Here is a 107,009-nt window from a genome sequence, read left to right on the forward strand (position 1 = left end):
TGGGAACCAAGTTTGGGCAGAGGAATCCCAGCTGGGGCTTTGACCTCAAAACCTAGTGTGGTCCGCCCTGGGAGCTGTTGGGCAAATGAGCAAATAGGACAGCTTCCGTCCAAAGAAAGTGAGTGCAGCCTGTATGTGTGGCGGCAAGAGGTATACGGGAAGTCGCTGGACCTTCCACTCAGTTTTGCTGTGAAGCTAAAACCTCTCTAAAAAATAAAACCTATCTTTAAAAAGAAAAAGATTTACTTTATTCCTGATGGATAGATAAGTATGTCAAGGCATTTATTAAATTTTCCAATGAATTAAAATATCAATTTTAAATTGTCATTTATTAAATTCTCACAAATACTGATATATATTTCTGGATTTTCTATTTGGTCCAACTGATACATTTATCTATTTGTCAATTCCTATGCTGAAATTATATTAATATTGTTTTATAGTATATTCTCGTATCTGGTAAGGCAAGCCACCTTCCTGTTAATTTTCATTTTCACACTTTTCTTAACTATTCCCAGGCATTTATTCTTGCATACGATCTTTAGTTTAGTCAAGTCTTAAAAACCTTGGATTAATTAGAATTTCATTGTACTTGTAATTTAATTTGGAGAAAGCTGACATTTTAATCATATTGTCTTACCACACAAGGTCATATCTTTTAGTTGTTCACATTTTGTTTTATATCCTTCATAAGATTTCATAGTTTTCTTCATACAGTTCCTGTGTCTGTCCAGTTAAATTTATTCCTAACCATTATGCTATTATGATTGGAATATTTCATTCCCATTACTCTTTCTGTTTTCTTCATTCTTTTGGTAGAATGGAGAAAGGCTATTGGTTTGTGTATTTTTGTCTAGGAGCAGAGCTCTTAAGAGCACAAACTGAGGTATGGAGAAGAAATGCAATTTTATTTCTTTATAACTTATTTTTAAAATTATTTTAAGCTTGCTTTTTGACAGGTGGAAGAAATTCAGTCCCATTTGACTTCTCCCAGATTTTCTCCAGGGTGGGTCAATGTTCCGTGGGGTTTACATAGTGCCCAGAGTTCTTACCACCTTCTGTCCCAGCTGGCTTCCCCAAAATGCCCATGGTCTCCCTGGGTCTTGTCTCTTGTCCTTACTGGTCTCTGTTACACTGTCCTTCCTTTCCCTGTCTGTCTCCCTCCCCACCACACACACTCTCTCTCTCTCACTCAGGCATGTGGAAAATGTTCCCCAATCTCCACATCACACTAGACCACCAGATGGTAGGAACCTCTCTAATGCACCCTCTCTGCCCAGATAGCAGGCAGCATTGCCAGGTTTTACATTTCTCCAGGCTTTACCCAGGAAGGGAGACATAGGTCCCCTCTGCCCTTGGGTCCCACCAACCTGCATGAAGTTCTGTCCTTCAGTGAGGGGTCTACAGCATGCATCCCCCTTTCTCAGCGATCTGCAGCAATCCCTCACTCTCTGTTCACCTTAACCTCCTTCTTCTCTGAGTCTGGGGAATCCTTTCCACTCTCATTTATTCTCTCAGGTCTAGGTTCATGCCCTGAGTTGTTTGAAAACTCAAAAGCTAGAAAGAAGGTTTGTTTTCTCTTTCTGCTTTCTCATCCCCTCTCCAAGGCAATGAATTCAGAGCAGCCTCGCTTGCATAGAAGAGCTGTCAGGGGAAAAAGGAGCTTTGGAGGCTGGAAACATTGTTCGTATTTCAACACAGGATCCCACCAGACATACAGGCATAGGAAAAAACACCACTGGAGGAAATATGGCAGAATGTTAACAAAGATACTCTGTTCCCAGAAGGTGGAACCATGAATAAATTTTGTGTCCTTATTTATATTTGTCTGAACTTTACAACGTTTCTAGAATGTGTACTACTTATATCATCACACAGACACACACACAAAATTACTTATTCCAGTTCATTTGTAGTTTGTATTCTATACAAATCAAATATATCACAGAATAAATTACTATGAATCCAAACATAATTAACAAACACCAAGTACATTTCAAAACAAATGTACAGAGTACAAAATACAAAGCATAAAGGAAGGTTCACTCACCCTCAGCAGCTCGGATTGGTTTCTAGAATGGTGAGCAATCACTTTGGCTATGAAATTAGGACTGCTAGGCTGATTCTGGAGTATTTAAGGAGCAAAGGAGTGAACGGAGTGATTTTGGAGTATTAAGGAGCAAACGACTTCATGATGTACATATTTCTAAAAGAGGCTTTTGCACCGGGAGGCAGTTGGGTTTTCTAAGGCTTATAGTTGATGAAAATGTGATTAGAGGATGACTTAGATTAGGTAAACTCTTAAAAACAAAGCCTGAAAAAAAAAACAAAAAAACAAAAACAAAGCCTGGGATAGAGATTCTTCCTCAAGTGATATGTTGGAAGAAACGAAGAGAAGGGGAGTGAGTGACGTGCAATGGATCAAGGGAAAGAGACAAGGAGGAATCTCGGCTGGGAGCTGGCTTCAGCCTGATCCCACGGGGACCACTAGAGCACTAACTGCACCACAGAGCTGCTTCCACCTTAAGGCGAAGAGGCCAATCTTTTGTACCCCCACATCAGTTAATCATGGGCAAGAGGGTACAAGGCTGCTCCAGGAAGCCAAGGGAAATTCTGTAGAGAAGTGGGAAGCTCAGCAGCCCACCCTCAGAGCAACTCGAGTATAGGGGTGCCAGACACGCAAGATTTACTTGGGACTACTTGGGCAAGCCTGGTAATTGGGAACTGCTTGCAGCATGCGTCCGGGGCAGCATGCAGGAGCAGGTGACGACATTGATGATGACAGCAGGATTTGGGGCGTGGGGGAGATGAAGGCTTTGGGCCAGCTAGCTAAGTCATCAGTGACTATGGATGCGTGACCAGGAGGGCAGAGAATGACAAAGAGAAGGAGGGAGAGAAGGTGGCAGAGCCAGGCTGCATGATCCTCAAACCAGCAAGGGTTTTTGCACAAGGAAGAGAACTGAATGAGCCCAAACTTGCAAATTAATTGGACCTCTGCAGGCCCTTCTTGAACCACGGACTGTAGCTGCCCTGGCAAGGAGACCTTTGATGTTGTGCTGTCTGATATCCAACGCATAGGACTCTGTAAACTGTACAGACAGGGGCCTTATCTCTCTTGTTCACCAGGCTGGCATAGTAAGTAAATATGTATCGAATGACTGACTGAGTCAATCAGTTAATCTGTATTTCATCATCTTTCAGTGGAGGCCACTGGCATAGCAACAAAGAGCACAAGCTTTGGGGTCAGACATCGGAATCTGAATTCCACGTCTGAGCCTCAGCTTTTACATTGTCAATGCTCTGAAGATTAAGTGCACTTGGGAGAGTACTTGGCACGTGGCAAGTGCCCCATAAACCACCTCTGTCGGTAAACTCCCTTTCCTGTGAAAGCTCGGAGCTATTCCTTGCGAGGTGACTGGGGAAGCGGGTGTGCGTGATGGAAAGGGCGGGGAAGGGAGCGGAACACAGGCTGAGGCTGCGCCCCAGCCTCTGCGCACCCTACCGGCCCTGCACGGGGCGGAGTCTTGTCCCGGCCCGCGAGGGCCGTGCAGTCCGCTGGAGGCACCCAGGGACCCGGCCAGCCGTGCGGCTGCCCTCCGCTATGACGGGGACGGCGCGGGGATCGGGCCGGTGGCCCCCGCTGGGGCTCCTGCTCCGGTTTGCGGCGCTGCTCGGAACGCTGGGACCACAGGTGAGAAGAGGGGACGGACCCGGAGTCTCCAAGGTTGGGGGCTGGGGCGCAGGGGGCTGGGGCGCGTCGCAGCAACAGGGGAGCCTCGCCCCCTTACACCGACTGGGGTCGCCCCAAATCGGTACCTGGCCAGCTTTGGGGAGTTGCCGGTTGCCCTCACGAACACCTGCTGGAGAGAAGTGCCAGCGTGGGAAGGCGCCGGCACTCGAACACCAGGCTGCAGAAGCAGCGTGGGGGCGCAGGTGAAGAGAACAGCCAAGGGCAGGGGGCCTGGCTCTACTCCCATGCCCTCAATAGCTTCTAGGATCCCGGCTTCCTAGGAGCATATGATCAACTTAAGGGTCCTCGGTGGAGAAATGCACCCACACGCCCAGTATTACAAGTTCAGGTGGTTCACAACGCTCCCACCTTCCGCGTGACAGGACCGTGGGTTCAGAGCCTTTGGGATAAATAAGTTGGAGGCGTGGGGATCTGGTCCAGGCAGGAGCGGAAGAAGCCAGTCTTAGAGAAATGCAGCGAGAAGGCATAGAGCCCAGCCTAGAATCCACTTGCCCAGCCTGGAGCCCCCAGAACAGCTATTGGGATCATAGACTGAGCTGTTTGGCCCACCCCACTCCCTGCTTCCAGGTCTGGGTGCCCGACAGGGTTACCAAATAGCATGTGAGCCCACTGTGGCCAGATCAGGTGTCTCCAAAAAAAGTTGAAAAAGTAGAAGTGAGAAAAATTAAAAATCTAGAATTTTAAGTGAAATCTTTCCAATTTTTAAGAATTGGTAGCCAATTAGAAACAAATTTTAAAACACAATGATGGTCAAACAAAACAACTGTGGGCAAGAAGCCTGCAGCTTCTTCCCTAGACCACTTTCCCTCCTGCCATGTTCAGATCACAAAACAGACCAGGAAAAGAGAGGGGCTAGGACACAGTTTTCTGACTGTCCATGAAAAACCATTGGCTCCATCCCAAACCTGAGGGTCCTGGAGCAGGATGTGGCCTTTGCAGGGGTGCGGCTGGGCCACCCGGATGTTAGGGTTCCTGCTGGGAGCTCAGCCTCACCCTGTTTGCTCAAGGAGGGGCTAGAGCAGGTGAGTTGGCCCAGCAGGGGCCAGACGTAAGAGCAGTTCCAGCCCTCCCCTCGGCCACCCCCAGCCTTGGTTCAGGGGGGTCTCCTGGAGCCTGGCACCAAAAATAGCTGGGCTGGTTTGGGGAGGTAGAGGGGTCATCCCGAGAGAGGCAGAAAGTGTGGCAGAAGAGAAAGAGACTAGGTGCTGAAATCAGAGGGATGGTGGCTCAAGCCCCATTTCTTCTTTGTTATCTCTGTGGCTTTAGGCTAATTATTTAACCTTTGGGAGCCTTACTCTTCTCACCTGTACAAAGTGAGACTAACACCAATCTCACAGGGAGGCTGTGAAGTGCTTTTGTATAAGCCTTGAGTCTTGGAGAACCAGAAGGAATTGGGGGTGCGGGTGGGAGGAGGTGGGACTTAAGGCACAGCGTAGCCAAGCCCTTCACCCCCACTCCACCCTCTCTGGGGGAGGGGAGTCACAGCTGGCCGTCTGGGGCACGGACAAGGGGTGGTCCCAAGCCTGTCGAAGGAGCTGACTTTGTTTGCCCTGCAGGTCCAGACCCTCCAGGCAGAAAGCCTCCTGCTGGTGTCCACCCTGGATGGGAGCCTCCACGCACTGAGCAAGCAGACAGGGGACCTGAAGTGGACACTAAAGGATGGTGAGCAACAGGCAGTCACTACTCCTCCCTTGGACCCCGGGTGGGCAGGGGTACATCGCCATAGCAGAGAAGACCAGAACATAGGGTCTAGAAGCCAACAAGCCAGTGTTGGCAAGGATCTTCACCATTTATCAGCTGTGTGGGCTTCGGAAAATCACTTCACCTCTCTAAGCCTCAAAGTCCTCAACTATAAAATGGAGCCAATAGTAGTGACCCTAATTCCTATGGTTCTTGAGATGATTACACGCATGTCAAATGCTTGGCTTGGTGTCTTGCACGCAGTAAGCACCCAGTGAATAGGAGGGAGCTATGCTGTCCAGTGGGGAGTCTGAGGGGGCTACTCAGGCTCGGTGTCCCTGTCCCTGCAGATCCCATGATTCAAGGGCCAATGTACGTCACAGAGTAAGTGAACCTGCGGGCTTTTAAGGGAGGGGGCATCTGGGAGAGGGAGAATGCGTAATTGTCTGGAGGAACAGCTGGGGGCTGGGAGGCATGTTGGCAGTAAGGCAACAGATTTGGTCTGAGCTCTGTGGAGCCTCCTGCGAGGGTGGGCTTGATTAGCTGGGAAGTTGGAGGGAAAGGGGGTCTTCATGAAACCAGGGAGCATGTACTCACCCTTCCCCCTGTTCCTCTGCCCTACAGGACAGCCTTTCTCTCAGATCCAGCTGATGGCAGCCTGTACATGTTGGGGACCCAGAAACAACAGGGATTAATGGTGTGTTTCCCACCACACTCAGATGGGAGAGAGCTGGGGCTTCTGTTAGCCAGAGCACTGCGAGTGAAGTGGGCTGAATCCTGCAGAGGACTAAGTCCGGGCTCTGAGCACATTATGGGAAGGCTGTCTGGAGGGACCTGTTGAAAGCAGGTGGTGGAGTATCTCCAGCTGTGTCTGCAGAGCAGGCTGTCAGGGCTCTGGGGAAATCCTGGGGGCTTCTCCAGGACTCTGAAGGCTTTAAGGGGAAACCTATGTTTATGTATCAAATAACCCACAAAATCAGTGGCTTAAAGCACTCAGTGGTTTAATGAACAATTTTGTAGGATGACACTTTAGGCTGGATCAGCTGGGTGGTCTTGATTGAGCTTCTCAGCCATCACAGTCAGATTCTGGCCAGCGGAGTGGTCAGCTACTGGTCAGCTAGATGGCTCTTCTTCTGAAGGCTGGTTGGTGGTTGGCTGGAGTTTGAGAGGGGCGAGTGGGCCATGTGCCTCTCATCCTCCACCAGGCCAGCCTGGGTTTGTTCACAGGCTATCAACAAGGGCACCAGAAGCAGCAAGAGAGGGCCAGGCTCACACCCACACACCTGTCAAGCTTCCTTGTATCGCATTCGCTAATGTCTCATCAGCCAAGGCAAGCTGTGGCGGAGCACAGGGTCAGTGGTGAAGAAACAGACTCCGTCTGACTGTGGGAAGAGCTGAAAAGTCACACGGAGAAGGGGCACACAGGGGAATTTGTGGGAAGCCGTGGGAGGCCTGCCAGAAAGGTCTTAAGGAAGTGATTTATAAACTGAATCGGGAAGAAATTTTAGTGTGTAAATCAAGCAAAGTCTCTGTAGCAAATGAATCACACTCATATAGGGTAGCTTGAGGACTTATTGAAGGGATTACTTACGGGGATGTGTACCTCTGTGGAGTGTAGGAAACCACAAGGCCCGGTGCCATGTCCTCTGCCCCTAACAGTGGGGCACCATTAGCAGCCTAAACTCAGAGGGAGTGGAAGGAATTGTTCCCGCACCCTGGAGATAGAGGGATCTGGTGGAGAGGGCCACCCAACAGGGCTGAGGCCTTGTGGGAGGGGCATGGCCAGCCCACCATGCCTATGTGGAGGAGAGGGGACACGGGAATATACACCCTGATCTCACCCCCTCCCCGTTATCCCAACCCAGCTGGAAGCTGGAGCACAAGGCACCCACCGAGGTGATCCAAACCAGTGCATCTCCTGGGCAGAGGGCTGGAGAGCTCCAGTCATGCCCAGCTCCTGCCTGGGGAGGGTCACCACCAGGTCTTTAGCGTGGCTTATGTGGTTGTCAGTCACAGCACTCCCCCTGCTCAGGGATAAAGTCCAGACATCCTGACAAAGTTCATCAGGCCCCAGGTGAGCAGGCCCGCTCCCTTCTCCTGCCCCATCTCTTCCCTGCACAGGCGCACATGCACGCACATACACGTTGGTCCCTGCAGGCTGTGTGCATGGTAGTCTTCTGCAGACCCAAGCTTCTAGAGGTTCCATCTCAGCCTGAGCTTCCCAACCACTAAAGCAGAAAAGGAGAACTTGGTGAATTGCACACTAGCCTGTAAAGTGTCCCTGTAGACGGGATGTGTGTTTCTTCTGCTCCCCTCCCATTGGCTAAAGCAAGTCTCATGGCTGCACCTACTTTAAGTGGGAAAGGTTGTAAAATTTCACCATGAGCCCAAAAGAACCAGAATATTTGTGAAAAGACCTCCCTGCCCCTGGCTGTCTCCCACCCATCCCTCAAGTCCCAATTTAAAATCCAAACCCCTTCCTGATGCAGGATCCTGCCTCCAAAGGTCCTCACTTCCAGCCACTCTTCCCCTGCTGACCCTTTCCAGGTTCACAGGCCTTGCAGCTGCTCCTCACGCAGCCTGACCGGGTGCAGCCCCTGCCTGTGGCCTCTGCACCAGCTGTCCATCTGCCCACATGACCTTGAGACCATTCCCTCTCTTGGTTTGGGTTCTTAATACCCAGGGCACTTGGTGTAGAATAACTTTTCAAATCACTCTCCATCCTAGTTCTTAGTGTTTTTTTTATAGCACTAACCACTCTATGACATTACAGTATGTGTATTTGTTTATTATTGCTTCCTCACACACACCAGAAAAGTAACTGTGTAGAAAGGAACTTTGTCGTTACTATGGGGTCCCAGTGCCTGGCTAATAATAGGTGCTCATTAAACAGTTTCTGAATGAATGAATGAATGAATGAACAAACTTCTTCCAGCACTCCTTCACCATTCCACACAGCTGTGTTAGGTACCCTTCAACTTCTTTGTGTTCCCTTAGAGTGCCATAGCCATGCCAAACCAATTATAGGTTGAAATGGCTTCTTTTGCTGGTTGGTCTGACCATGTCCCCAGGAAACTCTGGTTCTCTTTCTCTTGGTATTTAGTGTGCCTGGGGTGCTATCTGGCAAGAGCACTATATAGAGTTTAAGGATCTTTCATTTTGACATAATTTCACACATAAGAAAAAAACGCAAGAATAATACAAAGAAATTCTTTGCTCCCTTTACCTAGACTCATTGATTTTCAACATCACATTTACTTTATTCTCTTTTCATTAAAATAGATACAATATTACACATGTATTTATAAATTTTTTTCTGAACTATTTCAGACCGTATTGCACACATATGCCCCTTTGCTCCTAAAATGTCACTTGTGTGTTCCTAAGGACAAGGACTTTCCCCTACATAGTCTGAGTATAAATTAGCAAAATCAGGAAATTTGATATCAATGCAATATCCTCCTCTAATCCACAGTCGATATGAATTTTGTCAAGTGTCCCAAAGGTGCCCTTTGTTTTCCTAGTCCAGAATCCAAACCAGAGTCTCTCACTGCATTTCAGGGCTCTTAATAATTTGGAGCAGCCCCAGCCTCTCTCAGGCTGTCAAGGTCATTGAGTTTTGAAATCTCTGCCTGTGCTGTAGAGGAAGTTGTCAGGCCAGGACTGAGTGGGTCAGGTGGTATCTTGGTACTGGACACGGGATTTTCTGCCATTCCTTAAAAGGCTGTGTAACAAAGTGGTGAAATATGCTGGCTCTGGAATCTGACTGTCTAGTACAAGGCCTGGTTCTGCCACTTACCAGCTGTGTGACATCCCCCAAGTTGCTTAGCCTCTCTCAAAAATGGAAATTGTATTAACTGTACTTCATGAACAGGCTGTGTGTTTCTCTGCTCTCACTTCTTCCTGGAACTCCCCCTCTCTTCAGAGACTGCCGTTCACCATCCCTGAGCTGGTTCACGCCTCCCCATGTCGCAGCTCTGACGGTGTCTTCTACACAGGTGAGCCTCCCTCCAGCCTGTGGGCCCAGGTCCAGCTGCACAGGGGGCCTAGGGCATGAGAGCCCAGCCGGGCACAGGACAGACAGGTGCACACCCTCTCCCAAGCCATTTCTAGGCTGAAACACTTTCTGCCTCCACAGGCCAGAAGCAGGATACCTGGTTTGTAGTGGACCCTGAGTCAGGGGAGACACAGGTGACCCTGACCACAGAGGGTCCCTCCACCCCCCGCCTCTACATCGGCCGAACGCGTGAGTCAGGCCCCAGCAGCTCCCCAAGCTCTGAGCAGCCCCCCGTTTTGCTCTGCGCATGCCTGGCAGTTGCTATCCAAATTGAATCTGGGCCAATCTGTCAGGCAGCACATACTTCGCTGAGCACTGAACAAGGAGCTGGGGTTACAGCAATAACCAGCTCACAGACTCTGGCCTCTAGGCCCGGTGCTCAGGAAGGCCCTTCGTCCCCTGGGTGTGGGAGAAAGGAGAACCATGTGGGTGCTCCTGGTAACCTTGCTTCTGGGCATCCCCAGAGTACACAGTCACCATGCACGACCCCAGGGCCCCGGCCCTGCGCTGGAACACCACCTACCACCGCTACTCGGCACCCCCCATGGATGGCCCACCTGGGAAATGTGAGTGCTGCCTTTCTCTGTCACCCTCTGGGAGCAAGCTCCCCAGCTCAGGGAACCCCTAGTGGCATCCATGACCAAAACCTGCCACATTGTGACCAACCAGACCTCCTCTGGGACCCCATATTCTGGATGACACACCCTTGATGTTTGACCATAGGTGACTCCCCAACACCCAGCCTCACCCTCCTTACCCTGAGCAGTCCTTACCATCCTCCATTCTTCAATGAGCCTACCCAGGTGCTCCTGGGTGACTCCCCACATCCTGAATTACTCCAGCAACCCCTGCACCCCTAGAGCAGTCCCCACGTGTTCCAGCTAGCCCCAGTGTGATCTGACAGATGACTGTAACTGACCTCTCCTGGGACTAACCCCCTGTAGCCCTGACCACCCTCTGGATATTTTGAGTATCTTATCTAACTGCTTGAGTGGCCTTACAGGTGCCCCAAGCAGTGCCTTATACCCCAACTCCCATGCAGGTAACTCCGACACATCACAGTGCACCCCAGGGTCCCTGACTGACCCCCTTCACACTCTAAACGATTCCCAAGTTACCCACATGCCTCCAGGCCACCCTGAATGACCTCTCCTGAGTAACATCAGTCAGACCATAGGTGACTCTGCCACATCCTAACTGATCTCTCTCAAGTAACCTGGACTGATTCATACACCTCTGGATGACCCTGACTGACCCCTACATCCTACACAGCCCCCCACTTGACTCTGACTGATCCCCTGACTGATCAGAGTGATCCCGTGAACTCCAACGGACCCTCACAGGTTCTGATAACCCTCCAGGTGATTTCACCTGACCTCCACACACCTGAGAGACCCTCCTGATGGCCCACCTCCAGAGCAGCTTCCCCACCCCAAGATGCTCTGAGCTGCCTCACATCAGACCCCCTTGGCCACATCTTTCTTGCCAGACATGAGCCACCTGGCATCCTGTGGGATGGGCCTGCTGCTGACTGTGGACCCAGGAAGTGGGGCAGTGCTGTGGACGCAGGACTTGGGTGTGCCTGTGATGGGTGTCTACACCTGGCACCAGGATAGCCTACGCCAGCTACCCCATCTCACACTGGCTTGGGACACCGTGCATTTTCTCATCCTCCGCTGGGGCCACATTCAACTGCCTGCCTCAGGCTCCCAGGACACAGCCACCCACTTCTCTGCCTTGGACACCCAGCTGCTGTAGGTGCCCAGGACTGGGGGAGCTGGGAAGGAGGCCCTCGGGAGTGCTGTAGTGCAGACCCAATGGGCAAGTGTGATGTTCGGCCATGACACAGAAGCACAGCTGAACAAGGGATCAAAATACTTCAAACTGCCTACCACGATCCCCCATGTGCTCCCCAGACCTCCTGGTAGCCACTCTTCAGCAGCTGAGAGGGTAAAATCTGACCTCCAGCTCGCCACTGTGTGTATAGATAACAGCTCTTGTGCTTGATGGGTGCTGTGCCTTATTGCCTGTTGAAGGTTAATTATCACCTTTACAGCACTGACTACCTTAGAGTCCCCATTGTAAGGAGCCATGAGGCAGACTGGGGAATTATCACTCATTCAGTTTGTTCCTTACATATTAAATGAGCACTTACTATCTGTCAGTTACTTGTTAGGCTCTGGGAGTACAATAATATAGCCAATGTTCCGACCTACAGAAATCTTGGAGTCTAGAGGGGGATACAGGTGTGTAAAGGGGCAGTTATAATATGGTATGATTAAGGATGACATAAAATTAGATATGCCGTGGGAATATGTAAGAAGGGTACCTAAACTAAGACTGGGGGCAGGAGGTAGTCATGGAAAGCTTCCTGGAGGAAGGAACATCTAAACTGAGACCACAAGGATGAAACAAGAGACAGAGGACAGCCACCAGGGAACAGAAATAAATTCAGTAAGACTGGAGTATAGAACTGAGCAGGGAATAAAGCCTGAGGCTGTTAAATTAAGTAGGGATCCTATAGGATCATTTAAAGAGTTCGGACATTTTCTCCTATGTCCAAGGAGAAGTCGTTGGAGGGTTTTAAGCAAAGAAGTGATTTGATCATAATTTCATGTCAGAAAGATAACTCTGGCTGCAGTGTGAAGAATACTTAGAGTGGGCAGGAAGTGCACACTTACAAAAATACTACATTAGTTCAGGCAAGAGATGAAGACACTTTGGACCAGCTTGGAAACATTAGAGATGGAAAAAAGTGGAAAGTAAGAGGAAAAAATAAGTTGGTAAGTAGGGAGTTTGGTAATAGTGGTAAAGGAGTCAAGGGTCATGCTCAGGTTTTAGAAGCACACGGCTGCTGTCATTTTCACGGGTAGGGAACATTAGAGGAGGAGGAGGTTAGGAATGAAACAAGTTCAGATTTAGAGAACTGAGCTCTTCTAAAAAATCTGGGCTAGACATAGATTTAGAAATCATGACTATAGAGTTTGTATCTGTTAGCTGCATAACAAACCACCCCTAAAACTTAGAGTTTAAAACGACATTTATTATTATTCAAGATTTTGTGGGTCAGCTGGGTGGTTTTCTGATCTGGGTGGTCGAAGTTAATATCTGCAGTCAGCTGGTGCCTTGGCTGAGCCTGGATGGTCTAGGACAGTTTCACCTGTATGACAGTTGGTGGGCAACTTGCCCTAGGGGGTGTCAATAAGGTCTCATGCCCCAGCAGGTAGTCTCAGGGTTCCAAAGAACAGCACAAGAGGACAAGCCCCAGGGCACAGGTACCACTCCCGCCTCTGCTTGTGTCCCGTTTGGTACTGTCTCACTGTCCAAAGCAAGTCACGTGGCCAAGCCCAGAGTTAGCGTGGTAGGGGACAACACGAGGACACGTGTACAGTGGTAACTGAAACTGCGCACCACTGTCACTCAGCCTTCTCCCCTTCCTCCTCTTCCTCACAGGATGACGCTGTATGTGGGGAAGGATGAAGCTGGCTTCTATGTTTCTAAAGCACTGGTTCACACAGAGGTGGCTCTCGTGGTGAGAAGGGGACTGTAAGGGGCTGAAAGGGAGGAATGGAAAAGGAGAGGATACCCCTCACTCACGACTTTTTGTTTTCTGCCACAGCCTCGTGGACTGACCTTGGCCCCCGTGGATGGCCCCACCACAGACGAGGTGACACTCCAAGTCTCAGGAGAGCGGGAGGGCTCACCTAGCACTGCTGTCAGATACCCCTCCGGCAGCGTGGCGCTCCCTAGCCAGTGGCTGCTCATTGGTGAGATCCCCTGGTTCAGATGTGTAGATGCAAGACCAGTGAGGCCGGCTTCTGAGCTGGAAGGCTGAGGTCACCTTCAGCCTGCTGACTTTTGCCCTGCCTCTTAGGACACCATGAGCCACCCCCAGTCCTGCACACCACCATGCTGAGGGTCCAGCCCAGCCCAGGGAGCAGGGCAGCTGAGAACAGACCCTCAGAGAGCACACAGGCTCAAGCACTCTTCCTGGAGGTCAGTGCTAGAAGAGTAGAAGGCTTGGGGCACACTTGGCAGGTGGGTGGGCAGCCAATGAACCATTTCCTCAGGCTTCTAGGAATAACACTTGGGGGTGGGTCAATTGACCTCCCACAATTTTGCAGAAGAATGGCATTTTTTTTGTTATTGCCAGAAATGTATTAGAAGTGCCAAAAGGTATTGGTTATCTAAATAGTAAACATGGATCAGCTTTCTTTATTCTTCTTCAGTGTAAAAGTTTTAAAAATGTATCAAGTAATAAAATGAAAAAAAAAACGATAAAAGCACACTCTCCTGGGAGAGGGCTGGACAAGAATCACTACCTGTAGTTCAAGGTTAGAAGGAACAGCCATGAACTGGAGCAATTAATGGCTGCTCATCAGAATCACCTGGAAGCCCACTCAAGCCTCACTGAATCTGAATCTCTAGAGGTGGATTCATGTTTTGTGATTCCCCAAGAGTATCTCTGCTTTTTAGTGATACCCCAAGAGATACTGGTCATCAGTAAGGTTTAGAAGACCACTCTCCTGAGGCCCCATGTTTCAGCACCCTGCAGAATGACAGAAGTCCCACCACACAGATCACCCACTCACTGCCCCTTCAGCTAAGCCCAGCCCTGTACTGGGTGATGAAGAGGGCCTAGGGGCTCCACAATGCCAGGGGGTGCTAAGGGTGAAGGTCCCTTTGTCCTCAGCTCCTGAGGCTGAGCCGAGAGGAACCTCGGGACCTGGTGCTACATCCTGAAGAGAAGACCCCACACTTGAATCCAGGGCTGAGTCTCCAAGACCTGCTGGCCGCTAGCCTCACTGCTGTCCTCCTGGGAGGGTGGATGCTCTTCCTGATGAGGCAGGTAAGCCCACTGCCCCCAATCTCAGGTCTGTTTTAGGGTCATCCTAGGGGGATCTCTGCTCGTTCTTTTTTCTCTGAGGCCATTCAGCAACTCTGCCCCTGACCTAGCTCCAATGGTACCCTGACTTCCCCCAGCAGCTCCCCAGGTCCCTGTCTCTGGGCTCTGTGGGTGCGGCCAGTGCCAGGCCATCTCACACACAGCTGCTGGGTGAGTCAGGGCCGAGTCAGGGCTGAGCCCTCTTAGGCTCTTGTGTTTCAGCAGCAGCAGGTCCCCCTGGCACCTGCAGACCCTCGTGACGTCTCACAGGATGCTCAGTCCCAGCCCTCGGGGGCCACCCCTCAGGGCCAGAAGAGGCTTCAAGGCCCCTCAGAACAAGCCCAGCCACTTGAAGACCCTGATGGTGAGCTTAAGCAAACAGGCAAGGGCAGAGTCAGGAGTAGAGAAATGAGAGGGACAGGTTAGTCTCAAAGTCAGTTTATTAGAAGCCACTATAGTGGGGTGGTTAAGCCTAGTCATTACATAGGAGGGTATTTCTAATGGAATCTGGGTAGTCGAGCACTCTAGAAATGCTGCCACCATTTTTTATTGTTGTTGGTATTTTCAAGGACTCTGGATGCAAATGGAGATGGGTATAGATATAACTCCACTTTGTTAACTTTGACGGGTTACTTAACTCCTCTGAGCTTCAGTTTTTTCATCTGTCAAATGGTAATAAGAACATCCACCTCATTACACCACCTCGTTGAGAGGTTACCATGATCATTAGTATTAAATCATAAATAGGTGATGTTATTAATGTGTTAATTTATCATGTTTGGTAACAATGACAGTAAATTACCTAGGGACCATTTTCCATCTTTGGGCTTTTTAGTTATTAGACATTTTTCTCTTCTTTTTTCTCAATTTATTCCTATAAACGAGCCCTTTCAAACTTTCTCTGGTATCTGCAGGATGCCCCAGGGGGCCTTTCACAAGTTTTTATTGGTCTGTCCAGAACATTCCTCACAGACCTTTTTATGTTCACAAAGTCTACAGTGGAGTCACATCCTACTCCTATTTAACTGCCACAAATCCATGCACATGTGCTTGGCTGAGTGTCCTCCAGGGCTGCAGGCTGTCATATATTCAACGGCGAGTGGATGCCAGAGCTGACATTTATACAGGGCTTACTGTGCGCTGGGCATTGTTCTAGACACTTTGCCTTTATTAACCTGTGGGATATTCACAATAGTCTGAGGTGGAATCTGTTACAATGCCTGTTATGTGGGGAGGGGATGAAGGCAGAAAGGTTCATGATACCGCCAACCCCCACCCTCACCCTCACCCCAGGCTTAACAAAGCCAGCAGGACGGCAGCTCAGGAATTCAAGGGCAGGCCAGCTGTGGGACCATACCTCTGTTTGCACACTGGCAACATCTGCAAGAGAACGTGACTGACATGAAGGGTTTCCCAGTCCGTGGAGCAGCAGCAACAAAAGGCAGCATGTGGCCTCAGCTTTGCAGAGGCACTCTTCTTCCAATTACTTTAGAACACTACTCCTGCCTGTGCAGCTTCTCGGTGACAGTGATGTAGAATGCTGAGCTAAGTGATGGTGAATATGTGTGTGCAGACTGAGCCTCCCCTAAGCTCATGGGTCTGCATTCACGGCCTTCTTGGCTGTAAGCCCGGCCTCCATCTAGCATAGACAGTGCTCCTGAGTATCTACCCCAGAAAGCACACAGTGAGTGTTTACCCCACAACAAGGGCATGGAGAGCACAGCAGACAGACATGCAAGGGACAGGAAACCCCGGCAGAACCAATTGAGTGGTACGAAAGGGGCCAGAAGTGCTCAGGGACCCTCACCTGGAGCCAGCTGAGCAGAGCTTGTTCAAACAGGCTTCCCACAACTCTGTCCCTGCTTTCTGAGCTGCCTGACAGATAGGCCCACTCTTACCTGTGGGGGACGTGCTGCTAGCAAGGCCCTGAGGCCACCCACTCCTGACAGTCCTGGGTACACGGATTTAGGTTACTGCCTGCGTCTGCCGACAGAGTGAATGTTAAGCAAATAATCCACAGCAGTGCTGAAGGGCAGCTCGTACTTTTCTCAGATATCCGATACTGATTTTCGTTTGCTTTTCCTAAAGCTGACTGATGAGACTAGAGGTGGCAGCTCTTCCTAAGTAGAGTGCTCTCAGGGCCATTGCACAGCACAGCTCCAGGGGTGCCATATACGGTTAGCTATATGAACTGGGTCCCTGGAGCTGAGCTGGGCAAGCCTGCCCAGATGTGCCTGGGTCCTCGTGAGGGGTCTCCCACAAGTTACCCAAAGGGAAGAGCACTAACTGTCCAAGTGTATAGACCCCTGCCTGCCTGGGCTAACCCCACCCTTCTTAACAGGAAGCCAAGGCCTTCCGGGGACTCCTTGCCGCCCTAGAACTAACTCTAGGGCAGCTTAGCATCCGAATGCCTGCTGCCTCCCACCCCTGTCTGGGCAGTCTTTACTGTGACTGTACTCATTGTCCCACGTTTCTAGCTGCCCAAACTCACCTTCCTGTTGGAAGGCAATTCCTCAGTATAAAGGTATATTATAACCTTTATAATATAAAGGTTATAAAGGGGGAGGTAGGGAGAGTGGCAGAAGGAAAGAAAACGGCAGAGAATACCAAAAGGGGGGAAATGGGAGGGGAAGATAACACAGCCAGTCTTCCATAGAACCATTTAATCCACAGGAACACTGCAGGATTACTAACCTTAGTCCTGCTTTACAGACGAGAAAACGAGCACTCAGTGGTTAAGTAGCTTGCCCAAGTTCACACACAGAGGAAGGGGCAGCACCAGGCCTTGGACCCAGCAGTCCCACACAGGCTGGGCAGGGATGTGGGAGTTGGAGAAAGGTTGAGGGAGTGGGCAGGCGTGGACAGGGCAGTGCTGACTGTGGGCCAGAGCTATGCTCTCTGAGACTGTGTCTGCCTCCCTCCAGCTGAGCAGCTCACGGTAGTGGGGAAGATTTCCTTCAATCCCAAGGACGTGCTGGGCCACGGGGCAGGCGGGACATTTGTTTTCCGGTGAGTGGCAGCCAGAAGCTGGAGCCAAAGGCTGGAGACGTGGCCCTTTCCCCACTGTCCATTGTTGAGCTCTTTTTTCAAAGAATTCCCGAGGTGGATGCAGGTTGGCACCTCACTCCCCAGTTCCTAACCTTTTCCTCCTATGCCCCCTCTGCCCACCCAGGGGGCAGTTTGAGGGGCGGGCTGTGGCTGTCAAGCGGCTCCTCCGGGAGTGTTTCAGCCTGGTCCAGCGGGAGGTCCAGCTGCTGCAGGAGTCAGACAGGCACCCCAATGTGCTCCGCTACTTCTGCACTGAGCGGGGCCCCCAGTTCCACTACATTGCCCTGGAGCTCTGCCAGGCCTCGTTGCAGGAGGTGAGATGAGCAGGCCGGGTGGGGTGGTGCAGTCCAGGGTCCAGAGTGACGCCTGCTTCTCACTGCTCCTTAGTATGTGGAAAAGCCAGAGCTGGACCACTGTGGCCTGGAGCCTGCGCTGGTGCTGCAGCAGCTGATGTCCGGCCTGGCCCACCTGCATTCCTTACACATAGGTATCGGCCCCACCATCCACCCTCTGCCCTCAGCCCCTGCCTTTGCGTCTCAGTGCCCAGTTCTGCCCTGCTTTGCTCTCAGTGCACCGGGACCTGAAACCCAGCAATGTTCTCATCGCCGGGCCAGACAGCCAGGGTAGAGGCAGGGTGGTCCTCTCAGACTTCGGCCTCTGCAAGAAGCTGCCAGCTGGCCGCTGCAGCTTCAGCCTCCACTCAGGCATCCCCGGCACGGAAGGCTGGATGGCGCCAGAGCTCCTACAGCTCCTGCCCCCAGACAGCCCTGTGAGTGCCCCCTGGCCCAGTGCCTCTCCTGCCAAGGCTCCACATGCCCCGCCATGTGACCTTGAGTCACTCCTCCAAGCCTGTTTCTTCACCTGCAATGTGGGGAGATTCATACCTTACCACGAGCAGTGGTTCTCAACCAGGGACTGTTTTGCCACCCAGGGGACACTGAGCAATGTCTGGAAATATTTTTTGTCATTAGACTTGGCAGTGAAAGTGGGTCTTGCTTCTGGTGGGAGGGGGCCAGGGATGCTGCCAGACATTCTACAGTGTGCAGGACGGCTCCTACAACTATCTGGCCCAAAATGTCAATAATAGCAAAGTTAAGAAATCCTGAGCTAGAAAATGGTTTTCAATCTTCACTGTGCTTCAGAATCACTGGGGAATTTAAAAAGTCAGAAGCCCAGGCCCCACACCCAGGGATTCTGACCTGATTAGCCTCGGGGAGGGCTCCAGGTGATCTTAATGTGTAGCCAGGGGTGAAGAACCCCCTGGTATGAAGGGTAAGGGGGCACATCAGATGAGCTAATAGAGTTGAAGCACAGAGCAGCCTCTGACACATACATTCCTACTCCCCACCCCGAGGCACTTGAGTTTGGACCCCTGGATTAAAGATTTTAGTGTGGCCAGTGTGTGAGTAGAAGTTAAAGTCATGGCACAGATGAGAGTAACACAAAAGGACAGTTACTAAGCAAAGCCACCCCCACTCCTGATGTCGAGAGAAAGCTGGAGTGGCAACATGGGGGCCCAAGGACCAAAGGCACTGATGTTGAGCCTGGACAGTTTTTTAATTCATGACCAATATTTTATCTTTTGGGAAATTCTGAATAAAAACCTAGATTTCTGGATTCTTTTTGAAAATCAAAGTTCTGCCACCCCGGGAGTCCCCAGACAACTGTCTGGAGCTAAATACCAGCTTCCTCCTGTGGACGGGGCCCATGCTACGTCAGTTCTGCCACTCTATTGCCTCAAGCCTGGGCAGCTTCAGTTACCTGCTAGCCCGGGATGAATGAAGCTTGGAAACCTGAACTAAAAACCCAGTAGGGGAGAAAGTTTTGGATGACAAGCTGGGCCCTTTCAATGGTGGTGAGGGGTGGGGGTCTAGGGCTAAGGAGCTGCCTCTCAGAGCTTCCTTGAGTTCTAGTCTGAACCAAACCCCAGGTTACAGTATCAATGCGTGGGAGTAGTTAGCCAGGCAGACTTCCTGGAAGTGGAGAACTCCACCTTATGCTCATCTCTCATCCCCAGACCAGCGCAATAGACATCTTCTCTGTGGGCTGCCTATTCTACTATGTGCTTTCTGGTGGCAGCCACCCCTTTGGAGAGAATCTCTATCGCCAGGCAAACATTCTTACAGGGGCTCCCTGTCTGGCTCACCTGGAGGAAGACACCCATGGTGAGGGGGACCTGGGGCTGCAGAGAAGGGAGGAAGCAGGGCATGAGGTTGGGCAGGCCTGAAGCCATCCCTGCCATTTGTCCCTACAGACAGGGTCATCGCCCGGAGCCTGGTGGAGGCCATGTTGAGCCCACTACCGCAGGCGCGCCCCTCTGCTCACCAAGTGCTTGCCCACCCCTTCTTTTGGAGCAGAGCCAAGCAGCTCCAGTTCTTCCAGGTCAGAGGAAAATCTTGGGAATGCCCAGAAAGTCTCATGTTTTGGTCCTAAGCAAAAAAAAGGGGAAGCCAGAATGACTGGGGAAAGGGACTTGTCTACCTGATTCCGGAGAGCCCAGTTCCCTATCTAAACCAATACTGAGCCTAGCCTCCTAAACTCTGCCGTTTGGGCATTCCAGTCGACTCATTACCAGCCTTCCCAGTCCCATTCCTTTGTGGGAAAACACACCCCATTCCTTTCAGCCCTGGTTGTCACTCGTGCGATACCCATCCCAGATAGCCCATTCCACTTTACCTTGAGCAAGGGACTTGTGGCTCTGAGCCTGTTTGCTCATCTCTAAAACGGAAACAACAGTACTTACCTCACAGGTTGGTGAAGACCTGGTGGGCAACATGGGGACCTGGCACAGAGAGGCTGCACAGTGCAAGGGGCAACAATCCTTTTGCCAAAAGTTTTTGCTGCTTCACTCCCCTAAGCCATAGGACACTCCTGGTCTTATACGGCCTCTGAAACTGGTCATGAGACTCAGGAACTCTATGGGGACCTAGGATGTCAGCGATTGGCTGGAGAAAGAGTCTGAGCAGGCACCCCTGGTGACAGCACTGGAGGCGGGAGGCTCTGTGGTGGTCCGGTGCAACTGGCACAAGCATATCTCGGAGCCGCTGCAGACAGGTACAGCCAGACTCAGGGTGCCCGGGAGGCTGAGGAGGCACAGTGGGGACAGCTCTGCCAATGGTTTCTCTGCCCACAGATCTGAGAAGGTTCCGGTCATATAAAGGGATGTCAGTGCGAGACCTGCTCCGTGCCATGAGGAACAAGGTGTGTTCCAGGGCTTGGGTGGGACCTGGACTGTGGGGAGGCCTGGTCACTGCTGAGCCAGCTCTCTGCTCTAACCCTCTCCAGAAGCACCACTACAGGGAGCTCCCAGTGGAGGTGCAGCAGGTGCTAGGTCCTGTCCCCGACAGCTTCGTCCAGTACTTCACAGACCGCTTCCCACAGCTGCTCCTCCACACATACCATGCCATGAGGAGCTGCGCCTCTGAAAGCCTCTTCCTGCCCTACTACCCGCTGGCCTCAGGGGCCAGGGAGCAATGCCCAGGGGCTGCTGGGAGCTAAGGCCAGCCAAATGGACAAGGAGTCAGGCCCATGGCTGAGGCTGGCCTCAATGACAAAGGCTTGGCAGTCTGGAGTTCTTGAGCAAAGACATGCCCCCATGCCAGGCACCCCTCAGGGGTTACAAGAAAAAGAAGATTCACATGTGTTTAATATGTATAAAGGCAAGGAAAGGATAGTCCCAAATTCAAGAGCATATTCTGTACAATTCATGTGGTGGGGTTGGGAGGGAAGGAGCGGAGGCCACTGAACCCACACCAAACATGTACAAAAATAACTTACACAGCAACCCCTACCACAAGGCTGATGCAGCCCTCCCTGCCCCCAGGGCAGGGGGTATGCTATAAAAACAGCACTGTGGAAGCTAACGAGCATGGGTCACGGTCCTGGTTGGGGGGAAGAGGGATTACCAGTCCAGGGAGAGGGTGGCCTATGTGGAGGACTTGAGGCGGTTAGTGGCTGAGCGCGAGCTCAGCAGCTTGTCCACCATGGTGCGGGCGTAGCGGAGCCGGCTGGCCAGCTCCTTGGAGCAGCCGTACTCCTCCAGGAGGCTCAGGCGGTATGTGCGGAAGTCCCGCTTCTCATCAATGTAGGTCACAGCTGCCATCAGTGGGCACAGGATGAGTTTGGTATGGTCCTGCAGGGGGAGCGGGGAAGAGATGGACAGAGGGGCTGGAGATCCCAGCTGCTAGTGTACGTGGGGATGGGGGAGACATCCAGTGGTGAGGTCCTGGCCCACTTCACTCTCTTCCTATCGCCTGATGCCAAGGTGCTATGCCTCCCAGTCTGTGCCTGACTCCGTGGCTGGCTGATGGGCACCCTGCCCCAGTGCTGTGTCCTGGTCCCCCGTGGCCCACCTGAAAGAAGTTGATCTGTACACAGCCATTACTGAGGTGCAGGATGATGGCGCTGCGTGTGCGGAACCAGGTGCGCAGGTAGGGCAGCCGGGCTAGCTCATCGCCCTCCCGGGGTGTAATATTGGCCCCCGCCTTCAGCAAGTGCTCGCTCATGTAGTTCCGGAAATACTTAAGGAGGGTGATCTGGGCAGAAAGGGAGGGAGGCCAGGTGAGAGCCTGAGCCCAGGCTGTGTGCACCCCAGCAGCTGTGGCCTGGGTGGCCAGCCATGCTCACCTTCTTCATCAGGGCATTGGGATGGGAGCTCACGGTGAGGTAGGACTCGGTGCCGTCACGCTCTATGTACTGCAGGCTGTCACCATCATTATAAAGGATCAAGCGAGTTGAGTCGTTGAAGAGCACCCCCACACTGTTGTCACACAGCTGATACCCTAACAGTAGGTGGAGGGAGACCTCAGAAAGGGGGCTCAGAGGGCAAGGGGGCTTTGGGAGCTGGAACTGGGAGGCCTGGGATGAGATAGGAGAGTGTTGAGAGGAGAGAACCTGGGAGCCAGAAAAGGCAAGAGCCTGTAACAACTCAAGTCACTTGGCTGCACCAGAGCCATCCACCCATTCTAGAAGAAACCTACCGAGGCCGTACTTGTCCGAATAGTCCACCCACTTGCTGACCCAGAAGATGGGGATGCAGGCCGGATCCTCAGCCTCCTCTGAAATAGAAACAGATAGTTGATCAGGACGACCTTCTTTCCCTCTAGTCCATTCCAGCAGCCCACACCAGGGAGGCTTGCTGGGCACCCCACCTGGGCTGTCAAGAGGCCTAGAGTCCCAGAGAAGAGCAAAGTGGGCCTCTGCCATCAGCAAGCTCAGGTAGGCAGCAGGACAGACACCTAAGCAGAAAGTTCCAGAGCACAGCACCAAGTTCCATCCATTCATTCAGTTTGCCAAAGGCCTACAGTGTTTCAAGTAGTCTTAGGTGAAGTGAGTGATGACTAGAAACACAGTCCTCACAGCACTTGCACTCTAGTCACAGGGACAGACTAATCAAAAATAGAAATGGATAAGATATGTAAGTTACTTCTATCATGGTAAGAATCAGTGGCCAACAGATCAGATAATTTTCTAATTTTGACTGATTAAAAAATTGGAAGACAGACTATTCCAAATACATCAAAATGTTATATCTAGTGCATGCAAGAATCCCTTATTTTAAATACAATAAACAAATGTTAACTTTAGAATCTGTTCGGTTAGAAAGAGCAGGTGAGGTGGGTAAGAAGAACTAGGAGTGGGGGGCCAGAGGGCACTAAGCAGACATGTGGAGCAGGAGAGAGTGTAAGCCATGCAGACATCTGGAGAAGGTGCATTCCAGAAGACAGGAACAGGACAAGCAAAAGGCTGGAGCATGTCTAAATCTGTTATTTCAACTATCCTGAAGGCTAAACAGGAACGCTATGAACAGGAAACAGGTGTATGTAAATGTATACAGGTAGCATACAAGGTGCTGGAAGATGGGCACTGTGAAGACAGAACAAAGGAATCAGGAAATGGAAGGGGCCACACCATGGAGGGCCTTGGCCATTAGGCTAACTCATCTGGGTTTTAATCTACAGGTGTGGGAACAAACGGTGTTATGGAGACAGGGGCCTGGACAAGCCGCCAGCACTTCTGGCTGAGCCTTCCCTGGCATCTCCAGGTACCCCAGGCTGCCCCAGCCCCAGGGCCCTGCAGGGCTCACCTTGCCTCACCAGCACCCTCTCAGAGGGCTTGGAGGCATTGACACTGTGCAGCTGCTGCAGCATGTCGCCCAGGTGGCCGTCCACAGCCTCACTGGCCTCGCGGACCGCTGGTTCCTCTTTTTCCTGGGGCCGCTCAGGAATGGGGTTCTCCTTGCCTAGGAAGAAGAGACATGGTCATTAGGGGGGACAAAAGTAACAGGCTGGGAGGGGCACAAGAGCCTCTCCCACAGCCGGTACTCTCCCCAGAGAAAAACTCTCAGCTGCCATTGCTACAGGTGCACTGAGTCAGTGCTGGGTTATTTACCAGCAGCTGCCATGCTCATGTGACAGGCACATGGTACTTGCTATTGCCTCTTGGGCAAGGCCAAGCCCTTCGGGAAAAAGGCTTCCCAGCCACACATGGCCCCAGGCTTCTGGCCCACCCTGGGCTCTGCAGGACACCACCATCCCTCAGGGAGCTGGCTCCAAGGCACCAGTTCAGAGCTGCCCAGCTTTAGGCCAAGAATTAAAGGCATCTTCAACACCCAGGAAAATGGTGGGGCGGGGGGTGTCAGTAAATCTCAAGCAGCTCATTGGCAAGATGGGTTAGGCAGGCATTTAATGAAGATGTGAGAATTTTTTCCACCCTAAAATTTGCTATATGTCTTCAAAGACTCTGAAAAGATACATGTTGAAATTTTAATATTGGTTATATTTCAGTGGTAGAAGCCTGGATGACTTTTACTGTCTTTATGCTTAAACGTTTGTTCTCTACCAATTGAGCTAGGTCTCCTGTGTAATACGAAATATTTCTTAGGGGTCAGAATTTTCAATGTAAAATAATTATGCTGTGATAAAGACTTAAATGTGAAATAATAAGGTATTTGTTTGGGGATTTGCTTTAAAAACTCTAGCAAAACAGGAGGGGGAGGTGGAATAGATAAAAACAAGTATAGGCAAATGTTGCTAACTATTGAAAATGGATGATGAATATGTGGGGATTTGTCAAGCAGCTCTATTTTTGGGTAATTTTGGAAATTTCCAACATCAGAAGTTTTTATAAAATGCTTAATGTTCAAAAAAATTTTTTAATTAAAAAAAAATGCGCTTCTTAAAACTACAATATTGCATTATAGCCCAAAGAAAAAAATCCATGAATTTATACTTACATAAATAACCAAATAGATACATGGAAGAGAAGCAACAGCTCTTCCTTACGAAAGAGTTCCAATGAACAAATTTAGAAGGAGCAAAGAAATGAAAGAGAGAAATCACCATTAGAACACAAAAGAAATGACAGCTGCAGGCAAGATCCACCTGGACGCTAAAATTAGTGGGCAAAAGTTTGATAGCTCCATGTAGCCTCTGTCAAGTTATTTATTAATTATAGAGAGACCCACCAGATACCACCTTAGCCTTATGATAAAAATTAACATCACTAATAAAAATACCAAAAATTAAAACCAAAAGAAAAAGTAATCCTAACAGAATATGATTATAACTGAAACAAATGAACTTATTTATTAAATTGGTGTGTTTAAATCATTGGTATAGCCACACAGAGAGAAAAAAACATTTCAAGTGACTTTTTTTGTAGTATATATATATGACATATATTCTAAGGACAAATGGAACCTCAAGAAAATAAATATCATTTGATAACAAGAACTAGTTTATATATGTTGAAATTTATGTCTACTAATGTAAGGAAACAAGATTTTCAGTTTAAGAGAAACAAAATACAAATATAAAATCAAAAAAGTAAAAGCTCTATATTATATTTGAATCAGATGCTTATAAATTATTGTAAGAAAAGTTGTAACTTCACAGAGGAGAAAAAGACTGCTATAAGACTAGATTGTACCAATATTAAATTTCCTGAACTTGATAACCGTGTCATGTACTGTGGTTATGTAAGAGAATCTTTATTTTTAGGAATTATACACTGAAGTATAGGAATAAAGGAATAATGAAGCAAAAATGACAAAATCTTGGTAACTTGAATCTGGTGGGTGTATGGGAGTCCACTGCACTATGCTCTCTGTATATATTTGAAATTTTTCATGTTGTTTTTCAATGAACCATGCAAGAGTGATGGTGGGAATTTTTTCAAGTAAAGATTTTTCAGGCATGGTGTTCAGCCCACTCTCCTGTTTTGGGGCATGGTGGGTCTGATCCAGCTGTGGGTAAGGTCTTTCTTTCCTGACAGAGTTGAGGGAAAGGGGGGCACTTGCCACAGGGATGGGGACCATGGGTTCGAAGACTGGGCTTGCCCTACTGCACACCTGAGCTCTGGGGGCCACCCAACCACACATCTGAGGCCTAGGCTCTTGCTGGGGTCTGCTGCTACCCAGACCTTTGTTTTACCTTTATTGAGGACTGTGAGAGGCTTCCGGTTGCTGGGGTCCAGGCTGCTGGGGGTGATTGAAAACCTTGGCGGAATGGTGAGGCAGGTGATGGGAAGCCGGGCGGGGATATAGCCAGAAGTAAAAAAATCGTCATTGAGCAGCTCATGAATGGTTGGGCGAGCAGTGGGATCGGTCTGGAGCATCTTCTGGATGAGGGAGGCAGCCACGGGGTTGATGTGCTGTAGACAGAGAGCCATAAGCAGGACATGAGGGAGGCCAGGAGTGCAGCACCACCACAGAGGGACTGCAGCGCCTGGGCCACATGCAGCACTGGTCTCAAATGTGCCTTAGTGGCTCTAAGCAATGCCAAACTCCCCGCCATTGGCTTTATTGAGTCTGCAAGTGTCAACTTAAGTTGGGAAAACGATTTCTCCTTCCTGAGACTCAAGATTAATTTGAGGTCATTTTTTTCCCCCTGAAGTTGCTCTTGCGTGATTCAAGATGCTCACTACTGGACTAGCCCCTTGAGAACATATACTGGTGAAGTTACAAAGACCTGGTTTATATCCCAGTTCTTTCCCTTAATGCCAGGTGTGACAAGTAACCCAGGTTCTCAGGGACTTTGTATCTGCACCAGTAAAATGGGGACACAGAACCAAGCCTAGAGCACTACTGAGAAAATTCAGTGGGATATAACCTAGCATAGGTCAAATCACATATATTATAACTCATTTAACCCTCACAAAAGCACCTAAGGGGTGGAGCCCTATACTACCACCTCTCTACTGCAGATGAGGAAACCAAGGCACAGAGGTCAAGTGCCTTTCCTAAGAATACACACCTAACGTGCGTGGCGGAGCCAGCACCCACATGACAGTTTGGTTGGTTTGAACAACATCTGTCAGTCAGCTAACTGACCCTCTGTGCCAGACTTAGCCCATTTGTTCTTACAGAGTCAGGGCTCTTGACTTAACCCAAGTCAAGGACACCCAACTGGAAAGCGGCCATGTGTCTGGCTTCCACAGGAACAAGCAATTTCTTTCAGTACATTTAGGCTGGTGGTTGTGAAAATGCCCTCCACTTTGGATCACAGTGGTTCACAATTCTATGAGTTCTTACATTATGCAAGACATTCTAAGGGTAGTCCAGAGGCAGTGACTCCATTTCATAGATGGGAAACTACACCTCAGATGATTCAGGCCGTTCGTCTAGTGTGATCTGGCTGCTCAGCGGCAGAGCCCATTTGATTTCCAAAGGTTCAAGGTTAGCTTCTTTACTATCTTACTGTCTAACTTAACTCACTTATTGAGCTGTTATAAACACGGTCTGATGATTCTTTATTTCTCTCGCTTCTTATTCCTCCTCCTCCATTCTTCATATGTTGTATGTTTTGTTCTGTGCTCTTTTTAGGAGTGCTCCTATCTAGAGCAGTCCCTGTAAGATGCCCTGTAGAAGTGGTTTTTGGAAGGCAAATTCCCTCAATTTTTGCTTGTCTGAGAATTGTTTAAGCCGTCCTTCATATTTAAATGATAATCATGCTGGATACAGTATTCTTGGTTCGAGGCCCTTCTGTTTCATTGCATTAAGTATATCATGCCATTCTGTTCTGGCCTGTAGGGTTTCTGTTGAGAAGTCTGATGATAGCCTGATGGGTTTTTCTTTGTAGGTGACCTTTTTTTTCTCTCTGGCTGCTTTTAATACTCTGTCCTTGTCTTTGATCTTTGCCATTTTAATTATTATGTGTCTTGGTGTTGCCCTCCTTGGATCCCTTGTCATGGGAGTTCTGTGTACCTCTGTGGTCTGAGAGGCCATTTCCTCCCCTAGTTTGGGGAATTTTTCAGCAATTATTTCTTCAAAGACACTTTCTATCCCTTTTTCTCTCTCTTCTTCTTCTGGTACCCCTATAATGCGGATATTGTTCATTTCAATTGGTCACACAGTTCTCTTAATATTCTTTCGTTCCTGGAGATCCTTTTGTCTCTCTCTGCATCAGCTTCTCTGTGTTCCTGTTCTCTGTTTTCTAGTCCATTAATGGTCTCTTGCATCTCATCCATTTTGCTTTGAAGTCCTTCCAGAGATTGTTTTATTTCTGTATTCTCTCTCCTTAGTTCTTGCATATTTCTCTGCAAGTCCATCAGCATGGTTATGACTTTTGTTTTGAATTCTTTTTCAGGAAGATTGGTTAAATCTATCTCCCCAGGTTCCTTCTCAGGGGAAGATGTAGAAGATGTTGAAGATGTCTGGGTTAGTCTTGTCTGGATCAAATTTTTTTGCCTTTTCATGTTGATAGGCACAGTGGTATGCTATTGACTCATCTGTCAGCTGGGAGGGCCAAGATTCTTTCCACTTGCTACTGGCCTTTCTTTACTGGGACAACTGCGACCCCTAGTGGTTTGTGTTGGGCAATTGCATGTAGACTGGGTCTCTGTATCTTGCCCAGCCAGTATGGAGGAAGCTCCCTTGCTGTGAGCATGGCCAGCCTCAGGCTGCTGCTCTGCTATGGTGGGCCCCAGAGGGGTAATGGACGGGGGCCGTTTGGCTGTTTACCTCCGTGAGGGGTCTTAGAGCTGTTGTCCAGGGGGTTAGTGCGCCCAGAGTTCCCTGAAATTTCCAGCTGCTGGACTGTGACGCAGGATGCTTCCGTCCAGCTGTGGGGTCCCTGTCCCTTTAAGACTTTCAAAAGGCACTCGCTTTTCTTTGTCCTGGGGGTGCCCGCTGTGGGACCCACTCACAGGTCTTATTGTCCTGCTTCCCTAGTTTCCAGCACCCCACGCATGCACTGTGTGTCTGCGCTCTGGTGCGGACGGCTAGGGCTGGGTGTTTAGCAGTCCTGGGCTTCCTCTCCCTCCCCGCTCTGACTCCTCTCCTCCCTCAGGGAGCTGGGATGAGGGGCCTCGTGTCCCACTGGGCTGCAGTTTGTATCTTACCCCTTTCACCAGGCGCTGGGTTCTTGCAGGTGTGGATGTAGTCTGGCTGTTATCCTGTTGTCTTCTGGTCTTTTAGGAATAGTTGTATTTGTTGTATTTTCAAAAATATATACGTTTTTGGGAGGAGATTTCCACTGTCCTACTCACGCCGCCATCTTGGCTCCGCCTCTCCCGCAGAGCTCATTTGAATCAAGATGTCCACTTCCAAAGCTTAAGCAACACTTCTGATTTTGCCTCCTACTCCCTCTCCTCCCACCTCCAACTTATTTTTCTTTGCTTTTTACATGTCTTTTGGGTTAACTACCCAACCTTTGAGAATCTACGAACTCTCTCCCCCTAGAAAAAAATGCTCTTGTGCACATATGTCAAGTTGTGTGTGCAATCTCAGACACGGACCCTCTAAAGCTCTGCGGCTGCCTTAAGGGTAGGGTTGACCTAGCTCTGCACCCAGGATATGGCTGGGCTCAGTAAACAGCTTTGGGGGAAAATTAAATTAAATTAGAAGGGTTTTACTTACCTTGGGAATACTGTATTCATTCCTCTTGATCCGGAGGTAGGTCTCTTTTAGGCAAGAGGTCTCAAAAGGTGGTTTGCCCACTAACAAGGTATACCTGTAAGCACAAGACAGGGCTGGGCTCAAGGCTCCAGGCCAAAACCCAGATGCAGGAGGAATCATCTCAGGGCCAGCATGGAGGCCAGGTATCCTCTGCACATTCTGACTCTGGGATCCCTACAGACAGTCCTCTGGAACAGGACACTGGTGGGGATGTGCCCTCAGGAGAATACAGATGATGAGACCAGGACTCTTAAGGACAGTGACTTTTCTGCAGGAATTACAGCCCCAGAGGCTGCCAGCCAATACCAGACAGGTCAAAGGGGAGGGGACACCTGCTCCCACACTGGCAACTCCATGTTTAATAGTTCTGTACCCAAGGCTCACAGTTTTCATTTGAGAAAGCTCCCCTGCAAAGAAGTATGACAGCCATTGCTACACTCATTTCTAGCTCTCTAGTACTCAGACCAACAACAAAAAAGGTAATGCCTGAGAAGGCCTAAATTTTGCCCCCCAACCACCTACCTTTGATGGCCTTGATCCAGACAGACCACAGGCCCCTCCTCCTGCCGGCTTGAACTCCTGGCCTGGTTCCTCCCACCCAATGCTGTCTTCTAGACCAGCGACTGTAAAACTTTACTGTGCATGGGAATCCGTGGGGATCTGGCTAAAATCCAGATTCTGATACAGTCAGCAGTCTGCACCCTGAGTTCTGCACTTCCAGTAAGGTCCTATGTGATGCTGCTGCAGGTCTGTGGGCCACACTTTGAGCAACAAGGGGCTAGAGCAAGTTCATGGAGACCTCGCTATCCCCTTCCCCCAAACCCTCAGCTCAGGCTGCTGGAATCCTACAGTATACACCAGGGACAAGACATGGAAACAAGGTTTGTTTTGGGGCAATCTGTTCCCTGCAACAGCCTATCCATAGGCAGAGAGGTCTGCAGAGTAAGGTCAGCCAGGTGAGACTTCCAAAGGGGCCTCTGCTGAGGCCAAGTGAGTCCTGAGCCAGCTCCCAACTTACATGATACACCCAATGGACCACACGTCCACCTCGAAACTGTGCCCTTTCTTGCTCAGCACCTCAGGAGCTATGTAATTAGGAGTCCCGCACAGGGTCTTCTTCCGTTCCCCGTCATATTCGACTTTGGTTGCCAGTCCAAAATCCCCTGGGACAGAGAGGGGTGGGAGGGAAGGGGGGTACTCAGCTGCTAGCCGCTGTCAATGCAGACAGCTGGTTCAGGTCTGACCACCAAGAACCAGGCTCATTTGATCCCTCAAGCCTCTATTCCTTGCATGCAGCAAGGCTTGCCCAAGGATCCTCCCACCACACTGGCCTCAGGAGAGGCCTCCCAGTGACCCTCCCTGCCACTCCCCTTAGAAAGGAGGGCTCTGCTGCTAAAAGGGAATCGATGGTAATAGCAAACTCCAATGCCTTCAGAGACCAAGCAGGTAAACTTCAGGACAGCAACTTGGAAGGTCTGTGAGGAAGTAATAGGAAGGAGTTGGGACTGTGGCAAACCAGAGGGAGTCTAAAGGGAACAGCGAACAGCTGCTTCTCAGCTCTATGAAGAGCTGCCCTGAGTAAATACCCTCCCTCTACCGCTGGAACTTCCAGTTACTTAAAAGGAGCATCAAATCCAAATATTTATGTCAAGCTTCCCAATTTAAAAAAAAAGGAATGAATTTAAATTCTGTTAAAAAAAATTACTGCTTAGGTGCACTAAAACAAAAAAATCTGCAGTTAGGATAGTGGCTCTGTTTTAAATTTCTGTACTACAGAGGATCCTATCCTCTTCCTCTCTCTCTTGTCTCCTTCCTATTTCCTCTCTCAGCCCCTCCCTGGTTCCACTTCTTGTCAAGCCCGCCACAGGCCCAGTACCTCACCTATTTTCACCTCCAGATCCTCATTCAGGAAAAGGTTGCCTAGCTTGAGGTCCCGGTGAATAACCCGGTTTCGGTGCAAATACTGGCAGCCAAGGACGATCTGCCGCAGGTAGTATCGGGCCTCGGGCTCGGTCACTGCTTTCCTCCGCTTGTGCAGCTCCAGGAGAGACTGGGCAGGGGAAGGAGAAGGGGGATGGGGGCAGTACTGAAGCCCAAGGTGGTGGGGCGTGTCATTAGGTAAATGCCCTCCCCCCATTCGTCCTCCAGGACAACTACCATCTGGACTCTCTCCTGAGGCTGGCGGTAGCGCCCCTCTCCTAGATCCCCACCGCCCCAAACCTTTGACCTGGGACCCGTCTCTAGGCCCCACTCCAGCTCAGTCTTCAGTACCTCCTCCCCGGGCTTCTACGCATCAGCAGATCCCTTTCCTGACTCCTCCCCGGAAGCTCTGAAGTCTGGCTCCCACCGCCTTCTCTCCCTGAACCAACCCCACTCCGGAAGCTCCGGGTCCACAGCACCCTTTACCCGGGACTCCTCCCTTGGCAACTCTGGAAGCCCTAGCGTCCATTACCTCCTCCCCCGACCTGCGCCTTCCCCCACGCCCCAACACCAAGCGCGCAACCAACACCAAGCAGCCGCCCTTCCTAGCAGCAACAGGACTCGGGCTCCACTTAACTGAACCCCCTTTCCCTTCAGCTCCAAGTGCCAAGCACTCTCTACCCGAGACCTTTTCCACCCCAGCTCGCGGTCCCGGCACCTCCTCGCTAGCAGCTCCAAGCTCCCCTTCCCCAGCCCCGGTCCCCAGGCAGCTCAAATCCCCCAGCAGCGACACTCACTCTCCGGCGGCAGAGCTCCAACACCACGAACACGAAGTCGTTGTCCTCGAAAAAGCCGTGGAAGCCTACGACGTGCTGGTGAGCAAGGCTGCGGTGAATGGATATCTCCATGGACATCTTCTCCTTTTGGTGCGGCTTGAGCAGCAGCGACTTAGGCACGATCTTTCCGGCGAACACCTCTTTAGTGTCCGCGTCCGAAATCTCGAAGCACTTGGCAAAGCCGCCCTTCCCCAGAAAGCGGCCCCGCAGATAGCGTCGCCGGCTGCGCGGGTCTACTAGGACCTCCGGGATCTCCTTCGCCGGCGGAGCGGCCGCCGGGGCCCCGGGAGCTGCAACTCCAGGGGCCCCAGCTTTCCCTGGGTCGGCTGGTGCCCGCGCCAGTTTCCCTGCAGTTCCCGCCGCACTCATATCCCCAGAGTTGCTCAGCGGACCTAGCAGGTTCTGCACCGAGGCTTGGCACCGCTCTGCTCCTCCTCGAATTCAAACTCGGCGCCGGGAACGTTACAAAGGCCTGCGCGTCCCTGATTGGCCGCGGGGATTTAAAATCCAAACCCGCCCGCCGCGCGGCACTCTGGGAGTGCCCTGCACCGCCGCAGTCTTTAAACCAGTACCCAGCCCGAAAAAAAGCTTGATTGACAGGCACTCGCGGACAGCAGACACGTGGGATGCCTGGGAAACCATACCCGGCGTGGGGATACGGAAACCCAGCCCCAGGAGCGCGAGAGTTCCGGGTTTCTCCTTTTCTCCGCGGCTGGGAAACTTCCTGCAGCTCACTTGCACCTCCTCCAGGAAGCTTCTCTGAACCGTCTCCTCTACCCCACGCCCTGCCTTCTATAATATAAACTGAGACTAGAGACCGGATAGCGCCAAGATATAGCTTGGGAGAGCCTTGGCACCCGCCTTCCAAGCCACTCCAATAAACTAAAATCCAAGTTAAAACTGGATGCTTGCCAGGCAAATGCACTTTCACGGCAAGCCCCTTACTCCACTTCAAATAATAGCTGCTCCGGAGCCCTTCTGGAAAATAGAGCAATGCTACCTAAAGCGCGGTCCTAGGATCGCCGGCATCACCATCACCTGGGAGCTTGTTACAAAGGCAAAGGCAACATTTCAGGCTTTACCGCAGACCTCCCCAGTCAGAATGTGCCCTGCAACACGACTGCCAGGTGATTCCTCCACATACTGAAGGTTGAGGCGCCACAGTCCCAGAGCCCCCCACTATGCAAGACAGTTGTCTGCCTTGCTTGCTAATGTATTTCCAGTGCCTAAATAAAGGACCGTTGAGTATTTGGTCAGAGGGAGGTATGGCTGGTGAGCAGAACACTTGGCAAACTGGTAGGCCAAGGCAGAATCTGGTCTGCAAGAGTGTTCTGTTTGGCCCTCCTGCTTGTTAAAAGTCTGGATTCATTTACAGACTTGAAACTAAAGAGAGCTCACATCAAGATTTGCGGCTTTTCCTGAAAAAAAAAAAACAAAATAAAACACTATACGCTCTGGCAATTCTACACTATATACTTTCCCAGCTTGCCACAGCTTCCAGCTGAGCCCCTTGGCCCATTTGCCTGTCTGGCTTGTACTGGAATGGAAACCCTTCAATGGCAAAATACCCAAGTTAGAAGCCCTTTCTCTGAGCCCTTCAGTGATCTCTGATGCCTCTGATAGAGCCCAGCGAAATCCAATCACCTTGTATCTCTTTACCTGCTTCCTAATGAACTGAAAGACCGTCATGATGTCTTTCTAACCCCATGTCCCAGGCTCCCAGTGCAATGCCTGGTAAGAAGGGATAACTAAAATGTTTACTGAATAAAAAGAAGTTGGCTTTTTAAACATTAAGTTACTAATTTTTACACCCATGGTATGTAATCTTCTATTTTATATTACTGAAATTTAAAATATGTAGAAAGTATACATATAATTGGACAGCTCAGTGAACTTTCACAACCTAAACCACATGCCCATATAAACAAACTCAGGTTGAGAAAGACAGCAGTACCAACACACCCAAAGTCACGCTTGTGCCCTGTGTGGTGGGTGCCCAAGACCACCCCCCAGTTTGATGATTCACTAGGAGACTCAAAGGACTCAGCATATTGTCCTGCTCATGGCTGGCTATGATTTAGTTCAGCGAAAAACTATGAAGCAAAATCAGCAAATGGAAAAGGCACATAAGGCAGGGTCCAGAGGAACCTAGGTACAAATTTACCAGAGTTTACCTTCCAGGGGAGTTGCACAGGACACAATTCCCCCAGCAATGAGTTATGACAACATGCGTGAAATGTTATCTACCAGGGATGTCATTAAAGACTCACTGGCCAGGGTTTTTACTGGGGACTGGTCATGCAGGTACCCTCTGCCTAACACATACCACACTTCCAGATTCCCAGAAGGAAAGCACGTAGTCAGCATTAACCACATTGTTTACATAAACAGTTTAGGCACCATGAGCCACTCTTACTTAGGAAATGGTGAGAACCCTCCTAAAATCCAAGTACCAGATGCCAGCCAAGGGCCAACCTTGCAAACAGGCGTAATGAGAACAGTCTCAGGCCTGCTTTGGTAACTCTCTTCTGCACGGTCCATCCCCGTTGGCCAAGGCTTCTTTACAGCAAAATTATTATTAGTGGGACCCCATGCAAAAGGATGAGACCAACGTGCAGTATTGATCTCAGTTATGCCTGTTAGGGGTCTGCATAGGATCAGTAATACTACTACTAACAGTGAATCTTTATTGAGCACTACTTTATTGCAGGCATGAGGCTAAGAGCTTTACAGAGATGATCTCATTTAATCCTCACAAAGACCCTACACCCACTTTACAGATGAGGAAATGAGCACTTTTGAATTGTTACCTGCCCAAGGTCACATAGGCAGGAGGTGCAGAGCTGAAATGTGAATCCGTTTCTGCTGACTCCAGAGTATGTACACCTGCCTCTCAGCATGCTGCCTCCCAGGGCCTTGTTTGGCAAGACCCAAGCCCCAGATTTATTTGCTCACTTGCCCACTCACTCACTCCATACCAAAAAGCAATGACATATTGATTAGACTCAGACTAAAATACCCTGTGTTCTAACGCTAGCCCCTTCCCTTACTAGTTGTGTGGCCTTGGGCAAGTTATTTAACCTCTCTGTGCCTAAATTTCTATGTCTATACCATGGGAATAATTATAATGCCCATCTTCTAGGATTCCATCTATGGTGTGCCTATCTCCTAAGGTTCTTTTTTTTTATTTTGATATCATTAATGTACAATTACTTGAACATTATGGTTACTAGACTCCCCCTATTATCAAGTCCCCCCCACATACCCTATTACAGTCACTGTCCATCAGCATAGTAAGATGCTATAGAATCATTACTTGTCTTCTCTGTATATACTGCCATCCCCATGTCCCCAACTCCCTACATTATGTGTGCTAATCACGTCTCCTAAGGTTCTTGTGAAGAGTCTGTAAGGACAGCACTTCAAGCAATAGTGGGCATACAGTTATGTCTGATGTTGCTATTATTGAAATAAAAAGAATCTGTGTCTATTCCCAGGGAACTCTGTATCTCCAAGAGGCCTTTTCAGTTCCTGGACCTCTCATATTTCCTTATTCTTCCCCTCTCCTCTGGCCCTACTGCTTTCTCAGCCTCTTGCTGCTCCCACAGGAAATCAGGAAGAGCATCACCTAGCTGATGCCAAAGACAGAAGATGAATGCAGCTGAAAACAGACAGTTGGTAAGGCCAAAAAAAAAAACCTAATGTCTAGACCCATGGCCTGAAAGCCAGTAGACTCCATTCTTGTATCTCTTCTCTTGGCTGTTTTTCACACACATGAACCATTTGCCTAATGCCCAACGGACTTAGAGATAAAGAACAAGCCGCTGCTCTTTTCAGGGAAGCAGATGACTGGTGCTAACTCTTCTCACGTCAGGGTCTGGGTCAGAGTGCATGATGAAAGTGGGTGTGGCCAACCCACCAGTGAAAACTTCAGACAAGCAAAGGATTAACCAACTGGGCAGCTGGTGTAGTCCCCAGAGCCAAGTGATTTGGGGGCCCAGGATATTGGGGAAGCTGCATAAAATACAGACTTTGCAGCCAGATAAGACCTGGCTTCAGCTCAACCATTTATTAGCTATGTGACATTGGGCAAATTTACTTAACCTCTCTGAAGATTAGTTTTCTCCTCCGAGAAAGGGTTCCCTGGCTACCAAGATCCCTTCTTTATAGCTGAGAAACTTCGAAGGATGGATTAAATAGGAGCAATATTTGTCTGATTCAAGTCAGCTATCACCCATATGGATCAGAGACTAAGAATGTAACTGTGACCTCAGGCTGAATGAACTGCCTCATGCAGAAGGGACTAATTCAGAAGCCACCACAGATCCCCACCAAACACAAGGGCCCTGTGCAGCCATGTGGCACAGAACTGGTCAACATAGGAATCACAGGTCAGTCAACCTTGTTCCCAGCACCAAGGATCCTGCAACTCAAGACTTAACAGGGATATGGTGGGGCTTAGGGGGACAGAGGCACACATTCAGGTAATCACCCCATTAAATATGTGCTAGATACCCACAGGCTCATCCCCATAGGTTTATGCACGCCTGACTCTGTAGGAGCTCACAGCTAGTGTGGGCTCAGACAAGAACAAAGGTACCTATCTAGAATCTGCCTAGACCTTGACAAAGGCCGCTCCATACGGTGCTACAGGTCCATGAGGAAGCAGTTCCAGGAAGAGGGGCATCCCCCAAATGGCTCTTTATTCAACACTCCACTTTGGCTAAGAAACCTCCTCTCTGTATCCCCTAATCCAGGCTCTGGTACCCCTCAGGAGGTACCCCACAAGACCAAGAGTAATGGAGACTGGGCAGGGGGGTAAGGGTGGGCAGGGAGACAGAGAAAAGAGAAGACATATGGAGAGAAGGAAGAAGCCTGAATTGGACACCTGATGACTTGTCCTGCCCAGCACCCACTCATCACCTCTTCTGGTAATATCCCCCTGACCACAGCCACCAGGCACCTACTCTCAGTCCACATGGGTATGTGCGCCAGGCCTAGGCAGTCATTCCATCTGCCTGGCCACAACGATTATTTGAGGCTGGACATCTCCCTGGTCTGGACCAATGGGAACCAGGTCCGGGGGTTTTGTCAGGGAAGGGGAGCTCTTTCTACCAGTGACTGGAGCTATGGGGTCAGACCACTTGGGAAGCCTGAGAAGGAAGCCAACTGAAAGGAAAGCAGAGTGGAAAGCTGAAGAGAGACAGGTCCCTGATGAGGCTGTCTTAAGTCCTGGGATCCAGCCTGCAGCCTAGCCTCGCCCTGGCCTTACAACTACAGGAGCAAATAAACCCCCCTTCACCCTAAGCCAACTGGGAGGAGTCTCAGAGGAGGTCTCTCCCATCTGCCCCTGTTCTGGGACTATTCTGAGGACAGAGACTTTCTACTCTGGGGTAATAAAGATAATTGCCTGGTGACAAATTGTCCCTGGGGTGAGAGCCACCATGGAGACAGAGTCCAGCTGGCCTATCCTCGAACATGCAACTGTCAACACACTTTCAAACAGTGTTAGTCCATAACTGTAGACTCATTTACTGTTTGTAGTAGCTATTGTTTTTGTCTTCCCAGCCACCTTGTTATGGTAATGGACTCTGCTCTTCTTCCACCACTGGGGGTATGGAGGGAGGGTTATGACCCACACTGGGTCTATCATGGCACTGCACACCCTTGGTCACAGTGACTGATCCAAGAGGGCATGGGCACTCATGACAAACAACTAAGGACCTTTCTCTGGGATTTTCCAAATTAGAACTGGAGGGAAGAAGCCCTTCTTACAGGGTCTCCAAGCTGGGAGGAAGTAGGTCTGGAGCTGTCAGCTGCCATGCACCCCAGTGCGTGAAGAAAGCCCACTTGCCGTGGAGAAAAGAAAGCCAACACCCAGGCCCAGGAGAGCGTGCTTGCTGATTTCGCATCTGGTCTCTCCATCTCCTTTCAGCCATTAGAACCTCCTTCCCCAGAATTCTGGCTGCCAGTCAGCAACTAAATTCACAGCCTCTCTTGTAGCTAAATGTGGCCATGTGAGAAAAGAGTAGGAACTTGGGTGTCTGCTGACTTCATGGAGCCCAGCCACTTACCTGCCCTGGCCTACCTGCCTATCCCTGCACTGTTAGGTGAGAAAGAACCTTCTACCTTTCCTGAGCCGTGTATTTTGATGGCCCCTTTGTTATAGTAACCCAGTCTGTACCTTTGTAAGGTGAAGCTGCAAAAGAATAAACAAATAGCCCTGATGGGGTTTAAATCTCTGTATATGGTAGTCCCTGCAGTGACAGTTTTTATGGAGTTCTTTGTGAGTGACAGGAGATATCTTTAATGTTTACATATAGTACCTCATTTAATTCGCACCAAATCTATAGGGTGCTATTGTCATTCCCATTGCACAGCTTAGGACACGAGGACACAGAGAACTTAAGTAACTTACCCAAGGTTCATATTATACTGCCTCTCAAGCTAGTCTTTTCCATGATTTGTTGCGTAAGCCAAAAAAACCACCTTTTTTGCTTAAACTGGTGCAAGCTGGATTTCTGTCACTTGTAACAAAGCACTCTAACTGGATTTTTGTCTAATCTAGTTTGTTTATTCCTCTATAATGTGCCAACCAGATGGTATAGATTTTTTCAGTCACTAATTAATGACTGTAAACAAGACAATTCTCCCAAGAAATCTGCTCCCATTTAACTGTGCAGACCACAGTTGTAGCTACAAGACAAAAGGGTGCACTGCAAGGACGTAGTCTTCTCAGGAACCTGAGGCTTCCTGCCTGTGGCACACAGAGTTGGATGGTTCATCCAATGCCCATTCCCAACCCTCCTTTTCCTTGTCTGCCTAAAAAAGCAAAGTAGATACTTTCTCAGCTTTCTGTACAGCAGAGCCTGGCCAGCTGGCACAATCTGGGGCAATGAAAAGTATTAACAGAGGTTGGGACTCCAGCAGCACAGTGATTCCAAGTATGGGCTCTGGGGGCAGAATACTTGGATCACCATCACAGTAGCTGTATCATGTTGGGCACTTTACTGAGTCTCTGTTCCTTGGGGAGAATAACTGTACCTACCTCATGCTGGTTGTGAGGATTAAGGGTATAAATGTACAGCAATCAGAAGAGTAGCCGGTCAATGTAAACACTCTGTTAGTGATCGCTATTTTTATCACCTGTATGTGATAATATGGAACAATCCCTAAGAGATATTGTTAAATATAAGCAGCAATGAGCAGAACAGCACTCCTGTGTGCTCTGGTATTTGTATGAACACAGAGGTGGGTGATGGACACATGCAGATCTGCTTGTGTGTGTCAGACTGTATCTGGAAGGAAAGACCAAAATGTTCAGAGTGGTTGCCTCTAGGAAGTAGAACACGGAACTGGGATTCTGGATTGGAAGGATCTACTTTATTATATGGCCACTAATTGCATTGGATTTTTAGAATCATACTTGAATTACTTAGAGAGTTTTAAATTGTGTTTAGGACTAAAAAAACTGCCTTTCTCTTAATTTTGGTTGTTCACCAACAAAGTGGACAGTCAAAAAATTTATATCAATTATATCTCAGTACAGCTGGAAAATATAAATTAAAAAGAAAATGGACAGTCAGTTGCATCAAGTGGCAAGCTCCTTCCTTTTAGAGGAATTCAAACATAAAGTGGATCGTAATTTGTTAGACATGCCCTGGAAGATTTCTTTAGTGAGCAAGAGGTTAGCCTAGACAGTATTTAAGCTCTGCCAATTCTAAGATTCTCCTTTCTGGTGGCACAAAAGGAGAAAGGAGCTGACAGAGACGCCAGTATATGACCAAAAAAAATTGCAGGCATCACAGACTACTGGTGTCAGATAGGACACACAGCAGATATGCCCCAAGGCGAGTTTGCCTCACCTCACCAGGGCGGAGCTGAAGAGCATGGGCTCTGGGCACACACAAATGTGACTGTGACTCCTGGGTGAGAGACTGCTTCACTGTGTGGACTGGATCAAATTATCTAATGTCTTTGTCGTTTTTTCCTCATCTGTAAAAGGGGAGTAACATTCACCTTACAGGGTTGGTGTGAGCCATAAGCATGCTAGTGAATGTGAAGTTCCACAAATAATGGTATGAAGTGACTTGTTAGTAGGTAAAGCTTAAGCACAGCAGGGTACCAGGTACATGAATGATCCTGGAGTGAGGTGCCCTAGGAACAGACATAGCCATCACTGGAGGTGATCACCATCAAATGACTTGCTTCATGTATCCATCTTTTAATGTACAAACATAAAAAAAAGACAAACCAGAAAACAGTTTTACATTGAACTAGTAGAGATAATTACATACAGCTATTTTAGCAGCCCTCACACCTGGATAATTAAGCCAAGACTGCTCCTGCTAAACCCTAGCCTTCAAGGCTGAACTGCCCTACCCTATTCACAGAAGAATCAGAGTATTAAGCTAAGTCAAACTTTTCAGGCCTTCACTTCTAAATCTTTCTTCTAAACCAAGAGGTCAGAGCAGAACCAGGAAGGGTTGTGCTGTTACCAGAAGGAAGTGGTAAGGGCATTGGCAATGTCAATTACTCCTTGGGGATCTGTGCCCAGAATGACTTTAAGAGGCCCCCGTGTATATATGTGACTGAGGGCAAGTACAGATATTTCGGTCTGAACTGTGGGGTTTATGGCAAATTCGGAGTGGGTTAAACAATTCTAGGCCAGAGAACAAGTGTCACAAATGCTATGTCTTCAATGAAACAAGGCATATACTACTGCCCCCAAATACCATGAGGCCAGGAGTCACTGCCAGACTAGTCCATCCACGTGGGAGACTCAAACCCGGGTCTTTGCAAATATAAAATTTGGGTGCTGAGGGTCCCCCTTAGTGAAAGCCAAAGGCCCTAGAAGAGAATGCTAGTCTTTTATTACTCACCCTGGGTTAAAATGACAGTTAAAGTCACTTAAGGAAGAAGAGAAATACTAACAACCCCTCCGTCAAGTTTTAGTAGCAAAGAGATTACAGGCTTTGAAGAGTCACGAACACTTCCCCCCAACCCCAAGATTATGAGGCATTGTGGCAACTGGCCAAATGTGTTAGCAGCAGAAAAGCCGAGAGCAATCTGAGTGAGTGGTGTTCACTGTGGGTAGCTTAGGAGCTTACAGCCATGAGTGGCACACCAGCTTCCTAACTTCCACTGGGGGCAGAGGGCTCTGTAGGCCTGCCTGTCTCAGGCAGGATCCAGTTATCCACGGGACCAAGGGGTGGGAAAGCTGGAACAGATGATTTTGTGTTTCACAGATAATGGTATGAAGTGACTGTTAACAGATAAGGTTTAAGTACAGCATTTGAAGACAACTCCTCCAGACGTTCTGTTATTAAAGTCTTGAAAGCTTAGAGCCTGGAAGGATTGAGAGACTCTAAAGAATTTAACAAAAACAAAAAAGGGAGTGTGGAAGTGGTCATACACAAGAGCTCTTTGTAGATGTTGCCTGGCTCGCTTTGTCCCCAAGTTCATCTTATAGCTCAAGCGAATTCGAGACGTGAGGCAGGGATGCTAGACCTGTGTCAAGGGCAAAAACTTCTGGTAGTAACTCTTGGTGACATCAATCATCAGCTCCTGGGTACACTCTGGAAGCTCCCCTGAAAACAGTCCTGGGGAAAGAAAGACCTGGTCAACCAACTGAGGCAGGGAAGACTGGCAGCTCTGATTTCTGCCCCTTTTCTTACTTATGAGTGTCTAAATGCTAGGATTTCCATCTTCAGTAATAACAGAATATTTCTACCGACCATATCTTCTAGACAATGTGAATTTTTTTGCTTGTCGGAGACAGACAATACAATTCCTCAAATGGAGAACCATATTCCAAGAGAGAAAATGTTAGTATGTTACTGCATGATCTGAAGAGTTAAGGCATCTCAGACTACATGGTATGTTGTTCTGAACAAGGATTTGCCCATCCTCTAAGTACCTGTGTGACACCCACTGGGCAAGCCAGGGTGAGCACCCCTCCAGTAAGGAACTGTTCTACTGTTCATACGATGAAACTTAATCCAATACCCAACCATGCTACACACAGACAAATCATGGATAGGAGTACAACAGAACAGGAACGTCCTATAGAAAGATAAAAGATGGGGCAACTGTTCAAGATTTCTGGAAAAGAGGAACTCTCATACTCTGTGGGTGGAAGTGTCAGTCATACAACTGCCTTGAAGAGCAATTCAGGAAATCTAGCAAAAAACCTGACAGTCCAACTTTGAAGAATTTTTCTCCCAGATAATTTTGCCCATTTGTAGAATATATGTACAGACATGTCAATGCAGCAAAGTTTCTAGTAGTGAAAAACCAGGTACAACTTCTATGATCCATTATATTGGGACTGATGAGTTACGTTGTGGTATATTTATGCAATGAAAAATATAAAACCATTAAAAATGAATGAGGGTAATCTCTACATGCTGACAAGATAAGATGTCCAAATATACTGTTAAGATGGCAAGTTTCCAAACAATAGAGTATGAGTCTATTTATATGGGTGTAAATTTCATATATCCACATTATATACACACATATATATATATGTATATATATATATATATATATACACAAATACTACACATTCATACATACAGAAACACAAATATGTACTCATACATATATAGAGAGAAAATAACAGGTAGGAGAGAAAAAATGGCCTAAAAAAAATTTAAAATTCTCACAGGCACATTATACAAATGAGCAGCCTGTGTTTGATTTGCAGACATGTTTGGCCTGCACAGTATTTAATCTTTTAAACAAATTAGTAGCCAACAATTAAAAATTCAGAGGTATCACATAAAAATTCAGATTTTTAGCTCCTCCTGAAACATTAGAAGATCTAATATTAGACCTGTATTCTTAACAGCCATGATAGGCTATTACATCAGGGTCTCCCTAAGTCTGCAGGCACCTGAGGTTTTGTTTGCTGCCCCACGTTCTTTCTGGATGGTCTGCCTTTCATTTTGTCCCATGACTCAGCTTCATGCAGTAGAGCCCTCCAAAATGGTGCCAGTTTTCCTGCAACCCTATGCCTCTTTATTAAAGATGGAAATTGCCAACAGCTGTATCTACATGGTTTAGTGTTTGTTTGTGGAACTACAGAAAATAAACATGGGAAATATCTTGTTGCAATGCAAAAAATATAAGACTCCAAATAATGAGTCCTAAGTGCTAGTCAGTGCTCCCCTACTAAGCAGCTCTGACATCTTGGAAACCCATACCTCTAGGCCTCAGTTTCCTCACTTACAGAATGATCTCAAAGGTCCCAGGCAGCTTGAATCCTCCATGAAGACCTCTGAACACACCAAGCAGTGCTTCCCTGCCTTTGCTATCAGGGCTCTACAACAGTAAGTTGGTTCTAAGGACCTTGACTAAGTTAAACGAGACTAAGATAGTTCTCTAGCAATATATTTCTTACCTCAGATTACATGCTTATCTGACAATCAACATAAAACAATTGCTGGGCTGTTCTGATCCAGCACTTGCTAAGAACAACTAAACTTTTCACAATGGGAACCCGATAGAAGGAGAACTACTAAACAAGTCTCTTCGTCCTTCTTCGCACACGCAGAAGGTATGGAACAGCAGGATGACCAATTTCCTCCCCAAAGAATCTGAGTGATGATTTTGTACATCTTTGAAATTCAGTTAATGATATGAGTGATGGGATTTTTAAAACATCAACCACCCAGTGGTAGATAGCATGTACTGTCAAAACTCTCTCTTCATATCTTCCATCTGTGAATTTGTGATGTGTTTCTGTATATGCTACATGACTTCAACTGTGTAAAGCATTATGTAGAAGAAAAGAGACTGTCTTGGGTGTGAGGTCTTCATCATCTTTCTGCTTTTCAGTGTTTTCCAAGCTTTCTAAGATGAGTATATACTACTTTTGTTTGCTCACATGCTTTGTAATTTGCAACTCTGAGCTCCTGAAGGTCTTTACCTGATGGCATTCTGTCAGCCACTGTCAAGAGGTGACATACTTGCTCCTCTCAGGGGTCCTAGAGCTATCCTTGGTCTTAGCCCATGGGTTAGGTTAACTTTTCAGTCTGGGCATTCCTGGGCAGTGTGGGAAGTAAGGGTTCAAACCCCCGACCCATGTAAAGCCGTAATTAGAATTCTCTAGAGATATTTTCTTTTTCTACCCAGAGCCCAGGCCAATTGAGACATGCTTCTTTGTACTTTCCTGTGCTGGGTGGCAGATTTATTCTTTATCAACTTTTTACTGAGGGATTACCCTCCAAGAGGATCTCTGCCATCTATAGATACAAGGCTTTCTCTCTCACCTCTCCATGAGTATAAAGACCTAAATCACTCTGTATGAAGACAGCACCAACCTCATCATGCTTATAGTGTGGATTTAGCTCCTCTTTGCTCCTGGCCCTTGAGAATTTCCTTGTAAACCCAATTATGCACTATTTATATTTTAGATAGCATTTTTAGGTACTTTGTAGGAGAATTTTTAAACTGGCTAGAGACAGAAATTGCATGCCTTACCTTTGTGATAGAAAATAAACTTGAGTTTTAACAATCAATTCTCAAGGTTACCTGGGCAGCCTGAGAAGATGGTGAATGGTGGGACCACAGTTTCTGGGGGTAATACTGTGTTGTCAAGAATTTTGCAGCAGTCTTTCAACACACACCGGCGCCCCTGAAATTAAAATCTTGTTAATAAGAAAGAGATCAGGAAATGAGAGTAAAGGTTATCTAGCCTGCTGTGGAATGCTATTTTATATTTTCTCCATTTATGATATCATACAATAGCCAGGGACAGTGACAAGAGGTTTGGCCATAATTCTCTACCTCAGGTGGTACCTGACAAGCAGGCAGAGGCAGGGGTGTGGGTGTGAGCATGTATGTGTGAGTGTAAATTTGGGGAGGGGGTTGTATGGTAGGGATAGTTCAGGTTACCTTAAGCATTAGAGACTGAAATTCAGTCTTCCAACAGTTGTAGAATTTTCTTCTCTTTTTTTTATTTGGTAGACATCTGTTGTTTTGCTTGTCTAACATCCATTCCCCTTCTGTATTTTCAGAAGCTATGTTTTCCATGGTAACCATACCATCCCCACCTCACTCCACATGTCTCACCCCCTTTCCCATACCCCACACACCAAGCCTCGCCACAGCAACTGGTTTAGGGAATCAGCACATGAGCCAAAGCAGTGTGATGAATCTCAACATCAGAGCTTCTTCTGAGACTCCTGGGAATAGAAGTTCTTTCTAGTGGGATTTCCAGAAGATAGGAGGGAAGCCTGTACCAGCTGTCTTATTTCCATGAGGGAAGAACCTGCCTGACAGCCTCCCAGAGAAAAATAGAAATGGGAAGGAGACTAATTCTCATGACATCAAATGAAACCAGGAGCCATCTATGTATGAAATTAGGGTCTACTTCTGTACTCTGGTTCATATTAGCCAATACATTTATTTTGAAGGTGTACGCTGAATCTTAGGCTTGACTTTATCCACTGCCACCACTTTTTAATTCTGCCATCACTCACAGCATTTTGAGGGCAAGAAATAAGGTTTGGGAGACTCATGTGTTTCATGCGGTAAGGGAAAGGAGAGACTTCAGAATACAGTATAATGTCATGCCCCAAACTGCTTGCTGAGTAAATGAGTTTCTGTCTTTATTGACTGCATTTATATCAGCAGGCCTGTAAGTTCTCTTGTGTTCTGGTTAGATGATCTGATAAAACATACCTGGCTGAAGAGTTGGAACTAACAAATACCAAGATAATGCTAACCTGTTCAGATCTCAGATTTTACCAAAGAATATGAAGATACTTTGATTTGGTTGTGTTCAAAATTTCCCCATTATTAAATACCCAAATCATATGTATTTCCAGGCATGACCAGGTAGAACTGACAAAAGCATTTTTTAAAGAGCTTGTATCTCTAAGGTGTGAATTTCTTAAAGGGCTACTAAGTTGTCTCTAGCTGGGTGGATAATAGCCTTGGCAATACTTAGCAACATCTTTAGCTCAGAAGCAAGTTATGACTGTAGTTTCTCAGTCCTTGGAAAGTTCTCGAATTACCTACTATTGACAATTAAAAAAATATGGCAGCTGGCTAGCTCTCCTGGTGACTCCCAAATTAACTCAAAGACATCCTAAGGTACCTAAGCTCCTAATAATTCAGTCTAAGCCCATGGGGCACTGAGCAAAAGGAAACAGAATGTGCTGTCTAAGGCATGATACATTTACATACAGGGAACCTGCAGACAAAGGGCTCTGGAAAAGAACAATGGAAATGAATCTTTGCACTATGTACCACTGGACACCACGCAACCTGCAGGCACCAGCTGCCTTGTCCACTAGTTGGCCATTGTGCCCACTTGGAGAAATGGCACTTGGGTTTCAGAACATTCTGGGTAAATGATCAGTTAAATGGCAGCAAACTAAAAAATGCAGGTACTTCCTAGGCTTGAATGGATTGGTCACAGCTAAGGAAGTTAAAGGCTGAAACTACTTTATTCTCTCCTGGAGAACTTTCCAAGGAGGAGTCAAGAACTACACGCTGCCAGTATTACATATCTTCTCATGCAAGGTATTTAACATATCAGAGTCTTGGTTTCCTCATCTGCGACACCAATGCAGGGATGCTGTTGGGATTGAAGAGAAAAATGAAAAACTCACAGCCCAATAACAGTGCCTGTTACTATTGCCTGTGAGGCTTTTCCTGCAGTTATATGGGCAATTCTGAGTAATGCCTACACTTTTCCATATCTAAACAGAAGTCAGACTACCACATGGGGTGCTACAGGAAGAACCTGTGTGCCATGGGGACAGCTGGACTCTGAAAGAGCTCCTGCTAGATCTGAGATTCTTGAATTCTAAAAGAATCTTTCTCCTGAGATTACTTAAGAATTTGTAAAGGTTCAGCAAATAAGTACTGCTAATACTCAACAATGACCACGTCATGGATTCATGTATTGAAAAATGGTACAAAAAGCAGAGTAGTGACAACAGGATTAAAATTTCCTAAGCACTGGGAAGAGCATTCGAACGTCTTGCTCTGGGGATGAAGGGCAGGGCCAAAGTGCTGGGCTAACTACGGTGCTCTCCTCACTTTGCTGAGCAAGATATCCAAAAAATCCAGCTGTGGCTTAGAAAGCCACCTTTCGTCAAGCAGTCAGAGTGAGGGGAGAAGATGGATTTCACTATCTTCTGCCTTCAAAATCAGGCTGAACCAAAGACTTTGTCTCAAATACATACCAAGGAACTCCTCAGAGGAGAGTATCTGTCAAAACCACCACTCCCTTAACTCTGGGTATGATGGGTCAGACTGGAATTTCTGCAACAATGTGGTTTCCCACCGTACCACCACTCTGCTGTGCCCTCATGGCTTCTGGGTGCTTTCTGCAAGTTTTCCAATACTTTAGGGCCTGAGTCGTATCCAGAGCTCTGCATTAATGGGAGCAGCCATTTAATAACATGAAAAGGGTATTGGCTTTTCCTAGAATCTAGTCTGAGGTGCAAATTTAAAATGTAGGAAACATTTTCCCTAAACCCTAAGGCAGTTCAGCTCTATTCATTAACATTTTCACCCAGGATGTTCTCATAAATCCAACAGAAATCAAGCTTTTCATCTATGAAATATTGAGAAGCCCAACCTTGTAAAGCCTTAATAGGGTGAAACACAGATGCTGAGGGTCCTATGGACCAGATCCTACAGGTTCTGCTGAGCAAGGGGCCCACCTGTACTCTGCATGCCCGTCACCCTGAACTATGTGCAGTTGCTCCATTGTCATTGCCGCTTGCCCCCACCAGACTATAAGATCCTTGAGATAAGGCAACATGCAGGCCATAGAGCAGCATGCCTTTTCATACTGCCTGAGTTCAAATCCCACCTCAACCACTTAATAGCCTCATCAAATCCCCTAATATCCAAGGTCTTCAGTCTTCTCACCTACAAGTAGGGATAATAACAGTACTTATCACTCTGGGATGGTAGTGAGGATTAAATCAAGTAATCAAAGGAAAGAATGTAACATCATATGGAAGAGGTTCAATGAAGTTTAGCCATGATTACTAATGCCTAAAAAAAAATCCAAATCCAATAATAATTCTGGTAGACCAGTAGACCAGAAATTATTTCTACCCTGCTTGATTACAGAATCAGAGGCCTGCTGACGTGAGGGATGGGAGCTAGAGGGCAAGTGAGGCTACTTAACCAGCCAAACCACCATACTTACAATTACACAGTTCTTGCCGACGTGAACATAAGAGCCAATCTGAGCTGCATTGACCACACAATCTTCCTCAATGAAGACATGGTCCCCAATATGTAAAGGAAAGAACGCAACACTAGAGAAGGAAAAGAGGATGAACAAAGAAAGGTCAAGGTGATGTGCTCTTTGTCAAGGTTTACAGAACTGCAGATAGTAATCTCAACTTCATCACCTTGTCCTAATAAGACTGGTCCCAGCCAAGAAAGAATTCTCAGGCTAGAGGAATTTTGTAATGTTGAAGAAGATGAATGTGACTACTAACTCAAAATCAGAAATATTAGACCAAAGAAACATGCAAGGAAACAGCAAGGCAGAAACAGCAAGACTTTCAAAGCTGAAAGAGCTGGCACCAAAGAAAATGAATGGATGTTTTGCTCATTCATGCCTCCTTTGAAAATGCTTGCAGATCACATTTTCAGTAATCTGCTCTATGATGCTTCAGGGGACTGACATCAGGTTCATGAGATATACTTTCTGTCACCCAACATTCTGAAAGTTTATACATTCACTGACTTGAGTGAGTGCCTACTATATGCCAGAGTCTCTGCTAGGAATTGGGGATACAATAGTGAGCAAAAGGGACATAATCTTGCCCATGAGGAGCCTGTAGCCAAGAGAAGAAAAGTGAGAATAAATAAATAATTATGTAAGTAATTAGTGTTGACCCTTGAACAATATGGGGGTTGGGGCACCAACGCCCATGCAGTCAAAAATCTGCATATAACTTCTGACACCCCCAAAACTTAACTACTAATACACGACTGTTGACTGGAGAAGCCTTACTGAAAACACAGTCAACACGCATTTTGTATGTTTTATGTATTATATGCTATATTATTATAATAAAGTTAGACAAAAGAAAATGCTTTTCATTGTCCAAAAAATTTTCTAGTACATTCATTGAAGAAAACCTGTGTGTAAGTGGACCCACACAGTTCAAACCCTTTGTAACAACTGTAGTTACAACTGTGATAAGTGCTCAAGTAAAAATACCAAGTTATGAGAGCATATTATAAGGAAACTACTCATATTGGAAGTTTGGTAAAAGCTTAATTGAAAGTGCCATCTAAGCCAAGACTTGAAGAATGAGGAGTCAATAGGCTTTCTCCAGACTTCTGACGTATTTCCCTTTCTCCAAGATTCTTCAAATGTCACTGACAGTGGTTCTGTGACCACACTTACAAGTGATTTCAGTACCTTGGGGTGTAAAAGATTTGGATGTAAAATAACATAAAGAAGCTGGATGCTCCCTAGCTCTTCCAGTCCCGTGTTCTATTTTGTCAGAGATGATACCTGTCCTCCACAGACATGTAATTTATGTAAATCTTCCTTAATCCATTCACATTTTTAGTCTGGACCCCTCGTGTGACAAAGGATTCCTTGAACTTATCACAGTCTACAGTAGCACTGTCAGTTCTTTAAATTAAAAATTCCAGACTTTGTACTATTATCTGGTCCTGGTATTGGGATATGCAGGGGGAAAATCCACATTCAACTTCTATTTGTGTTGCTATTTACACTTTCATATTACTATACTTCTCATGTGGGCTATTATTTACACAGTCCTCCACTCACCCATAAACCCCTTTTCATTCTCAGTGCTTTCCCCAGACCATATCCAGCCCAATAATTCCTTTATCAGAAGGTGGAGTAATTAACCCCAGTAGAGTTACTGTCAGTGTATAAAACCACCAAAGGGGACCACAAGGTTTTCCAGTTTCCTCCCAGTAGCCTTCTGAGCTAATGAGTGAATATTTTCATGTGAATGATTTACAATGACTCCCTACTCCAATTCCTGTATCTAATGCAAAGTCTGGAGCCCAACATCATTATGGGAAGTGCAGGACTACTCTTGCATGATGTATTTCTGGGTATTATAGTCTGAGTTAGTTGCTCTCTTCTCTGTTCCACCCTAACCATGTTCATACCCATGAAAGGAGTATCATATTATATAGTAGCTGTTTATAAAAACTGTTTCTATCGCTTCTCGGCCTTTTGGCTAAGATCAAGTGTAGTATCTGTTCTTATCAGTTTAATATCTGATACGTCCTCTATCCAAGGACAATATATTAAATGGATTTTTGGAGCAGGGAGATGGAATAGGAGCTTGCTCCGTCCACTCCACGCATTGACCTGGTATTGCAGTACTTCCAGGAACGGTGCACCAAGAGAAAAAAAAAAAAAAAAAAACTGTTTCTACGACTAGCTCTTGAGAACCTTGAAGCAGGAGCACTACTTTATCTGTATGTATATGCCCATTTTATAACCTAATGATTGGCATCAAGAAAGCATTCCATTCAGTAAATGCTTCTTGAATTATGAGATGAAATGTAGGTGGGGTCATAGGTAGGAACCAGGAGGGCAAATGGGGAAAGAGGGAAAAAGAACATGACTGTATCAGGCACAGTGCTCAGCTTTCCTGCCCTGTCCATGTCTTTTCTTGGACAGTCCTTATTCCCACTGAGAGAACAGCAGGCCTGACCTGACCTGGCCCTCTGGGTTAAAACTGTTTAAAGCAGGGGTGGGCACTTAACTCGAGCTGAGCCGATCAGATTCCCTCTCACAAGATTCTGGTAGTAAGAACTAAGATCTCTGGTTGGTATATGTGGGAAGACTAAATGGAAAGGTGATATAAGAAATGGGCTGAGACTGATGAAGACCTAACTGCACCCCTCACTGTGTCCCCTCTCAGCATGAAGCAGCCAGAGTGGTCATCACCTCCCTTTCCCTAGCAGCAGCTAGGGTTTCCATCTGTAGAGGGGGGGAGTGAGACAGGGACCATGGGTGTAGTCAGACTAGGGTGAGGGCCTCTGGGAAAAGCAGAGTGGAATATATACAGTCAGAGCAATGTAACAATGGGCAAAGAAGTCCCTACTGAAACTCTGTGCTAAGCATTATGCAAAGTCAAGGTCACACTAATTCTCTAGGGTAAAGATATAGACATCTTCAGTGAGATCAGTTAAAGGTCAAAAGGCCAGGAGCAACTTGGCCTGGAATGTTTGAGTGTTCCACAAGGGTATCAGCATAACCCGTGACCTCACTGTAAACAGCCCGAGCAATCAGACTATGACCCAGTCCACCTTGAGGACAAGGGCAGGTGGTACAAGTCCACACCCCTAAGCCTTTTTTTTGATGTTCTCAAAAAATCCTCAATTGCCTATAAAACTCCTAGACAACACACCATCACGAGCTCTCTTGTCCCCTCCTGGCATGAGCCAGGAGCTCTTTCCTCTCACTTTATTTCTAAATAAAAGCCTGTACCTTGCTCTCCTGAAAAAAAAGAAAAGAAAAGAAAAAGAAAGGGGCTGAGGCAGCAAGGCTGGCTCCTTGAGAAAAAGGGGATGATTCAGCCAGTCAGAGAGAGAGGAGAGGGAAGCAGAAATGATGAGAGGACAGACCAGGAACAGTATAATCTTGGGGACACGGCATTAGGTAGAAAGAGTAGTTGTCTTTGTTCTAGGTAGCTGTCTCATTTCAGGTTTTAGTCCCTTGTAAGGCCTGGCCTCTTTTTCTACTCTTAGAGCCCATCAAATATGCCTGTGTCTGTTTAATCAGAACTCTCTTTGCTTTTGCCAGCTTAAGTGGATTCTGTTTCTGGCAGGCAACCATCTATTAGACTAATATATAACCACCACTAGAGTTGTGTTCATTACAATGAATTCTTACTCAGTGTCCCAAACAACAGCATAGACCTGCTCCTTACACCACAACTAAACACCTGGATAACACCACCAGTAGCAGCATCTTGCTTAAGACTGAAACAAGGTGATTAAATTACATACCCTTTGCTGAATTTCTTGAATGGTGGCCTTATGACACTCCGACTTTTAACCACACAGTGACGTCCAACTCTTACATTTGCCAGATCCCCTCGGATAATACAGTCATTCATCACAATGGTCTATAAAACAAAGCACATTTTAAGAAACTATGAACATAGCCTAAAACATAACAAATAAGAGTAGGTAACAAGACACTAAGTTATGCTATGATCAACTGAGTCACATATTCTGTCAAAAGGGGTAACTGGTAAGGTAAAGAGAGCTGCCCTCATAACATGGACAGCAGTTGAAGATGTTCCCAGTACATCCCGAGCTTTGCCCTTAATATCCCATAAACAGAGGACTCATTGAATGAACAAACATTTATTGGGAATGCCTGTAGCAGACTCAGTTAATGTACCTCCTTAGCTTCACCTGGTCCCACCTGCTCCTAGGCCTTGGCTGCTCCTACCTTTATCTAGTATCCTAACAATATTGACTATCTCTAACTACATGCTCCTAGAGGTGAACCTATTGAGGTTCTGGTTTCTTTCCCAATTTATGGACTCAGATAAGTGCTACATTGGAGGGTATGATCTCTGGCTTCCCCAGAGATTGCCTGGAAGAGCTGAACACAACTCAGAAGTTTGAGGTAATGAAAAGTAGCCATTCTTGAAATGTCTGATGAATAAATAAAAAAATAGGGTTAAAAAAGTGCATATGGTTAGGGTTGCTGCTGGAAAATTAAGCAAGGGACCAACCAGATCATGAGGGAGTTATGTATGCCGAGCAAGAAGCATTGACCTTTTTCTCTAGAGGATATAAGAAATCAATGAAACATTTTAAGCAGAGGATTAACACAACTGAATCTTCATTTTAGAAACATTACTCTGGCAGCACTCTGGAGTCTGAATGGAAGAGTCAAGTAAGACTGTAGAGAAAGTGACCCTTTAGATGACTACAGTGCCCCAAGGTAAAAGGAGAATGGAATTCAAGATGGCAGCATGAGAGGTGAGACAGAGAACTCCTCTGAAATCCAGATAGTGTGAAAATATACAACTAACCCTAAAAGAGCAACAGGAAAGAAGGCTGCACCAGACTGCACACAGACCTCATGAACAGAGCAGAACTCACAAAACAGGGTAATGTACGAAAGCCTTGATCCGCCAGGACCCGAGCCCTTCCCCCACCCCAGCTCCGGCGGGAGGAAAACAGCAGGGAGGGAGTGGAAGCCTGGGACTGCTGAACACCTGGCCCTGGAGATCTGCTTTGCGAGCAGAAATCTACATTGTGTGGTGCTCTGGAGGATGGGGAGCTAGGACAGGGGGACTGCTTGAGAGACTGATTCTGGCCATTTGTGGAGGAGGCGATCCACACCTGCCGCTCTGGGACAAGGGAAAGGCAGGCAGTCTGAGAGGCTTCCTAGCAGCAAGAGGACTGCTGAAGGGGCGGGGTTTGCAAAGAGCTTGCTGCACGGGGGAGGGACCTGGACAAGGTTGTCTGGGCAGGCTTTACCCAGCTGGTTGGGAACTTTGAGGAGCTTTGGGTGCTCCATCCCCGAGGCTGGCTGCCCAGCTCTGAGGCCTCCACTGTGACATGCAGCCAGCTGCACCTTCCTCCTGGCCTGTTAGCACCAGTACATAAACCAGCAGTCACTGTGCTGGCATCAGGCCAGCCAGAGGGAGGCCCCACCTACAACAGCTAGAGATGCAAAGCACAGAGGCTTACACCTGTGTGCTCAGCCCACTGGCTCTGATACAGGAGACAGGCAGGGCAGAAGGGAATCAGGAAACAGAGCTTTCCTCCCAGGGACCAGCTCACTCCCCTATGACCCCCAACCTCACTCTAGGGGCTGAGCAGTTCCACAGACGACAGCTTCTGGGCAATAGCGGTCACAACACAGTATGAAACGTCAAAAGAAAATGGTTCAGACCAAAATTTCACAAACCCCAGAAAAAGGGCCAAATGAAACAGAACTCACCAATCTTCCTGAAAGAGAGTTCAAAATAAAAGTCATAAACATGCTTATGGAGGTTCAGAAAAATACTCAAGAACTCAGGAATGAATTTAAGATGGAGCTTCGATCATCAAGAAATTCCATATCTGACATGAAACATACAATGGAGGGATTTAAAAGCAGATTAGATGTAGTAGAAGAGACGGTAAATGTAATAGAAATTAGAGAAGAGGAATACAAAGAAGCTGAGGCACAGAGAGAAAAAAGGATCTCTAAGAATAAAAGTATATTGAGAGAACTGTGAGACCAATCCAAACAGAACAATATTCGCATTATAGGGGTACCACAAGAAGAAGAGACAGAAAAAGGGATAGAAAGTGTCATTGAGGAGGTAATTGTTGAAAATTTCCCCAATCTGGGGAAGGAGATAGTCTCTCAGGCCATGGAGATCCACAGATCTCCCAACACAAGGGACCCAAGGAAGACAACACCAAGACATATAGTAATTAAAATGGCAAAGATCAAGGAAAAAGACAGACTCTTAAAAGTAGCTAGAGAGAGAAAAAAGATCACATACAAAGGAAAACCCATCAGGTTATCATCAGATTTCTCAACAGAAACCTTACAGGCCAGAAGGGAGTGACATGATGCATTTAATGTAATGAAGCAGAAGGGCCTTGAACCAAGAATACTCTACCCAGCAAGGTTATCATTTAAAGTTGAAGGAGGGAATTAAACAATTTTAAGATAAGCAAAAGCTGGAGAATTTACCTCCCACAAACCACCTCTACAGTGCATTTTGGGGGAACTCCTATAGACGGAGGTATTCCTAAGACTAAATAGATGTCAACTAAGGGATAGACAAAGAGTACAAAATATGATTCATAACATACAAAGAATGGAGGAGGAAGAAAAAGGAGGGAAAAAAAAGAATCTTTAGGTTGTGTTTGTAATAGCATGCAAAGTAAGTTAAATTAGATTGTTAGATAGTAAGGGAATTACCCTTGAACCCTTGGTAGCCACAAATCTAAAGCCTGCAATGACAATAAGTACATACCTATCGATAATCACCCTAAATGTAAATGGTCTGAATGCACCAATCAAAAGATATAGAGTCACTGAACGGATGAAGAAACAAGACCCATCTATATGCTGCCTACAAGAGACTCACTTCAAACCCAAAGACACACACAGACTGAAAGTAAAGGGATGGAACAGATATTTTATGCAATTAATAGTGAGAAAAAGCAGGAGTTGCAGTACTTATATCAGACAAAGTAGACTTCAAAACAAAGAAAGTCACAAGAGATAAAGAAGGACATTACGTAATTGTAAAAGAGTCAATCCAAAAAGAGGATCCTGCACCCAACACAGGATCACCTACATATGTGAAACAAATACTAACAGAATTAATGGGAGAAATAGAATACAATGCATTCATTTTGGGAGACTTCAACACACCACTTACTCCAAAGGACAGATGAACCAGACAGAAAATAAATAAAGAGATAGAGGCACCAAACAACGTATTAGAACAGATGGACCTAATGGACATGTACAGAACACTCCATCCAAAAGCAACAGGATACACACTCTTCTCAATGGCAAATGGAACATTTTCAAGAATAGATCATATATACTAGGCCACAAAAGGAGCTTCACTAAATTCAAAAAGATTGAAACTCACAAAGGTATGAAACTAGAAATAAATTACTCAAAGAAAATAAAAAGCCCACAAACACATGCAGGCTTAATAACATGCTCCTAAATAATCAAAGGATCAATGACCAAATAAAAACAGATATCAAGCAATACATGGAGACAAATGATAACAATAATTCAACACTGCAAAATCTGTGGGACACAGCGAAGGCCATGCTAAGAGGGAAATGTGTTAAAATACAGTCCTACCTCAGGAAAGAAGAACAATCACAAATGAACAGTCTAAACTCACAATTAATGAAACTAGAAAAGGAAGAACAAATGAGGCCCAAAGTCAGTAGAAGGAGGAACATAATAAAGATTAAAGCAGAAATAAATAAAATTGAGAAGAATAAAACATTAGAAAGAATCAATGAAAGCAAGAGCTGGTTCTTCAAGAAAAAAAAAACAGATAAACCCCTAGCAAGACTTATCAAGAAAAAAACACAGTCCACACACATAAACAGAATGAGAAATGAGAAAGGAAAGGAAAAACCACTGTGGACACCACAGAAATACAAACAATTATGAGACTATACTATGAAAACTTATATGCTACCAAACTGGATAACCTATAAGAAATGGACAACTTTCTAGAAAAGTACAACCTACCAAGGGTAACCCAGGAAGAAACAGAAAATCTGAATAGACCAATTACCAGCAAAGAAATTGAACTGTTAATCAAAAACTACCTAAGAACAAAGCCCTTGGACGAGATAGCTTCATGGCTGAATTTTATTAAACATTTAGTGAAGACATAATACCCATCTTCCTTAAAGTTTTTCAAAAAGTAGAACAGGAGGGAACACTCCCAAACTCATTCTACGAGGTCAATATCACACTGATACCAAAACCAGGCAAAGACCACCAAAAAAGAAACTTACAGAGCAATATCCCTGATGAACACAAATGCAAAAATACTCAACAAAATATTAGCAACCTGAATTCAAAAATACATCAAAAAGATCATCCATCATGATCAAGTGGGATTCATCCCAGGGATGCAAGGATGATACAACATTCGAAAGTCCATCAACATCATCCACTACATCAACAAAAAGAAAGACAAAAACCACATGATCATCTCCACAGATGCTGAAAAAGCATTTGATAAAATTCAACATCCATTCATGATAAAAATGCTGAACAAAATGGGTATAGAGGGCAAGTACCCAACATAATAAAGGCCATATATGATAAACCCACAGCCAATGTCATACTGAACAGCGAGAAGCTGAAAGCTTTTCCTCTGAGATTGGGAACATGACAGTGATGCCCACTCTCCCCACTATTATTCAACATAGTACTGGAGGTCCTGGCTACGGCAATTAGACAAAACAAAGAAATACCAGGAATCCAGATTGGTAAAGAAGAGGTCAAACTGACACTATTTGCAGATGACATGATACTGTACATAAAAAATCCTAAAGACTCCACTCCAAAACTACTAGAACTAATAATGGAATTCAGCAAAGTTGCACAATACAAAATTAATACACAGAAATCTGTGGCTTGCCTATACACTAACAATGAACCAATAGAAAGAGAAATCAGGAAAACAATTCCATTCACATGTCTGATGCAAAAAATTGCATCAAAAAGAATAAAATACCTAGGAATAAACCTAACCAAGGAAGTGAAAGACCTATACCCTGAAAACTACAAGACACTCTTAATAGAAATAAAACAGGATACTACTAAATGGAAACTGATCCCATTCTCCTGGCTACGAAGAATTAATATTGTCAAAATGGCCATCCTGTCCAAAGCAATCTACATATTCATTGCAATCCATATCAAATTACCAACAGCATTCTTCAACGAACTGGAACAAATAGTTCAAAAATTCATATGGAACCACCTAAGACCCCGAATAGCCAAAGCAATACTTAGAAGGAAAAATAAAGTGGGGGGGATCTCGCTCCCCAACTTCAAACTCTACTACAAAGCCACAGTAACCAAGACAATTAGGTACTGGCACAAGAAGAGACCCACAGACCAGTGGAACAGAACAGTGACTCCAAACATTAACCCAAACATATATGGTCAATTAATATACAATAAAGGAGCCATGGACATACAATGGCGAACTGACAGCCTCTTCAACAGATGGTGTTGGCAAAACTAGACAGCTACGTGTAAGAGAATGAAACTGGATTATTGTCCCACCCCATACACAAATGTAAATTCAAAATGGATCAAAGACCTGAATGTAAGTCATAAAACCATAAAACTAATAGAAAAAAACACGGGAAAAAAATCTCTTGGACACAAACATGAGCTACTTCTTCATGAATATATCTCCCTGGGCAAGGAAAACAAAAGCAAAAATGAACAACTGGGACTATATCAAGCTGAAAAGCTTCTGTACAGCAAAGGACACCATCAATAGAACAAAAAGGTACCCTACAGTATGGGAGAATATATTCACGAATGACAGATCCGATAAAGGGTTGACATCCAAAATATATAAAGAGCTCATGCACCTCAACAAACAAAAAGCAAATAATCCAATTAAAAAATCAGCAGATGATCTGAACAGACAGCTCCCCAAAGAAGAAATTCAGATGGCCAACAGAGACATGAAATGATGCTCTACATTGCTACTCATCAAAGAAATGCAAATTAAAACCACAATGAGATTATCACCTCACACCAGTAAGGATACCCACCATCCAAAAGACAAACAACAACAACTGTTGACGAGGTTGTGGAGAAAGGGGAACCCTCCTACACTGCTGGTGGGAATGTAAATTAGTTCAACCATTGTGGAAAGCAATATGGAGGTTCCACAAAAAGCTCAAAATAGGGGAGCCAGGATGGCGGCATGAGTAGAGCAGTGGAAATCTCCTCCCAAAACCACATAGATCTATGAAAATATAACAAAGAAAACTCTTCCTAAAATAGAGACCAGAGGACACAGGACAACATCCAGACCACATCCACACCTGCAAGAACCCAGCGCCTCGCGAAGGGGGTAAGATACAAGCCCCGGCCCGGCGGGACCCGAGCACCCCTACCCCCGGCTCCCAGCGGGTGGAAAGAAACTGGAGCGGCTTTTTTTTTTTTTTTTTGGCAAGAACTTTTTGGAAGCCTTAAAGGGACAGGGACCCCAATACCAGTGAAACAGGACAGCGAGACCAGTGAGTGGGTGCCTGAGACCGGTGCCTGAGGACAAAGAAAATCGCGTGTTTTTCCCAGTACTGGAGAGGCAGGGCGGCAGGACAGGTGAGTGGATGCCTGAGACTGGCGCCTGGGGACAGGGAAAATCACGTTCTTCCCTATTTTTTTTGCGAGTGCTTTTTGGAAGCCTTGGAGGGATGGGGACCCCAATACCAGGGAGGCAGGGCAGCAAGACCGGTGGGCGGGTGACTGGCGGACAAAGAAAATCGCGCGTTTCTGCCTTTTTTTTTCTTTGTGGCGAGTGCTTTTTGGAGGCCTTGGAGGGACAGGGACGCCAGTGCTAGGGAGGCAGGGCGGCAGGACCAGTGGGCGGGTGCCTGGGACCGGCACCTGACGACAAACAATATCGTATGTTTTCCCTTTTTTTTTTCTTTTGGCGGGTGCTTTTTGGAAGCCTTCAAGGGACAGGGACCCCAGTGCTAGGGAGGCAGGGCAGCAGGACCGGTGAGCAGGTGCCTGGGACTGGCGCCTGAGGACAAAGAAAATTGCACGTTTTTTCCTTTTTTTTTTTTTTTTTCCCCTCTTTCCTTGTTGCTGTTGTTGTTTTGGGTTGGAGAGTGCTTTTTGGAAGTCTTAAAGGGGCAGGACAGGACACTTAGACCAGAGGCAGGGAATCTGGGGATCTTTGGGCACTCTAACCCCCTGGGCAACAGGGAGCACAGAGGCCCCTTACAGAGATAAATAGGCTCCCGGCCGCTGCCCCTCCAATGGGGCTCCACTATTTTGGAGGAGCAGCCCCAGCCAGGCCATGCCCACAGCACCAGCGGAGATAAAGTCCATAGCAAACGGGCAGGTAGCAGAAGCCCTGTCTGCGCACAGCTGCCAAGCATAGGCCACTAGAGGTCACTATTCTCCCAGAAGAGGAAGGCCACAAACCAACAAGAAGGAAAGCTCTTCCAGCGGTCACTCATACCAGCTCTGCAAACTATCTCTATCACCATGAAAAGGCAAAACTACAGGCAGACAAAGACCACAGAGACGAAGGAGACAGACCTAACCAGTCCTCCTGAAAAAGAATTCAAAATAAAAATCATGAACATGCTGACAGAGATGCAGAGAAAAATGCAAGAGCAATGGGATGAGATACAGAGAAAAATGCAAGAGCAATGGGATGAAGTCTGGAGGGAGATCACAGATGTCAGGAAGGAGATCACAGAAGTGAAACAATCCCTGGAAGGATTTATAAGCAGAATGGATAAGATGCAAGAGGCCATTGAAGGAATAGAAGCCAGAGAACAGGAACGTATAGAAGCTGAAATAGAGAGAGATAAAAGGATCTCCAGGAATGAAACAACACTAAGAGAACTATGTGACCAATCCAAAAGGAATAATATTCATATTATAGGGGTACCAGAAGAAGAAAAAAGAGGAAAAGGAATAGAAAGTCTCTTTGAAGAAATAATTGCTGAAAACTTCCCCAACTGGGGGAGGAAATAATCGAACAGACCACAGAAATACACAAAACCCCCGAACAGAAAGGATCCAAGGAAGACAACACCAAGACACATAATAATTAAAATGGCAAGGATCAAGGACAAGGAAAGAGTTTTAAAGGCAGCTAGAGAGAAAAAGGTCACCTATAAAGGAAAACCCATCAGGCTAACATCAGACTTCTCGACAGAAACCCTACAGGCCAGAAGAGAATGGCATGATATATTTAATACAATGAAACAGAAGGGCCTTGAACCAAGGATACATGTATCCAGCATGACTATCATTTAAATATGATGGCGGGATTAAACAATTTCCAGACAAGCAAAAGCTGAGGGAATTTGCTTCCCACAAACCACCTCTACAGAGCATCCTACAGGGACTGCTCTAGATGGGAGCACTCCTAAAAAGAGCACAGAACAAAACACACAACATATGAAGAATGGAGGAGGAGGAATAAGAAGGGAGAGAAGAAAAGAATCTCCAGACAGTGTATATGACAGCTCAATAAGTGAGCTAAGTTAGGAAGTAAGATACTAAAGAAGCTAACCTTGAACCTTTAGTAACCATGAATCTAAAGCCTACAATGGCAATAAGTACATATCTCTCAATACTCACCCTAAATGTAAATGGACTTAATGCACCAATCAAACGACACAGAGTAATAGAATGGATAAAAAAGCAAGACCCATCTATATGCTGCTTACAAGAAACTCACCTCAAACCCAAAGACAAGCACAGACTAAAAGTCAAGGGATGGAAAAACATATCTCAGGCAAACAACAGTGAGAAGAAGGCAGGGGTTGCAGTACTAATATCAGACAAAATAGACTTCAAAACAAAGAAAGTAACAAGAGATAAAGAAGGACACTACATAATGATAAAGGGCTCAGTCCAACAAGAGGATATAACCATTCTAAATATATATGCACCCAACACAGGAACACCAGCATTTGTGAAACAAATACTAACAGAACTAAAGAGGGAAATAGACTGCAATGCATTCATCTTAGGAGACTTCAACACACCACTCATCCCCAAGGATAGATCCACCAGGAAGAAAATAAGTAAGGACACACAGGCATTGAACAACACACTACAACAGATGGACCTAACAGACATCTATAGAACTCTCAAAAGCAACAGGATATACATTCTTCTCAAGTGCACATGGAATATTCTGCAGAATAGACCACATACTAGCTCACAAAAAGAGCCTCAGTAAATTCCAAAATATTGAAATTCTATACCACAAAGGTATAAAAGTAGAAATAAATTCTACAAAGAAAACAAAAAGGCTCACAAACACAAGGAGGCTTAACAACCTGCTTCTAAATAATCAATGGATGAATGAACAAATCAATAGAGATAAAGGAATATATAGAAACAAATGACAACAACAACACAAAGCTCCAACTTCTGTGGGACGCAGTGAAAGCAGTCTTAAGAGGAAAGTATATAACAAACCAGGCACACTTGAAGAAGGAAGAACAATCCCAAATGAATAGTCTAACATCACAATTATCAAAACTGGAAAAAGAACAAATGAGGCCTAAAGTCAGCAGGAGGGACATAATAAAGATCAGAGAAGAAATAAACAAAATTAAGAAGAATAAAACAATAGCAAAAATCAACGAAACCAAGAGCTGGTTCTTTGAGAAAATAAACAAAATAGATAAGCCTCTAGCCAAACTTATTAAGAGAAAAAGAGAAACAACACAAATCAACATAACCAGAAATGAGAATGGAAAAATCATGACAGACCCCACAGAAATACAAAGAATTATTAAAGACTACTATGAAAACCTATATGCCAACAAGCTGGAAAACCTAGAAGAAATGGACAACTTCCTAGAAAAATACAACCTCCCAAGACTGACCAAGGAAGAAACACAAAACTTAAGCAAACCAATTACGAGCAAAGAAACTGAAATGGTAATCAAAAAACTACCCAAGAACAAAACCCCGGGGCCGGACGGATTTACCTCGTAATTTTATCAGACACACAGAGAAGACATAATACCCATTCTCCTTAAAGTGTTCCAAAAAATAGAAGAAGAGGGAATACTCCCAAACTCATTCTATGAAGCCAACATCACCCTAATACCAAAACCAGGCAAAGACCCTACCAAAAAAGAAAATTACAGACCAATATCCCTGATGAATGTAGATGCAAAAATACTCAATAAAATATTAGGAAACAGAATTCAACAGTATATCAAAAGGATCATACACCATGACCAAGTGGGATTCATCCCAGGGATGCAAGGATGGTACAACATTCGAAAATCCATCAACATCATCCACCACATCAACAAAAAGAAAGACAAAAACCACATGATCATCTCCATAGATGCTGAAAAAGCATTTGACAAAATTCAACATCCATTCATGATAAAAGCTCTCAGCAAAATGGGAATAGAGGGCAAGTACCTCAACATAATAAAGGCCATATATGATAAACCCACAGCCAGCATTATACTGAACAGCAAGAACCTGAAAGCATTTCCTCTGAGATCGGGAACCAGACAGGGATGCCCACTCTCCCAACTGTTATTCAACATAGTACTGGAGGTCCTAGCCACGGCAATCAGACAAAACAAAGAAATACAAGGAATCCAGATTGGTAAAGAAGAAGTTAAACTGTCACTATTTGCAGATGATATGATACTGTACATAAAATCCCTAAAGACTCCACTCCAAAACTACTAGAACTGATATTGGAATACAGCAAAGTTGCAGGATACAAAATTAACACACAGAAATCTGTAGCTTTCCTATACACTAACAATGAACCAATAGAAAGAGAAATCAGGAAAACACTTCCATTCACCATTGCATCAAAAAAAATAAAATACCTAGGAATAAACCTAACCAAAGAGGTGAAAGACTTATACTCTGAAAACTACAAGTCACTCTTAAGAGAAATTAAAGGGGACACTAATAAATGGAAACCCATCCCATGCTTATGGCTAGGAAGAATTAATATCGTCAAAATGGCCATCCTGCCCAAAGCAATATACAGATTTGATGCAATCCCTATCAAATTATCAACAACATTCTTCAATGACCTGGAACAAATAATTCAAAAATTCATATGGAAACACCAAAGACCCCGAATAGAGAAAGCAATCCTGAAAAAGAAGAATAAAGTAGGGGGGATCTCACTCCCCAATTTCAAGCCCTACTACAAAGCCATAGTAATCAAGACAATTTGGTACTGGCACAAGAACAGAGCCACAGACCAGTGGAACAGATTAGAGACTCCAGAAATTAACCCAAACATATATGGTCAATTAATATTTGATAAAGGAGCCATGGACATACAATGGCAAAATGACAGTCTCTTCAACAGATGGTGTTGGCAAAACTGGACAGCTACATGTAGGAGAATGAAACTGTACCATTGTCTAACCCCATATACAAAGGTAAACTCAAAATGGATCAAAGACCTGAATGTAAGTCATGAAACCATTAAACTCTTGGAAAAAAACATAGGCAAAAACCTCTTAGACATAAACATGAGTGACCTCTTCTTGAACATATCTCCCCGGGCAAGGAAAACAACAGCAAAAATGAGCAAGTGTGACTACATTAAGCTGAAAAGCTTCTGTACAGCAAAAGACACCATCAATAGAACAAAAAGGAACCCTACAGTATGGGAGAATATATTTGAAAATGACAGATCCGATAAAGGCTTGATGTCCAGAATATATAAAGAGCTCACACACCTCAACAAACAAAAAACAAATAACCCAATTAAAAAATGGGCAGAGGAACTGAACAGACAGTTCTCTAAAAAAGAAATACACATGGCCAACAGACACATGAAAAGATGCTCCACATTGCTAATTATCAGAGAAATGCAAATTAAAACTACAATGAGGTATCACCTCACACCAGTAAGGATAGCTGCCATCCAAAAGACAAACAACAACAAATGTTGGCGAGGCTGTGGAGAAAGGGGAACCCTCCTACACTGCTGGTGGGAATGTAAATTAGTTCAACCATTGTGGAAAGCAGTATGGAGGTTCATCAAAATGCTCAAAACAGACCTACCATTTGACCCAGGAATTCCACTCCTAGGAATTTACCCTAAGAATGCAGCAATCAAGTTTGAGAAAGACAGATGCACCCCTATGTTTATCGCAGCACTATTTACAATAGCCAAGAATTGGAAGCAACCTAAATGTCCATCGGTAGATGAATGGATAAAGAAGATGTGGTACATATACACAATGGAATACTACTCAGCCATAAGAAGCAGAAAAATCCTACCATTTGCAGCAACATGGATGGAGCTGGAGAGTATTATGCTCGGTGAAATAAGCCAAGCGGTGAAAGAGAAATACCAAATGATTTCACTCATCTGAGGAGTATAAGAACAAAGGAAAAACTGAAGGAACAAAACAGCAGCGGAATCACAGAACCCAAAAATGGACTAACAGGTACCAAAGGGAAAGGAACTGGGGAGGATGGGTGGGCAGGGAGGGATAAGGGGGGGGAAGAAGAAGGGGTGTATTAAAATTAGCATGCATGGTGGGGGAGGGAGAAAAGGGAGGGAGGGCTATACAACACAGAGGGGACAAGTAGTGATTCTACAACATTTTGCTATGCTGATGGACAGTAACCGTAATGTGGTTTTTAGGGGGGACCTGATATAGGGGAGAGCATAGTAAACATAGTATTCTTCATGTAAGTGTAGATTAAAAATTAAAAAAAAAAAAAAAAAAGAAAGAAAGAAAGAAAGAAAAGGGGGATTACTCCTTAACAGGATAAAACTATTGGTAAATCAAAGATCAACGCATGCTTTAAATATCCTTAATGTTGATCACTTAAAGGGTGTCAGATGATCAGCTATGGAGGTACTCTTTTCTGATAATATTCCTTTCTCTTAATGAAAAAAAAAAAAAGCAGTTATTGTGTGCTGACCTCCAATGAGTTCTACACAGTGGTATAGAGGAAATGTCAAAGTGTGGGCAAAGGGTCTGTTTGTTTCTATGCAGAAGATCAAGGCCTAGCTTGGCTACCCAGAAAATGAACTAAGATACGATATGAGGAGGAGCTTCCAGCATCAGCACTCTCTGGGGGACTCGTGCCAGGGGATGATCATCAAAAAGCCTCTACAGGGATCCGGGCGATGCTGCGGTTGTGGCTGCGTCCACCCCACCATTTCCTGGACTTGCCATAGGAATGAGGAGGGAGATGTCTAGACTGGCATGTGCATACAGTGAGACAACAAATTTGACCAGATCTGTACTGTTGGAACTCAACCAGGAGTTGAGAGGGGTGCAAGTTGTAGCACTCCAAAATCTTATGACTACAGACTATCTACGGTTAAAAGAACATATGGGATGTGAACAGATCCCAGAAATGGGTTGCTTTAATTTGTCTGATTTCTCTCAGACTGTTCAAGTACAGTTGGACAATATCCATCATATCATAGACAAATTTTCACAAATGCCTAGGGTGCCTAAATGGTTTTCTTGGCTTCACTGGAGATGGCTGGTAATTATAGATTTGCTTTGTTTATGTCACCATATTCCTATTATGTTAATATGTGTACGCAAGTTAGTTAGTAGTTTAAAACCTATACATGCTTAAGGTACTCTACAAGAAGATATGTCAAAGAAATAATCAATCCTCCCATATTTTCTTCCATATGCTACCTCTATAGCTTTTCTTCTTCCTTCCTAATTACAACCCTTAAATAGAATTCGTGCCTCATATCGAATTTACCGAGTATCATAATTCCTCCAGGTGGTAAAGATACCTCGAGACAAGTGCTGGGCATAGAAGCCACAGGGCATAAATCTGCAAAGAAGTAAAAAGCTAACCTTTTCAAACAATATGGCTTCTCTCTCACTTACCAACTTTACATTTCCCTATATGGCCCCAGAAGATGACTGGTTAGCCAGAGACAGGTAAGATTCCTCAAGGGAGGAACAACCTAAGACAGGCACAGTCGCAGGGGGGCCATCAGGTGAGAAATTGGGGAACAACAGTGGTGAAGCTTAGAACCTCACCCCCCCCCCCCGTTTTGAGAGAAAGCTTCTGCATCCGTGGATGTTTTACTGCCCTTGTCTAGCTCGGATTAGCACATAGGCTACAGGCACACACCTGATCATCTACAATTGCTCTCTTACAACACTAAACTATGTTTTCTAACTTTATCTTGCATCTACCTACCATTTCAGCATTTTATTAAAAATAATAATAATAATAATAATAAAGGGAGAAATGTGGGATCCACATATAAATCAAGTATAAAAATCAAACGAATATTCATATTTGACCTGATTGTTTATAGTTCATAATGCATGATCAAAACCGAAAGTTTCTGTGATGAATGCCCTTGTACTGTTCACCATGTAAGAACTTATTCACTATGTAAGAATTCGTTCACCATGTAAGAACTTGTTCGTTATGCTTCAGAAGATTGGAGACTGACGAGAATTAGGGTTAAGATGGATTAATGATTGTGCATTGAGCATTGACCCCCCTATACAGAATTTTATTGTTGTTAACAACCATTTGATCAATAAATATGAGAGATGCCCTCTCAAAAAAAAAATATGAAAAACTCAACAGGATAAAAGCAAACAAGTCAAGAAAATTGGAGCAAAGGGACAATAAAATAAACCCAGGGAAAAAAAAATCTCAAAATAGAAATAACATTTGACCCAGGAATTCCAGTTCTAGGAATTTACCCTAAGAATACAGCAGCCTAGTTTGAAAAAGATAGACACACCCCTATGTTTATCGCAACACTATTTACAATAGCCAAGAAATGGAAGCAACCTAAGTGTCCATCAGCAGATGAATGGATGAGAAGATGTGGTATATATACACAATGGATATTATTCAACCATAAGAAGAAAACAAATCCTACCATTTGCAACAACATGGATGGAGCTACAGGGTATTATGCTCAGTGAAATAAGCCAGGTGGAGAAAAACAAGTACCAAATGATTTCACTCTTATGTGGAGTATAAGAACAAAGAAAAAACTGACGGAACAAAACAGCAGCAGACTCACAGAACCCAAGAATGGACTAACAGTTACCAAAGGGAAAGTGACTGGAGAGGATAGGTGGGAAGGGAGGGATAAGAGGGGAGAAAAGAAAGGTGGCATTGCGATTAGCATGTATAATGTCGGGGGAGGCATGGGGAGGGCTGTGCAACACAGAGAAGACAAGTAGTGACTCTACAGCATCTTACTACACTGATGGACAGTGACTGTAATGGGGTTTGTGGAGGGGACTTGGTGAAGGTGGGAGCCTAGTAAACATAATGTTCCTCATGTAAGTGAAGATTATTGATACCAAAAAAAAAATTCAACATCCATTCATGATAAAAAGTCTCAACAATATGGGTATAGAGGGCAAGTACCTCAACATAATAAAGGCCATATATGATAAACCCACAACTAACATCATACTGAACAGGGAGAGGCTGAAAGCTTTCCCTCTGAGATCTGGAACAAGACAGGGATGCCCACTCTCCCCACTTTTATTCAACATAGTTCTACAGGTCCTAGCCACAGCAATCAGACAACACAAAGAAATAAAAGTCAAACTGTCACTGTTTGCAGATGACATAATATTGTACATAAAAAAACCCTAAAGAATGCACTCCAAAACTACTAGATCTAATATCTGAATTGATTAAAGTTGTGGGAAACAACATTAATACACAGAAATCTGTTGCATTTCTATACACAAATGGTGAACTAGCAGAAATTGAAATAAGGAAAAAAATTCCATTCACAATTGCATCCAGAAGAATAAAATACCTAAGAATAAACCTAAGCAAGGAAGTGAAAGACCTATACCCTGAACACTACAAGACACTCTTAAGAGAAATTAAAGAGGACACTAACAAACCAAAACTCATCCCATGCTCTTGACTACAAAGAATTAATATTGTCAAAATGGCCATCGTGCCTAAAGCAATCTACAGATTTAATGCAATCCCTATCAAAATACCAACAGCATTCTTCAATGAACTATAGCAAATAGTTTTAAAATTCATATGGAAACACAAAAGACCCCAAATAGCCAAAGCAATCCTCAGAAGGAAGAATAAAGTAGGGGGAATTATGCTCCCTGACTTCAAGCTTTACTACAAACCCACAGTAATCAAGACAATTTGGTGCTGGCACAATAACAGACCCACAGACCAATGGAACAAACTATAGAGCCCAGATATAAACCCAAGCATATATGGTCAATTAATATACGATAAAGGAGCCATGGATATACAGTGGGGAAATGACAGCCTCTTCAACAGCTGGTGTTAGGAAAACAGGACAGCTACGTGTAAGGGAATGAAACTGGATTATTGTCTAACCCCATACACAAAAGTAAACTCAAAATGGATCAAAGACCTGAAACCATAAAACTCTTAAAAAAAAAACATAGGCAGAAATCTCTTGGACATAAACATGAGCAACCTCTTCATAAACATATCTCCCTGGGCTAGGGAAACAAAAGCAAAAATAAACAAGTGGGACTATATCAAACTAAAAAGCTTTTGTACAGCAAAGGACACTATCAACAGAACAAAAATACTTCCTACAGTATGGGAGAATATATTCATAGGTGACATATCTGATAAGGGGTTGACATCCAAATCATATAAAGAGCTCATGCACCTCAACAAACAAAAAGCAAATAAGCCCATTACAAAATGGGCAGAGGAGCTGAACAGACAGTTCTCCAAAGAAGAAATTCAGATGGCAAACAGGCACATGAAAAGATGCTCCACATCACTTGTCATCAGAGAAATGCAAATTAAAACCACAATGAGATATCAGCTCCCACCAGTTAGGATCGCCGCCATCCAAAAGACAAACAACAACAAATATTGGCAAGGTTGTGGAAAAAGGGGAACCCTCCTGCACTGCTGGTGGGAATATAAATTAGTTCAACCATTGTGGAAAGCAATATGAAGGTTCCTCAAAAACCTCAAAACAGAAATACCATTTGACCCAGGAATTTCACTCCTAGGAATTTACCCTAAGAATACAGCAGCCCAGTTTAAAAGAGACATATGCACTCCTACGTTTATCACAGCACTATTTACAGTAGCCAAGAAATGGAAGCAACCTAAGTGTCCATCAGTAGATGAATGAATAAAGAAGATGTGGTACATATACACAATGGAATATTATTCAGCCATAAGAAGAAAACAAATCCTACCATTTGCAACAACATGATGGGGCTAGAGGGTATTATGCTCAGTGAAATAAGCCAGGCGGAGAAAGACAAGTATCAAATGATTTCACTCATCTGTGGTGTATAAGAACAAAGAAAAAAACTGAAGGAACAAAACAGCAGAACCCAAGAATGGACTAACAATTACCAAAGGGAAAGGGACTGGGGAAGATGGTTGGGAAGGGAGAGGTAAGGGGGAAAAACGGGTATTACAATTAGCATACATAATGCAGCGCGGCAGGGGCAGAATACGGGGAAGGCAGTATAGCACAGAGAAGGCAAGTAGTGATTCTATAGCATCTTACTAAGCTGATGGACAGTGACTGTAATGGGGTAAATGGTGGGAACTTGATAATAGGGGGAGTCTAGTAACCATAATATTGCTCTTGTAATTGTACATTAATAGCAAAATAAAATAAATAAATAAAAAGGAAAAAAAAAGATAATGGCCTTCTCTAAGGTAAAAGCTGTGCACAAAGAAAAGAGAAATAAATAGGAGGCAAAGGAATATGATGGAGCCTTTAGCTCTACCAATTTAGAGGACAGATAGGGGGCAGAAATAACATTTAAAAAACCCCTGTTAATAGACTCAGCCAAACTCAGAAATCTGAAAATTCTATAAGTCAGTGGACAAGTTTCCTCAGCATGTAAATGGCATGGGGAAAAAAATGGGGCGAAGAATGAGAACTGTTACAGATTAAAAGAGATTTAAGAGTTATATGAACCAAACGTGATGCACACTTGACCTTGTTTGGATCCTAATTTAAACAAACAAACTGTAAAAAGACATCTTACGATATGTGTTCATGGACTAGGATTAAATGATATTCTGGAATCACTGGCTCTTTACAAAAGACATGATGATACTCCTTTTTTAAGTCTTTAAATATTAGTGATGAAGTGTTTACGGGTGAAACCATATGATGCTTGCAATTTGCTTTAAACCATTCCAGCTTCCCTCTCCTACCCTGGTTACAGCATGGAGATGGGTTTGGAGGTAGGTACAGAGATCAAACAGGAATTTCAGAATATTGCTAATTGTTCGAAGCTGGTGAACGAGTATTTGGAGACTCATTCTAAGTTCCACTTTTGTACATGTCTTAAAAGTTCCATAATACTGTTCATTTACAAAAAGCAATGAACTACAAATTTACTACTATATGCAACAAAGAGAAATCACAAAAACATGATGCTGAGTGAAAGGTTTATAAAAAAGTGTGCATAATTCTAATTATATGAAACTCTAGAGAGTACAAACTTAATCTGTATTAGTTTTACATCAGTGGTTACCTGGGCAAAGAGTGGAGGTGCACTGCAAAGAGGCACAAGGCAGTTCGGGTGATAGAAATATTTTAAATCTTGATTGTGGAAGTGGTTGCATAGAGGTACATACACATCAGTCAAAACTTGTCAAAATCGACACTTAGAATGGGTACGTTTAACCGTATGTAAACTATACTTCGATAAGGATGGTTTTTTAAGAAATGTACCAGTATAAAATGTTTGCCATGTGAAAAAAAGGAAGAAAATCTGTATGACTTGCTCATTGTTGAGATCTTGGGGGTAAGAAAAAAGAAAGTCTAGGATGGAATGAGCAATTCTGGGGATTAGATGATAAATTTAATTTTGAAATGCTGAGTTGGAGGTATCTGTGGGATGACAAATAGGCAGCTATAAATAAAGGTCTGGGGCCCAGGACAAGAGGTCCGACTACAGGTACAGATAGAGAACACGTCAAATAAAGGTGAATTTAGGTAAATCTTTAGCCTGAACACCTGACTCTGAGAGGATACTAGAAAGGAAATGGGCTCATACCTGGAAGAGTTTACCAATCTCACCTGCATATGTTAGATCTATAAGGCCTCCACCAATAAAAAGAAACTTTTGCATCTGCTGCTGATTATAAAATATTACAGTTCCTCTTGGTTTTCAAAAGCAATCTTTTTCAAGCTTAAAGAGATGTCTATTTCTAGTATGTACTTCCTTCATCTGAGGCCCTTACTTGACTTCAGTCATTGTTTTGAATTCGTTTACATCTACAATTAGAGAAAATGACTTTCTTTTCTTTCAGAAGAAAAAAGAATACTGAGAGTTCTGAGTATTTAGTAATTGTTGTTTTTGTTTTATTGTGTTTTAAATAAAGATAACAATCTTAATCTGGAAATACAGGAAATCCATATAAGTGCCTCAACCTGCCAAAATTACATTCCCACTGAAGCAAACACACAAAAAACCGTGAGAAGTAAACAGCATTACAAGTGGTCAAAGAAATTTAGCAAGAGGGATGCAAGTCCTGGTTTCCCATCTCATAAAGAGCAAAGCTGAGGCAGAGAAGTCAGATTCAAAATAGAGGCAACAGTGTTAAAATGAAAGGGGGCACCTGTAAGGACCCTGCAGGGAAGAAAATCCTACCGAAAACAGCTCACTGAACTCAACAACAGATAAGGCAAAGGTGGCAAGAAGGACTGCACCTGGAAACATGTTTTGTTTGACCCCTGCAGCTTTTTTTGTCATTTAAATTAGATATTATTCTTTCAATGGTGGGACAGTTTGCATTTACAAAAACCCAGATTCCTAGTTTCTTTTGAGAAAACCAGAAGCTCTGGCAATACAGGCCTCATTCCCACAGGGCAGCAATCTGCTAGAGCTCAGTGAGGTCACAGACTCACCACTGCAGCAGGCCCTGCTACCCGGTCTGTACTCCTCCCACCCCTGCCTACCCCTGCAGATACTGTGACATCTAGCCCAAGGGCTCAGGAAGACAGAAATCCAAGTCCTGAAAGGGACAGGGGAATAGAAACATACATGGATTGTTCACAATAACAAAAAAATGGAAACAAAGTACCTATCCACAGGAGGAGAAGGGACAAATGAATTGTGTACAGCAGTAAAATGCACAAACCACAATGAATCTCAGAAACCGAGCTGAGAATGATCATACTTAGTGTGATGTGTGTTTTCTATTGTCATTACTATAATAACTGAGTGTAAAAAAAGCCTCAGAAAACCAAGCAAAGCTAAACTATATATGTTATTTAGGAATTCATATGTATGTGGTAAAATAATTTTTAAAGAATTTATAAGACATAAAATTCAGAATAGTAGTTTCCTCTTGGAAGGAGATAGAGGAAAGAGACAGGAAGGGAACATAAATGTAATACTCTATTATTCCAGTTCTTCAGTTGAGTGGTAGGTTCATGGTATTAATTTTATGCTTCATAACACATATATCATGTATTAGTCTTCTGTGTGCACCAAATACTGCCAAACACCTTTTAAAAGAGAAACAGAAGGAGTAAACTCAAAATGGATCAAAGACCTGAATGTAAGTCATGAAACCATAAAACTCTTGGAAAAAAATATAGGCAAAAATCTCTTGGATATAAACATGAGCAACCTCTTCATGAACATATCTCCCCGGGCAAGGGAAAATAAAGCAAAAATAAACAAGTGGGACTATATCAAACTAAAAAGCTTTTGTACAGCAAAGGACACTATCAACAGAACAAAAATACTTCCTACAGTATGGGAGAATATATTCATAGGTGACATATCCGATAAGGGGTTGGCATCCAAATTATATAAAGAGCTCATGCACCTCAACAAACAAAAAGCAAATAAGCCAATTAAAAAATGGGCAGAGGAGCTGAACAGACAGTTCTCCAAAGAAGAAATTCAGATGGCAAACAGGCACATGAAAAGATGCTCCACATCGCTAGTCATCAGAGAAATGCAAATTAAAACCACAATGAGATATCACCTCACACCAGTAAGGATGGCCACCATCCAAAAGACAAACAACAACAACTGTTGGCGAGGTTGTGGAGAAAGGGGAACCCTCCTACACTGCTGGTGGGAATGTAAACTAGTTCAACCATTGTGGAAAGCAGTATGGAGGTTCTTCAAAAAACTCAAAATAGAAATACCATTTGACCCAGGAATTCCACTCCTAGGAATTTACCCTAAGAATACAGCAGCCCAGTTTGAAGAAGATAGATGCACCCCTATGTTTATCGCAGCACTATTTACAATAGCCAAGAAATGGAAGCAACCTAAGTGTCTATCAGTAGATGAATGGATAAAGAAGATGTGGTACATATACACAATGGAATATTATTCAGCCATAAAAAGAAAACAAATCCTACCATTTGCAACAACATGGATAGAGCTAGAGGGTATTATGCTCAGTGAAATAAGCCAGGCAGAAAAAGACAAGTATCAAATGATTTCACTCATCTGTGAAGTATAAGAACAAAGAAAATAACTGAAGGAACAAAACAGCAGCAGACTGACAGAATCCAAGAATGTACTAAGAGTTACCAAGGGGAAAGGGACTGGTGACAGTGGGTGGGAAGGGAGGGATAAGGGGGAAAATGGGGCATTATGATTTGCACACATAATGTAGTGGCAGAGGGGACACGGGAAAGGCAGTATATACAGAGAAGACAAGTAATGATTCTATAGCATCTTACTACGCTGATGGACAGTGACTGTAATGGAGTATGTGGTGGGAACTTGATAATGGGAGGAGTCTAGTAACCATAATGTTGTTCAAGTAATTGTATATTAATGATATCAAAATAAAAAATAAACAAAATAAGCAAAAAAAAAAAAGAGAGAGGGAGAGAGAGAGAAACAGAAGGGTCCTAATAACCAAAACAAGAAGAAAATTGGAGGACTCATACTTCCTGATCACAAAATTTACTACACAGCTATAGTAACCAAAACAGTGTAGTACTGGCATAAGGACAGACATGGCAACCAATGGTACAGAATTCAGAGTCCAGAAATAAACCCATGCATCTACAGCCAAATGATTTTCTACAAAGATGCCAAGACCATTCAAGAGGGAAAGAATAGTTTCTCCAAAACATGGTGTTGGGAGCACTGGATTTCCACATCCAAAATAAATAATTATTTAATCAGGACCCCTTACCTCACAGTGTATGTAAAAATTAACTCAAAATGGATGGACAACCTAAATACAAATGCTAAACTCTTAAAATAAACGTTAGACGTTGGGTTTGGCAATGGATTCTCAGATATGACACCAAAAACTTGAGTAACAAAGGAAAAAAATAGGTAAATTGGATGTCATTAAAAACTTTTGTGCATCAAAGGATATTATCAAGAAAGTGAAAAGACAATCTACGGAATGGCAGAAAATATCTACAATCATGTATCTGATAAGGATTTAATATCCAGAATATATAAAGAACTCCTACAACTCAACAACAAAAAGATAACACATTTAAAAATGGACAAAGGATCAACTAGACATTTGTCCAAAGATATGCAAATGGCCAATAAGCACATTAATGTTCATCATCATTAGTCATTACAGAAATGCAGATCAAAACCACAATGAGATACTTTTCATACCCACATCCAAAAGAAAAGGAAAATAAGAAGAGTAGGTGAGGACGTGGAAAAACTGTTACTCTCTTGCACGAGGGTAGGAATGTTAAATGGGGAGCCCTGTGCAAAGCAAGTTTGGCAGTTCCTCACAAAGCTAAACATCTAATTGCCATATGACCCAGCAATCCCACCCCTATTTATATATCCAAAATTGAAAACAGGACTCAAACAGATACTTGTACACCAATATTCATGGCAGCATTACTCACAACAGCAAAAGGTGGATATAACCCAAATGTCCATTAACAGATGAATGGATGAACAAAATGTAGTACATACATACAATATAGTATTATTCAGCCATGAAAAGGAATAAGTTTCTGATACATGCCACAACATGGATGAACCTTAAAAACATCATGCTAAGTAAAATACACCATACCAAGAAAGGAAAAATATCATGTGATTCTTGTATGACATGTAAGACATATCTACAACTTATATGACATATCTAGGACAGGCAAACTCAGACACAGAAAGCAGACTGAAGTTACCAGGGACAGGTTGGGGGTGGGGGTGATGGGGAGGCATTCCTTAATTGGTTTCTGTTTCGGTAATGACAAAGTTTTGGAAATAAATAGTGGTAATGGTTGCATAACACTGTGAGTGTAATTAATGCCAATAAATTATACACTTAAAAATGGTTAGAATGGTAAATTTTGTCATATATACTTTACTACCACCACAACAAAAACCCTCCCTCCAAAATCACAGAAAATGTTTTGGAATTAGTTGAGGGCTTTCCAAAACCCTCCATACATTTGCTAATGAGTCAGGTGGGCTTAACTGAATTTTCTAATTCTGTGTAGAAACAGTGTGTCTATAATTACTAGTTATATATAATTACTGAACTATATTTTTTTCTATTAAATCTCATGGTATGATGGGCTAATGGAGAGAGTGACTGTGTCTCAACTGAAAATATTTGTGTCTCTTCATTACAGTGAGACAATTTTCCCTCTGAAAGTTAGAGATGTTACATTTCAAGGACAATTAAGTATTCCTAATGGCAGAAGAAAAACTATGGACTTTAGTGTTTGTCAAGCTCAAATGTATCTTGACATTTTCTGTGGTTCTGAAACATTCTCATACTATTCCCAGGCTTATACTCATCTCTGCTAATTTCAATTTATTTAGACTACAAGATTCTGAGCCTTCCATATTCAATTTTGCAAATTTGTTTTATATTTAGCTTCTTTCCCAGTTCCCACATTTTTAAGAGTTCAGTTAATAATGAATTATTATTATTAAAAATATGATTATATTTGTATTCCTTTAGTTTCTACCCTAAAATATCTTATTGCCAATGTCTTGGGTCCAGTAGTTTAGGGCACACTACAATATTGTATATTAATTTCAGTTCTGGGTACCATTGTATTTTTTCCTGGCATAAAAGGAAAAAGGCTTTCTCTGCCTCTTTTTATTGACTCTGTTTTGTTGATTCACTAAACCCAATTTGGAGAATGGAAAAAAAAGAGAATTTTTAAAGGTACAGCAACATTTTACCTGCCCTCCTAATACAATAATTAGTGAGAAAAAAACAAAGGTATGCATCCTGAAGCTGGCTTTGTCCCTTACCTTGCCATTAAGAACGATGTTCTGACTTCCACACAACACTGACTGGCGACTAACTTTGTTGCCAGATGCCTGAAAGGGAACAGCAGAAAATACGGGTGAGCAAACTGAGTGGGTTCTGGCTTCAGGTTTCTATCAAAAAAGCTCCTATCAGAGAGAAAAGGACTTGCAGTGGTGTGTAGTCTGCATCAGAATGAATCCAGGATATCAAAAAAAAGCAAGGATGGATTAGGAAACTAGAAATCCAAGGAATTGATCTAGAATTTGGATGTAGTAGGGCTACAGGTCTATGGCTGAGTGGCATCAGAGACATGGATTCAAGTCTCAAGTTCCATACTTTGGTTTTACAGCACTAAAACCAGGATAATGATCACCAACACAGAATTCACAGAACTGTGAATGAGACTTCAATGAAAAAATAATAATGGTAACACTGATTAAGCATCTACCCTGTTCTGAGCAATTTATACACATCATGTATTAACCATAAAGAACCTAACAGTCCTCAGCACACAGTAATAGGTTATGACACGTTAGTTTAAAAAAAACAAACTTTTAAAAGGCCCCAAGCCTGGAGCTGTAATTAATATTATGGTGGGTAGGGCTTCTCCTGCTTTTTGGAAGGCATTCTTTCTCTACGAAGAAATCGGGAATAAAAAAGCCTTAAGAAGCCATTCAGGGACTAAATAACAATGCCAGACAACACACAAAGTGTCACTAGATAATCTCGGACTAAAAGCCAAGGGACCGAGGGTGCGGCAGACAGGATGGGGTCACCGGCCTCAGAGAAACGCAGACTTGGAAAGGGGAAGGCAGATGTCTGGACACGCGCACCGTCTCGATGTACTCGGACTTGTTGTAGAGCAGCTCGCCCAACTCCATGGCCACCAAGTCCTTTCCGCAGGTCCTGGTCCTGTCAAAGCCTGTCAGTCAGACGGTCTATCTGCGATCCTGGCCACTTCCGGCTGCTCCTCCACTTCCGCTCAAGGCGGCCTCCGGTCTCATCCACAGCTCGGCTCTCCGCTAGGCGCCCCCGCTCCGTTGCTCGGGAGTCTCCGGCTGCGCGTGCGCAGGCTGAGAGGCGGCTATAATTGGCCGGGGTTAGAAGCGCGCGGGGCCCGCGTGGGCCAATCGATCCCGCGCCGCGGGGAGCCTGGACCCCCTCTTTCTTCCCGGGGTGCCTCCGGCGTCCTGGGCCAGCCGGGATCTTCGCGTCCTCATGTCCGGGGGCGGTGACGGCTGCTTTTTCCGTTCGGCTGCTGGTCCGATGGAAGAGCCTCCCGGGAAGCCCCTCAGCTGTGAGGAGAAGGAAAAGGTGCTGTAGTTGGGGGTGGGCACTGCGGGAAGGGCTTTCTTAGAACTCCGACCACCTTTCCCGGGATTTTTGGGATTTTTGGCCTGTTTACTTGGCCGTCCGAGGGCGGCTGTGACCTCTGACCTACGCTCTTTTCTGCACGGTGGGGAACAGGGAGTAAGTGTGAAAGAGCGCTTTGCTCACGTGGTGACATTTAAAGAATGATTGTTAATGCAGTAATGCATAAATACGCAACGTAAAACAATAAGTAAAGGCAAAGTCCCCTTTGACACCCCCCCACACACGCACACACTATTTTGATTTCTCCCACCCCACCCTTTTAAGTAAATCTCTTAACAGTCTGGAATCTGTCATCTTTTTTCGCTTGTGCTTGTGTGTGTGGTGGAGGGGTATGGTTGTATTCCCTAAACACTAGTAAGTAATATGTGTTTTTGGGGGAGGGGAAATGTTCACAAGTGGTATGAGCTAAATGATTCTGCAACTTCCGTTTTTTACTTCTCCATGTTTAACACTCATGTTAGTACATGTTTATCTACCTTTTTTCAAGTTCTGTATAGTATTAGTAGTATGGTAGTACCAGCTTTCTTTAGATATTATTCTGCTGAGATACTTTTAGATTGCTTCCAGCTTTTGCTTCTACAACAGTGTTCCTTCAACCATCTTTATACATGCCGTCTTGTACTCGTGCTGGTGGTGGTAGCTTGAATGTATCTTGTGGTGGCATTGTGCTAAAATCTTCGTTCTTATTAACTCCAGCCCACTTTATACCAGCCTGTCTTCGAGTGAGGGTGAGTTAGATGATTTACAAGTCAACATGATAATTCCCAGATATCAGTAAGGTTGGTGATAAATAGGACCCTGTGAGAAGCTGTCTAGCATAGAGGTTAAAAGCACAGTTGTCGAACCCAACTACATGAATTTGAATCATGCTATTTATAAACTGTGTGATCTTAGACAAATTGACCTTCCCAAAGCTAGCTCCTTGTTCAGGTCTGGGCTCAAATGGTAGTCCTCAGAAATGCTTCTCTGGCCACTTTATCTAAAATAGTCCATTCCTGTGGCCCAGGCACTCTCGCATCTCCCTGTTTAGGTGTTGATTGCTATCTGGAATCATCTTATCTGTTTGTTTTCTTGTTAATTATTTACATCCCTCTCTATATAAGCTTGACACAGTAGGTATCAGTTACTGTTCAAGGGGCAAGAAATACCTGGACCAAAAAACTCTAGCATCTGGAACAATGGCAAATAAGAGATTCATTTGTCAAATGAATAATGACGTCTCCTGTGACCTTCTAGGGTCTCACAGTAAGATGGGAGCATCAAAGAAGTAGACAGTACAGCGTAAGTACTTTGATGCAGGAGGCACAGCAGAGAGATGTGACCTCTAGTCAGGATTTGGAGAAGGGCTACCCCAGGAAAATGAAAATGTAAGCACAGACTTGACTACTCAGTAGGGATTAGCAAAGTGAGTCTGGAGGCAATTCCTCCTGTTGGTGAGGAAATGCAGTTATGCAAGGTGCTGAGATATTGGAGAGCTTGGTGCATTAAAAATCGAAAATGCTGTGCTCCTCCCTCTACCACTAAGGCACATTCTGAGCACTGCACTCATGTCTGAGAGGCTCTATATCCCTTCTCTGACTCCTCCTTTCCACCTGCTCATCATTGTTTGCTGTTTTTCTTCTTCCAGTTGAAGGAAAAATTAGCATTCTTGAAAAGGGAATACAGCAAGACACTGGCCCGCCTTCAGGTAAGTGAATCTTAATCTCTCAAATTGAGGGTATTACAGTGCAAACTATATAAAAACAGTTCTCCATAATAATAAAACTTCAAAAGTACTTAACTTCGTTTTCTTAAATTTGTTCCTTGGGCTGCTTTTGTTTTCTCTAGCGTGCCCAAAGAGCTGAAAAGGTTAAGAATTCTGTTAAGAAAACAGTGGAAGAGCAAGATTGCTTGCTCCAACAGGAAGTTTCCCCTCACCTTAACCGCTCAGGTAAAGCCAGCCCCTTCACCTATACTTGCTTTCATATTCATTTCCCAGCCATATTCAGCTGTGGTTATTTTCCTGTAGTCATAAGGTAAGGACTAGAAATACTCTTTAAAGTGTACCATTCGATGGCTCTTTGTATAGTTACAAGATTGTGCAACCTTCATCACTATCTAATTCCAGAACATTTTCATTACCCCAAAAAGAAACCCTGTACCTTTTCTACCCCTAACCCCCTGGCAACCACCAGTCTACTTTCTGTCTCTGTTGATTCACCATTTCACAGTCCTACGACAATGCTCAAGGGTTCAGATTTCTGTACCTCCTCACTAATACTTGTAGTTTTCCTTTTTAAAATTATAACCATTTTGGTGGATGTGAAATGGTATCTAATTGTGACTTTGCTTTGCATTTCCTAATTATTAATAATGTTGTATGCTTATTGGCCATTTTTATATCTTCTTTGAAGAAATGACTATTCAAGTCCTTTGCTAACATTTTAATTGTCTTTTTATTGTTGAACTGTAAGGGTTCTTCATGCATTCTAGCTATTAGACCCTTATCCAATACATGATTTGTAGTTATTTTCTCCCATTCTATGAGCAGTAATCTATTCTTTCAATTGGATTGTTTATTTAGTTGCTCTTTTACCCTCTCAACTTTCAGAAATTTTATTTATTGCCTCAATATTGGAGAGATATTTTTTTTTTAATTAAGTGTCTGTATATGCACAGAGAAAAAAAGTCCAACTGGGAATACTCTAAAAACAATTGTCATTTCTCATGTTAATAGATAATTCATAAAATTGGAAGCTGTTGAAATAGGAAAGTAATATTAAAATTATTTGAACCAAAAAAAGGTGTGAAATAAAAAATTAGGTGAGATAACGGGAGAAATGGAGAGATGTTGGTCAAAAGGTTCAGAGGACTGAGAACTCCCTGCCCAGCCCCACACCCACCAGCCACTCAGCCTGTGTCCTTGGCTATAAGGTGAGGCAGCTGACCTGGCATCACCCTTCCAGCGTCAGCCCACCTGAATGGGCCCCGGGCTGACCCCAAGAGGAAGTGGGGTTTACCTTGGGCTAGGGCCTGTCTGGAAGCCTCCACCACCTGTCTAGGACCAACTTCCTGCAGCATTCCCCCAGGACAGCCTAACCCCAGAGCTCTAGAAAGGACCAAAGCCTGCCATGGGGACACCTCAGCCTCCTCCAAGAAGCTCTCTCACCTTCCAGACCAGGACTGGGCCAGCTGAGCACCAACCCGTTCCCCCATTCACTTATGCAGAATGAATAAGTTCTGGAGGCAGTAGTTAATACTATTTTGTATACTTGAATTTTGCTAAGAGAGCTGATCTTAAATTTCTCACCGTGCACAAAAAAAAATGTTAACTGTGCAAAATGATGGATATTTTCATTAGTTTGACTATTGTGACATTTCACAGTGGATACCTGCTATCCAAACATCACAATGTAAAGCTTAAATATATACTTTTTTGTCAGTTATCTTCAAATAAAGAAAAAAACTAAGAGAAAAGATTATTATAATTAAGAATAATCTTTTAGTTTAAAATCACTGTTTTTCTAGCACAATTCTATTTGTTTAACATTTACTTTAAATTATTAGATTATTAAAAACCTGAGCTTTGATCTGCCTGAATGAAATATGATTGACTCATAAGTTACTATTAGGTAGTATAAAGTTGGAGTCCTTTGTTTCATTTTAAAAGGAAAATATTAATTACGTAATTTTTTTCTCCTCAGAACCTAAAAGTAAAGTATCTCCTTGTGACACATTACAAATCAACACCCATGTTGATGAAGAAACTGGAGAAAAGACATCTATCACACTTGACATTGAGCCTGAATCCTTTAGCCCTGAACATGGCCCAGTGGCAGGATTATGCACACAAAGAACAGCTGATATCCAAGAACATTTTCCCTATATGATCAATGGCCCTGATGGTGAGAAAAGGCAGCATGAGCTGCCAAGGAGAAGCAAGAAGCAGCAGAAAAGAACATTTATTTCACAGGAGAGAGACTCTTTTTTTGACACTGATTCCCTCACACCCTTTGGAAAAAGACTAAAGGAGCAAGAAGAAATCAAGAGAGAAAATCCTAGGGCACCTAAAATGGACATAAGAACTGACCATTCAAGTCCTAACTCTGACATTCCAAATTCTCCAGCACCAATTACTGAAACAAATGCAGGGAGTGTGTTAATTCCACCAACTGCCAAACGACAAAGAAGTGTGGGTGTGCTCTCAAGAGGAAGTAGTTTCCCCAGGGCTACTTTGCTTCCTTTGTGTACTTCATCAGGTAGCAGTAGTGGTCAGCACCTTGAACAGAAGCTGCCTGAAGGGAACTTTGAACCTACTACTCACTGTTTCAAAAGCAGTAGCCCCGCTTTACCTGTAAACCTGGAGGCACAAGACAAAAGCATGACTGTCTTTACAAGTAACCCAGAAGTAAACAGAGCTGCTATAAGGGCAAGTGGCCAACTGCCTAGAAGTCCTAACTCAGAGGCAGACAATTCATGTCCTATAAATGAACTCACTCATGATCACTTACTGGCAAATGAAAACCAAAACTTAAAAGAACAAAAGGACACAGAGAAGTCTTTAAAATTTCCCCATAATGCTCTCAGTGGTCGAAATGAAAGTGTAGAGGAAAATGACATTCTAAGTCAGTCCAAGAGTCTTAGCCTAGAAGTAATTTCTCCTATTTCTACAGAAAATCAAACACATTCTTGCACAATGCTTGAAGGCCTATTTCCTGCAGAATATTATGTTATAACAACACGACACATGTCCAATTGCCAAAGGAAAATAGCCCTGGAGGCTGTAATTCAAAGTCATTTGGATATCAAAAAGAAAGGATTTGAAAATAAAAATAAGGAAGCTTCTAAAAATTTAAATCTTCCCAATGAGGAAACCAACCAAAGTGGAATTAGGATGTCTGACACATGCATAGGACCACCAAGTTCAAGAAGTCCTCAGACACTTCCGTCCTTAAGTGAAGTCAACTCTTCCGCTGGGCCCACTAAAGATGACTTTTCTAGGAAGGTGGTTGTCCAGCCAGGTGGTAGAAGACAGCGAGGGAAAAGGAAGTCAATCTGCCCCCCTGTATTGGACGATCATGAAGTACTTTTGCCAACTTCTGGGACATCAGGTGTTAATAGGTCTAAGGAAGAAGTTGCCTTGTATAAAGATCAAAAAGAAAAGGCAATCATTCATGGTAAGAAGAGCATTAAAGATAAGTCAAGGTGTGGATGATGATGATCATGATGGTGGTTAACAGTGTATGCCAGGCACTTTCTGAATTACAGATACTCACTGAATCATCACAACAGCTCTTCCTGATTTAGAATCTATTTTTATCCTCACTTTACAGGTGACCAAACTAAGGCACAAGGGGATTAAAGTGACTTTAATTAAGGTGACAGAGCCAAGATTCAAACTGGCAGTGTGGTGCCAGAGTTCACTAACGTGATTCAAAATGTCAACACTGAAAGTATATTTGATATCTACATAAAATTAGTATTTATTCAGGTGTAACAGTCTTTATCCATGGGGAGAAGCTTTGTAACTAATATAGGAAGTCTTTTTGAAGTAAAGGCAATAAATTGTCAATGTCAGAGTTCACTTAACAGACCCTCTTAGGAATGATTGTGTGATTAGATGTAATAGGTTTGAGCAAAAGATGGAAAATAGAAGTGACATGTTAACAATTTAAAACTTCTATTCATTTACTCAGGAGTGAATGAAAAACTAGACTTTACTCTGGTTTTATACTAGAGATAGCAAACTTTCTATAAAGGGCCATATAATAAATATAGTCTGTGTTGTGTTATAGCTACTCAAGTACAGTGTATAAATAGCCTTAGACAGTTTGTAAATGTGACTGTTCCAATAAGACTTTGCTTACAAAATCAGGCAGCCAGCTGAATGCAGGCTTTGGTTTATGAGCTGCATTTAATTAATTAAAAAATAATCATTGTATGACTTTTTATCACCTTAAGCCAATAAGAATACAAAGGAATCAGAAAGTAGGACAATTTAGTAATGAACTAGAGACAGTCTTTTGTATACTCTGAAATAACCTGCAGCTATGTTAAATTTTTCTTGAGATGATCTTCCCATTATGTAAAATTAACCGTTTTAAATTAAGTGAATGGTTCAGTGGCATTTAGCGTATAAACAAGATTCTGCAACCATGACCACATTTAGCTCCAAAACATTTTCTTCACTCCAAAAAGAAACACCATGTGCATTAGCAGTTGTTCCCCATTTCCTCTCCTAGCTCCTGGCAAACATTAATCTGTTTACTTTCTCTGTGGATTTACTTGTTTGGGATATTTCATATTAATGGAGTTATATAATAGGTGACCTATTGTGTCTGGCTGCTTTCACTTGCTTTTGAGATACATCCACGTTGTAGCATATATCAGTACTTCATTCTTTTGTTATGGCTGAGTGATATTCCACAATGTATATATACCACAATTTATCCACTTATTAGGTGATGGATGCAGGGACATTTTAAATGGTATAGAATCACAGTCATTTCAAGAGTAGTAAATTAAAATTACTCTTTGAAAAGGGGACTAAGTTTTCTTCAGTGAGATGAGCCAGCATTTGGTAGACGATACTCTGGTATCTGTTGGGATCATAGTTTTAGAGCAGGAAGGACTTTGGAGACTTTTAGTCCAGTTCCCTTCTGAGGAATGAGGGCAAATGAAGTGAACTGACTTGCCCAAGGTGGCCCAGCTCATTAGTGGCAGAGGTGGAACTAGACCTCCATCTCCCTTCTCCCAGCTAATGCTGTCTGTCAGCACCATTGTATTTTTGGTATTGCAGAGAGAGAGCTGCTGTTAACCACCAACCTGTGACCGATTTTTGAACCATTCACGTAGGTTTTGGAGTCATGGTTGGGTAGAGTAAGGAACGTTTTGGACTTTAGAAGCTCACTCTTTATTGGGTACTGGGTATTTGTTATCGTTGTTGCTTTCTGTTTTAGGAAAAGAAAGTTATCGTCAGAAAGAGGACTGCCTTTCTCCCAGTAACAGTCCTTATTTAGCTGTGGATGGTGATGCCTTCCATGCTCCAGTTCATAAGAATGAAATGCTGAATGTAAAGCAGTTGTCATCTTTTCTCAAAATCACAGACTTTGAGTTACCTGATGAAGATTTTGGACCTCTTAAGCTTGAAAAACCCAAGTCCTCCTCAGAAAAGCCAGTTGAGCTTTTTGGATCAAAAACACACGGAGAGAGGCATCTTAAAGAGGGAAATGGTATTGTCTTGGAGGAACTGGCTCCTAAACAAATTGATAAAGAAATGGAGAGCTTGGAAGAAGAAATTGTTCTACCAAAAAAAGCACACCTTAAAATGCCAACCCTAAAAAGCCAGCCTCAGAAGAAGGGCCTTTCTTCATCCATATTGCTTTTCACTCCTTTAAATACTGTTGTACCTGATGATGCTGACAGACAGATAGTAGATATGTGCTCACCTGCTTTCCCTATTTTAGGCACTACTCCAGCTTTTGACTCCCAAGCACACTGTGAAAAAGGGTCTGCAGAGATTAATGGACCAACTTGCTCTATACCCCATCTTGCTCACCTGGAAGACAGTAGTCATAAACAATTTAGCAGTTGGACCAACCCACCCAAATTGGATAGCAGCCTGTGTGTTTCCAATAGGAAAGGACAGCCTTCCCGTGACTCTGATTCTGGTCCCCAGGCAACACCTCTACCCACTGACTCATTCACTTTCAAAGACCATCAGCCTTGTGGAAATTCATGTGTGGAACTGAGGAAACATTCTACTGAACAGGTGCAGTCCACTTTGTGAAGTGTTCTCTGAAGGAAGGCAGGATCACTGACTATGAGTAGCTTGGCTTCCTTGCAAAGTTGGCTTCTGAGCATCTAAGAATGGTTTAATGTGTTTTTTATATGACTTCACTGTAAACGTTAAGTTCCTCTGGGGGAAATTAAGGTTAATTTAGAAATAAAATTTTAAATATGGAGGATCCTATTCTCTTTGTCAGCAATGAAGAAGTGGCATTTGGGACTTTGCTACCGTTACCAGAGACATTAAAACATACAAAGCAGACATTTTGATGAAAGAGAGAAGCAGGTAGACATCATCTATAAAATGTAGATTAACGGTGTACCTTTTGTTTCCACAGACTGAACTAGCAGACCTTCCTGTCTGTGATAGCCTAACCTGCAACCTACAATTGGTTTCAAAGTTAAAGGTCAGAAGACTGTTCCCTTATAATGTGTCTTATGTCTTCATGTGAAAATTATAATGATTTGATAGGAAAACTGAGAAGAATTTGATCATGTAGATTCTCATTCTTAATAAATTTGGTGAAGTAGATTCAGAAAAACATTTGAGTTTTGTTTTTTACAGCATTTGCCTATATTTATATTTTGAGATCTTCTCCAGAAGAAATTTATATGTCAAACTATGGCCAAGAATAGCCTAGGCTAAGTAACTCGACTTCATACCTAAATTTAAATCAGGCATGTTGAGAGTGAAGGATCATTCCTGACTCTCTTACCCTACTGGTATAATGTTTCTAGAAGAATCACAGTGATCTGTAAGCACATGGGTAGCAGTTCTAGATTCTGAGATAATGAATGGTTAATCTTTCATGTGCTATGTGATATATGTAGCTGAGAAATAGAGGCCATGATATTCTGTTAATGAAATGTCAGTAAATCCTGAGAAGTGGATCGGACCCGTGTCCTAAGTGTTAGTATGGTAGTTGAAGCAGCGAAGAGCACGGTTTCTTGAACTCCGCACTATTGCCACTCAGGGCTGGAAGATTCTCTGTCATGGAGGCCGGCTTGGGTACTGCAGGATGTTTGGTAGCAGCCTGAGCCAGGAGCGCCTCCTCCCCAGGTGTGACAACTGCCCCCCCAGGGGAGGTTTGAAAGTCACCCCCAGTTGAGAACTGGTGTAGGTGAAAAGCTTTAAGTCCTCATAAATTCTTTCTGCCAGTTAGTGGCCTTGTGACCTTGGGTATAAGTTACTTAGCCTTTGAGCCCCAGATTCCTTTTTCTATAAAAAATACATAGTAATTAATATATGTGTTGTTTCAAAGCTATTCTTGAATCAATTTTTATAAATTTCTTAAGGAATCAACCATTTCATTCATATTTGCAAAATTGTAGGTAAGAAGTTATTTTTTATTCCTATAGGAAATGATCAAATTCTTACAAATTTTCCTAATAAAAGAATAAAATTTTTGTGTACATGCAGGTAAGCCTTTCTCCCCCCCTTCTCCATTTCTAAAAGTATATTTTTCATACATCAAACAGATCTTTGCATTCTGTTGGTCTTCCATAAAAACTGGTTTTTGGTTGTATGTTAATTGGGTTTTTGTTTCCAGTTCATTTGTGTCTGCTTTATTTTTAATTGTTTCCTTTGGTTTTTCTTTGTGCTTATTTCATTGTTCTTTTTCTAACTTATTGAGCTGCTTGCTTGCTTTATTTTGATTTTTCTTGCTTTTTGATAAATGCCTTTGCAATTATAAATTTTTTTGGCAGTAACTGCTTTGGCCATACTCTTGTGTGTTGGCTACACACACAGTATGTGTTGTTCATTTAGAAACAGTGTGTTGCTTCAGTTTTGTTCCCTCTTCAGCCCATGTGGGTGGTTCATTGGGATGTTTCATTTCCAAATGGGTAAATTCTTATGGGCTAACTTATGATTAAATCTGAATCTGTTCCATTCTGGAACATTTTTAAATCTATCATAACACAAGTCTATGTGGGCAACTTTTTTAGTTAGATAAGACCCACAAAGCTCTTCATTTGACCTACATAGAACTTTAATTACATTTACTTGGTATTTCATCTTATCCTTGTAAACCCATCACTTTTCATATTCTTTTCTTAAAACAGACTCCCAAGTATCCCTTTACCATAACTGTTGTTGCCATTCTGTGTCAGAATCCCTCAGGTTCCTGTTCTGTGGATGTGAGTGCCATGTGGTGGGAAATAGCTGGTTTCCGAGAGCCATGTATTATAACTGCTTGTGAATATGTTGTTTCTCTTTGGAAACCTCTGGATACTTGGCAGTGGGAAAAAATTTATTCCTGGCACTTCACCGAGGTAAGTAAGAACCTTGGAGATGAAAGAGGTCTTTGCAATCAGTTGCATGGTAATATGGATGGGTAGCTTACCAAAAATGGAATCTACGACCATGCAAGACAAAACAAGAGAATGAGTTTTTTCCCAACATTTTATTATGAACAGTTTCAAAATACAGAAAAGTTGTACAGTGAGCACCCATATACCCATCATCTAGACTCTACAACTAATATTGTACTTTATTTGCTTTTTCAAATACTTGTCCAGAAATGGGTTTTTATGCTGGACCTGTTAGAGAAGCTTAGAATTTCATGTCTGTTCTGACTTATAAACTTGCTGGTATCTGTATTCTTTACCCCTCTCCAAAACATAATTTCTGCTTCTTTTCTATGTGTATTTTCTAATAGTCCTTATCCATCTTCATATGTATCTTAACATGGTTGCAGTTCTCGTATGCTTAAAATTTTTTAATCTGCCTTCACCATATAAACATTTTCCCTTATTTCTACATAATTTTTCATAACTTATTTATTTTGAAAATTACTTATTTTTTCCCCAGCTTTGCTGAGGTATAACTGACAAAACTGTAATATATTTAAAGTGTGCAGTGCGATGCTTTGATAAACATGCATTGTGAAAGGATTCCCACAATCAAGCTAATTAACATGTCAGTCACCTCATGGTCACTTTTTTGTTTTTTGGTAAAAATGCTTGTTCTTTAGTCTGTCCACTGCTTCTAGCACTGTGCTTTTTACATAGTGTACTTGGTAAATTTTTTTTTTTTCAGATTTCCTATTTTTATTCTATCACTTTTTGTTATTTTTGTGCTTCAAGGAATGTTTCCATTTCATATAAATTGTCATATACATCTTGATATACACACTATAATTTTTACATATTCTTGATGAATTAACATGGTTATCATGAAAATATCCCTCTTTATCCCTGATAATGTTCTGAAATCTACTTTTTCTGATATTAATATTGCCACTCCAGTTTTCTTTTAACATCTGTATATCTTTCTTTTTTTGTTGTTCAGTAAATATTTGTGTGAATAAACTCATTTTATTTATTTTTTATTTTTTTATTTCGATATCATTAATCTACAATTACATGAGCGACATGGTTATGAATAAACTCATTTTAAATGACTGCATGATGTTCCATCTGTTCACATGCCAGAATTTATTTAATTTTCCCCCTCTTGTTACAAGTATAGATTGCATCAAAAACTGCTATAATCAGCACTGTTTTGCATATAATTTATTTGGATTTACAGCTCATTAAAAGAGGATGTTTGCCGAAACTTCCCTCATTTGTTCAGATATTAGAAACTATCTTGGTACAGTGAGACTAGACAGAAATGTGACATATTATAGAAAATTTAGATTCATCAAAAATGAAACAATCAAATACAATTTGGGGCTGCTTTGTTTTACTTAGGTTCCAGTATTACAGATAGTTCCTGTGCCTGATGTCTGCAATCTGGTGTGTGTTGCTTTGGGAAATCTGGAAATCAGAGAGATCAGGTAGGTAATTCTCAAGGAGTAGTTTTTGCTTTTCCTTTATCAGCTTGTTTTAAATATGAGCTATAATCTAGGCTTGAGTCCTGAAAGCATTTAAATTTAGATCTAAAGAGAGATTTGTTTTTTAAAAAAAGCTTATCAGTTGAAGAGAAACTAAAGTTTCCATTTAAAATTTGAACCTAATCCTTTAATATTAAAGGCTTACTCTTCTCTACATTTTTCCTTATGTTTGGTTCAGAGCATTACTTTGTTCCTCTGATGGTGAAAGTGAAAAGCAAGTACTACTGAGTTCTGGAAATATAAAAGCTGTGCTTGGCCTGACAAAGAGGAGGCTAGTCAGTAGCAGTGGGACACTTTGTGATCAACAAGTAGAAGTCATGATGTTTGCAGAAGATGGAGGGTAAGAAAAGCTTTGGTGGGTTTTAACTATTAGATAAGGAGTGGTTTTATCACAGGGGTTCAAAGAAAGTTGAATCACTAGCCTCTTGTTTCTCTGTGCTATAAGATGTGGTATAGCAGGTTCAGCCTTGACACTGAGCTATAACAGTTTAGAGAGGGGGAAGCCAGATAGGGCAGAGAAGTCAGTGGAATGGAGAGACTTAGCAAATGTAGTTTGTTCTTCCTTCAGTCTTTGAAATCTCTGTGTGCCCCTTAACTATGACGAGTACACCTCAAGATCCTAGACCCTGTTTTTGTTCTACACACTTGGTTTCCATTGCTTCAGTACCATCTAGAGACCAACACTTTGCAAACATATTTCTAGCTCTGAGCTTTTTCTCAACCTCTAGACCTGAATTCCTGTTTATTAGACATCATGGATACCGCAAAGTCAACATGTTAAAAACTGAACTCAGAGCACCCTCTATGTCTATATATACTTGTTAACACTTTATTGTAATTATTTGTCTTTCCTAATAGGGCATATCTTGTTTATTCAATACCTGTTGCAGTGATCTAGGCAAAAGACAAATAATTACTTAAATTAGAGGGGTCTTAGGGAGATAAAGAGAAACAGACAGATTTGAGAAAGATGAGATGATTAAAATCATCAGGACCTGGTGATTAAACAGAGGGGCAGGAGATAAGGATAATACCCAGATTTCTAGGTTGGTCAGCTGGGTAGGTGGTGATACAGGTCATTGAGATAAGCATGAGGAAAGAAATGGGAAGTTCAAAAGAGAGAGTTGGTAAGTTTAAATTGGGTTTGATGAATTTAAGGTGTTTGCAGTATATCCAGGTAGATAATATGAAAGTAATACATGTTCTGGAGAATATAGCCAATGATTCTGTGACATCTACCTATACTGACAAATAGTAACTGCACTAGTCAGGGTGACAATTTGATAATATGGGTAATTGTTGAACCACTGTGTTACATACTTGAAACTAATATAAGATTGTATATCAGTTTTACTTCAATTAAAAAAAGAACATATGTTCATTATAGAAAGTTTGGAATACACGGTTTCTAGTTGAAATTTTTTTCTGATGTTAGTGTTTATTACTCATAATTTAATGATAAGTAGAAGAGCTGCTTAGGAACTGCTTTGGTATATAGGACTGATTTTAATACTGTTTTAAATGCAGAAGCAAAGAAAAACAGTTTTTGATGCCCCCTGAAGAAACTGTATTAACTTTTGCTGAGGTCCAAGGGATGCAGGAAGCTCTTCTTGGTACCACTATAATGAATAGCATTGTCATTTGGTAAGCTTTCACTCAAGGTCCTTGGTTTCCTTATCTTACTATGAGGATATACTTCTAGTTTCACAGGCTTGTTAAGATTGGTAAACAACTCTAAATGATTATATTTTTGTTTATTGTCAGATGCTATATACTTGTCTTAACAAAAACATTAATTCAGACAGTGAAAAAGATCCATCTGAGTAGACTATTTAAAAATAAATGAAATTTTATTTCTGTCAAAAATGTATGTTTTTGCCTCTGGTTAATGGTGGAGTGGCTTCAATCAGACCAACTCCCCTACCTCAAGTAACTAAACTCTGGACAAAATATGAAAAAAACTATCTGAAGGCACTGGAAAGTGAGAAAGAAGAAAGATAGTTGAGAGGGTTTGACACTGAGAAGAAGGAAATGTCACTGCATGATTTCCTGTCTTTCTGGCTTTCATGAGCAGGCTGCAGTCTGCACACTGGGTGACTAAAAGCCTGATAGAAAACCTATCATACTGGCTTAAAGAACCAAAGACAGAGTAAGAGTGACCATAGCAGCTAGAAAGTAAAGGAGAAAAATCCCAAAAAGTAGAGACCCAAAGAAGGAGCCCTAACTCAGGCTGTGAGCTCTACCTAAATATCTGTCTCATCTTTAAACTGCATGTGCACAGGGCAGCCTGGGTAAGGCAAAAAAGGCCAAAGTATCTTCAGCATTTGAAATTTGAGTTTAGCTAAGTTGACTGTTTACAAGAAAAAATAAAAATCAGTATTCTTCAGAGAAAACTAACAGAATACAGAGTTTATTAATAATAATGTCTAGAATACAACCCAAAATACTAGATAGTAAAAGAGTGATTACAGGATCCAAATTAACAAATTTGTGATAGAGAAACTGAGGTTGAGGAGTCCCCAACCACCTCTCTTTCCTGACCACAGTGAGAACCATACCGGCCATAGATAGTCACAAGTATAATTTGTATTAGGAATGTGGATTGATTTTTTTTTTTTTCTCAGAACCCTTCTCTGTTAGCTGTCTCTTTGGGGCCAAAATAGGTCTTGTAAGAGGAATTATGATGCTAGTGTCCCTCCCGTCCTACCTATTCTGCATTGTTCAACTCTAATCCTCTGGTAATAAACTAGGAAAATGTGGCCTTCAAAAGAAACTTTGTCCCCTCCCCTCACCAGAGAGCCTCTGAAATTAGACTATGGGCTAATCTGCCAAGAGACTCTGTTTTCTAAGGTCTTGCTGTCCTGAGCAGCAGGTTTCCACTTCTGGCACTTAACTCAGGGCTTTTGCTTGGAGACCCTATTTAAGGAAGGTGTACTTTATACAAGTTGTGTTTTCTTCCTGCTATTTCTATAATCCGAATCTTCATTATTTGGTTCCTAGACTATTGATATAATGTGGTAATTGGTCTCCTTGCCACCAGTCAGTATTCAGCCTCTAGGTTATCTTTTATACTGTCACCTAATAAACACTCTTCCTCCCAGCTCCACCCTCTCCCCTTGGAAATAAAAGCTTCAGTGTGGCCCATGTTTGCTTTTCTTCAGCTTCCATTTCCACAGCGCTTTATTACAAACATCCCTCCAGCTATTCCATACTCCTTGGCTCCCTTTTTCCTTCCCATTCCTCAGTGCCTGCTTTTTCTAATAGTAGTCTTTTGCCGTTTCACATATAATGGATCACAATGGAATTTGAGGTTAGGTGGGGGGCCTTGATGCCTAGTTTCTCAGTATAAGTTTAAGGTCTAAACTTAAGGAGTATCTTCAGTCCCACAGCTGCCTTGATTTCTGTCATACCACCTCAGCCTTATTGACATTTCTCTCTCTGAATTCATATTGCACTTACTTTTAACTTAGCATATGCTCATTTGTATTATGAAAATCCTTGAACGTAGGTACCATGTCTCATATCTGTTCTCAATAGCTGCCTTTGTTCCTCATTCAGGCAGTTACTCAAAATCTATGGATCTTACTTTGTATCAAAAGCTATCATTTAATGTTTGGGCTCTATATAACTTTATTTTTACATATAGTAGTTGTTCACCTTTCCTTTTGAACACCTGATACGTTAAGACATCTAAAGCTATTTATGTTATGCCCAATATTTGAGTGGCCCTCTGGAAGTTACTGCTGAAGGTCTAAATATCTAATCTAATCTAAATAACTAATATAATCAAGCTTCTAATAACTGAGCACCCATCTTTCAATCATGTAATAGATATTTGAGCTACTTATGTACCATTTTCTGTGAGAAGCAGATATGAATCCTGGTACCAAGCCACGTAAGATCTAGTAGGTAAATAACTTTGCTTTATGATTCAAAGTGTATGATTTACAGTTCACACAAGGTCAAAGCGATGGAGATTTGGACAGAATGCTTTGAGATTTGGGGTAAGAGCAATTACCAAAATCAAAACATGTACTGACCTCTCTCTGTATGGGGTAAACCTATTCTCGTGTCCTTTATGTAAGGAAAACCTTGCATATGCACATGAGAACTTAGTTTTCCTTCGACTTTTTTGAACATATGAAAGTTTGGAAGTATTTGTTGAATACTGTGTCATACTCTATTGCAGTACATATTAAATAAAAAGTGAGATGTACAGACAGTACTATAGGGAATTGGAGGAGAGGAGAGTTCTATGGCCTGGTGTAGACAGGAAGGAGTGAGAGAATCTAAATTGAGCTCATACAGCTGGGAGGAAGTGGGCACCATCCAGGCCCAAAGGAAGCGATGGGCATTGGTCAATACGAGGATGAGAATTAATAATGAGGGCATTAGAAGGGATAGCTAGAACAGACGTAAAGAGCCAGGAACATGCACGGTACGTGGTAAGGAGAGAGGGAGGATTTCACGTAAGGGAGCAATGAGTCATACAGTACTGCAGCTGGCTCATGAGGGCCGAACACCATGAAAAGAACTTGGGTTTTATCTTGTGGCTAATGAGGGAGCCAACTGAAAGTTTTTCATCAGTAGAGTCACCCGACAGAGCAGTGATCAATGTTACAAATCCTCAATAAAACTAAGCAGTGATTCCAAAAAACTTTCTTTTCTTTATATTCACCTTCTCTCCTCTCTTTTTTCCATTTTTTATCCCATCTTAGTCTTCCCTTCTTCCTCCATTATCTTGGTCTAGCTCTAGCATAAACATACCTTATAGAGACATAATTATAAATCTGTTTTAGGTATAGTCTCTCACCTAACCAAATTTGGTTTCCTGACTATTGTCTTCCATGGAAAATTTAAACCTAATGAGAAGTGTGACAAAATCATAATGATCAAGCTATACCATGTGCCTAATTTCAGAACCAAGTAGAATGAGACCATGGGAAATTTTTCCCATGTAGTTGGAGACATTTACATAGTGGCATAGCAGATTCACTCTTAAGGCTAAACTATCAAATTAAAGTATTGGCAAGTTAACCTATAGTTCTATTTTTAGCTAAATCTAACTGAACAAAACTAAGATACTGTGTCCCTTAGTTTTTCCCTTGTTCACCTCCTGAAGGATGCTGTGATAAATAAGCGAATATTATGTGAAAACCAGTTTGCTGGAAAAATGTTATCAGTTTGTTTATTTTTGGTGTCTAAGGAATTTAAAAACTGGTCAACTCCTGAAAAAGATGCACATTGGTGATTCCTACCATGCTTCGGTCTGTCACAAAGCCTATTCTGAAATGGTGAGTAACCACCTGCTTACACCACTGTGCCTGCTTCCTATGTTGCTGTTGTTCTTACTGAGTGAGAGCAGTAACTTAGTAAGTACGGAGTAACTGACCCTCCCAATTGCCTGTTTTTTTTTTTTCAAAATTGGATAGCAGTGTTTGTTCTTCCTTGAAATTTATGGATGAAAATAAGTGTTGGTACAATATGATTGCTTGGTAAATTTTCTTGTGGTATGACTTAAGGGCAGACATTTGTTTCTAGCTATGGGTTTATACTGTGAAATAGTATGCCTGTTATCAGACTTGGCTCCCATCCACATTGCCGTAAATGATTTGTGATGTGAATGACTACCCTTAAGGAGGATAATTAAATGGCCTAGACATGTTTTTCTCTTAGGCTTCAGTGTTCTTGGTAGCCATTGTTTTAGTATACTTGGCCTGCAGTCTAGTTTTGACATCTGCACAGGTTGAAGGCTGTTGTTCAAGAGTCTGGAAAACTGATTGAATATCCACCTTTGAGCCGCCAGCAGAAGCGGGAGCAGCCAGCTCAGCCCCATGTGGAGACTGACTGGCCTGGCCTCAGTGGGAGCCCCACAAACATCAGCATGTAGAGGCGCTGAGCACAAATGATGCCTCTTTCCCTAGCCTAGCAGTATCTGTGGGAATGCACTCAAAAGTTGTGAGACCTTAGATAATCTTTCACATTTTCTGGAGGCTAACTTTTTTCATCCTAAAGTAAGAGGGTTGAATTTGTTTCTGGAATTATCAGTTCTGTCCACTAGCCATTTATTTAAATAATTTTATATATTTGCTATTATAACATTAATACTTATTTGGTGTTAAAACACTAAACACAGAAATGTGTAAGACAGTAGGTAAAAGTTCCCCATGAAGCTAGACTCCAGAAAGACTAGTTAATAGTTGAGTGTGGGAATTGGCAAACTTTTTCTATAAAGGGCCAGATAGTAAATATTTTCAACTTTGCAGGCCACATGGTCTCTATTGCAGCTACTCTGCTCTGCTACCGTAACACAAAATCTGCTATAGGTGATATGGAAACAGATCGGGGTGGCTGTGTTCCAATAAAACTTTTTGGATAGTAAAACTTTCTGAAACTTAAATTTCATATAGTTTTCACAGGTCACAAAATATTTTTCCTTCCTTTTCCAACCATTTCAAAAGGTAGAAACCATTCTTAGCTTGTGGGCCATGCAAAAACGAGCACTGAGCCAGATTTGTCCTTGGGCCATAGTTTGCCAGCCCCTAGTCTATTCCTGACTTCCAGTCGTTTTCTAATTATAAAAGCAGTTCATTCTTATTATTAGAATTCAGCCATTCTAGAAATGTTGAAAGGAGAAATGAATGTTGTTAATCCTAAGATGGCCCTATAATTAATTTCCCCCATTTTAGCCCCAAAGATAATTATTTTCAACATATACATATATGTGTGTATGTATATCTGTGTGACATGACATATCTTTATACACAATAATGTCATTATTAGATCATGCTGTTTTAAAGCTGAAATGTCTATGACACATTTTCCTACAGAAACAACCATCAGTGACTCTTGCTGTATAAATATTTTGGTCACTCTTATACTATGAACTTTTTTTTGGTCACTCTCTGTAAATATAATTAATAAACTATTTTTTGGTCACTCTTACTCTATAAATACAAACAATAGGCTATTGCAGACTGGCCTGAAAATCCAGTCACACAGCTTACAAATTGTGACTTACAAAAATCCAGTCACAATCCAACTTACAAACTTGTTTTTCTGGGAAAATGTGTTACGAATTTTCAAAACCCAACTCAAAAATTAACATTCTTAGTTTGTGGACTCCCTCCATGTGTTTATATGCCCACTTTCCCAATGCCAGCATTTCCCCAAATGAATGGCATGAGACGTTAGTAGTATGTATGGTGGAGGAAATCGATTTATCAGGCCCCACTGTAGGTTCACATCAGCACGGACTGGCTGAAAAAATCACAAGGGCCTCTGCTAGAGAAGCCAGAAGTCCAGCTCAGTGATAATCTCAGCCATTTCCTGCCAGAAAAAAGTGACCAGTGATTACGTTCTGGGTATTTGAGAACCTATTAATCATTACTGGAGTTCTTCAGTTTGGTCTTTACCAACCTTTTCTTTTTCCCAGCATACTCTTGATCATTTACTTGGTTATTAATTTTTCTCCTAAATTAGGGGCTCCTGTTTGTTGTTCTGAGTCATCCTTGTGCCAAAGGGAGTGAGCTGTTGGGAAGCCCTGTGTTTCAGCTGATTGTGATTAACCCTAAGACGACCCTGGGCATGGGTGTGATGCTCTACTGTCTTCCTCAGGGGCAGGCTGGAAGGCAAGTGTGCGACTGCTGTTCAATGAGTGTGACAGTTTGAGAGGCACTTACGCAAATCTGGAAACAAGATATTTTCATGTCACTAGATGACTGGAAACATGAAATGCCATATAAACCATAATAAACAAGTAGGATGAAGTATGAAGTTCAGTAGATCTGAGTTGAATCCTAAGATTCCCCGCATCCTGATCCCCAGAAGTATGGGGTTGGATTGGTATTTTATGTGTAGTCAAACCCTGTTTTTTCCCATAATGAAAACAGTTTCAAAACAAACAGTAATTAATGTTCTCTGCAAAACATTTATAATTTATATTGTTTTTATTTTAACTTTTTTTTTCTACATTTCCAATATGCTTGTACTATTTTGTTGTTGTTTTTGTTATCATTAATCTACAATTACATGAAGAACATTATGTTTACTAAGCTCTCCCCTTCACCAAGTCCGCCCGCACAAACCCCATTACTGTCACTGTCCATCAGCGTAAGATGTTGTAGAATCACTACTTGTCTTCTCTGTGTTGCACAGCCCTCCCCTTCCCCCACCCTCCACATTATACATGCATAATACCCCCTTTCTTCTTCCCCACCCTTATCCCTCCCTACCCTCCCATTCTCCCCAGTCCCTTTCCCTTTGGTAACTGTTAGTCCGTTCTTGGGTTCTGTGATTCTGCTGCTGTTTTGTTTCTTCAGTTTTTCTTTGTTCTTATACTCCTCAGATGAGTGAAATCATTTGGTATTTCTCTTTCTCCGCTTGGCTTATTTCACTGAGCATAATACTCTCCAGCTCCATCCATGTTGCTGCAAATGGTAGGATTTTTCCTCTTCTTATGGCTGAGTAGTATTCCATTGTGTATATGTACCACATCTTCTTTATCCATTCATCTATCGATAGACATTTAGGTTGCTTCCAATTCTTGGCTATTGTAAATAGCGCTGCGATAAACATAGGGGTGCATCTGTCTTTCTCAAACTTGATTGCTGCGTTCTTAGGGTAAATTCCTAGGAGTGGAATTCCTGGGTCAAATGGTAGGTCTGTTTTGAGCATTTTGATGAACCTCCATACTGCTTTCCACAATGGTTGAACTAATTTACATTCCCACCAGCAGTGTAGGAGGGTTCCCCTTTCTCCACAGCCTCGCCAACATTTGTTGTTGTTTGTCTTTTGGATGGCAGCTATCCTTACTGGTGTGAGGTGATACCTCATTGTAGTTTTAATTTGCATTTCTCTGATAATTAGCGATGTGGAGCATCTTTTCATGTGTCTGTTGGCCATCCAGATTTCTTCTTTGGAGAACTGTCTGTTCAGCTCCTCTGCCCATTTTTTAATTGGATTATTTGCATTTTGTTTGTTGAGGTGCATGAGCTCTTTATATATTTTGGATGTCAAGCCTTTATTGGATCTGTCATTTACGAATATATTTTCCAATACTGTAGGGTACCTTTTTGTTCTATTGATGGTGTCCTTTGCTGTACAGAAGCTTTTCAGCTTGATGTAGTCCCACTTGTTCATTTTTCTTTTGTTTTCCTTGCCCGGGGAGATATATTCATGAAGAAGTCGCTAATGTTTATGTCCATGAGATTTTTGCCTACTTTTTTTTCTAAAAGTTTTATGGTTTCATGACTTACATTCAAGTCTTTGATCCATTTTGAATTTACTTTTGTGTATGGGGTTAGACAGTGATCCGGTTTCATTCTCTTACATGTAGCTGTCCAGTTTTGCCAGCACCATCTGTTGAAGGGGCTGTCATTTCCCCATTGTATGTCCATGGCTCCTTTATCGTATATTAATTGACCATATATGTTTGGGTTAATGTCTGGAGTCTCTAATCTGTTCCACTGGTCTGTGGCTCTGTTCTTGTGCCAGTACCAAATTGTCTTGATTACTATGGCTTTGTAGTAGAGTTTGAAGTTGGGGAGTGAGATCCCCCCCCACTTTATTCTTCTTTCTCAGGATTGCTTTGGCTATTCAGGGTCTTTGGTGTTTCTATATGAATTTTTGAACTATTTGTTCCAGTTCCCATTGAAGAATGTTGTTGGTAATTTGATAGGGATTGCATCAAATCTGTATATTGCTTTGAGCAGGATGGCCATTTTGACGATATAAATTCTTCCTAGCCAAGAGCATGGGATGAGTTTCCATTTGTTAGTGTCCTCTTTAATTTCTCTGAAGAGTGTCTTATAGTTTTCAGGGTATAGGTCTTTCACATCTTTGGTTAGGTTTATTCCTAGGTATTTTATTCTTTTTGATGCAATTGTGAATGGAGTTGTTTTCCTGATATCTCTTTCTATTGGTTCATTGTTAGTGTATGGGAAAGCCACAGATTTCTGTGTGTCAATTTTGTATTGTGCAACTTTGCTGAATTCCATTATCAGTTCTAGTAGTTTTAGAATGGAGTCTTTAGAGTTTTTTATGTACAATATCATGTCATCTGCAAATAGTGACAGTTTAACTTCTTTACCAATCTGGATTCCTTGTATTTCTTTGTTTTGTCTGATTGCCATGGCTAGGACCTCCAGTACTATGTTAAATAACAGTTGGGAGAGTGGGCATCCCTGTCTTGTTCCCGATCTCAGAGGAAAAGCTTTCAGCTTCTCGCTGTGCAGTATGATGTTAGCTGTGGGTTTATCATATATGGCCTTTATTATGTTGAGGTATTTGCCCTCTATACCCATTTTGCTGAGAGTTTTTATCATGAAAGGATGTTGGATTTTGTCAAATGCTTTTTCAGCATCTATGAAGATAATCATGTGGTTTTTGTTCTTCTTTTTGTTTATGTGGTGGATGATGTTGGTGGATTTTCGAATGTTGTACCATCCTTGCATCCCTGGGATGAGTCCCACTCGGTCGTGGTGTATGATTCTTTTGATATATTTTTGAATTCGGTTTGCTAATATTTTATTGAGTATTTTTGCATCCACATTCATCAGGGATATTGGTCTGTAATTTTCTTTTTTGGTGGGGTCTTTGCCTGGTTTTGGTATTAGGGTGATGTTGGCCTCATAGAATGAGTTTGGGAGTATTCCCTCCTCTTCTATTTTTTGGAAAACTTTAAGGAGAATGGGTATTATGTCTTCTCTGTATGTCTGATAAAATTCCGAGGTAAATCCATCTGGCCCTGGGGATTTTTTCTTGGGTAGTTTTTTGATTACCGTTTCAATTTCTTTGCTCGTAATTGGTTTGTTTAACTTTTGTGTTTCTTCCTTGGTCAGTCTTGGAAGGTTGTATTTTTCTAGGAAGTTGTCATTTCTTCTAGGTTTTCCAGCTTGTTAGCATATAGGTTTTCATAGTAGTCTTTAATAATTCTTTGTATTTCTGTGGAGTCTGTCGTGATTTTTCCATTCTCGTTAGACTATTCATTTGGGATTGTTCTTCCTTCTTTAAGTATGCCTGGATTGCTTTCCTCTTAAGACTGCTTTCGCTGCATCCCACAGAAGTTGGGGCTTTGTTTTTGTGTTGTTGTCATTTATTGCCATATATTCCTTGATCTCTATTTTAATTTGTTCATCGATCCATTGATTATTTCGGAGCATGCTGTCAAGCCTCCATGTGTTTGTGAGTCTTTTTGTTTTCTTTGTACAGTTTATTTCTAGTTTTATACCTTTGTGGTCTGAAAAGTTGGTTGGTAGAATTTCAGTCTTTTTGAATTTACTGAGGCTCTTTTTGTGGCCTAGTATGTGGTCTATTCTGGAGAATGTTCCATGTGCACTTGAGAAGAATGTGTATCCTGTTGCTTTTGGATGTAGAGTTCTGTAGATGTCTATTAGGTCCATCTGTTCTAGTGTGTTGTTCAGTGCCTCTGTGTCCTTACTTATTTTCTGTCTGGTGGATCTGTCCTTTGGAGTGAGTGGTGTGTTGAAGTCTCCTAGAATGAATGCATTGCATTCTATTTCCTCCTTTAGTTCTGTTAGTATTTGTTTCACATATGTTGGTGCTCCTGTGTTGGGTGCATATATATTTATAATGATTATATCCTCTTGTTGGACTGACCTCTTTATCATTATGTAGTGTCCTTCTTTATCTCTTGTTACTTTCTTTGTTTTGAAGTCTATTTTGTCTGATATTAGTACTGCAATACCTGCTTTTTTCTCCCTATTGTTTGCATGAAATATCTTTTTCCATTCCTTGACTTTTAGTCTGTGCATGTCTTTGGGTTTGAGGTGAGTCTCTTGTAAGCAGCATATAGATGGGTCTTGCTTTTTTATCCATTCTATTACTCTGTGCCTTTTGATTGGTGCCTTCAGTCCATTTACATTTAGGGTGATTATTGAAATGTATGTACTTATTGCTGTTGCAGGCTTTAGGTTTGTGGTTATCAAAGGTTCAAGGTTAGTTTCTTTAGTATCTTACTGTCTAACTTAACTCGCTTATTGAGCTATTATAAACACAGTCTGATGATTCTTTATTTCTTTCCCTTCTTATTCCTCCTCCTCCATTCTTTCTATGTTGGTTGTTTTATTCTGTCCTCTTTTGTGTTTTCTTTAACTGCTTTTGTGCGTAGTTGATTTTATTTTTTCCTTTAGTTAGTATTTGGTTGGTCTGCTTTCTTTGCTGTGATTTTATGTTCTCTGGTGACATCTGTTTAGTCTTAGGAGTGCTCCCGTCTAAAATAGTCCCTCTAAAATACCCTGTAGAGGTGGTTTGTGGGAGGCAAATTCCCTCAACTTTTGCTTGTCTGGGAATTGTTTAATCCCTCCTTCATATTTAAATGATAATCATGCTGGATACAGTATTCTTGGTTCGAAGCCCTCCTGTTTCATTGCATTAAGTATATCATGCCATTTTTTTCTGGCCTCTAAGGTTTCTGTTGAGAAGTCTGATGATAGCCTGATGGGTTTTTCTTTGTAGGTGACCTTTTTCTTCTCTCTAGCTGCCTTTAAAATTCTGTCCCTGTCCTTGATCTTTGCCATTTTAATTATTATGTGTCTTGGTGTTTTCCTCCTTGGGTCCCTTCTCTTGGGAGTTCTGTGTACTTCTGTGGTCTGATCGATTATTTCCTCCCCCAGTTTGGGGAAGTTTTCAGCCATTATTTCTTCAAAGATACTTTCTGTCCCTTTTTCTCTCTCTTCTTCTTCTGGTACCCCTATATTGCAGATATAGTTCCTTTTGTGGTCACACAGTTCTCTTAATATTCTTTCATTCCTGGAGATCCTTTTATCTCTCTCTGCATCAGCTTTTATGCGTTCCTGTTCTCTGGTTTCTATTCCGTCAATGGCCTCCTGCATCTTATCCATTCTGCTTATAAATCCTTCCAGAGATTGTTTCATTTCTGTCATCTCCCTTTGGACGTCATCCTTTAGCTCTTGTATATTTCTCTGCAGCTCTGTCAGCGTGGTTATGACCTTTATTTTGAATTCTTTTTCAGGAAGACTGGTTAGGTCTATCTCCTTCTCCGGGGTTGACTCTGTGATTTTGGTCTGTATCAAATTCTCCTGCCTTTTCACGGCAATAGAGGTAGTTTGCAGAGCTGGTGTGTGTGATGGCTGGGAGAACGTCCCTTCTTGTTGGTTTGTGGCCTTCCTCTCCTGGGAGAACAGTGACCTCTAGTGGCTTGTGCTGGGCAGCTGTGCACAGACGGGGCCTCTGATTCTTACCTGGCCACTATGGAGTTTAGCTCCACGGTTGCGGTGGGCGTGACCTGCCTCATGGCAGAGCCGTGTTGGAGGGGAAACAGCCAGGAGGCTGTTTATCTCAGTGAGGGGCCTCTGAGCTGCACTGCTGCCCAGGGGATTAGGGCGCCCATTGTTCCCTGGGATTCCCAGCTGCTGAGCTAAGTGTCCCGCGATGCTTCCATCCAGCCGTGGGGTCACTGTCCCTTTAAGACTTTCAAAAAGCTCTTGCTTTTCTTTGTCCCAGGGGCACCGGCTGCAGGGACCCACTCACAGGTCTTACTGTCCTGTTTCCCTAGTTTCCAGCACCACAAGCACGCACTGTGTGCCTGTGCTCTGGTGCGGATGGCTAGGGCTGCTATTTAGCAGTCCTGAGCTCCCTCTCCCTCCCTGCTCTGACTCCTCTCCTCCCACTGGGAGCTGCGGTGAGGGACGCTTGAGTCCCACCGGGCCACGGCTTGTATCTCACCCCCTTTGCAAGGCGCTGGGTTCTTGCAGGTGTGGATGTAATCTGGCTGTGGTCCTGTGTCTTCTGATCTCTCTTTTAGGAAGAGTTGTATTTGTTGTATTTTCAAAAATATATATGGTTTAGGGAGGAGATTTTTTTTTTTTTTTACATAACTATTTTTATTTTAACTTTTTTTTTTCTACATTTCCAATATGCGTGTACTGTTTTTTTTGTTGTTATCATTAACTAAATTAAAATTTAAAATGTACTTTAAGAAGACATCTTTACTTGGAATTTGGCTGAGCCTCTATCATTTGCTAGTTGATATTTATTGATAAATTTGTTGACTGATGAGGAGATCTATTTATCAGTGACACAGTTGTGGCATCCTGAGAGTTTTCTGAGCTATATTGAGCTCAGGAGTAGTATTAGGTCAACTGAGCAACATCTGAAATGTCATTCCTAAAGACTGCATTTATTAATTCACAAAATCTAGCTTTAACAACTCGCACGAACAAGGAACCGTAAGAGGTACATGTTTCTATGTTTCTTAGGACCTTGTACACAGCTTGGGGGATCAATGCTTATTCTAAAAAACAGTCCCTCCTTGTGCACTTAGCCAGGTGTGGCATTTCTGCCAACGTTCTTAGTGCATCAGGAACCTCATTATGGCCATCTGCAATGTGTGCTTTCATATAGAATTTGTTTTCTTGGACATGAAGAGAGACTCATAGTCATTGGCCCAGAAATTGAGGAGAAAGATAGCTGTTTGGTCAAGCATTTCCTTTGATCATTTTTCAAATCCATTTGTTTAGCACACCTTGAAAGCCTGTTTGGTGCCAATCTGTAGGAAGCACTACTGTTTCTAATCTCATGGATTTGAAGAGAAAATTAGAGACTAATGCTCGTACATGAATTTCCATGAGGCAGGCAGTTTTGAAGCACAAGGGACAGGGGGATACTTTCCTTGACAGTGGAGGGGTGGGGAGAGACTGTCAGGGAAACCTTGATGGAGTTTCAAAAGAGGAGTCAGGAGTCAGCTACACAAATTTGGTGGCAGCCAGGGTTAAAACATACCATTCGGTTCACTCAGAATATTCACCGAGGGCTGGCGGTGTACGCATTCTGTGGGTGCTGGTGGTGTGGCTATAAGGAGTAACAACCGCCAGTTTGTATTCAGCTCTTCCTGTGTGTTAGGCACTGTGCTAAGCTTTTTAGCTGAACCATTTCATTAAACTTCACAGGATGCAGGGAATTTGAGCCTCCATGAAAACTTTTTAGCTGAACCATTTAATTAAACTTCATAAGCACCTATAACGTGGGTGCTTATGTCATCATATCCCTGTTTTACTGATTTAGTTAAATAACCTGTCCAGGGTCACACAGCTCTTACTCTTAGAATTCAAACCTAGGGAGCTGACTACAGTGCCCCTGTCTTAAGAAAACAACCAGATTTCTGCTCTGTAGTGTTTACATTTTGGCGAGAGAGATACCTACCGATCATGGAAGTAGGATAACCTCACACAGTGGAAAGTGCTGTGAAGATGAAAGCAGGGAATGTGATCATGAGGGGTAGAATGTATGCGTGTGGTACCCTAGGTAGGTGAGTGTGACGTTTCTGCAGAGGGAACAGGCCTGAATGATGACAAAAACCCGGCCATGCGAAGACTGGGGTTAGTGTTTGCCAAGGTGAGGGAAAGGCCGCTAATTTGAAGAGTGGAAGGGAGGCCCCTCTGAGCTGGGGTGCACGTGGGACAAGATGCCCCAAAGAGATAGGAGTGTAAGTGTGGTGATGTCCAAAACCACTGCACTAGCCAGCACGCCTACAACAGCAGATTCAGGTGTTCATATTTACAGGTATTTTTTTCCTTAGTGTTGCTCTGGGGAGCATGGTTTTGGCTTAATTAAAATTTTTTGACATGTCAGTTGAATTGTTTCTTCTCTGCTTGCTTATTAGGTTCCTGGAAGGTGACGTAAAAGATAATTTTGCAGTAGCAGTATTGACTTCTGGAACAATCGCCATTTGGGACTTACTTCTAGGTCATTGCACTGCTGTCCTCACACCTGTCTCTGGCCAAAGTTGGTCTTTCGTTAAATGGTCAGGTACAGATTCTCATTTGCTGGCTGGACAAAAAGATGGAAATATATTTATATTCCGCCACTAAGAAGTTAAGATGAAAACACATGTGTTCTGGATATATTTGTCTGAATGACATTTAAAATAATTACTTGTATTCCTTGAACATTCATTTTTTATTGTGATGGTGGTGGCACTACTGATCTGGAATGTTCATTTATACTTTGGGGAGAAAATTTTAGGTTGATTTTTATAATTCATTTGCACATTTGCTTTTAAAGGTGTACGTACAGCTTCAAATGTTAATAAATATTTATTTTGATACATTCTGCTTGTTATGTTATTTTTTTCTTATGCTATAAAAATTATTTTCAGAAATAAATTATTTTACACCTAGAATATTTCATCAATGGTACTTTGCATTGTAAGAGTGAATTTCAATTAACATACTAATATGCAGTATGCCTTTTATGCTATTAGTAATACTTGATTTTCACATAGGTACTAAAGTAATACAGAACCTATTAAAATCTGCTAATTTAGAAATGCCATTGTCTTTTTTCATTCCCACATACATCCTTGATACCAGTGTCTGCATTATCACTAGACTCACTTTGAACCAACAGCATAGATGTGCTGAGTACATTATCTTTTCCTTTGCCTAAGTGATTAGAAGGAGATCTTTAAGGTCCTAACCTGGTTATGTCGTTGGAAATTTTATCACAGGCTACATGTTTATTTGGCCAACATTCTTACTGAGAGTATATTCATGATCCATATGGTGTGACTATTTTCTCTGTTACTTCTCTCTTAAAGATACCTTTAATGATATTTGTTATATGGTTTTTGCTAATTACATTATTATCCTATGATATACTTGAATAAAAGATTGAACTTTCTCTCCTATACTAATTCTGTTCCCACTATCTCCAACCTCAAATGAGAGATACTTCATTTGCTGACACCTCATAGATAATAGAGGGCTTTTCACAAAGATTTCATTTACTCAGGAATCCCGAGAAACACATATTATCATGATTTAGGAGTTGAGAAAACAGTAGAGCTAAGCAGTAATTCCAGTTCAGTAACAGTTGAATAAACGTTGAGCACATACTTGACATAGTAGGTGTGGAAGTGATTGCAGGGAGGCCACTGCCCTTCAGAGGTACACAGTCTAGAGAGGGAGACTGTGACATAGAGCAATAAATCAAATGCTCTGTTTGCAGTTTCAAGGATGTGTTCAGAGTGCTGCTATGGAAGCTCATAGGTTGGTGCCCAGCACAACCTGGGGGTATTCAAGAAAAGCTTCATGGAGGATGACAACTTAGGTGTCTTGCTGGGTAAGTAGGCCAGAGCAGAAGCAAAGGATATATTCCAGGCAGGAAGGACGGTTGTTTGTTAACTGTCCATATTAGAAGAGAATTAATTATGCTGTGGAGAAAGCATCAGGGAGTTGGAAAGGTAGCCAGGGAGCTTGTGGAGCATGTTAACAGACCTGGACTTTATTCTGCAGTGAAGGGACTGTTGAAGGGTTTGAGCAGTGAGGTGAAACGTCTGCCCTAGCTACGGTGTGAATGATAAATTGATGGAGGTCATGCAAGGAAGCGGGGAGATGACCATAACGGCCTGACTTGTGGCAGGGGCCATGGGAGTAAAGTAACTGAACTGGACAGAGCTTTAGGAGGGAAGAGGAATGAACAGGACTAAATGCATGATTTGCTAGGAG

General features: G+C 43.4%; 4 protein-coding genes and 1 non-coding gene across 14 annotated transcripts; 3 read left to right on the forward strand and 2 right to left on the reverse strand.

The window, feature by feature from the left end:
* Window positions 1–3,402: 3,402 nt before the first annotated feature.
* On the forward strand, window positions 3,403–20,926 carry ERN2 (endoplasmic reticulum to nucleus signaling 2). Of its 4 annotated transcripts, none has more exons than XM_017639903.3 (22): window positions 3,404–3,691; window positions 5,308–5,413; window positions 5,782–5,815; window positions 6,056–6,128; window positions 9,357–9,429; window positions 9,570–9,677; window positions 9,953–10,054; window positions 10,978–11,242; window positions 12,942–13,020; window positions 13,108–13,255; window positions 13,363–13,484; window positions 14,182–14,337; window positions 14,596–14,737; window positions 17,298–17,382; window positions 17,546–17,735; window positions 17,809–17,908; window positions 17,991–18,190; window positions 19,439–19,586; window positions 19,676–19,803; window positions 20,352–20,475; window positions 20,555–20,622; window positions 20,707–20,926. In XM_017639903.3, exons 1-22 carry the CDS (start codon window positions 3,437–3,439, stop codon window positions 20,917–20,919), a joined length of 2,919 nt encoding a protein of 972 aa, XP_017495392.2. In that variant the 5' UTR covers window positions 3,404–3,436; the 3' UTR covers window positions 20,920–20,926. The 4 variants fall into 4 exon arrangements, with proteins under 4 accessions (XP_036848287.1, XP_017495392.2, XP_036848286.1 ...); XM_036992391.2 differs by having other exon boundaries at window positions 14,599–14,737; XM_036992392.2 differs by lacking the exons at window positions 20,555–20,622; window positions 20,707–20,926 and having other exon boundaries at window positions 3,403–3,691; window positions 20,280–20,416.
* Window positions 20,927–21,049: 123 nt separating this feature from the next.
* On the reverse strand, window positions 21,050–40,055 carry PLK1 (polo like kinase 1). The gene is made up of 10 exons (XM_017639901.3): window positions 32,035–40,055; window positions 31,199–31,367; window positions 30,336–30,480; window positions 29,279–29,372; window positions 25,854–26,073; window positions 23,507–23,662; window positions 22,401–22,478; window positions 22,048–22,202; window positions 21,774–21,956; window positions 21,050–21,553 (listed from the first exon to the last, which is right to left on the reverse strand). Exons 1-10 carry the CDS (start codon window positions 32,440–32,442, stop codon window positions 21,347–21,349), a joined length of 1,815 nt encoding a protein of 604 aa, XP_017495390.2. The 5' UTR covers window positions 32,443–40,055; the 3' UTR covers window positions 21,050–21,346.
* Window positions 40,056–40,273: 218 nt separating this feature from the next.
* On the reverse strand, window positions 40,274–77,531 carry DCTN5 (dynactin subunit 5). The gene is made up of 6 exons (XM_017639900.3): window positions 77,374–77,531; window positions 76,543–76,611; window positions 52,078–52,196; window positions 48,260–48,371; window positions 44,614–44,716; window positions 40,274–41,675 (listed from the first exon to the last, which is right to left on the reverse strand). Exons 1-6 carry the CDS (start codon window positions 77,419–77,421, stop codon window positions 41,578–41,580), a joined length of 549 nt encoding a protein of 182 aa, XP_017495389.1. The 5' UTR covers window positions 77,422–77,531; the 3' UTR covers window positions 40,274–41,577.
* LOC118967317 (U2 spliceosomal RNA) lies at window positions 50,275–50,465 on the forward strand. Its single transcript, XR_005054237.2, has one exon. It is a non-coding gene; the product is annotated as a U2 spliceosomal RNA (small nuclear RNA).
* Window positions 77,532–77,618: 87 nt separating the features above from the next.
* PALB2 (partner and localizer of BRCA2) lies at window positions 77,619–105,609 on the forward strand. 7 transcript variants are annotated; one of them, XM_073215404.1, is made up of 13 exons: window positions 77,619–77,854; window positions 79,542–79,601; window positions 79,742–79,844; window positions 81,598–83,098; window positions 84,863–85,664; window positions 86,020–86,088; window positions 87,794–87,955; window positions 89,378–89,463; window positions 89,699–89,860; window positions 91,048–91,164; window positions 94,727–94,814; window positions 97,003–97,151; window positions 105,164–105,609. In XM_073215404.1, the coding sequence occupies exons 1-13, from the start codon at window positions 77,759–77,761 to the stop codon at window positions 105,369–105,371; spliced, it is 3,603 nt and encodes a 1,200-aa protein (XP_073071505.1). In that variant the 5' UTR covers window positions 77,619–77,758; the 3' UTR covers window positions 105,372–105,609. The 7 variants fall into 7 exon arrangements, with proteins under 7 accessions (XP_073071505.1, XP_036848289.2, XP_036848292.2 ...); XM_036992394.2 differs by having other exon boundaries at window positions 81,598–83,070; window positions 84,853–85,664; XM_036992397.2 differs by lacking the exon at window positions 97,003–97,151 and having other exon boundaries at window positions 81,598–83,070; window positions 84,853–85,664.
* The last annotated feature ends 1,400 nt before the right edge of the window (window positions 105,610–107,009 follow it).

Source organism: Manis javanica, chromosome 10 (genome assembly GCF_040802235.1).
Source record: "Manis javanica isolate MJ-LG chromosome 10, MJ_LKY, whole genome shotgun sequence".
Classification (NCBI taxonomy): Eukaryota; Metazoa; Chordata; class Mammalia; order Pholidota; family Manidae; genus Manis; species Manis javanica.

Coding starts and splice junctions, on each gene's coding strand:
- ERN2 (XM_017639903.3), top strand. CDS start 3,437: ATGGAAAGGGCGGGGAAGGGAGCGGAACACAGGCTGAGGCTGCGCCCC. Junction 17,736..17,808: donor GCCAGGCCTCGTTGCAGGAG/GTGAGATGAGCA, acceptor ACTGCTCCTTAG/TATGTGGAAAAGCCAGAGCT. Junction 17,909..17,990: donor CCTGCATTCCTTACACATAG/GTATCGGCCCCA, acceptor CTTTGCTCTCAG/TGCACCGGGACCTGAAACCC.
- PLK1 (XM_017639901.3), bottom strand. CDS start 32,442: ATGAGTGCGGCGGGAACTGCAGGGAAACTGGCGCGGGCACCAGCCGAC. Junction 22,203..22,400: donor TTCGGACAAGTACGGCCTCG/GTAGGTTTCTTC, acceptor ACCTACTGTTAG/GGTATCAGCTGTGTGACAAC. Junction 21,554..21,773: donor TACAGATCAACTTCTTTCAG/GTGGGCCACGGG, acceptor CTCCCCCTGCAG/GACCATACCAAACTCATCCT.
- DCTN5 (XM_017639900.3), bottom strand. CDS start 77,421: ATGGAGTTGGGCGAGCTGCTCTACAACAAGTCCGAGTACATCGAGACG. Junction 76,612..77,373: donor AGTCCGAGTACATCGAGACG/GTGCGCGTGTCC, acceptor GTTCCCTTTCAG/GCATCTGGCAACAAAGTTAG. Junction 44,717..48,259: donor TCGGCAAGAACTGTGTAATT/GTAAGTATGGTG, acceptor TTTTAATTTCAG/GGGCGCCGGTGTGTGTTGAA.
- PALB2 (XM_073215404.1), top strand. CDS start 77,759: ATGTCCGGGGGCGGTGACGGCTGCTTTTTCCGTTCGGCTGCTGGTCCG. Junction 86,089..87,793: donor AATTGGTTTCAAAGTTAAAG/GTCAGAAGACTG, acceptor ATTCTGTGTCAG/AATCCCTCAGGTTCCTGTTC. Junction 87,956..89,377: donor ATTCCTGGCACTTCACCGAG/GTAAGTAAGAAC, acceptor TGTTTTACTTAG/GTTCCAGTATTACAGATAGT.